At 39.5% G+C, this 127,326-nt stretch overlaps 6 protein-coding genes and 1 pseudogene across 11 annotated transcripts in view; 3 read left to right on the top strand and 4 right to left on the bottom strand.

Moving 5' to 3' along the window:
* abcd4 (ATP-binding cassette, sub-family D (ALD), member 4) overlaps positions 1-10,599 on the top strand; it is an 11,901-nt gene extending 1,302 nt beyond the window's left edge. The window contains exons 2-19 of one of the 3 annotated variants that reach the window (XM_053493539.1): positions 1,514-1,632; positions 2,933-3,060; positions 3,200-3,339; positions 3,908-4,024; positions 4,145-4,270; positions 4,384-4,434; positions 4,521-4,615; positions 6,102-6,223; positions 6,336-6,427; positions 6,515-6,604; positions 6,687-6,892; positions 7,990-8,081; positions 8,217-8,253; positions 8,347-8,396; positions 8,480-8,532; positions 8,643-8,719; positions 8,792-8,907; positions 9,137-10,599. In XM_053493539.1, coding sequence (XP_053349514.1) covers positions 1,514-1,632; positions 2,933-3,060; positions 3,200-3,339; positions 3,908-4,024; positions 4,145-4,270; positions 4,384-4,434; positions 4,521-4,615; positions 6,102-6,223; positions 6,336-6,427; positions 6,515-6,604; positions 6,687-6,892; positions 7,990-8,081; positions 8,217-8,253; positions 8,347-8,396; positions 8,480-8,532; positions 8,643-8,719; positions 8,792-8,907; positions 9,137-9,208 — 1,783 coding nt within the window. In that variant the 3' untranslated portion in view covers positions 9,209-10,599. Of the gene's footprint in view, positions 1-1,513; positions 1,633-2,932; positions 3,061-3,199; positions 3,345-3,907; positions 4,025-4,144; positions 4,271-4,383; positions 4,435-4,520; positions 4,616-6,101; positions 6,224-6,335; positions 6,428-6,514; positions 6,605-6,686; positions 6,893-7,989; positions 8,082-8,216; positions 8,254-8,346; positions 8,397-8,479; positions 8,533-8,642; positions 8,720-8,791; positions 8,908-9,136 lie in introns of those variants that run through there. The other 2 variants (XR_008357877.1, XM_053493540.1) reach the window with 2 other exon arrangements.
* Positions 10,600-19,451: 8,852 nt separating this feature from the next.
* On the top strand, positions 19,452-79,835 carry obscnb (obscurin, cytoskeletal calmodulin and titin-interacting RhoGEF b). Its single transcript, XM_053495244.1, has 74 exons — positions 19,452-20,544; positions 24,196-24,465; positions 24,595-24,855; positions 25,390-25,695; positions 25,795-26,061; positions 26,184-26,290; positions 26,389-26,557; positions 26,908-27,183; positions 28,454-28,729; positions 31,642-31,935; positions 32,364-32,657; positions 34,547-34,828; positions 34,960-35,235; positions 35,547-35,822; positions 35,964-36,239; positions 40,201-40,476; positions 40,662-40,930; positions 41,341-41,644; positions 41,722-41,997; positions 42,069-42,335; positions 42,445-42,714; positions 43,408-43,674; positions 44,063-44,329; positions 44,407-44,519; positions 44,600-44,753; positions 44,883-45,044; positions 45,191-45,295; positions 45,376-45,642; positions 45,810-46,079; positions 46,292-46,558; positions 46,651-46,917; positions 47,306-47,572; positions 47,794-48,063; positions 48,260-48,529; positions 48,610-48,876; positions 49,199-49,465; positions 49,542-49,808; positions 50,723-50,992; positions 52,227-52,496; positions 52,658-52,936; positions 53,292-53,558; positions 54,732-55,004; positions 57,963-58,229; positions 58,864-59,139; positions 59,497-59,769; positions 59,857-60,147; positions 60,339-60,608; positions 60,784-62,040; positions 62,414-62,695; positions 64,666-64,747; positions 65,073-65,206; positions 65,365-65,562; positions 65,669-65,707; positions 65,838-65,936; positions 66,337-66,601; positions 66,710-66,753; positions 66,989-67,090; positions 67,594-67,650; positions 70,220-70,359; positions 70,459-70,659; positions 70,783-70,859; positions 71,155-71,325; positions 71,985-72,144; positions 73,047-73,163; positions 73,258-73,422; positions 73,601-73,759; positions 73,968-74,145; positions 74,422-74,535; positions 74,688-74,855; positions 74,943-75,045; positions 75,142-75,271; positions 75,361-75,454; positions 76,411-76,453; positions 77,078-79,835. Exons 1-74 carry the CDS (start codon positions 19,452-19,454, stop codon positions 78,123-78,125), a joined length of 18,495 nt encoding a protein of 6,164 aa, XP_053351219.1. The 3' UTR covers positions 78,126-79,835.
* On the top strand, positions 76,767-76,946 carry LOC128523332 (uncharacterized; annotated as a pseudogene).
* Positions 79,836-82,619: 2,784 nt separating the features above from the next.
* On the bottom strand, positions 82,620-100,388 carry gnal2 (guanine nucleotide binding protein (G protein), alpha activating activity polypeptide, olfactory type 2). Of its 2 annotated transcripts, XM_053494189.1 has the most exons (13): positions 99,130-100,388; positions 93,171-93,243; positions 92,033-92,087; positions 91,824-91,943; positions 90,819-90,916; positions 88,013-88,067; positions 87,751-87,824; positions 87,428-87,486; positions 87,086-87,206; positions 86,227-86,357; positions 85,120-85,152; positions 84,804-84,871; positions 82,620-84,643 (listed from the first exon to the last, which is right to left on the bottom strand). In XM_053494189.1, the coding sequence occupies exons 1-13, from the start codon at positions 99,626-99,628 to the stop codon at positions 84,497-84,499; spliced, it is 1,533 nt and encodes a 510-aa protein (XP_053350164.1). In that variant the 5' UTR covers positions 99,629-100,388; the 3' UTR covers positions 82,620-84,496. The 2 variants fall into 2 exon arrangements, with proteins under 2 accessions (XP_053350164.1, XP_053350165.1); XM_053494190.1 differs by lacking the exon at positions 85,120-85,152 and having other exon boundaries at positions 99,130-100,108.
* An 880-nt stretch (positions 100,389-101,268) lies between these two features.
* On the bottom strand, positions 101,269-104,512 carry tmem14cb (transmembrane protein 14Cb). 2 transcript variants are annotated; one of them, XM_053494192.1, is made up of 5 exons: positions 104,424-104,512; positions 104,245-104,322; positions 103,381-103,482; positions 101,741-101,828; positions 101,269-101,620 (listed from the first exon to the last, which is right to left on the bottom strand). In XM_053494192.1, exons 2-5 carry the CDS (start codon positions 104,318-104,320, stop codon positions 101,557-101,559), a joined length of 330 nt encoding a protein of 109 aa, XP_053350167.1. In that variant the 5' UTR covers positions 104,321-104,322; positions 104,424-104,512; the 3' UTR covers positions 101,269-101,556. The 2 variants fall into 2 exon arrangements, with proteins under 2 accessions (XP_053350167.1, XP_053350166.1); XM_053494191.1 differs by having other exon boundaries at positions 104,403-104,509.
* A 1,400-nt stretch (positions 104,513-105,912) lies between these two features.
* Positions 105,913-112,731, bottom strand: pak1ip1 (PAK1 interacting protein 1). The gene is made up of 10 exons (XM_053494825.1): positions 112,545-112,731; positions 111,306-111,468; positions 111,045-111,165; positions 110,886-110,960; positions 110,740-110,792; positions 110,507-110,652; positions 108,663-108,760; positions 108,199-108,295; positions 106,371-106,491; positions 105,913-106,286 (listed from the first exon to the last, which is right to left on the bottom strand). The coding sequence occupies exons 1-10, from the start codon at positions 112,620-112,622 to the stop codon at positions 106,159-106,161; spliced, it is 1,080 nt and encodes a 359-aa protein (XP_053350800.1). The 5' UTR covers positions 112,623-112,731; the 3' UTR covers positions 105,913-106,158.
* A 2,480-nt stretch (positions 112,732-115,211) lies between these two features.
* psme1 (proteasome activator subunit 1) lies at positions 115,212-119,126 on the bottom strand. Of its 2 annotated transcripts, none has more exons than XM_053495273.1 (11): positions 118,922-119,126; positions 118,776-118,808; positions 118,630-118,692; positions 118,417-118,518; positions 117,487-117,535; positions 117,249-117,346; positions 116,901-116,969; positions 116,732-116,799; positions 116,574-116,628; positions 115,494-115,580; positions 115,212-115,415 (listed from the first exon to the last, which is right to left on the bottom strand). In XM_053495273.1, exons 1-11 carry the CDS (start codon positions 118,958-118,960, stop codon positions 115,335-115,337), a joined length of 744 nt encoding a protein of 247 aa, XP_053351248.1. In that variant the 5' UTR covers positions 118,961-119,126; the 3' UTR covers positions 115,212-115,334. The 2 variants fall into 2 exon arrangements, with proteins under 2 accessions (XP_053351248.1, XP_053351247.1); XM_053495272.1 differs by having other exon boundaries at positions 117,249-117,349; positions 118,922-119,125.
* Positions 119,127-127,326: the final 8,200 nt, after the last annotated feature.

Raw genomic sequence — 127,326 nt, 5'->3', positions numbered from 1 at the left:
TGAGTGTTGTTGCAATGTAGCATTCTTTTACAAAGTGATGTTTCCGTAACAATTATTTGCCTAGAAGTGAACGTTCTTGTAACATTTTCTTGTGAATAAATCTTTTTGGAACATTCTGTCTATAAACTAACCTGTAATGTCTCATACATTTTCTTGCAAAGTACTGTAACCTTCCAGGAATTCTCTCGGAACATTATCGTAACATTTTTTTTACAAACCAACAACAAAGCGTTCAGGTAACGCTCCTGCAACATTTCTTAGCGTTTAACCTCTATGAGAAAGTTCCTGTAGCATCGTCTTACGAAACTAATCACCCAGAAGCGTTTCTGTTATTTTCTTTCATGGTGACGTAAGATTTTGTTGGGCAAATCTGCAATTCAAAAAATATATATTGTACTTTATTTTAAAGTACCAAGCTAATGTCCAGGTAACGCTCCCGAACCTTTAAGCGTTGAACCTTCCTGAGGTTCCTGTCTTATAAACTTATCTCGACTTAAGATTTTGAAATGAATGTTCTTGTAACATTTTCTTGCGAGTAAACTTTCTTATAAAATTTGTGTACAAACTAACCTCCTTTAATGTCTCTGTAACTTTTTTGTGCAAAGTAAACGTTTTTATAATGTTTGTTATGAATAGATAACGCTCCCAAAACATTTGCTTAGCGCTTAACCTTTAACCTGTGAAAAAGCCGCTGTTATGTCTTTTATGTAACTGTTATGTAACTAATCGCCTTGAAACGTTTCTGTAATGTTCTTTTCTTGATCTCTTAAGATTTTTTTGGGCAAAAAAAAATCTTTTTTTTTTGAAAATGAAATTTTTCATTTTTGTTTAATCAAATTTTAGAGTACTAAGCTAATGTTCAGGTAACGGTCCCAAAACATTTTTAAACTTGGCACTCAGTTCGCCTCAGAAATGCTTCTTTTGTGTTGAGTTAACAAGATTTTGTTGGGCATATCTGCTAATTTCTGTTTTATAAATGAAGTATGAAGTTATCATTCAGGAAACTCAATTTCAAGTTCAATTAACGTCATATTGCGTTTTTTTTAACAATAGTCATGTCTTTACACTACAACAAAACAGTCACATTCAAATTCTTAGATGTACTGAAGTATGTTTACGTTATTAGTGTACTTATGTCGTATTAATACTGTATATCATATATCTATACTTTCTACTCCACTACATTACTGCATCGCATTGTGTTACCTTATTTAACCTCACTACTGTTTCACACTAAGACATCGCTAATACTGATTTTCAGTTGTATATCCCATTTATCCTTTATTTAAAAGAGTTGAACATTCCTGTTGTGTTTTCTTAGGGGAGGTTGTTGTTGTTGAAGTTTGCCAAGCTAATCACAAGGTTAATTGTTAAAGAGGGATCAAGACATAAAGTGTGTTTAGTAAAATGGTAACCTTTAGCTTATGCATGTTGGATTGTTGTTAAGTTAATCCAGCCCTCTCTCTCTCTCTCTCTCTCTCTCTCTCTCTCTCTCTCTCTCTTCAACTCCCAGCCTGAGGCTGGACTGGAGGTTCGTCAAGAGATTCTACAGAATTGTACGAGTGCTTTTCCCGAGCTGGCGCAGTCGGAATGTGGTCATGTACGTAATGCTGCTTGGAGTCACGCTTTTAGGTAAAGAAAAATAATAACTTTAAATAAATTAAATTTCAAACATTTGTTCCCAATATTTTCTCTTTTCTGCCTGCCAAGAACTCTAATTACCACAATGCTGTTTAAAGTATTGTGATGTTGTGGCATGACCCTAAACAGGCCGTTCGTGCTCAAAAACCCACAAACGCGACCGAACCAAAAACAAAGAAGTTCCTCCACAGCGATGTAAGAGACTCATTGCTAGTTATCGCAAACGCTTGACACTTGAGAAACAGTTACTGTGGAACAAATTTTAACAAATTTTATTATATGCGCGATCCGTGACCATAGACTGTGTAAAACTGGGTAATGCACTCGCGCCTTTGTTCAGCTGATGGATGGCGGTTTCTGGGTCATGTTGCGAGAAGGACTTTGTGAACAGAGCCTTTTTTTTTTTTTTTTGGTGGGAACCAATTTGTTCATACTGGAGAACGTTCGTGAACCGAGGTTCCAATGTATTAGGTTTAGGGCGCAATGACTTTTTCACATAGGGCCAGGTAGATTTGGATTGCTTTTTTGCCCTCAAAAAATGAAATTGTCATAAGAAAAAATGCATTTTGTATTTACTCGGGTTATCTTTGTGTAAAAATGGAAAAAAATGATGGTCTAAACTCTGATAAATATGCAAAAAACTAAAAGATACATATTTATAATGTATATATTTTCTTTAAATCAGTAAGGGGCCAAAAACTTTTTCACAGCACTGTTTTGTTTTCGACACGTCACTAAGCCCAGAAACCTTCCTGTGTCTGCCGGTAGAAGATATTCTGCTGACTGAGATCAGTTTATGGTCTTTTACTGCCTGAAGAAAAGCTCTAACGCGGGTACAAAGACCGAGGATTGATCTTCTCACGTGTGTCAAACTCTTAGAGTCCTGGCCTTTATGAAAACGTTATCATTTTGCTTGATAGAAAAAAAATACTATGTAAAATGGAGTAAAAGTAAAAGAGAAAACATAATGAACACAGCAGGAATATTAATGTGAAGTAGAAGCTAAACAAGAAAAGGAAAAAGCACTGAGTTGTTTAACTTTTTTATTGGTGCAATTCCTTTTTGATCAGCTTCTCTGCCTCAAGATCTCTGCTTAAACTCCACCCAGGGCAGAGGGACTGGTTTTCCAATGTTCAGCTCTTTTAGTTTGAAATATAAGTCAGTGTTTTGCCTGAGGAGTTAAAAGTAACAAAAAATAAAAGCAAAGCAAATAATGCTTTTATGCTTTTAATGCCCAAATTCCTTTGAAGAGATTTATGAAGCGTTATTGACTGATGTCGGTTTCTTTCAGTTCAGCTGGTGATTTACCAGGTGGGTCTGATCCCGAGTCAGTTCTACGGCGTGCTGTCGGAGAAGAACTTCGGGCAGTTTAAGAAGCTGGTGGCGTTCTCCATCCTGCTCATCCTGCTCAACGCTGTGGTACGTTCACCTGTACAGGTTACATCCTGTAACCAGAGAAACGCTCTGATAACATAGCGGAATGAGAGCATTAATATAACTCTGTGACTAGCCATGCCGCGGAGGCTCGCGGTGTTCATGCGCTCGTTTGTCTTCGCAGCTGAAGAGTGTGGAGCAGTACATCAGTAACCTCCTGTACGTGGGCTGGAGGAAATGTCTGACGCAGAGCCTCCATCAGGATTACTTCAGCGGGCAGATCTACTACACCCTCAACGTGCTCCAGAGCGACACCGACAACCCGTGAGGTTTCCGCTTTTAACTTTTACCTCACCGCTAATCTCTCTTGTTTGAGATTGCTGCTTTATTTTTAGCCACTGGAACCAGTCTAGCTTTAACGACGTCCCTGTGTACCTGATAACAGACTAGCACCAGAATACACTAAATACAACACAGATATTAGTACATATTAGTACAGTATTAATACAAGGTGTGAGGGTGTTCAAGTCAAAGTGGGACTTTTGATTGTACAGAGTGACAGAACACAGCTATGCGAGACATAAAACCTCCCTTTATTTCTTTATATAATCCAACGCTACACTTACAGTATGCATTGATCCCAGTGTTTCACTAGAGCTTGGGTTGAAAGTTTTCTCAGTTAGTACCATGATTGGACTGCCTGCTTCACGACTGAAACGCCGGCCTCCCAGGAATCATCAGGTTAACAAAACTTTGCACATTAAAGTGAAGTTTGTTTAGAAAATAGTTAATGAAAGATTATTACAGGACGGTCCTGAGCTTTTCTTCAGTAGGTGACAGTTTTTGATGGCTGATTCCATCATTAATCCGTGGTGTTTGTCTCGTCATACAGAGACCAGAGGATGACTCAGGACGCTGAGAGGTTGTGTAAGCAGTTGAGCAGCATGGCGAGTCGGCTGGTCATTTCCCCGTTCACCATCTCCTACTACTCCTACCAGGTCTTTAACATGTGAGCGTCTCCTGACTTTCATCGTTACTTCATTAACATGTCCTCCAGCTAGAGATTTGGCTTGTTACCATGGCAGTGTAGTACGGACGTGTTTGTTTAGTTATTTATTTATCTCGGCAGAACCGGATGGATCGGGTTCGTCAGTATCCTCGGGTACTTCCTGGTCGGCACTGTTGCTAACAAGTTCCTGATCGGACCAGTCGTGTCTACGTTGGTGGAACAGGAAAAGCTGGAGGGAAACTTCAGGTAGTTTGAGTGACTCGCACACACAGAGAATCCACATCACTCTAATCACTCCACCTGCCCTTACTAAAAAGTTTCTTTGGCTCTTGTTCCTGTCTGTTTTTCTATGCGTGAAGATTCAAGCACATGCAGATCAGAGTCAATGCAGAATCGGCAGCTTTCTACAGGTCGGTCTGTCCAACAGGACTGTCCTTCTCAGCCGTTTAGAGTCTGTTAAAACCTTACCATGTCTTTTGTTTCTGCTGATGTTCAGAGCAGGGATGGTGGAACACGCCCGGACGAACCACAGACTTCAGAGTCTCTTGGACACGCAGAGGAAGCTGATAAACAGGGAGCTCCTGCTCTACCGTGAGTCGCCGGCTTTGTGTTTGTACACCGTGCCTGAGGACTCACTTCCTCTAATGTTATATTGCCTGAAAAATTTTAAAACTGTCAGGTTTAGTCTTCTGTAAGATTTTTCAATTATAATTTAAATTCCGTAGAATTAAAGGTCAGCAAGAATGAAAGGAAAGGTGTACAGGACAGTGGTGAGACCAACGATGCTCTACGGCTTAGAGACAGTGGCACTGAAGAAAAGACAGGAGGCAGAGTTGGAGGTAGCAGAGCTGAAGATGTTAAGGTTCTCCTTAAGAGTAACAAGGATAAATAGGATCAAGAATGAGTTCATCAGAGGGACAACCCATGTTAGATGTTTTGGAGATAAAGTCAGAGAGGCCAGATTGAGGTGGTTTGGACATGTTCAGAGGAGAGATGGTGAATATATCGGTAGAAGGATGCTGAGGTTGGAACTGCCAGGCAGGAGGTCTAGAGGAAGACCAAAGAGGAGATTTATGGATTCAGTGAGAGAGGACATAAAGTTAGTTGGTGTGAGAGAAGAGGATGCAGAGGATAGGGTTAGATGGAGGCAGATGATTAGCTGTGGCGACCCCTGAAAGGGAACAGCCGAAAGACAAAGAAGAAGAAGGTAGAATTAGAGGTACTTTACTGGTTAGCTTGGAGACCCAATCAAAACAAATTAGTTATGTGAGAAATGAATCAAAGGAAAACAAAATATTGCACACTTCCTAAACAGCTACAGGAAAACTATGATGGAAAACGAACACTACCAGTTTTTACTACCAGATGTATAATCAGAGCTAAAGCTATTAATTTAGTTAATTATTAATCATTAATATCTCTACAAGATAAAATGTAACCAAAAATAGTTAATAATTAAAGGTTCCTGATAGTAACATGTGGTCTGTATCAGTGGAGGAGCCTCTGCCTCACACAGTTTAGTGTTTTCTTAGCTCCCAGCACAACTGATTTAACTAATCGGCTAATTTACAGCCTTTTCTGAGCACAAGTGGGTGTGGCGGGGCCAGGCAGGGCGGGGCCAGGCAGAGCGGGGCCAGGCAGGGCGGGGCCAGGCAGGGCGGGGCCAGGCACGGCAGAGGGATCTCCACAGACCACCGCTATAGACCACATGATGAAATCAAGAGCCTTTATAATTATGTGAACTATTTTTGGTTACATTTTATATTGGCGAGATATTAATGATTGTTAATTAATTGAATAAATAGCATTAGGAAAAATTACCTCGCTGATACTGTTTGTTTTGCACAGTGTTTTTCCGTAGCTCATGTTAACAGTGTGCAATATTAGGCATTGTATTTTCGACAGCTTTTTTGCTTTTTCTGGTTTTTAACTACTTGGCCTGATTTAATATCTCAAATTACTTATTTATTTTGATTGTACCTCTAGAATAAAACAACCGTTTTATTAAAAGAAATTTTGGGGTCTTGAAATGGTTAATGTTACAATTTATGTTTAATTTGCTACTTGTGACTAACAGTTGGAGTAAACACTTTTGACTATATGGGAAGCATCCTCAGCTACATCATCATCGCCATACCCATCTTTGCGGGTGTGTATGATGACTTGACCCCGGGCGAGATCACCACTGTCATCAGCAAGGTTTCAATCTTAACAAAAAGACTTTTAAATCATTTACTGTATATGTAATACTTCTGTAAACTTATAAAATAAAATAATATAATTAATTTCTCTTTTGTTTTTTATTTCCCAGAATGCCTTTGTGTGCATGTACCTGATTAATTGTTTCACGCAGCTCATAGATCTTTCCACGACCCTCTCCGATGTTGCAGGTTACGCCCACAGGTGAGTCAAAACATTGAAAAAAAATGTACTGCTTTGTGATTTGAGGCTTGTTGCTTGGCTGAGATTTAAGTTTCGGGTTTTCCACAGAATCGGAGAGCTACAGGAAGTGATGACGGACATCAACAGGAAGCAGGGTGATCCAGACTGTGTTCCTGCGGAGACCGGCAGCTCCGACAGGTATGAACTGATTGTATTGTGTCTGGTTGGGTATCCTGCGAGACTGGAGCTGCAGTGAGGTCCATTTCCGTCTGTCTAACAGGGGAGGAGAAACCTTCATCACGTCCAGCTCTGCTGCAATCGTACTGGACAAGGTGTCCTTTACGTCTCCGTTCTCCAAGGATCTGCTGGTGAGGGAGTTGAGTCTCAGGGTTTATGAAGGTACACACGTCCTGGTGGTGGGGAACACGGGCACGGGGAAAACGTCTCTCCTCAGGGTCCTCCACCATCTCTGGGAACCGTGTAGTGGTGAGACAAAAGTTGTTATGAATTTTGTTCATATCACCATTACCTTTCAGTTTTTGGACATTTTTTATTTAAGAATGTAGATCGCTCTCTGTTAGTATTTTCATCATTTATAGACAATCCATCATTATTATTTTTTTTGTGAAACATTTTAGGAAAAATTTAAGACATGGTGCATCTTAATAAATTTAAATAAAACATGAAACTCATTGTAGATTCTTGACATATACTGTAAAAGACTTTACAGCGTACGGCTCATGAATACAAAAAAAATCCAGCATCTCAAAATATTAGAATGTTTTATTTCGAGTTGAGTTAGCATTCATACAGTATAAATAGCATGTATCTTTCGGGCTGGTTCAGTTTATACATCCTTGAGTGCTGCTTGTCCAGAAGATGATCATCAACACCCTCTACATGGAGGTGATCCACAGAAGATGCTGTACTGAAGCTTATTCATAAAAAGGTAACTGGAAAGGTGACGTGTGGGATAATGGCAAAAATATTGTCAAGCAAAGGATTCCCCAGTCAACTCCTTAGACCTGAACCCCATAAGGAATCTGTGGGATGTCGCCAAGCGAAAGATGAGACCCAACAATACAGACGAGCTGAAGGCTGATATCAAAGTAACCTGGTTTTCAATAACACCTCAGCTATTTAAGTGCATAAATGGACAGAATTATCAGAATTTTGAGATTTTTTACATTGATCTCAGGAAAAATTATAATCATTTAAGATACTGGATTTTTTTTTAAAAAGATATTTTCATAAGATAAGCAGGCTTGAAATATTTCACTTGATGTGTAATGACTCTACAGTGAGTTGAACTTTTCGAATTAAATTGTGTGTGTGTGGGCAGGCGGATCCAAATTCTTCTCATTTATTGAGTAAATCTCCCACAAATCACTTGACAGCTTCATTGTATTTTTTAATACGGTAATATAATATGACGGTCCAAGTGTAAATTCTGGAATTTAAAGTAAAATAAATAAATAAATATCATGAAATGTTTAATTAAATAAATCTGGTCTGTGTTTAATTAAAGTCCTTATATACAGCAGTGATGTGTTTAATCTGGCATCCCTGACGCATGTTCTCAGGTTCGGTTCAGATGAACACGTGCTTTGGGCCAAGGGGAATAGTGTTCCTGCCTCAGAAACCCTTCCTGACTGACGGCACCCTTCGAGAACAGGTAGAGGAAACGGATCATACTAAACTTCTTGCGATGACGGTCCCGCTGCTTCATCGCACCTTGCTGAGTGTTTGTCTGTAACGGTGTAACACGGACTAGGCATCGCTGACGTTTTGTATTTTGATTTCTCGGCAGGTGATCTTCCCTTTAAAGGACATCTACCCAGTTTCAGGTCTGATTAATATCACTCTCTCTCTCTCTTTTTATTTTTTAAATATTTGTTTGTTTTGCAACACTTTTAATCAAGCATGTGACTTTTACCCAGGTACTCTTGATGATGAGAGAATTTTGCGATACCTGGAACTGGTTGGGATGGTAAGCCTTACAGATGCTTATGGATTTTATAGACTATTTTAGATTCCCTCATTATTATTCTACTCACGATGGATGTCTTTCAGTCCAGTCTCCTGAAGAGGACGGGCGGTCTGGATGGGAAAGTGGACTGGAACTGGTAAAGCACATCTCCACCCGTTCTCAGCTGCTATGGAAGTGAATAATATATTGCTAATAAAGGAAAAAGCTGAGGTTTTGATAAAGGATGTTCTTGTTTTTAATCTTCAGGTATGACGTTTTATCCCCAGGAGAGATGCAGAGGCTGTGCTTTGCTAGGCTTTTCTACCTGCAGCCGAAATACGCAGGTGAGTGTTCGAGATCTCGGCCGGTCTGCACAGACGTAGAGACGGAGTGTTAATTACTGCTTGTGCTTTCAGTGCTGGATGAAGCCACGTGCGCTCTGACGGAAGAAGCCGAGGAGCAGATGTACAAAGCTTGTAAACAGCTCGGCATGACTCTGATCAGCCTCGGTCACCGCAGCAGCCTGACGAAGGTAACCCGCGCTTAGTCACATGCTTACTGTGGGCCAGTTAAAGAGCTAATTCAGTGGACCCAGGACATGGACCACACTATTCTCTTTAGGTGTCAATTGTAACACTATTAGGACAAAAATTCTATTATCTTTTTAGTGTCAAAATACTGTTTATGGGAAAATTACTAATTTTGTACCTTTTGTCAAATCAAACCTACCCGTGATGATGTTTTTGCGGTTTGTTTAACAGTATCACGACGTCATGCTGAGGCTGTGTGGAGACGGTCAGTGGGAACTCGCTCAGCTGGATACAAGACGATGAATCTCCAGGAAAACAAGACATTCCCCTAATTGTACTCAAGGAAAAGAAGTGAGATGCTGTATTTCAATTTACGGGAAAAAAACCCCAACATTTTTCCTTTTTTTTCACCAGAAACGTTTGATATCAGGTGAGAAACTTCGAGCTGGACCCGAGATGTTCCGGTTTTCTAGAAATGACAGCACTGGTCTGGCCTTTCAGGGAAATTTTTTCAACTGTGGTCTAAAGGCATTTTATAAGTGATTGTTTAGAATACTATAACTACTTGTAATTAAATGTATGTATGATTTAAATATTTATTTTGCTTACAATTCAACGTTTAACACATTAAGCCAGCGTAGTCCACTCTCTCGTCAGCACTTAATAAAATCTAAAGAATATTTTCCAGAAACGACAAACAAAATGCCCATTACAGTTTCGAGGTTATAACCACAAATAAAACCGCATCATGTGTTTTACTGTTCTTCTGTGTGAACATGTCACAATAACAAAAGGACAGTCCTCTCTTTAATTGATTGATTAAGTCTTAGATGAAATTTAACATGTTCAGAGTGTACATTTTAATGATATAAAGTTTGTATTACTTAAACTATGCAAAATGTGCAAAAAATATGTCAAATCTTGTCAAAAGCCTCTCAGACAAGTACGGATCAGTGTTTTTAACAATGTGAATGTTTCTTCTCTAAAGTGTTTTAAAAAAGTGTCTTGCATAATGTAATTCGTTTCTGTATCAAAGTATATTTTATGGAAAGTTGACTGAGGAGAAAAAGTGTGGTAGGAAAAGTTGCACAAGCAGCAGGGATGACCGTTGAGCAAAGCCAATTCAAGACCTTGGGAAAGCTTCATATGGAATGGAATGAGGCTGAAGTCAGTGCATCAAGAGCCACCATGCACAGACGTCTTCGGGAAATGGTCTGCAACTGTTGCATTCCTAGTATCAAGATACTTTAGAGCACTTCATGCTTCTGTCTCCTGAAAAGCTTTTACAGAGATGCCAATTTCCTTCTCCAGCGGGACATGGCACCTGCCCACAGTGCCAAAACTAACACTAACTGGTTTGCTGACCGTTATATCATTGTGCTTTGGATATTGTCAAGCGGAAGATGAGAAACACCCGACCCGACAATATAGACGAACTGAAGGCTGCTATCGAAGCAACCTGGTCTTCAATAAACTGCCTCAGCAGTGCCACAGGCTGATCACCTCCATGCCACGCTGCACTGATGCAGTAGTTTGTGCTAAAGGCCAAGTATTAGGTGCATAAATTAACCAAATTTTTAGAAGTTTGACATTTCTGTATTGTAAATTATTTAGATTGATCTTAGCAAATGTAATATTTTGAGATACTGGATTTTTTATTTTTATGCGCTGTAATTATCAAAATTAAAACAATAAAAAAGAACGTGATTATTAGACAAAACCTATGTTTTCAAGAAAATAATTTAAATAAATCTTTTCATGTCTGACAGTGCTGACATAAATCCTGTAATGCACTGAAAAGCTTGTCATTAGTACAAAAATGTTACAACTGGGAGACTGTTTAAAAGCAAGCCTGGATGACCCACACCTCACTTCAACAATACAGTAAAGTTTTTAGAAATGTTTTTTTTTACAAAGTTAACATGTTTTCAGCCAGTTCTCAGGAATAAATGATGTAAGTACTATGATACAGTACTGTGCAAAGGACTTAAGTGGCCCCAATTTTAAATTCAGTGATGTAGATTAAATTAATTACATTAACTGTAACAGGGGCGGCACGTGCTGGTGGTGTAGTGGTTAAAACTGTTGCCTTGCACCTCCAGGGTCCGGGTTCGATTCCCGGCCAGGTTCGATTCCTGTCTCTGTGTGCACGGAGTGTCCATGTTCTCCCCGTGCTTGGTGGGTTTCCTGTCCAGGGTGTACCCTGTCTTGTGCCCCAAGTCTTCTGGAATAGGCCGCAGGCCCCCCGCGGTCCTGATTACAGGATAAAGTGGTATAGGCAATGAGTGAGTGAGAACAACAGGCTGCAGAGTGCCTACAGATACAATTTAAAACCTGATTGTTTATGTAACAATCTCTCCAGCGACCCCATTTCTCCTTTCAGCTGTTTCAAACATACAGCATCACCCCGTTACGTTCCTCTGAAACTGCTCAGGTCCAGGGCCTTGACTGGAAATGAGAACCAAAAAAGTCCTTTAGGAGAACTATTTCTTATGACTACATTATAAAAATACAAGCAAGTCTGTCTCTTTTGGAGCGAAATGAGAGGGGCTCAAGACTTTTGCTTAAGTAAATAGATGTTTGTATGTTATCTGGATTTAACAGAATTTGTACAAAACAATTTTAGATTTGTGCGTCCACGTAGTTATCCAATCATGTTACTGATCACATAAAGCATCGAGACGGCAAAGGTTATTGCTGCCAGAAAGGATAGTTTAAGTATTTCAGAATTTGTTTATCATCTTAACTTTTCATACAACGTTCAAAACAGATCATCAAGAGGAAAAACTCTGTTAATAAGCAATATCGAAGGAGAACGGCCAGAGTAGTCTGAGCTAACTAGAATTTAACTCGTATCATTCTTTACCCCTGTGGTGAGTGTAAAAGCAATAAAAAAATGCATATACAGTATGATCATTGGCACGAACAGGAATCCGATGCTAATTCAATTTTATTTGTTTAGCGCTTTTAACAATTGACGTTGTCGCAAAGCAGCTTTACACAATCTACTGTGAGCACGCACTCGCTGAAACTGAGCAGTTAGAGATTAAAATGTTGGCTTGTGTGCGGAATCTTAAATATTCTGCTGCAGCATCAGAATTAAGTCTCGCAAGCAAGGAGCTCAGGCGAGTGGGGGTGGTGTAATGATGTGTGGCATGTTTTCCTGACACTCATTGGACCACCTGTTTGCCATGAGAATCCCTTTATAGCCACAATTTACCTATCTTATAATGGTTCCTTATGATGTTTATAATGATGTGCCCTCTGATGCAGTCATGTCCATTTAGACCAGGAGCTCAAAGTAATGTTTCCAACATGCTGTCAGAGAGTTGAGTCTATTGAGTCTGTACTGCACCAAAACCGACGTCTCAGACATGCATATTGCTTCTAAAATCCATCAGATTGGCAGCACTTATATAAGAAGCTGATGTTGAAATATACAGAATATTATGCAAGTTGTTTTATTCTGTGTCTGCTTTGTTGGGGGCGCAATGCTGGGAACATTCATGAAGGGTGTGGAAAAGATTGATGATGCCATGCTTCTCGTATGGGGAAACTATGAAATTCAAGATTGATGGATATCCAGGGTTCCTTTAGCAGCAATTCAGTTACATACAGTGTGCTTATTTTGGTATTATTTTTCTTTATCTAAAATGGACAAAAAAAAATTCAATAACATATCCTTTATATGTTTGTTTTCTCCTTTGTGTTTGTTCCTGATTTATTGTTTTAATTTGTTGATAGAAACAGGAACATGTATATCTTTTTTTCCCTTTTCTTTTTTTTGTTCTTAATTTTTACATTTCTGTTTTATTGTTCAGTTTTATTATTGTAGGACAATAAAAAGAATAATCTGACATGACAAAATAATGAAAAAGAAATGTTCAAGTAATAGCAAAATCCTTATTGTTGGACGACAAGTAACCTTACAAATAAAGTAATTATTTGGTTAGGACGAAAGGAAAGACCAAGGAAGTGGGAACCAGCCATTAAATAAAGGCCCTTTAATTTTAATTAAATGTATTAAATTTCATTAATAAATATTATTAATGCAAGTAATTAATGTTATAAGTACCTAAATCCAGGGGATTTATGAGTCTGTAAATGCAAAATGCATAATTTCCTTATACTTTATTTCTCTTAAAGCTTGAGTCTATTAGCTGTGGAAAACGCTACGCTGTACGCTGTGGCACTCGAAACGGGAACAGAATTAAAGCTCGCACTTCGAGCACAAGTCTGTAAACAGCGAGAGCTACAAGAGCTCCGCAGGTCTCAGTGCTTGAGTTTCAAGCCGCTTTAAATACAAACCGAACTCGACCTGCTGCTGTCAATCAAGCATATGAATGGAGCCGCAGGCCTGGGAAAAGCCCGTTCACCTTCTGCCTCAAAAACAGCCCTGGCTCAGTTTTTCCATTGGCTTATATGTTGAAATAATAAAGGAATCTTTTTTTTCACAGTTAATTACAATAGAATGAAAGATTACACAGGTTTTAAAAAGCATTTTGCTTTTAAATAAGTTACAGGATTTTTTGTCATGGAATTAGAAAATACATAACTGTTGTGAACTAACATTTTAATGATTATTGCATCAGATTAGTTTCTATTTAATTTGGATTTAGTCCAAACTATTTTATAGTTTGGTTAACAGGGATGTAATTTAAAAGTGACCTTGTCAGTCATTATACCAGTCTCATGAAAAAAGATACTTGTAACTGACTTTCCCTTTTTTGATCTTCAGGAGGTCCTAATGATGCAACTTTCTGTTGAATATTTAACTGTGGATTTGCAATATTCAAGATATTTCATAGGAACAAATGTCTCTAGTTATGTTTGAGAGTGAAGGTGAGATGCATCTTAGTGATTCTATATGAAAATATAGTTATAGTGTAAAGAATTACAGAATTAATTAATTCATTCATTCATTTATTTATTTGTTTATTTATTTATTCATTTATTTTTACCCACTATGGCATTGAAGGTGTAAGAACTGATTATTCATTATGGTGTATTTAAATGTAATCAGTTTTGAGAATAATCAGAATTCTGTAGCTTAATATATAACTTGTTGATGGTTGTTCAATATTAAGTAATCTGAAATGCTAATGAGTTTTCACATTTAGAGATGTGAACTTAAAATAGCATCATCTTGAAATAATAATGTAACAAGAGTTGAAAACATTAAAATGAGTCGTTAAATAACACAAAAATAATGACACCTGAGTTGGACTCAAAATAAGATTTAACTAATGAGATCACATTGAAATAATGAGAGCTCCAAAATAAGGCTTTATTAGCAATGGCACATCTTGAAATAACCAAGCGTTACGGTACAAGAAGTTATTAGCTCAAATTAGTGAAATTTTTATTTGGTTATACATCTTAAAATAGAGTTAAAGTCCAAATCGGGTTGATATCAAGTTTGAAATATTAGATCCAAATAGTTAAGTGTTCGCTTCAAACGATGCTTAAATGTTATTTTGTCAAATAATGAGAACTCGAAATAATGACCTCTTGAAAGAGACTAATACTAATTTTAGCACAAAGATATACCTTGAAAAGTAAAAATACCTTAAAAAAATAAAGGCATCTTGAAATTGAAAAGTTAAAATAAAAAAATGGAAAATGAGGGGTCCTTCTGAATTAATAGCTCGGTATTGATGATTATAATCATTTTTTGGCAAGTTGAGTTGAAATATTGACTTAAATGAAAAATAAGAAGATCTTAGCTTAAAATAGTGACAGATTTTTAAATAGGTTGTCAAATAAAGACTTCTTCATGTTAAGTCAAGATGAGAGATTACCTAAAATATCTGAAATAGAGCTAAATCGAAATGAGATTAGTTAACGCGATATTTGCCTGAAAAACAGTTAAAATGCAGTTGAGAATTATAAGTTAAAAAAATATATATATATTAATATTAATATATAATATATTTAATATTTAAAGTAATAAAACTCAAAATAGATACAAGCCAAAATGATGATGGATACTATCTGAAAATAGTGAAGCTGAGATAATAAAAAATTTAAACAAATGTCTAAAATAGTTAAAATAATGAGCTATTATTTAAGAATGGCACTTTTAACAAGCTGAAATAAAATTTTTAGTGGACAATTTAGATGCTAGGTCGAAAAAGTGGTAATAATCATTCACTAAAAAGCAACAAACTTAAGATTAAATGAAAATTGCATGAAATTTATATCTGTTGAAATTAACTCCAAATAGAAAGTTAAAATAAGTAGGGGGAAAAAAAGTAAAAGTCTTTCAAAAAAGCAAAACTGAAGACAAAAGCATAGATTTCTTGAAGATGCAAATTGAAACAATGAGCTCAAAATATCTTGAAATAATGAAATCAAAATGATTAAAATAATAACATTATAGCATGAAGGATATTCGAAGAAATCAATATAAGGACGTCCACATGATGAACTATTAAGGCAGAATAATGACATCTACATAAATAAATGATCAAGTTCTGTCTAATTTACAGACAAAACCTCTCATTCAGTGCTAGCTTTATGTTTCATACATTGGAGGACCTGAAACCGATCTCAGAAAATGTTCAGTCTGTATGTCTGTCCAGCCAGATTTTGTCACAGCATCACAGGGGATTTTTTCCCGATTTTTTTCCCCGCCAATCAGCTCTCTCTAGACCTCCGGCTGTGAGAGGTTACAGCATCACCCGGGGATCGAACCAGCGATCTCCGGATGATAGGAGCACTTGGATATCTGCCTGAAGTTTAACCTGCACTATAAGTGAAATCAAAATGTTGAGTAAAAGCGATGTTATGTAGCGGATTTACAGTAATAATCTACTGTACTTTAAAATAATCTACTAAGGCTCTACTGTCTCAATGTAAACAAACACCTGCACCAATAGATATTAATCAGAAAAGCTAAACTGAATATTTTTACTGGGATTAGTTCATATTTTCACTGCTGAAAGAACAGCGCAAGACAAAACTTGTTCTTAATCTTTATCTGATATACTTTTTCCGATTTCTTATCTGTGGTTCACTGTCCGGAGTACATGGAGTGTATTTGGCTGACAGTGAAAGAAGGACAATTTAGTGTAAACAAGGCGTTACATACTCAACCTCGTCTTTACTCTGCTGTACAGAAAGACAGACAGACATGTACGTGGGCTTCAACCTGAAATAATATCACTGATTACGTTAAAGCTCATCAGATCATTTTAGCAGTTATTTTAACGATGGGTACTTATGCTAGTCTTAAATGAAGTTGAAATAATTAGGAGTTGTAGATGCTTTCTTAATGTTCTAATTAATCAGACAGGAAGCTGTGGAGAAGCTGTATGTGATTACTGTAAGTGTGGGCTCCCGAGGGCTCCCGTGGGCTCCTGAGGCCAGCTTGCTGTGCTCCTGCTCCTTGGGGCTGGAAGATGGCGGGATGGTGACCTGCTCAGGGACAGGTTTATTTTGGACAGGAGGCTGAGCCTGTGTGAGAGGAGCGTCAGCTGTGTGTCAGGCTCCAGAGAAGTGGGTGAGTCAGGGTGGTGTGGGGTAAAAGGGGGGGGATGACGCCGAGCAGCTCCACATTCCTCCTGTCCTGATCACACTCACCTCCTCCAGCACCTCCCTCTTCACTCCTGCGCGCCAGCGGTCTCACCACTTTAACTCATTTCATTTGTTTTTTATTATTTTTTTTTTATTAGCTTTATTTGTTTTTTCTCCTTTGTGGATATACTCTTGGATATACTGTTTCTGGACTTCATGACACATCTCGGACCCGCCTGAGGATCGGTAAGAGGTGCGAGCTTTAGGACTCTCATGCAGGGGGCACAAACTTTCGCAAAACACTGATGTTGCGGCGCGCGCGTTTGATTCTTTTGAATTCTTTTGAAGTCCGAGACTTGAATTTGGCTTAAGTAGGGTTTGTGGTGTTAAGTGTGTGTGTGTGTGTGTTGGTGCATCAGACAGGAAAGCGCTCCGTGTGTGTGTGTGTGTGTGTGTGTGTGTCTTTAAAACAGAAAAGTGAAGTGCCTGTAAAAAAAAATTAAGGTTAAATTAGCGCTTGTCCTATTGAGCAGCTGAGCGCGCGCCGCTTCTACAAATGGCAATAGCGCGAGACGCGCGCGGACAGCTGAGGCTATTTTCAGACACGAGCTTTAGAGTTAATGTCACACGCGCACACACACACGTCATCTATAACTTGTTGTTATTATTATTATTATTATTACTATTTTAAATAAGTTATGGTTATTTTATACTAATCATTATATTTTCAAAAACTTAATAATTACTCTATTTAAAAATTAATTTTACATTTTTTCTCTAGTAATTAATTTATTATTATTATTATTATTGTTGTTGTTGTTGTTATAAAATTGTGTTGAAGATAAATCTTTTTTTATATATTAGCACTTAGGTCAAATTTATTGTTTTTCTCCTTGTTATTAAATTATTGCTCTTAATTTAATTATTAATGTGATAATTTAAAAATGCATTCTCAAAACTGTCTAGGTAAAGACAACTAGTTTAGTCTTTTTTGTTCATTATTATTATTATTATTATTGCATGCAACCTATCGAGTGATGCATTGTTTAATCATTTTTAATTTTCATTTTTGTAAATGAATAACACTACTATTTAAAATACTTTTATCTTAATTGTGTATATACAGTATAATGTAAATCAAACTAGCGGAAGTACATGTCATTGACGGTTAAAGAGTTTGTAGCAATAGTTAAATGGTTAAAGCTAAAAATAATCTGCTGATCTTTAATGTAATCAGTAATATTATTATTATTATTATTATTATTTGAGGTTGAAGTCCACGTACATGTCTGTCTGTTTTTCTGTACAGCAGAACTCTCTGTCTAACTTATTAATACAAAGAAATCCCATTCTGTAAGGTTGAGTATCTTACGCCTTGTTTACACTTAGTTGTCCTTCTTTGGTGGTCAGACAAATACACTCCCTGTTCGGTAATCGGAGAGTGAATCACAGAATCACAGTTTTATCTTAAAACCACTCCTGCGTGTTAAAATTCACTTATACCACTTCAGCGCTGTTATTTTAGCCAAAGTGAAAATATGAACTAATCCCAGTAAAAATATTCACTTTATCTTTTTTAATTAATATTTATTGGTGCAGGTGTTTGTTTACATTGAGACAGTAGCGCATTAGTAGATTATTTCAAAGTAGATTATTAAATCCCACACATAACTGTTTATAACATCACTTTTAGATTTCACTGATGATGCAGGTTAAACTTCAGGCAGAAATCTAAGGACTGCAAAAGATTTAATAAATTCTGTCCAGCCAGTTATGTGTGGTGATGTGACAAAATCTGGCTAGACATACAGTTAGACAGAGAAAAAAATTCTGAGACAGGTTTCAGGTCCAGGGGTAGCTCAGTGGTTAAGGCATTGGACTACGGTTCGGAAGATCCCAGGATCAAACCCCACAACCACCAAGTTGCCACTGTTGGGCCCTTGAGCAAGGCCCTGAACCTTCAACTGCTCAGATGTATAATAAGATTAAAAAAAAAAAAAAAAATGTAAGTCGCTCTAGATAAGACACCCAGCCAAATGCTTAGATGTAGATGAAGGTCCATGAAATGAAATGTAAAGATATCTTTGAAAGAGTTCTGACCGGAAAAAAAGACAAAACCTTTCTTTAATTTCTATGGATAAAATTATGTTGTAATATATTTTAACCTCTATTATGTAGGGGGGCAATCCATGCCAGGGGGACATTTTAGCACATACTGTATCGCTAGGCTCTCAGGTATTTAACACGCCCTCACCTCGGACTAATGCGGATTTGTTTGCTCTAACGAATCTTGTTGTGGTGCTTCATATTACTGCTTATTATTAGCGCCATGATTTCGGAACATATGAGACAAACTGGTTTTAAACATCCCGCAAGAAGAATAAACATATAATGATCATGTAACGATCACAATAAACATATAATGGTCTGTTCATTCATAGTCGTCTTTCCTTTTTCGGAGTAAGCAGTGCTGTGTCACGCTTTGGTTTCTGTTTCTTGAGGAAACAGACACATTTTTCTTTAGACTGGTTCGGGCTCTCCAATGTATGAAATGTAAAGATATTGTTGAGATCTGATCAATGTACAGACCCCTCTTTAATTTATATAGATGTGATTATTCTAGGAGTGATTATTATATAATTGCACTCTCAAAACTGTCTAGATAAAGACAACTAATTTTGTCCTTTTTTAATTATTGTTATTATTATTATTATTAATTTAAACAAAATGCAGTATATACATGATATTTGCATTTTTTTTTGTGTACGTTAGTAGCCTATGCAGTGTTAAATATTTTTCATACAGTGTATATTTTTCCCACTTTTTAACTCTAGAAGGTAAAGTCAAAGGTTTTGAAATGTGTTGCTACGTGTCTCTTTGCATTGATCAGTCTGTCAATTTGTAGTGATTACATTTTCCTAAAATTAATATTTTTGAGTCAGAAAACTATAAATTGATTTATATCAATATCAACCCCCCCACCCACACACAAAACTAATGTCTATTATTGTGTCTGCAGGAGCCAGTTATGGACCAGAATCTTTTTGGGGGAGCCCCTCGGTTCCTGACTCGGCCCAAAGCGTTCTCCCTTAGCGTGGGTCGCGATGCTACTCTCAGCTGCACCGTTGTGGGCACCCCTGTTCCTGCTGTCAACTGGGAAAAAGACAAACTGCGCATTTCCACTGGAGGGCGCTTCAAAACCTTAGAGGATGGGGATGTATATCGACTCACCATCTATGACCTGACACTGGAGGACAGCGGGCAGTACATGTGCCGCGCCAAGAATAATGTCGGTGAAGCGTACGCAGCTGTGACGCTGAAGGTGGGTCCTCCAGCAACAGTGGTCGAACGGGCGCCGGGGTTCACAGTGAAGCCCGTATCCACTAGAGTGGGTTTGGGGGGTGATGTTACTTTCTTCTGTCGTGTGGCAGCTCACCCTGCTCCCAAATTCGATTGGGAGAAGGATGGACGTTATCTAGGCGAGACCAATCGCATCAAGATCACGTCGGACAGCGAGTCCAGCACTGTGAGGATTCAGAGTGTCAGGAGCTTGGACAGCGGCACTTACACCTGCCGGGCTCACAACTCCATCGGTCGAGCACAAGCTGCCGCCACTCTGGTGGTGGACACTCAGGACACACGACTTCTCGACGCCGACAAAAGCACCTCTCTCCTGTCTCACCTGCAGAAACGAAAAGAGGAGATGTGTAAGGATATTTCCCTTTACCGAACAACCGAGAGCTATTCCCTGTCCTCCTCATCCTCATCTAATATCATTGAAGGGCTCAGCAAGCTGGGCCTTGCCTCCGATCAGGAGCAGCAAGTCTCAGCCTTGGCTGGTAAACTCCCCAAAGGTGTCTTCACCCGAACCTGCATGGTGACCGAGGGCAAGCACGCCAAGCTCAGCTGCTTTGTCACGGGCCACCCCAAACCCCAGATCATCTGGAGGAAGGATGGGGTGAACATCAGCGAGGGTCGTAGGCACATAATGTATGAGGACCAAGCGGAGAACTTCATTCTCAAAGTCCACTACTGCAAACAAAGTGATAATGGCCTCTACACCTGCAATGCCTCTAATTTAGCTGGACAAACCTACAGTGCTGTTTTGGTGATTGTGAAAGGTAAGCTTGGGCAGATCCGAATTTGTTCAAGATTTAAAGCCTTTGCATTCTTAAGCTATTTGAGCTTCATGTTCCTGATGTCAAAAATTGTCTGTAGGGGAAAGGACGCTAAGGATGAAAGATGCCCATTTTTTTCTGGTAATTGTTACTTTTGTTTTGATCCGACTTTTTCCAGGTTAAATTCTTAGAGGCAATTTTTGCAAACCGGTGCAAAGCAAACAGGCAGGGCTCGAGTTTTGTTGCGTTTTAAAATACAAATGTAGAATCAGCTCTTAATTATGTAGGTCATCACTAGACTTTTACCTTCCTGTTCTTACTTTTGCTTGGCCTGTTTGTTTGTTTTTTTTGAGTAAAATTGGTTTCCCCTTGGGAGGTGGGTAGGGGGTTAGGGCACGGGTAGGTTTGGGATGTGGGTTTTGGTAAAACTCAGTGGGGAGGTTGTGGTAAAAAGCATCTTGTTGTGGGTTAAGCAGTTTCTTTTTATTTTTGGTAAAACGATGGCCATTCTGTTTTTGGTTTTGTTTTGTTTTTTTAGGAGTATGTGGTGGTGGTGGCGGGGGGGGGGATTTTAAGTGTTTGATTTTATGTTAATCTGGCTAAGTTTTCTGTAAGTAGACATTTCTTTAGCACTTATTTATGGAACTTGGCTCCACTGTCAGTGCTTGATAAAGTTTTAAAAACAAACTGTAAAGAGTTTAATTTTAATAGCGGTATTAGTGCCCACAAAGACCTTAAATGCAACGTTCGGAACATTTGAAAATTTGTCGAAAAGGAGTCGACATTTACTTGTAAGAATGATGTCTGTCTATGTGATATAACCTGTAGCTACATGCATGTGATGTCTGTGTCCCAATGCACTTGATGATGATATTTTTTTGATGTATATATTTTTAAACCTTTTACATTTATATAAAGCTCCCCTAATTCATAACGCTTTTTGTTCAAATTGGATCAGAGACGAGTTTCCTTCCTGCCGCCAGAACGTTTATAGCCGTACCCAGTACAGTTTACAATTTATCCTTGGCAGCAGGTCTTGGAGATGCTGAACTATATCTCATTTCAGAGTCGCAACATAATCACAGGCTGCCATCATTCTTTTGCACGGTGTCGTGTTGCTGCTATTTTTTGTACGTGTTGAGTTGTTAGTGCTTGTTGAGTGGGGACTCAATGTCAGACACCGGGCTTTGAACGATTTTTTCTAAATAAACGTTTATTGTTGTTTTAGTTTGTGTATTGTCCAGATGGACAAAAGCAAAGCAGTGACAGCGGAATAAATCCCATGAGAATGACATAAAGTTCAGTGACTAAATATATTCAGAATGTGTTTGATTTGTAGCCAACAATAATAACCACTCTGTTATTCTAGAAGTTTCAGTTTCTCATATTCAGGTATGATGCGGTTAGCATGTTAGGTAACACATTTGGTAAAGGTCACAGTAACCTGCACCGCAAGCGAATGCCAGCCACACATAACGGCCAGCTTCATTGATGTTCCAGATTATTCCAGAACCTGAAACGCTCCTATTTAAACGCTTTAAGTGCGAAAAAAATCCTGACCACCAATCATCTGCCAAGCTTTTTAAGCAATTGGTATTTATCCATTAGAGCTGTTGAGTTTGTGATTCTGATTGGTCAGGAGGTATTGATTGATTTTTTTTAATAATGTTTCACCTTCAATGGTTTAATTTCTGCAGTAACGAGCATTCCACAGGATCTTGTGTGTGTTTGATATATAGAAGCTTTATCATAGTGTACAAACATGTGTCGTTGTTATGGGGGGTTTTCCTTGCCACTGTCGCCCTCGGCTTGCTCATCAGGGACGATCTGACCATGTTGATTTAAACACATTCACATTCCATACAAACTTAAATAATTCTTTTGATTGTGTAAAGCTGCTTTGCAATAATGACAATGGTTAAAAGCGCTATACAAAAGTTTTCTGTAATTACATTATTATTCAACACTTGTGGATGGAGTCTCCAGTGTCAGTGCTTTGTAACTGTAAGGTTTTTTTTTTCGAGGAGAAGCAAAACCTTTTTTTTTTTTTTTTTATCTATTAACACCACAGAAGAGAAAGCGTAGACGATGGTACTGGACCAGAACTCAGTGTGGGTCTTTAGTTTTGTAGTCCACCCACCTGCAGGTTCAGTGTGTCAAGTTGTTCTTTTGCTTACCATGGTTGTATGAGTGGTAGCTTGAGTTACCATAGCCATGTAGATCAAAATGGACAGAATATTCTCTGAAATATTCACTACTTCGACTCCCCCCCCAAAATGTATGCTGCTTGACCTGAATATCAGAGGTCTTGACCTGTAACTGTATGACTGATTGATTGGAGGTTTTACAGTATGTACTTTGGGTGTTGCTCCAGAGATCAAATGCCACATGGTGTAAAAATACACATGCATACAAGTACTTACCATCTATCTATAGAAAAGGACTGCTGTTTGGATTACAGCGGATTTTATTTTGGTGGTGATCTGTTTCAGCGCAGGATGCAGTGATGTGGGAGTGTGTGTTCAGGATTGAACTTTGAGGAAGGACTAGATTAGCTAAATCTGTCACTAAAGGCACACCTAATGTATGAGATACAGTAGCTGTGTCTAATAAAGTGTTTGCAGTTCTACACTCATGCAGTGGCTTGGAAGGTATTCATACCCCTTGAACTTTTCTACATCTTGTCATGTTACAGCCGTAAATGTAAATGTATTTCATTGGGATTTTATTTGATAGATCAACACAAAGTGGCATATAATTGTAAAGTGGATGGAAAATAATAATAATTCAGCCCCCTTTACCCTGATACCCCTAAAATCCAATGGAACCAACTGCCTTTGGAAGTCCTCTAATTAGTAATTAGAGATTACCTGTGTGTAATTTAATCTCAGTGTTTGTTAAAGAACATTATTGAACAAACAGCATCACGACGCCCAAGAAACACACCAGACAGGTTCTGGAGATGTTAAAAGGGATTAAAGGGATTTTTAGGATATAAAAAATATCCCAAACTTTGAACATTGCATGGAGCGCTGTTCAATTCATCACCTGAAAATGGAAAGAGTATGGCACACCTGCAAAAAATTACCATGACACGGCCATCCACCTAAACTGACAGTCCCGGGCAAGGAGAGCATTAATCAGAGAAGCAGCCAAGAGGCCCATGGTAAGCCGAGAGATCCACAGCTCAAGGTGGGAGAGTCTGTCCACAGGACAATTGTTAGTCGTGCACTCAACAAATCTGTCCTAATGGAAGAGTGGCAAGAAGGGAGTCTTTGTTAAAAGAAAGCCATACGAAGTCTCATTTGCAGTTTGCGACAAGCCGTGGGGAAGGGGGGGAGGGGGTGATTAGCAAAACATGTGAAAGTGATCTAATCAGATGAGACCAAATTGTAACTTTTTAGGCATAAAGCAATGACGACTAACATCACCCCGAACTCACCATCCTCACTGTAAAAAAATTACTCAACATCTAATTTGACTAGGCTTAAGCTATTGAATGGGGGGAAAAAAAGACTCTCTACAGTGGAGGCGCAAAGCTGCTACAAACATATCCTAAAAAACTTGCAGCTGTAATTGCAGCAAAAAATTTATCTACAAAGTCTTGACTCAGGGGGGCTGAATATTATGCTGATCCTGTTTTCACTTTTTCAGAGCCGGCGGTGGCATTTAAGAAGAAGCTGCAGGATGTGGAGGTGAAGGAAAAGGAAACAGCATTGTTGTTGTGTGAGGTGCCCGTGCCAAGTACTCAAGCCTCCTGGTTCATGGAGGAGACTCGCCTGGAGCAGAACGCGAAGTACCGCATGGACGAGGAGGGCACGCTGCGTCTTCTCACCATCCACAACGTCACCACCAACGACGACGCTGTTTACATCTGTGAGATGAAGGAAGGGAGTCGCACTGTGGCCGAACTCACTGTTCTGGGTAAAGTAATAAAAGTTCTAAATGACTGCTAACACTTGGAGTATCAACATTCTTATTGGTTTCTAGATGTAACACACACAAACACATCCAATGTAAAGTTTAATTTATCAAGTGCATCTGGATGTCTAGGAAACATCACCAAGAAGTTGCCCAGAAGAACAATCGTGCCGGTGAGCGACACAGTGATCTTCTGCGTGGAGCTCGAGCACCCTGTCGAAGATGCTTATTGGACCAGGAATGGAGAGAAGCTGAAGGAGGACTCCAGGATCATCATCGCTCGCACACTTAAACAGTACACGCTGACCATCCGAGACTGCAAAGCGGACGACTCGGGCGAGGTGGCGTTCATTGCCGGCGACTGCAAGACTTCTACGCGGTTCTCAGTTACAGGTGAGGAAACGCAACACCGTACTCGAGTATTTGCTAATTTAATAAGCATCAGTGTTTGTTCTGCATGAGTTTTTTAATGATATTTTATGTTTGATATTTATTGGACTTAAACAATTAAAATTTTTATGGGCGTAGCTATGTTTTAGAATCTATTGTCATTTTGGAAATCTGTTTTCATTATTAGTAGTCACTTTGTTTAATTAAGTTTGGCATGATATTACCTTTTTTATTTTTTTTATTCCAATCTCATTTTGTGTACTTATTTCTAATTCTGAGATATATAAAGGTATATAAATTGTTCTCTGAGTTCGCCTACCATGCGAAAGGCCCAGGTTTGATTCCCAGCTAGTGCCCAAACCCCAGCCGCTGGATGCAGTGCCGGTCCCAAACCTGGGTAAAATGGGCACCCAGCATAAAACCTGTGCCAAGCTTTTACCAAGTGTCTGCTGTGGTGACCCCTCTGCCGGGAGCAGCCAAAAGACCAACAACATAAATTGTACTTTTTTGCCTGTTTCTTATTGTTTTTCCACCTAGCACCAAGGAAGCATCCCCCTGATTCCCCGGTCAAGCCGATTGTGCTGAACAAGACGGACAGCTCCATCACTCTGAGCTGGTCTCGGCCAGACAGTGAGCGGCCTGTACCCATTAATGGTTACGTGGTGGAGAGAAGGAAGGTTGGAGCTCAGACGTGGGTCCGAGTCACGGGCATGGAGCTTGTCACAACCAGCCAATACACCATCAGCAACTTCACAGAAGAGAGCAGCTACCAGTTCCGTATTTCAGCCGTAAACGATTTCGGTCAGAGCGCCTACCTGGAGGTTCCTGGAACATATTATCTTGGTAAATTGTATTCCGGAAATATCTTTTCCAGAACATCAACAAATCTCCATAAGAACCAGTCAAGCTGATCACCTCGTTTGTATGTGTGTGTGTGTTCAGAGCCCACAGCCTCGGTGACGTCAGGTCTGCAAAGCTGCACTGCCGTGTCTGGCGAAGAGGCCACCTTTAGCGTGGAGCTTTCCGCGACATGCTCCGGTAGCTGGATGCTGAACGGCCGGCTGATCCGCAGCGGGGCAGACTACCTCATCACTCGCTCCAAGACCACGCACACACTCGTGATCAGGGAGGTGACCATGTTGCTGGATGGAGCTCAGGTCAAATTCATGGGTGGGGGTTCAGAAAGCATCTGCACTCTCAATGTAAAAGGTGAGAACTCATTAAAGCTGAATCATTTCCTCAAAACCCACATGTTCACTTTTACGTTTATAATTTCCATATAAACCCATAAAGCCGTTCTTTTATATAAAGACTTTTTACATTTGTTTTAGTTGCCCCGGCACGTTTTACGATGAAACATTCTGAATCGGAGATCTTTACGTTCAGGGCTCACTCCTCTGCCCAGCTGTGTACAGAGGTGTCGGATGCTAGTGTCCAGGTAACTTGGTTTTATAAATATATATATTGAAAATTGCTATGGTGTAATAGTTTGGGCATGCTTTTATAAAGCTCAGAGCTTGTCTTTGTGGCCCGCAGGTTAACTGGATGAAGGACGGTAAGGAGCTGAGGATGGGAAAAAAATATGAGACCAAGAGTGTGGGATGCACACGCATGCTGACTATTCATAACGTCACTCATGAGGATGCAGGAATCTATGTATGTGTGTGTGACGGTGATAAGCTGTCCTTCCGGCTCTCTATCAAAGGTAGATAAAGCTTTCATTGATATTTGCACATAAAAGATTTTAAGTAATATATTATAAAAATATTTTTAAAAAGCATATATTGTCTTTTGAAAAATATAAGCTGTAATGATCTCAACATTCAATTAAAAAAATTATTTTTATTTATTTCCAGTAGAACCTTTTAACAAAATATGTTCACCATGGCATGCTTGACTTCTTAAAATTGCAAAATATCAGAAAAAAAAGGTCTACAGTAAATGATGTGATTAAAACTTCCAAATAAAAAAAAATCTCTTTCTGCTAAAAAGTACTAAAAGAAATTAAAAAGAAACAACTAATTTAAACAAATTCTGTAACTCATCTCCCATCAGAGGAACCAGCGAAATTTGTGAACAAACCCAAGACTCAACCCCTGGAGGTTTCTCCTTCGATGGGCGACGTGACGCTGAGTTGCGAGGTGGAGTCGCCAACAACTACTGTTGTGTGGAAGAAGGAGCACAAAGAAATAATGGAGGACAACAGGGTGACCTTCGTGTCCCAGGGGACCCAGAGAAAGCTGGTTATCAAAGGAGCCAAGCAGAGCGATGAAGGACACTATTCATGTGAGACGACTGAGGACAAGGTCGCATTCAGGGTCAAAATACAAGGTATGATCGGCGCTAATTAGTCTGGGGGAAATCATTCGAAAGGACAGAGCTAATTTCACAAAAAGCAGAGCAAGCTTGTATAAAAGAGATGAAACAATGGACGTAACTGTTGCTTGAAGGCATTTAATTTAAAGATATAGTCTATATGATTAGGTAATGATTCTTATAGAAACTCAGGCCTTAATGAATCTGTTAAAATTGAACAAAAGTGTATACTATAGAGCGGAGGAGACCAGGACAAAGGGCAGGTTTAGAAAACAGAGCACAGTTATAACAGAGTAGAAATGACAGAAAGAAATGACAGTGGACTAGAGAAGAGCAGAATAAAGTGGAGTTAAATCCAGTAGAACGTGGTACAGTGGAATAGGATAGGATAGAATAGCACAGAGAATAGTGGAATAGAGAATGGGGAAGGGGTGAACAAGAGAGGAAACATGAAGTAGAATATAAAGTATAGTAGAACACAGTAGAATAAAGTAGAGTTTAACATAATAGAGTGAAGTGCAACAGAGTAGAATGAAATCAGAACAGAATCAATAGAAGTCAGGAGAACAATGTAGACCTGAGTGGAACAAAGTCGAGAATAGAACTAAAAGAAAGAATAGAAACTAACAAATATTTTTTTGGTAAAAAAAAAAAAGAACACGAGAGAATTAGAGTTTGGCAATAGAAGAGAATAAAGTGGAATAGATGGAATAGAGCAGAACAGAATAGGAAAGAGTAGAATAGAACAAAAGAGAGAAATTAGGTTAGAAGGAAAAAGAAAACAACAAACTGGAGTGGAACAAAACATTAGGTAATGCGTAATAAAAAGAAATATAATGTTAGACAGTAAAGAAGAACATAAGGGAGTAGTACTGTATAGAATGAAGTAGGGTAAAGTGGGGAAATTAGAAAGTTTAGAGTAGAACAAAATATCAGACTATAGAAAAGAGTTAAAGAGAATAAAGTTAAAAAGGTGTTCAATAGAACAAAATATAAAAGTCCAGTAGACGAGTGTAGAGAAAAATTGAATAGGAAAAAAAACTAAACTAAATCTTATTTACAGTAATATAACCTAATTCAGTGTAGTTCAAATCATAAGGGTTAAAATTATATTCTAAATTTATATACATATTTAAAGCTGCTTTATGGCCATGAATTTAAGTAGTAGAGTATAGTGAACTAGAATAGACCAGGGTAGTAGTGTAGAGTTAAACATAACAGATTAGAGTACATTAGTTAGTAATTCTAAATAGTGGTTTAATCATTCTACGTGCTCATCTTGTAGAAACTCGGGCCACTTTCATCAACAAGGACACCTATCAGAGGGAGGTGAGAGTTTCAGTCTTTCAGAAAGCCACCCTAAGCTGTGAGGTGTCCGACTTGAAAACGGAGGTGAAGTGGTATAAAGACGGCAAACAGCTCATCTCCGGTAGGACCATTCATGTGGAGACGAAGGGCAAAACCCGTCAACTAGTGTTGGACAGCGTGGAGAAAAAGGATGCAGGAGAGTACACCTGCGAAGTAGGAAACGAGAAGCTGGCCTTCAAGATTCATGTGACAGGTGGGAAATTGAATCAAAACTATTGAGCAATAAATTTAGTCCACAGAAGCTATGTTAGCTTAACTGTTATTTAGTGAAATAGGCTATATACAGGGGTTGGACAATTAAACTGAAAAACTGGCCAATTTAGTGTTGGAGGTTTCATGGATAAATTTGACCAGCCTGGGTCAATCTTCATTGATTGCACATTCCACCAGTAAGAGCAGAGTGTGAAGGTTTAGGATTAGCCGAGTAATAGCGTAGGTTTTCTAAAAAAAAATTGCAATGCACACAAAATTATGGGTGACGTATCAGAGTTCAAAAGAGGACAAATTGTTGGTGCGTGTCTCGCTGGCTCATCTGAGACCAAGACAGCAAGTCTTTGTGATGTATTAAGAGCCACAGTATCCACAGTAATATCAGCATACCACCAGGAAGGATGAACCGCATCCAACAGGTGTAACTGTGGACGCATGAGGAAGCTGTCTATAAAGGATGTCTGAGTGTTAACCTGGATTGTATCTAAAAAAACATTAAATCACAGCTGCCCAAGTCACTGCAAAAGTAAATGTGCACCTCAACTCTCCTGTTTCCACCAGAACTGTTCATTAGAAGCTTCACAGGGTCAATGTACTGTACATGGCCGGGCTGCTATAGCCAAACTTTTGGTCACTCGTGCCAATGACAAACGTCGGTTTCAATGATGCCAGCAGCAAAAATCTTGGGATGTGGACAATGTAAAACATTTTTTGTTCTCTGATGAGTCCACCTTCACTGTCGTTCCCACATCCGGGAGAATTACGGTGTGGAGAAGCTCCAAAGAAGCGTACCACCCAGTACATGCCCAGAGTGAAGCATGGGGGTGGAGCAGTGATGGTTTGTGCTGCAATATCATGGCATTTCCTAGGCCCAATACTTGTGCAAGATGGGCACAAGTATTGGGCGTGGGTCACTACCAAGGTCCACCAAACTATTCTGGAGGACCATGTGCACCCAATGGTTCAAGTCTTGTATGCTAAAGGCAGTGCCGTGTATCAGGATGATAATGCATCAATAGACACAGCAAGACTGGTAATAGAGTGGTTTGATGGACATGAAAGTGAAGTTGAACATCTCTAATGGCCTGCACAGTCACCAGATCTAAATATTAATGAGCCACTTTGGGGTGTTTTGGAGCATCGAGTCAAGAAACGTTTTTCCTCCACCAGCATCACTTGACCTGGCCACTATTCTGCAAGAAGAATGGCTCAAAATCCCTCTGGCCAAAGCCTCCGAGTGGCGCAGTGGTAAAGTGCTCGCCCTATCATCCGGAGATCGCTGGTTTGAACCCGGGGTGATGCTGTTTTCCTCCCACAGCCGGAGGTCTAGAGAGAGCTGATTGGCCGAGCTCTCTCAGGGGGGAGGGATGAGAGGTACTTGCGCTCCCACATTAATCACGGCTCTACAGCCAATCAGGGGCGTCTGTGAGCTCGCGCACCTGGAAGGAGCGGCTAGCGCTTTCCTCCGAGTGTGTTACTCCGCCCCTAACGGGGCGTGAGCGAGCAGTTTGAAAAGATGCGGTCGGCTCACGTCACGTGGTTCGGAGGAAACACGGGATAGCTTTCGCCCTCCTGACTGAGTGGTGGTAGTAGCCTTAATGTGGGAGCCCCCTAGTGACAGGGAGGAATTGGCCACGACTAGATTGGGGAGAAAATCGGGGAAAAAGAAAAAAAAAAATCCCTCTGGCCACCATGCAGGACTTGTATCTGTCATTCCCAAGATAAATTGATGTTGTATTGGCTGCAAAAGGAGGCCCTACACCATACTTACGAATTATTATGGTCTAAAACCAGGCGTTTCAGTTTCATTGTCCAACCCCCTGTATGTGCTCTATGTATTGCAGGTTATTTCCAGTATTATATAGTACCCAAATCTGATAGAATATTTAATGAAAAACTAGGGAGGAGAATTGGCTTGGTTTTTGTCGTTAAAAGTGTTTGTAAATATCAACGTTTGGCCATAAAATCCATATTCTTTTATTTTGTTGTGCTTTTGTTGAACAATGGTGAAAGGCGGTGTGGTTTGATGAAGCACTGTTTACCCTGTCACAGTGTCTTATTTATCAAAAAGTAATAAAAGCACATTCTAAGATGTTTTACTGTATTTCTCTTTTACCTCAGTAGGTTTCTACAAAACAAACATTTATGTATAAAATAATTTCTGGTATCCATTTAATTTTGACTAGAGTTTAATGTTTGAAGAATGTCGATAAAATACAGTGGTACCTCGGTATAGGAACTTTATTCATTCTGGAGGTGAGTCCTTAAGGCAGAATTTTTTTAATTGTAAAAGGGATTTTCCCATGGGAAATAATGTAAATCCATTGCAGCCACCCAAAAATTATTAACAATACTGTATTTACAATTTGAACACTGTTCTTTATGCCTTCGAGTGGCGCAGTGGTAAAGTGCTCGCCCTATCATCTGCTGTAACCTCTCGCAGCCGGAGGTCTAGAGGGAGCTGATTGGCCGAGCTCTCTCAGAGAGGAGGGATGAGAGGTATTTTGCGCTCCCACATTAATCACGGCTCTACAGCCAATCAGGGACGTCTGTGAGCTCACACAAGCGGAAGGAGCGGATAGCGCTATCCTCCGAGTGTGTTACACCGCCCCCAACGGTGCGTGAGCGAGCAGCTCGAAAAGATGTGGTCGGCTGGCGTCACGTGGTTCGGAGGAAGCACGTGATAGTCTTCGGCCCTCCTGACTGAGTGGTCGTAGTAGCCTTAATGTGGGAGCCCCCTAGTGACGGGGAGGAATTGGACACGACTAAATTAGGGAGAAAATTAGGAGAAAAAAAATTTTGTTCTTCAGGTAAAAATTGCGTCAGGGCGTTTGTATGCCAAGGTACCACTGTAAGTCAGTTCATGTCAAGACTTATTTAATGTCCTAACCGTAGCTCCCCCTGTAGAAACCCAAGCTCAAGCGATCTTTGTGAACAAGGACACCTATCAGAGGGAGGTGAGGGTTTCAGTCTCTCAGAAAGCCACCCTAAGCTGTGAGGTGTCCGACTTGAAAACGGAGGTGAAGTGGTATAAAGACGGCAAACAGCTCATCTCCAGTAGGACCATTCATGTGGAGACGAAGGGGAAAACCCGTCAACTGGTGTTGGACAGCGTGGAGAAGAAGGACGCAGGAGAGTACACCTGCGAAGTAGGAAACGAGAAGCTGGCCTTCAAGATTCATGTGACAGGTAGGAAATTAAATCAAAACTATTGGGCAGTATATTTAGTTTATAGAAGCTATGTTAGCTTAACTGTTATTTAGTGAATTAGGCTATATATGTGGTGTATGTATTGCAGGTTATTTATTATATAGTACGCAAACCTGATAAAATATTCCATGAACAACAGCAGCATTAGGGGGGGAATTAGCTAGTTTTTTTGTTTAAAGTGTTTGTGAATATCAAGGTTTGGGCATAAAATCCATATCCTTATTATTATTTTGCTGAGCTTTTATAGAACAATGGTGAAAGACGGGGTGGTCTGATGAAGCACTGTTTACCCCGCCCCAGTCTCTTATTTATAAAAAAAAAAGAAAAAAGTGTGGCAGGGCGTTTATATGCCGAGGTACCACTGTAAGTCAGTTTATGTCAAGACCTATTTAATGTCCTTACTGTAGCTCCCCCTGTAGAAACCCAAGCTCAAGCGACCTTTGTGAACAAGGACTCCTATCAGAAGGAGGTGAGGGTTTCAGTCTCTCAGAAAGCCACCCTAAGCTGTGAGGTGTCGGACCCGAAAACTGAGGTGAAATGGTATAAAAATGGCAAACAGCTCATCTCCAGTAGGACCGTCCACGTGGAAACGAAGGGCAAAACCCGTCAACTGGTGTTGGACAGCGTGGAGAAGAAGGACGCAGGAGAGTACACCTGCGAAGTAGGAAACGAGAAGCTCGCTTTTAAGATTCATGTGGAAGGTATGATTATTTTTTCTTTTAATAACTATGCATTTAATTCTGTCCATTTGCTCAGCTGTGTCTGTATAAGCTTAAAGGGGGGGTGGATTAGTAATAAAATAGAATGACTGAAAGCAGTAAAGGTAGAATTGTATTGAGTGTACTGTACAATGGAGTAGAAGTTAGTGTCACTCAACAGAGCCAATCGTTAACAATAGTTTAATGTGTATAGGCAGAGTATACAGAAGAAACAGAACCAAAAGTGTGACACAGCATGGATCAGTCCAAAAAATGTTGGACGATGTAAATTTCCTTTATATTTCTGTATTTATTTGAAACACAAACAAGTTTAAAGTGTCCACAGGTTTAAATTAGTAATTGGAAATCGACAATATTATTGAAATGCTATGGAAATGTTTTCACTTAAAGAAGATTTTGATTTTTAATTCTGTACCCATGGAGTAAAGTAAAGAACTAAGGAGATTAAATTTGTTTTTGTTTTTTTAAAGAAAAACCCAAAATGCAGCAAAGAACCGAACAGAGGTTTTAGTATTACAGTCTTAATTCCTTTACTATCAGTGATTTTAGTTACAGATATAAAGCAAATTAGCACATCAAGAACTATACCCCCAAGGACTATTAAATCCATCTTAGGGACGTTTGGTAACATGTGAATGAAAAAACATCCTTTGTGTAACAGCTGCCCCAACAGAAGTTCAAGAACAAGTGAGCTTTGTGAATAAGGACACCTATCAGAGGGAGGTGAGAGTTTGCGCCTCTCAGAAAGCCGTCCTGAGCTGTGAAGTATCTGACTTGAAAACTATGGTGAAATGGTATAAAGACGGCAAACAGCTGATTTCTGGTAGGACCGTCCACGTGGAGACCAAGGGTAATGTCCGTCAACTGGTGTTGGACAGCGTGGAGATGAAGGATGCAGGAGAATACACCTGTGACGTTGGAAATGAGAAGCTGGTGTTCAAGATTCATGTTTCAGGTATGGAAACTGATTTCTTTCTTTTTAAAATTGCCATAGGTTCTACCTAGCATGTTTTCCCTTCAGGACATTCCTTGCTGCTGGAGCTGTTTGGTCAGGAAGAGTTGATCAATTTTCTCTCACTGCATCTCTGACAGTTGGTCTACCCACAAAGCAAATGTTCATGTGTTTAGTTTCCATAATAACAACTTGCACATGAAGTTTTAAGGTAGAAAGTTTATTTGTACAGATTACAAAGGCACACGTAATCATTTATGTGCTGATTTGTCTAAAAGAGCCTTGTAATATATAATTTAAGAGGTTCTTATTGCACAATGTTCAATTTAATTCAGTAAAATTTTGTCACAAAGCAAAAAATGTGTATGAAATTTAAAAATTGATGAATCAAAATATGCATTATACAGTATAGTGATGGGCAAAAGTATTAAGATGGCGCATGCCATATATTATACAGTAGAATAAAAGCACAAAGCATGTAATGTCACTAATTAGCTCTAGTCTATCTGGCTTAAAGAGTTTTGCTTATTAGAATCCGTTGGTTTGGTTTACTTTTTGAAGCTTCGATGTGCCAGAAAACGTCTGTGGCAAATGTCTGTACATGATCTTTATGAAGCAATCAAGCATTGACTGGATTGAGTGAATGATACCAGTGTACCGAAGACATTTTATTTACTCGAGGCCCAACTGGATCCAGCAGGTTTTGAAGAATAAGTGACTTAATGCTAAATATTAATTACTGTAGAGCTATATATCTTATGTCATTATCTAAACATTGGATTTCACTTTTGTCTCAATACTTTTTATTTCATTTAACTCCTAAATGTAGACCTACTATTTCTAAAGTCTGTTGAATTGTATTTGGGGTATTTTCTTATGTGTATTAAAACCACCCTTTGTTTAACAGCTGCTCCAGTAGAATCCCAAGCTCTTGCAACCTTTGTGAACAAGGACACCTACCAGAACGAGGTCAAAGTTTCCACCTCTGAAAAAGCCACTCTGGGCTGTGAAGTATCCGACTCGAAAACTGAGGTAAAATGGTACAAAGATCGCAGACAGATAATCTCCAGTAGGACTGTCCACATGGAGTCAAAAGGCAAAATCCGTCAACTGGTGTTGGACAGTGTGGAGAAGAAGGATGCAGGAGAGTACACATGTGAAGTTGGAAATGAGAAGGTGGCCTTCAAGATTCAGGTGACAGGTAGAAAAAAACAACCTTTTCTTCTTTCTGACTTATTCACTGTATCAGATTTTTAGTCTTTAAGTCCACTCCACTAAAATCTTCTGATGAGTGTATAGAATCCGATTGACGAGATCTGTTTGTTAATCTAGAACTTCAAGCCACTTTCATCAACAAGGACACCTATCAGAGGGAGGTGAGCGTTTCAGTCTCTCAGAAAGCCACCCTAAGCTGTGAGGTGTCCGACTTGAAAACTGAGGTGAAATGGTATAAAGACGGCAAACAACTCCTATCGAGTAGGACTATCCACATGGAGACCAAGGGCAAAATCCGTCAACTGGTGTTGGATAGCGTGGAGAAGAAAGATGCAGGAGAGTACACCTGTGAAGTTGGAAAAGAAAAGCTGGCCTTTAAGTTACAGGTGACAGGTAGGACATTTCCACTTTAGAACTCCCACTAATTTGGGTTCCTTACCTTTGTGCCTGGTAATCCTAATACGAAAAGATTACTTGATCTTTTTGGACACTTCCTTTGGCTCTTTAGGCATTGCTTGTTCTCCAATCTCTTCCCTCAGAACTGTTCACTAAGGGTGGTCCCCTAGGAACATTTAGCTCTCACTTTCATAGCACTTATGTTTTAACTTCTTCAATATTCATTTTTATTGTGTTTTGTTTAATGTGAACAATTTTTGACTAAGAAGAAACAGCTCACTAATGATGCAGTAAACTGTCCTCTTTAGAACCTCAAGCTGTTTTTATCAACAAGGACACCTATCAGAAGGAGGTAAACGTTTATGCCTCTCAGAAAGCCACCCTGAGCTGTGAAGTGTACGACTCTAAAACGGAGGTGAAATGGTTTAAAGACAGCAAACAACTGATCTCCGGTAGGTCCATCCATGTTGAAAACAAAGGCAAAGTCCGTCAGCTGGTGTTAGACAGTGTGGAGAAAAAGGATGCAGGAGAGTACACCTGTGAAGTAGGAAAGGAGAAGCTGGCCTTTAAGATTCAGGTGACAGGTAGGAAAATGACCTTTTTTCCTTTATGACTTATGATGATCTTATGATGCTCTATTTCAGTCTTTAGTTTAATACCACAGACACTTTCCAGTCCTTGAATTAAGGAACAGTCTGATTGACCTGATTTGTTTGTTAATCTAGAACCTCAAGCAACTTTCATCAACAAGGACAGCTATCAGCGGGAGGTAAACGTTTCTGCCTCTCAGAAAGCCACCCTGAGCTGTGAAGTGTCCGACTTGAAAACTGTTGTAAAATGGTATAAGGACGGCAAACAGCTTCTATCAAGCAAGACCATCCACATGGAGACCAGGGGTAAAATCCGCCAACTTGTGTTGGACAGCGTGGAGAAGAAGGATGCAGGAGAGTACACATGTGAAGTTGGAAATGAGAAACTGGTCTTTAAGATTCAGGTGACAGGTAGGAAATTTTGTTTCTCTACTTCAGTGGTCACCAATATAAATTGTTATTGTCCTGTACATCATTCATTCTATTCACAAATTTTCATACATTTTTACTGGTGTGGGCAAGTCATAAGGCCAACAGACTAAAAAGGTGAGTCCAGACATTTTAATCCCCAGTCATAGATGTCAGCATTCCTGTTTGATTCTTACATGTTCCCAAAGCCAATTAAGAGGTAAAATCACTCTAGCCTAATTTTGGGTCTGCCACTAACTTGTGTCCAGTAGTATGTTGCTGTTACAGATCAGTCAGGGGCTAACCAGTATCCTTAACAAGATCCAGGAACTTTTTAGTCTCCAAAACACTGAATAAAAATAGAACTGCCTTCTGAAGAAAGATCAAAGTGTACCATGTTAAGGAATCCTCTAGAGGTCCTTGTAGAGATCCTGTCCATAAGATTTCCTCAGCAGAGTTTGACAAAGGTCTTCAGAACATCATTGAGGCTGTTATCTATCTGTTATTATATAAACTAAATATGAGGCTGTCTATCATCGACGGCGACAGTGGCAAGGAAAAACTCCCTGAGATGGCAATAGAAAGAAACCTTGAGAGGAACCAGACTCAACAGACAATCCATCCTCATCTGGGTGAAATGGATAGCAGGGATTGATCTGCAGTCATACTGTCTGTTAAGAGGCTGGAAGTTCAGTATAATAGTTGATGTCTGTAAGATAAAGTTTTGTTATTGGAGGCTCATGTAGACTCATGTAGAATTTCAGTTCCAAACTATCGAGCGGCTGCAGTCACAAGTCCTTAGAGAACAGCTGTCGAGGCCAGGACCGTCTTCGTAGAAAACCGTCTCCAGTCACCACACGCATCCCAGACAGACCACCCAGGGAATCTATTCGACGGGATCTCCAACCAGAAGCGGGGCACTAGGTTGGGTCAAACAGGTCCAGAGGGCAGAGGGAGTCTTGATCAATGGCAGCTCAGGAATGACATGTGTAGCTTGACAGAGAGACAGGAAGAGTTAGAGAGAGAGAAAATGGAGAATAGAGAGAAGAGGAGAAAGCAGAAGAGAAGGAGAGATAACAGTAAGGTATGGTCACAGTCACACAATGAATTAGGTGACTGTATATGTAGTGCATATAGAGTGCAAGCAGGGACTACGGCAGGACTAAGACAGTATAACTAAAAGGGAGAGCCAGAAGAAAACACAGACATGAGGGGGAACTAGGATGTAAAGCAACCAATCAATTCATCAACAACCTGAGTGATCAATGAGAGTGGGGAAGACGGCTTCCAAACATACCAGTTCACCGTAATACTCTACGTCCATGAGTCGCCCAGATCGCCTATTTATAAAAATGCTTGGCTAAATAAATAGGTTTTTAGCCTAGATTAAACACTGAGACTGTGTCTGAGTCCCAAACCTTAATTGGAAAACTATTTCATAACTTTGGGGCTTTGTAAAAAAAAAAAAAGCTTTGCCCCTGCTGTAGTTTTCATAATACGTGGTACTGACAAGCAGCCTGCATCCTTTGATCGCTGAGACAGGTAACTGTGGGTCATCAGCATAACAATAAACCAATACCATGCATATGAATTATGTTGCCCAGAGGAAGCATGTAAAGAGAATAAAGCTTAAAACTGAACCCTGTGGAACACCAAACTCCATTTAAGTACATGCAGAATAGTCACCATTTAAATCTACATACCAGTCAGTGGCAGGAGACTGTATTCTATGTCTTGATTATATAATTAGTTGTTGATTTTTGGTTTAGGTGCACTGGTATAAACAATACATAAGCAACAATGTGTACAAAGTATTGGTTATTGAACTTTAATGCAAGCCATGTAAGACTTCACATTTATTGTAGGTTTAGATATAGGAGGATATTACTCACAATCATGCATTGATGGTCCAAGTAGCACTGTGGAGTCAGTAGGTGATATCCTCTTAACCACCAGCTCCACCTTCTCTAAGAAGGCAAGTGTTTTTTGGTGTGTATGCATAAGTACCTCCCAAGACTGGAAACCTGAAGACAGCTGTATTTCCCACCTGGAATAACTACTTTTATAATGCTGCCTGCCCGGGACAGTTGAGTATTTTAATACCTTAAAACTCTTAATCATTTTACCTACTATGGGATCTCCAGGATAGGAGACAACCCAAATCGAGAAATTCGACGTCAGAGCCCATACAGTGTGTTTGTAAGTCAGGCCTACTATGTTGATTTCATACATTTTTCACACTGGATAATTTGGATTTGTAACGTACTGTAAAGCCTTTTTGAACACTTCCTGTGGTTCTTTAGGCATCGTTCTTTCTCTAACCTCTTCACTCAGATCAGTTTACTAAGTGTGGCCCCAGTAGGACGATTTCACTCTTACTGGCATAGCACTAAGGTCTGGAATTCAATATTTATTTAGTTGTGCTTTGTTTCACGTAAATGATATTTAACTAAGAAGGAGCATCTCACTAATGATGCAGTAAACTGTCCTCTTTAGAAACTCAAGCAGTTTTTATCAGCAAGGACACTATCAGGGGGAGGTGAAAGTTTATGCCTCTCAGAAAGCCACCCTGAGTTGTGAAGTGTCCAACTCCAAAACTTAGGTCAAATGATATAAAGATGGCAAACAGCTGATCTCTAGTGGCACTGTCCATGTGGGAACCAAAGGCAAAATCCGTCAACTGGTGTTGGATAGTGTGGAGAAGAAGGATGCAGGAGAGTACATGTGTGAAGTAGGAAATGAGAAGCTTGTCTTTAAGGTTCAGGTGACAGGTAGGGAAATAGTATCATTTGCTTCAGCAGTCAGCTTTATCAACAGATTTTATTTGTACATTTTATATTCCAATTTCCATTAATGGTGTGAATGAGTTAAAATTTCAGCAAACTGAGAAGGTTGGTCTACACCTTTCTATCTCCAGTCACTGATTCCTGCATTCCTAGTGGATTCCTAGAAATTCCCAAGCCAACTGAGAGCTAAATCCCGCTAGTCTATTTTGTGTCTGCCACAGAGGCATCCATTATGATGTGTCTGGTACAGGTACTGTATAGCAGGAACCAACCAGGAGGGTATCTTTAAAAAGTTGAAGGAGCTGCCATAAAGATGGTCTCCAAAACACCTTAAAATTGTGAACCTGCAGTCTGAAAAAAAAAAAAAAAAGTTTACTATGTTAATATCGTCCTTGGCAGGGTTTGTAGAATTTCTTGTCTCACCATGTTGAGGAAGTGCCAGAACATTTTTAAGGCCACTTAAATGTTTGGATTCTGCAGCTGATTTTACTGCAGCCCTTTAGTTCCCCTATATCTCCCAGTTAAACCAGCCCATATCTTTACCTATTAGTCTAAATCATATTATCTCTAATCATGCAATCACAAAATTGCACCAAAGTCTTATAATACTTCACTTTTACAGTAGGTTCAGGTCTGGGAGACTTATCACAATCATGCATTTAGCAATAAAGATCCAAGTAGCACAATGGAGTCTATAGGTTGTATCCTCTTAACAACTGGTTCCACCTTGTGCAAGAAGGCTAAATATGCTGAAGTGCTTTTTGCGTATATGCAGTACCACCTTAGACTTGAACCTCATACAGGCAGCTCTTCGGACCACCAGAAATAACTACCCCTGGAAGGCCCTCTGCCTGGGAGTATTTCAATACCTGCCTCATTCCAAAATAGAAGACACCCCCAAGTGGGAAGTTTGGTATCAAATCCCAATATGTGTACATGTCAGGCTAGCTTTGTCCATTTCTTATTCCATTTAATTTTCTTTGGCGGTTCTTTACCTCCCCCCAAAGTCATGTGGCTCTTTAGGCATCTCTTTTTTCTGTTCTCTCCACTCAGATTTGGTGCCCCCTGAGCATACAATAACATAGGACAAAGGTCTTGACTGTGTTTTGTTTTCAAGTAAACAATATTTGAATAAGAAGGAACAGCTCACTAATGATTCAATAAACTGTCTTCTTCAGAACCCCAAGCAGTTTTTATCAACAAGGACACCTATCAGAGGGAGGTTAAAGTTTCTGCCTCTCAGAAAGCCACCCTGAGCTGTGAAGTGTCAGATTTAAAAACGGAGGTGAAATGGCATAAAGATGGCAGAGAGCTGATCTCTGGTAAGACTGTTCATATGGAGACTAAAGGCAAAATCCGTCAACTGGTGTTGGACAGTGTAGAGAAGAAGGATACAGGAGAGTACACCTGTGAAGTAGGAAATGAGAAGCTGGCCTTTAAGATTCAGGTGACAGGTAGGGAAATTACCTTTTCTCCTTTATGACTTATGTTCTACTGTAGGGAATGCCCTGTCTCCATTTTGACTTTAAATTAACTGTATCAGTCTTCAGTTTAACACCCCTGGAACCATCCTATCCTTGAATTATCCTGTTCCACAAATATGTACAGTCTAATTGACCCGATCTGTTTCTTAATCTAGAACCTCAAGCAACTTTCATCAACAAGGATACCTATCAGAGGGAAGTCAAAGTTTCCGCCTCTCAAAAAGCCATGCTGAGCTGTGAATTGAACGACTCCAAAACTGAGGTGAAATGGTATAAAGATGGCAAACAGCTCCTATCGAGTAAATCAGTCCATATGGAGACCAAGGGCAAAATTCGTCAACTTTTGTTGGACAGCGTGGAAAAGAAGGATACAGGAGAGTACACCTGTGAAGTTGGAAATGAGAAGCTGGTCTTTAAGATTCTGGTGACAGGTATATAAAATGTTTACATTTTGCGTTTGTATTACTAGTCAATTAGAGATAAGATGCCTAAAACTAGTTTCCAATCCTGGCCGTGGAGCCCAAGTGATGCCATAATTATTTGAGTGTTTTCTGTGAGCTCACAAATTTGCATCAGCTTAGGGAGGGATTTAAATTAAACAATAGGTACTGTAATAACTGGGTGCCCAATTTTAAGTGTAAGTATTCCATTCTTTAAAACCCTCACCAAACTCGGATGGTTGAATTAAATAAGGCAACTTAGTTTTATTTGTCAGTATAACATGCACCGCCTATCAACATGTTTTATCATCAGATTTCCACCACCTGCGGCACTGCACATCTGCTGAGGATCTGGTGATTGCTAGTTAGATTATTTATCATGCACTCATTTAAGAACTTCTCTTTAATACTTCTCCCTTCAGAACTTGAAGCAGTTTTCATCAACAAGGACACCTATCAGAGGGAGGTAAACGTTTCCACCTCTCAGAAAGCCACCCTGAGCTGTGAAGTGTCCGACTCAAAAACTGAGGAGAAATGGTATAAAGACGGTAAACAGCTCATCTCCAGTAGGACCGTCCACGTGGAGACGAAGGGCAAAATCCGTCAACTGGTGTTGGACAGCGTGGAGAAGAAGGACGCAGGAGAGTACACCTGTGAAGTTGGAAATGAGAAGCTCATCTTTAAGATTAATGTAGCAGGTACGTTTAAGAAAATCGTCAGCAACTAGTGAATGATTTTTCTATTTACTTGACAATCCTTATTTTTCTTTCCATAGATGTTTCTGCTAAATTCCAAAAGAAATCCAGTGTAAAGGAAACTGTAGCTGTGCAAGAAACTGAGAACATTATCATGACAACGATGGTAACAACTGAAAACGCTAATGTTAGTTGGTTCAGGGACGGAGTCCAGCTAAAGGAGGGTGATAAGTACGAAATGAAGAAAGAAGGTTTGTCTCACGTTCTTATTGTCAAGTCTTCTGAAGCAAAGGATCGTGGCACCTACACTTGTCAGACAGCTGAGGACAAGATGGAGTTCCAGGTTCAGATCAAAGGTACAAATTTGTCGAACAGTAAGTCTGAGAAATTTCATTTCTTGCAGTTAACTTTTAAATACTTTCTTCAGAGGCTCCACTGAAATTTGTGGTTGGTTTGGAGCCAGCATCTGTCGTCCTGGGCAGCACCATGACTCTGTCCTGCCAGTTAAACCAAGCTGCAGGGGATGTCCTCTGGAGACACAATGGCAAAGAAGTAAAGCCTGGAAGCAGATACGTCATCCGTGCTGATGGAGCCCAACGTTCACTGACTGTATCTTCTGCAGCCCAGGAAGATGAAGGGGAGTATAGCTGCGAATGCAGAGATGATAAGACTACTGCTAAGATCACTACTAAAGGTGAGCAAACCACTGTCAATGCTGAATTCTTAATTACTTAGATATCTATTCTTGCACTCTTTTTTTACAAGGCGTACACAAGGAGACAGTGTTGTTTGTTCTGTTATAGCTCCACGTTTCGTGAAGATTGTGTCCAGGTTAAACAACGTCGTAGCAAACGAAGGCAGGGATGCCATCTTCAAATGTTCTGTCACTCCTGCGGATGTGAGCTTGAGGTGGATGTTTAATGACGTGCCCATCACTTCCGGGACGAAATTTAAAATCGCTCATGGAGGTACCAGCCATTCGCTCACGATTGTGGGGGTCACACTCGAGGACGTGGGTGAGGTCAGCGTGGATGCTGAAGGGAAAGTGTGTAAAGCAACTCTGCAAGTGCAAAGTAAGACGGACCAAAATGTGTATACACATACAGAATTTCTTCACCCTCACTCATTATTAATTGGTTTACTAGATGGATCAATTTCAACTGATTTATTAGAATGTTCCACAGATATGGTGTGATCTGTGCAATTTAAACAATCATGCATTTTTTACCCTCTATTCAAAATCAAGTCACACTTAAATAATTTCTGTAAAACTTCAAACGTTAAAGGCTCTAAAAAGTGTTGAATTCCTTACAAATATCCATGCTGTAGGTGCATGACTGACACCTGCTGGACTGGAGCAGAAAGTTTGGCACAAACAAATGATTGAGCTTAATATATATTTAACATTTGATGTGCTATTAATTTGAAAATCGCAATGTCCAAGTGCCCGAAAAATAAAAACAGTGTATCAGTGTATGCTTCAAATCTCTAGGTGTTAGCATGGACGTTAGCTAATCACGTTTTTATTTCATTTAATTATTAATTTTTCTGCTTGTTTTATGCTAAAGCCTCAACCATTTACAGCTAAAACTATTACATAGTTACATATTACGTATTACATTATAAATGGTTAATAAGCAAATTGCTAATTGGCTCCACAATTGTCAATTCGCCTGGATGACGTTTGTAGTGGTGATGTAGCGTGGTGCAGTGTGTCTTCAGAATTCCTTGAGAAGACCAGGGTTTTACCTTGCCTATTTTTGCAGAGCTCCCTGTTATGTTCATTAAGAAGCTTGAGAACAAAACTGTCCAAGAAGAGGACAGGGTGGAGCTCCAGGTGGAACTGAGTAGGCTGTCCGACGAGGTGAAGTGGATGAAGAATGGCATTGTACTGCAGCCGGAAGGAAATCTGCAGATCCATGCTGATGGTATTAAACAGACTCTGATCTTCAAGAGTGTGACCTATGCCGACCGAGGCGTTTACTCTTGTGAAACTCTGGATGACAAGACTCAGGCCAAACTCACTGTAGAAAGTAAGCTGCCTTTGGGCCTTCATATCAACATGAAAGTATTTTATCTACCGATTTAATAATTAGACGTCACTAAAGTCTCTTTGGAGTTAAGGTGTGCATTAGGAGGGGTTTTTGTGTTCATTACTTGAGGGACTTTATTTTGCTGCTGCACAAGAATTTAGGTTCTGTTTTTCCCCCCTCCCATTCATAGTAACATTATATTTGCAAATACAATCAACTAAATTCAGGTAGGATCAGTGTGGGTATAAACTGGAATGATATCTCTGAAGTTGACGAAGTGTCATGGTTTAATTTTAAGTCACTTTCAATTGAAATCTAAAAACAGATATTTGGAGCATCTGAAAATAGTTTACAGTTTTTTAAATCTGCTTCAAATGTGGTCCTTTAGTGAAGAAGATTCAAGTTGTTAAGGGCTTAAAAGAGACGAAAGTCCATGAACAGGAGACGGCAACAATGGAGGTGGAACTCAGCAAGCCTGATGTGGAAGCCTTCTGGACCAAAGACGGGCAAAAACTCAGAGCAAGTCCCAAAGTCCTCATTGCAGCTCTGGGACCTAAACATTCCTTAACCATGTCCCAACTGAAGATGGAAGACAGCGGGACGATCTCTTTCCAGGCAGAAGGCGTCCACATTTCAGCGAAACTCGTTGTTACGGGTGCGTCTTCTCATTAGCTGTAAAGTTAAAACCTTCTGAATAGAAAAAAGTCTAATTTAGACTTTTATATTTTGTAGAACCTCCTGCAAAGATCCTTAGGCCTTTAGAAGATGTGAGAACTCCCGAGAAGGAAGATGCCACCTTTGAGTGTGAAGTGTCCCGAGTGAACGCTGATGTAAAGTGGTTTAAGGTATACAGATACTTTTTAAAATCTGATTTGGTACAGTCATGGAAATACTGTATATTACACAACACCTATTTTTCCCTTAGAATGATGATGAACTGAAACCAGGAAAGAGATACATGATTCATTCCCAAGGTCGGAAGCGTAGCCTCCTGATCCAGAAGTGTACTTATGAAGACCAAGGATTGTACGTGTGCAAAACGACAGATGACAACACTTCAGCCAACCTGACCGTTCATGGTAGAAAGGAACCTTTCTTCTAGGAGACATGAATGATTTTTTCTTCTAGGAGAAATTAAACCAGAGGTTTAGTCCTTAGGAATCAATCGTTGGTGTTCTTATTTTGGTTATCATTGGTCTCTTGTGCAGCCCGTGACATTAAGATCGTTAAGCAGCTGCAGGATTTGGAAGTGATGGAGAAAGAGAGTGCAGCGTTCACCTGCGTGGTGTCGCACGATGAAGTAGAGGGTCAGTGGTTTAAGGGTGACGTCAAACTCAGAGCCGGGGATAACATCAAGATGAGACAAGAAGGTGAGTAAGTTTGACCTTAACAATAATATCATCTGTATTATAATGGGATGAAAATGTTTCACAATGTGTTGTTATAGCAAAATAAGTCAGAGTGGTAACTCTAGCACTTTATTATTTTTATTCCCTTTTTTCACCCTATTCTAAAGGAAGAACGTATGTTCTACTCTTCAAATCTGTCAAGGCTGAAGATGCTGCTGAAATCAAATTCACGGCTGAAAAAGCCTCATCAGTTGCCAAGCTCAAAGTCAAAGGTTGGTGCTTTAAAGTAAACATAATGTCTGTTGAATTCCTTGCTGCTCTAGACACTTTAAAAACTTTCGACTGATTACAGAACTGCCTGTGAGATTTGTGAAGAAACTCAGAGACAAAATCGCCATGTACAAGCACAGGGGATTTTTAGAGTGTCAGGTGTCTCGAGAGAGTGCCACGGTCACGTGGTACAAGAACAAGGACGAGATCAAAGCCAGTAAAAAGCATGAACTGTCCAGCGAGGGAGTGTATCGCAAGCTCACCATTAACGACGTGGACTCTGGGGACGAAGCTACGTACACATGCGATGCTATCGATGAAAAGACGTCGTGCAGGCTGCTTGTGGAAGGTAATGAGAGAGGAAATATGAGTTTTAGGTGTAAACCATAAGAGACCAAAGAATAAAAAAATCATCTGCAGGATTGTTTATTTCTTAGCATTATCGTCTACCTAACAATAATGTCAAAACATCTGGTCCTAGCTGAGCTTATAATATGATATCTTGATGATTTCCAGAGCAGGCCATCAGCATCGTCAAGGAGCTCAAGGCGGTGGAAGTGACTGAACCATTTGCTGCCCACTTTGAGGTGGAAATCAGTATGGAAACAGTCAAGCCAGTAAAGTGGACCCTAAATGGAGAGAATCTGAGCGAGAGTAGCGACATTGAGATCGAGAAGGAAGGCACTATGCACCGGCTTACGTTTAAGAAGACCAAGGCTTCCATGTCAGGCAACGTGCAGTTCACGGCTGGAAAAAGCAAATCGACGACTCAGCTCACGGTGAAAGGTTCGGCTGATAGTAATTAGCTAAATGAACGCAAATGTGAATAACTCTGCATGGTTGTTATTATTATGCCCTGGTAAGTCTTTTACTACAACTAAACCGAATGGTCTTTGTCCTTAAATTTTTTTATTTGTTTAGCTAGAATCCAGGGTCACATGTGCTTTTTTTTGTTTGCAGCCAATGATATTAATTAAGTAATAACGACTTCTCTACAGAGCGTCCCATCGAGGTGGTCGAGCCCCTCAAAAATGTCACCGCCCAAGAAAAGGCTTCAGCCAAGCTTTCCTGCAGGCTTTCCGCTGTGCCTAAAGAAGTGTCCTGGTTTAAGGGTCAAACTGGTCTGGAGGCATCAAGCAAGTATACTATGAAACAAAGTGGCACCGAAATGCAGCTGGTCATCCAGGCGCTGACTCCAAGCGACACTGGAGAGTACCGCTGTCAAACTTCGACTTGTGAGACAAAAGCCACTCTAACTGTTGAAGGTAAAGTACACTGTGCTTACGGTATGTAGAATATCAAGCATTTTTAAAAGAGAAAAGGAAACATTGGAACACTTTTAAAAATTGGTCCGCAGTGCGTAACATTCAGATCATCAAGCGATTGACAGACGTGGAGGTCGATGAGGGAGGTGACGCCGTGTTCACCTGTGAGGTGAATTACGCAGACGAGGAAGCCGAGTGGTTCCTTGACGACAAGCCGCTGTTCAGCAACGAGGTTAACGTTATCCAACACGTGCACAAGACGCATACCATCACCCTCAAGAACCTGGCGCCTCAAGATGGTGGGAAGATCACCTTCAAGGTTAGGGAGGAGAAACAGACGGTCTGCCTGAAAGTGAAAGGTATGATGGTTTTGAGGAAGATTGTTTGTAGTGGCTTGCACAAGTATTCAACCTCTTATGTTGCAAGCTCGAATGGAAGTCAACTTTATTGTTCCCATAATTTTTAGATTCATGTAATAAAAGTATGGATACAGGTTCTAAGTTCTGATGAGCCCAAAATGAAACTTTTTGTCTATTGCATAAAACGCTACGTTTGTCGAGGACCCTTTCTTGTCTGTAAAGCATGGTGGTGGTAGTATTATCCCATAATAATGCTTTTCATCAGCGGAAACTGGTCAGCATTAATCGAACTAAATGTGGATGAATACACTTGTGCAAGCACCATTTCGTAACTCTCATGGCACTGAGTATTATTCTGAATGCTTTATTCTGGTGTGTTGAACTGCAGAAAAGAAAGCTGTTTTCCTTAAGTTGTTAGACGACGTGATCGGAGAAGAAAAGGGGTCTGTGACTCTGAAATGTGAAGCCTCAAAACCCACGGTGTCCCCTGTTTGGCGGAAAGACAATGCCGTCCTTTCTGCAGGCATTAAGCACGAGCTGTTACACGACGGCAGAATCCTAGGCCTGACGATCCGGGACATCACGCAGGCGGACGCTGGGGAATACAGCTGTGACCTGGGTACAGATCTAACCAAATCCAAGGTCACCATTAGAGGTATGATGAAAGAAAAGAAAAATGCATGCTTACTTCATCTGTTTACAATGTTGTGTCTTATGTCTTGCTTTGTATAATGTTACCTTAAATAACGTATATAAATAATAATGTAAATAATAACATATTACTATAGATCATATAGACCTTCTGATCAATCAGAATAGAGAATTCAACATCACCATTTAAAATGCTGCTCTTTAAATTTTTTGTACATTACCCAGACATCAGCATTGGCATCACAAAACGCTTGAAATCCATGGAGGCGAAAGCAGGTGAGACCTGCGTGTTTGAGTGCATCCTCTCTCGAGAAAGCTCGGACGAATGCTTATGGAGCCTGAAAGGCCAACCTGTGACAAGCAGTGGACGTTTCCAGATTAGCAGCAAAGGGCGCAAGCACACACTTAGCATCAAAAGAGTGACTGGGTCTGACTCTGGGGAGGTCGTTTTCACTCTCAAGGACTTAAACTCGAGAACAACATTGTCTGTAGAAGGTGAGATGTTTTCCGTGAGGATCTACTGGTCACTTTTCTGTCATCTTCCAAGGTTGAATCGTTGTGCAAAAAACTGATTTCCTATAAACAAGCCCAGAACTCTTTTTTTAAGTACCAAAAGTAAAAGACATTGCATATTGGTATCTGCAAGCAAACGTATTAAACAGGTTTATTGCTGTGTTTTCTTTCACTGCAGGTGAAGTTCCTACCTTCACCAAAGAGCTCCAGGGTGTTAGCGTCGCTCCTGGAGAAGATGCTGTGTTCCTCGGTGAGCTCTCTCAGCCTGGCTTGGACGTTGTTTGGTGTAAAAACGGAAAGCCGTTGCAGAAAAGCCTAAAGTATGAGATGATTCAGGAGTATAAGGTTGTCAAGCTGATTGTTCACAGTGTTACCACTAAGGATTCTGGAGAATACAGTTGTGAAGTGACCGGCGGACTGAGCTCAAAAACTCAACTGGAAATTAAAGGTGATTCTACGATCGTCTTGTTTATATCTGTTCCATTATAACTGCTGATTTCAGGGCTTAATTCTTCTTCTGCATTCCAGAGCCTAAGAACAAGTTCATCCGTGAGCTCAAGAATATCACCGCGCCTGAAAGAGGTACCGTCAGTTTTGAATGTGAAACCGCTCGTCCGGCTTCCAAAGTCACTTGGATGAAAGGTTTGAAGGAGATCCTGGCAGGAAGGAAGTATCAAATGACGCAGAAGGAAAGAGTCCATATGCTTACAGTGAAAGATTTGGATGAGGCTGACAGCGATGTGTACTCATGTAATGTCGACACTGCCAAGAGTGCGGCCCAGCTGACCGTTCAAGGTAAAGACGCTCTAGTCAGGACTCTACGATGATGTGTCATATGTGATATTGTAAACTACATAACAGATATTTGTAAATACTGTTAGCAACAAGCATATGCTCAACATTTATTTGAATTTTTTTTATCCATTCCTACTTATCTTTAATGTAGTTGAACAAAATCTGCAGGGAACAAAAACTAAAATTCATTTTAATTGGTCTTAATGTCAGAGGTCATCAAATGCAAACACATGCTCTAACAAACTCCTGGAAATGTCACTTACCTAAGTGCGTGAATCTCCTAATGTGAATATTCTCTTCCTCTGTTATCCAAAATGGTCAGCCCTTCCCACAATTTTCACTCGAGAGTTGAAAGACCAGAAGGCTCTGGAGAAGGAAAGCGTCACCTGGTCCTGCGAGCTCTCCAAACCTGGCATGCCGGTTCAGTGGCGCAAAGGCGATGTAGACCTTTTCTCTTGCGCCAAATATGAATTCCGGCAAGATGGCCACCTCGTCCAGTTAATAATTCATGACCTTAACACTGAAGACTCTGGATACTACACCTGCGACAGCGGAGATCAGAAAACCACAGCGCACCTCGAAGTGAAGGGTAAAAACTTGATTTCTTATAAAGGATGGCACGGCAGGTTTTTCATTTATCTCAACTTAATCTCTTGGCTTTGCAGAATTACCCATTGTGTTTAAAACACCCCTGAGCAAGCTGGAAGCTGAAGCTGGGGAAACCGTCATATTCCGGTGTGTACTTAACAGACAGTGGGTGCCTGTAGTATGGAGAAAAGATCAGAAGATTCTACAGTCCAGTAACAAGCACCAGTTAAGGCAAGATGGCGCAGTGGTCGAGCTAGTCATCTACAAGCTGCAGGAAGCAGACTCAGGAGAGTATTCCTGTGATTCTGGGCATGAAACCACTTCTGCCCGACTCACAGTGAAGGGTAAGAACCAGTGTTATTCCTTCTTAACTCGCAGCAGTCACGTTAACTTAGTTTTCCTTCCATTTCATGCATGGTCTGAGTTACATCTTTCCGCATCTTTCCTTTCAAAAAGATTCTCCTTTCTGTGCTCCATTCTTTTCCTTTTCAATTCTTCTCGCATGGAACATACTTCTCTAATAATTTCACCACATGGCACCAAATCTGTGGTTGCATGATTCTTATATCTTTAATGTGAATCTTAATGACGATGTGTGTCTTGCATTAAATTTTGGTACCATTTGTAAACTTCCATTTTCATGCACTACATTGTTAAATACCCTACAATAACTAGTACACTTTTATACTGTTAAATTTGTATGCTGTTTTTTTTTTCTTTCTTTGGAACTGTTGCACTGTTAATGTTTTGAGTTAATTAAATATTGATTTTACAGGCTTTTAAACCCCACATTTGTAGTTGATGCACTAAATGTTCAAAAGTATGTGCACCCTTGACCATCACGCCTCAGTATGTTCTTGCTGAACATCCCTTTTCAGATTTATTCCCTCTTCGCTCTTATTATTGGCTTCACTCTTCATGGTTGTGAAGCACTTTGGTGACTTTAGGCACTGAGGTAGAGCTGTTGAGGAAGCACCAGGTCTTCTTCTGCTACAGCATACACTCTCGAAAAATGCTTGCTGTGATGGTCAGGTGTCCACGTGACTGTGGCCATTTAGTGCATTTGCATACCATTTGTCAATCGGTGGTGCAGCGAGTAACGGGTATGGCAGTTTGACAAGTAGGTGACTAAGTAGGTGATAAGAGGTGCTTCATTTAAATTTTCTTTAAATGGCCACCCTTATTCCGACTACACCGTCTGTTTTCCGTGTCAATACAACTGGCTTAAAATGTATCCTGGGTGATGTGTATTAAACAGAACTTGACATTACTATTGACACCGAGTTGAAGAGCTGCATCGTCAACGAAGGAGACGATGTGTCCTTTGAGTGCTTTGTATCTCATGACGGCGCCCGGGACGTGACCTGGGAACTTCAGGGTGTTCCTCTGCGGAGCAACGAGATGAACGTGATCCAAGCGGAAGGCAAAAAGCATTCGCTTACTCTAAAGAGCGTGACAGAGAAAGACTCGGGCACCATCTCCTTCCATGTGGGGAGCCACACTTCCTTTGCTTGTCTCACAGTTAAAGGTAAACTCCTCTGAGCCTCTGAAGATTCCTCAGCTGCAAGGCTGTGCCTTATTTCCTTTCTATCCCCGACTTTGAGTAACATCACAAAGACTTAATTCCTTATATTATATACTTATAATTGTACTTTTTCATATCTGACTTGTTTAACATTTTTTAAACCTGGTCTTCCCTCCTGATCTTTTCCTTGCTAGATATTGCCTTGGAGAATGATGTTGTAAAGGAATGAAGTACTTTATTCTTCTTATATATTTTTTTTATTAATTAAAGATTTACATTGTATGTTTTAGACATTTATAGTTGCTCTAATGTTCTAAAACATCCAATGATTTTTTTTTCTCACTTGTATCCTAAAGTGCTCACAGTAATTTGCCAATACTAACTTTATTTATTTATTTATTTATTTTTCATAGTTTTGTTTTGGCACGCTTCCTATAGCACGTTTCTTATAAGCCTCTAATTTTCTTTCTGGAAATTTCTCCTGGTCAGAGCTCTGAGTATCCAAGTGCAGTTTTAACACTACCAGCTTCACTGCTTTAACACTTTGCTTCCAGACATCCTGGGATACACGCTGCATGCACGTGACAATATACGCCCGTCATGTGTCCAACATCCGCGATTGAACATGTTTGTATCTTTGAAAGTTCATAACTCGAATATTTGTATGTAGGAGTCTTACTGTATAAGGTTTCATGCACATACTGTAGCACTGGCCCTCCAGGACCGGAATTGAAGACCCCTGCTCTAAACTAGCCACATAGTGGGAGTACATTATATGCTTAGTTTGTTTGGAATTGTAAGATAATCTTTAAGAAAAAATGTCATAGAATCCGGATATTTATTCAATTGCGATACTAAAACAATCGCTATTACAGATCGAATTGCTAATAAGGTATTGTGAAATCGTTCCGGCTGGTCGCGTATTAGTGCTAGTGTTTGAATGCGTCATCGACTTGATTGCTGATATTCCGGTTGGTCCAACCACACATTTTACAGGATCAAGACACGGGGAAGTCATGAGAGAAAATAGGTCGCCACCTGATGTTCGTTAGCTATGAAACGTGCACAGGCTCTTTTTTTGTTTGTTTGTTTGAAGGTGAAAGAGATGTATTATTAACAAATAAAAATTTTGGCCAGTGCACTCCATGTATCCTTTCCATGTCATATTCTAGTTATTTTGTCTTTCTCAAATATTTCTTTAACAATATTTCTTTCACTTCCTATCGTGTGCTTCTAGCTGTCCCTGTGCTGCAATTTACAAGCGACCTGAAGAACCAAGAAGCCGAAGAAGGCGATAAAGCTACGTTATCCTGTGAAACTTCAATCCCCGATGCCCATGTGACCTGGAAGAAGGGCAGGATAGTCCTTTCTGAGGGGGACAAGTATTCCATTCAGAAGAACGGAACAATCCAGACCCTGGTGATCCACAAGCTGACGGTGATGGACGCCGGAGAATATGTGTGTGAAATCGGCGACAAACAAAGCAAAGCCACTTTGAGCATCAAAGGTGATGAGTTTTAATGGTTCTTCGCGTGGTTTTCTTTTGTTTTGTACCTCATTATGATGCAGAAATCCAGGTCAGCATCTTCTACATACCAAACTGTAAAATGAAATTTGGGAAAATATTCTTAGAGACAGTTGGCTTCTTGTGCGCTTCTTTTTATCTAGAGCGTGTCCGAATTACCAGAGAACTTAATGATGTCACAGTGATGACTGGCGAGGATGCCGTGTTCCACTGTGAGGTGTCCCAGGCAGGAGTAACTAATGCCGAATGGTGGCTAGGCTCCAACCACCTTCAAAACAATGACTTGAATCAGATCAGCAGCCGAGGGAGGGAACACAGCCTAGCGTTAAAAATGGTCACGCCTGACGATTCAGGCGACGTGGCCTTTGTCGTTGGCTCGGAGAGGACTGTTGCTTCCTTGGTGGTGAAGGAGAAACCCAAAGGTAACGGGTTCGTTCCTTGCAAGTGCGTACGAGTCTTCATCAATAGCTAGCGATAGTGTTAAAAACCAGCACTGCGCGGTTCTCGTGAATGCTTTGGGCGGGTGCATGTTGGCACATCAGCGCCGTGTGGTAACGTCATGTGCAGTATGGATACAGCTGTGAGGGTTCATATTACCACTAACTATTTTGCTTTACCGACTGATGGAGTAATTGCACCCTTTTGCCCTGTTTGGTTTTGCTTTTAATGTTTGCAAGGACCACTGATGGCTTAAAGAAGTTTTCTCGCTTCCTTATTGAAGATCTGTAAAATTCAAACTTACTGACGTTCCTTTGTCCTTTCTGTCTCACTCCTCAGAAACCCTGCCCTTCTTCCACAAAGAGCTGGAGAACATAGACGCAGTCGAAGGTGACATGATTACCCTTCGCTGTGAGCTTTCTAAGCCAGGTGTCAATGTAGAGTGGCGTAAAGGAGGGATGGTCCTGCAACCCAGTAAGAAGTTTCAGATGAGGCAAGAAGCATGTGTTCAAGAACTTGACATATTCGACCTGAAACCAGAGGACAGCGGCTATTACACTTGTGATGCTGGAAATCAGTTAACTACAGCTTCGGTTTCAGTGCAAGGTAACCAAAAGTTTGCAGTCTGGTTGGAATAAACTTAAAGGAATCAAGTCTTTTTACATATAATGCACCATATAGATATTTGATATCATGGATATCAAGTTGTTTCCCAGAATGCAAAGAAGACCTTTTTTGTATTTTTTTTCCTCCCCCATGCAATCACTATATAAATTAAAAGGATATTGCTGTATTGCTGTTCAGTACTGTTGAAATTCAGTCATTTAATGTTTACATTTTGATCTAAAAATAAGTTTTAAACCAAAATTCTAAGATTCTTTCAATTTAGGTAAGAGTAATGATCCTTCATTTCCGTCAAATAATTCATCCATTTCATGTTAATATTTAAAAAGGTTAGAAAATGTTTGTTTTTTTCGTAGATAATTAGAATTAAAGCAATAGAGTTTTACCGGCTTCTTTACTCCTGTTGAATTCGTAAAAAAAATTCTTGCATAATTAATGTGAGATGGTCTGGGAAACAAAGTGGAAAGTCATTTAAAAACTTTGGAAAATGCCAAATTTGATGAAGTTTTTTATTATTAATATTATTATTATTATTATTGTTAATGTAATTTAATATAATATAATATAATTATTTATATAATCTTACATCTCTTACATAAAATTCTCAAAGGTGACTTTATTGCCACAGTGAAATTAATTTTTTACATGTGGCCCCTGGAGTGAACACAGTTAAGGGCCTTTCTCAAGCACCCAACAGTAGTAACCTGGTGGAGCTGGGCCTCGAACCGCCGACCTTCCAATCAGTGATTTAACCCTCTGAGTTACCACTCCCCAAGTGTTATTGCAATTAAACATTTCCCCTTTTTTATTGTAACCTTAAGTGCTACAGTAGAACTTGTTTTAATAGACTTACACTATATAGTATCTTCAGTACTACAAATTTACAACTTCCATGTTATGGGTTTTTCCAGACCACCGCACAGATGTTTCCTGACTGTAAGTGTATAGCACATACTGTACATTTAACCAAGAACTCGGTTTGTCATAGTTAACTGATACTACCTTGTTTTTCTGGGGTTAGACAGCAAATCTGTCAGTTTAAACCCCTGAAATCAGACCTTGCTTACAGTGATGTATTATTATTTTTTTATATAATTTCTATTTCACTGCGCTCAGGGATGTTATTGATTAGCTGTTTGTCTGTGGTCTCTGCAGAGGCTGAGGTGCTCATAGTGTCTGGTATAAAAAGCACTGATGTCTTTGCGGGAGAGCAGGCAGTGTTCTCCTGCCAGCTGTCTCGCCGTGCCAGGGGCAGAGTCCAGTGGTGGCTGGATGGCACTCGTTTGGACAACAGTCCCTTCAGTATTATCGGGGTGGGTGAAGGCAATGTTCACACCCTCACCCTAAAGAACCTGGCACCAAATGACTCGGGCACCGTCCTGTTCAAAACGGGAAGCTTGACCTCCTCGGCTAGGCTGTTAGTTAAAGGTACTGGATCAGGTGGAGGTGTTGAGGGGTGCGAATCAGCTCTTTTGCTAATGGCCCTGTTGCATTGATGGAAGATTTTTAGTTCAAAATGAAGTGTGTCCATGAATTTCCTGAACTGACAAACTAACCCAAACCCTGCTGTCCTGCTTTTACTTTTACTTGTTTTACTTCCTTGCATTGTTCCTCATTTTCAATTTCTCACACCACATACAGTACTGGAGCTATCCGGTGCTGGATTCTGATTGGCCAGAATGAGGCATTTTCTGTATTTATGGCTGCGAAATAAATCAGGATTGTGTTAATACTAGGGCTGCATGATTTGATAGAAAAATCACATTTTGATTATTTGGACACACACTGTGATTGTGACTGTGATAATTAAGCAAAACCATTTAGCATTTAGTCTTATCAACCTACTGTAGGCTGACAGCAAATAACAAAACTCTACATAAATCCCTTACTATGCATATATTACATGTAATAAACTACAGGTTTTTGGATTAAATAATTGCACAAATCATTGGAGATTTGGATGTTTATTCGAATAACCGTGCTGCTTTATTTAATACTGTGTATATTATTGTTTCTCTAGTTATATAAAGGGACTCGTAAACACGCATATTAATATTTAGTTAATGAAAAAATGTCTTCTTACTAATGTCTAGTTTTTCCGTCGTCTTCATACTGTCCAGTTTCTTTGTAACATTTAAAAAACTTTTTTTGTTTGTTTGATTTGTTTATTTAAAAAAAAACTCTTTTAATAAGAGAGAAAAGATACTGGATAGAGAATGATTATTTATAAATGCTATATGAAAGTGCTGACACAAAGAATTTCTTTCTATCAATGGTCAAAAGGTGCAATGTGACGTTCTACAAATTAGATTTTTTTTTGTTTTGTTTTGTTAGAATATCATTATAGTATAAAAGCAATAAAGATTTTTAGGGTAACAGTAAGTTAAATCACTGTATATTGTTTTCTTTGACCTTGTTTCATAAACTATTGTAATTTGTAGATAAAGGAAAGCTGCTGCAACATATTTAACTATCAAGTTGCTCTTTAGCGTTCCTACCTCTTGATCATGTTCTTCATACTACTGTACATCCTAGTTGTTTTGTTGCTCTGTGGTGTACTGTTGTTCGTCTTTTATTTTAAATTACATAATCATCCAAATTGGTGAAATTCATGGACGGTTTTATCATGTTTAGTTTAGAAATGTTACAAGGTTACACTTCCAACCAACACATCTGGACCCATAGGGCCCTTCCACATGTGCTTGTACGACTGATTCCGTAGAGCGTTGAACAAGTATGACTTTAAAGGCTTTTTGCAGCCTTTTTTTATGTTTTTTTTTTTTTTTTTTGTAATGTATAAAAAGCTGTCCTTTACATTCTGTTTAAGAAACAGTTTGAGAAAGGTTTACAATGCTTGCGGGCCTCCGAAAGGGTTTGTTTCCCCCCTCAACCTTTTTGAATGAGTGTCCTGCTTGGCAACTCACCTATGCATGGCCTACTTTATTTCAACTGTTTGATCTGAAAGTTACAATGATTAAAAAAAAAAAAAAAAAATTATAATAATTGTTTTAGCCTTTCTAATTGCACTAGCCTGTAACCAGCCCTCACTCTTTCACTTTTGATCTCTGACCCAGACAGCCTGATTGTTACACACTTAAGTACACAACATACGCAACCATAGTTTTAGAACTAAGATTTGGATTTTTACATTTTGTTTCTGGCCAGTAAAGACAAGTAAAGACTGCACGTGTTATCACAAGGGTTCATGTCCCGATTTCAGATAACTCACCGCAGTCATAGTTAGCGCCGCTGTCACAGCTGATTGAGGGTTTAATAAATGTTTTAAAGGATTTTGCACTTTAATGGGGTGAGAAGTGTTGATCGTTCAGTCAGGTGAGGTTGAGGATCCTGTATACTCACGTCAGGCCATATACAATGTCATGAAGCAACATTCCATGTATAAAACCTGCTAAAGAGTAGAGAGCAGAGTGACACCAATGGATACTGCTTTAGACTATCGAGTTCATCATCACAGCGGTACCTCAGCATACAAACTACCACTCTACTAGTTTTACTACTGTAGTTATTGCACTTAGAAAGCCAAAATAAAATGAAGGTAAAGTTTCATGACACCGAACCAAACAAATGCCTTACTGTTGGTAGGTTTTAGTCGAAAAACCTCAAGTTCGACACCTGCTGTTGGGAATATTAGACAATTACCGATTAAGGGGATGATAAGGCAAGCACCCTGGCATTGCAATGGCTCTAAGACAACACACAAACCCTGGGTCCTAGAGTTAACTCAAAGGATAGGACACCTGGTAACATATGTAGTCTTAATTTTTTACTTTAAATTATGATTTTTGTTTTTAACAACCCCAACACTTAATGGAGGAGTCAGTGATTCTTTTTCAGTCCACTTTTTGTCAGTTTCAGCAGATATACTTTCGTAGTCCACTAGCTGTCCATTCAAAAAAAATGTCCTCTTCGTACACAGCCCTGACTATGAAAGTTAGAAACAAAGAAACTGGCATTGATCATCCTCCACAACATGATAATATTAGCCAGTGAGCTAGCCCAGTTGTTAGTGTCATTGGGTTGAAATGTGCATTCATAAATTTCAGTGGTAGAACTTCTAAATGAGCCCAGGAGGGAACCATCATCAATCTTTCTCCGATATCGCTGACTCCTCCTTTAATTGGTTAATATCAAAACCCTTTGGAATGTAATTAATTTAAGCACCCAAATAATTAATAAATCCCCTTTGCTTCATCCGGCAACTGGCGCATGCACAAAAATGGCAGCATCTTCTACTAAGTAGTACAGTAGAAGTAGTGGTGTTACTCTCATCTCAATAGACAAAATTGAGAAAATTAAACCCCGTCAACATTTTAAGCATGTGCTTTACGACTGTACCACTGTTCCTACTTCACCCACCGTTTATAGATCCTAATGTGGAGATAGTCAGTGCCATGGAGGATATCAACATAGCAGAGAACCAGCCTGCAGAGTTCATCTGCCAGTTCTCAAGGCCAGTCAAAGCCACATGGAAGCGAAACGGGCAACCTGTGCAACCTGATGGCCACAGGCTTATAGTGGAGCAAGACTGGACCGTAGCACGGTTATACATTAGCCAGGTGACCGCACAGGATGTGGGTGTATACTCCTGTGAGGCAGAAGGGACCTGTGTTGAGGCACACCTGAGGGTGCAAGGTGAGCGTACCTGCAGCCCTAAGTCGTAGTATTATTAAAGGTTTATGTATTTAAACCATGCCTGTCCAGGATTCTTTGGGGCTGCCAATGTTGACATGACTTGGGATAAGATACTGCTTATTTAGGGTGGTTGAATAGTCCAGATATTTGTGGAGCAAGAGTCCATCAGATGCTTGTAACACACTATGATGTACTGGAGGGCATCAGGCTATATGGATAATTTTTGGAAAACATGGAATTTATTTGTCATGGAATGCAGTAACAGCTGTTTGCTATATTAAATATAAGGAGTAGAACAAAATCAATGCCCTCAGCAAATAACCTAACATGGATGCCCAAAATGGGGTGCTTAGCCCTGCTAGCCAAAAAAATACATGCCAGACTTGCATTTAATGTATGTTCATAATAGAATCAGGGATGAAGCTACTATAAATGTTGTGAGAAATCTTGGAATAATGTTTCATTAAATATTTATACAATTCTGGTTTGTTCTATGGTCTTAACCTGGTGATCTTATGTATCATGACATAAGGTTAAGTCTATTAATGTTTACATGTTAACTTGCTGATTGCTGTAAAACAGTCCCAAATTTGACCTTGAATAAAAGGTTTAACCTCTTAAACCTGTCCCACAGCTAAACCCATCGAGATCATTCAAGGTCTGGAAAATGTGGAGACCATTGAGGGTAGTGAGGCACTGTTTGAGTGCTCGCTATCTGTCCCTGAGTCCAAAGACTGCAGGTGGTTGGTCGATGGGAAACCGGCGACGGAGTCCGCAAAAGTGGAAATTGTTTCCTTCGAGAGTGGTCGTCGCCATCTTTTGCTGCTGAAAGACTTAAAAGCTGGCTTCAACTGTACAGTAACTTTCCAGGCTGGCACTGCCTCGACCTCCGCCCTTCTCTCAGTCAAAGGTTAGTCACATTAGGAACTGACTAAGCATGCTTATTGTAAAGTTCCCATAATGCAAAATTTATAGTATAATAAAGTATGGAGGCGTAACAATCATTTGTGCAATATTTGATTGCAAAGCTGGTTAGGTTTTGTTTTACAGCATAGCTCATTTTGATGCTTATCTGTGCAAAAAGGTATAGTTTTTGCAAGGATGATACCGCACTTTGCCATTAACACCACTTGTGACATCACCAGAGGTGCAGTCCAAACAGTGTGGCGGTATAATGTCCCAGCCTGATATGACCATTACTTTGTAATTTTATTTTACTTTTTTTTTATCCTTATCTATTATGTGTTGCTGTAAATTGTAAATTTAGGGTGGCAACTGGAAATTGTGAAACATTTAGAGGACAAAACCGCTGTTGTTGGTGAGCAAGTGGAGTTCACTTGTGTCTTAAACAAGCCTGCACAAGAAAAAGACGTGAACTGGTATGCTAATGGTGCTGAACTTCGGCCAGATGATATGTGGGTGATGAAGAATAGAGGATGCACTTGCACCCTTATTCTGAAAAAAGCCCAAGCCCCGTCCCCACTGGAGATTACGTTTGCTTCTGAGGATGCCATTTCAGTGGCCAAGCTTGTGACTATTGGTAAGTGCGACCCGTCTATGTTTTATCACATAATAGTTTGGTTAACTGACCAAAGTTTAAAAATTTGATGTAATGTCTGAATCTTAGCCGTACCTGACCCCCCTGAGGATCCCGAGCTGGTCACAAAGACACCAACATCGGTGACTCTGTCTTGGTTCACACCTCTCAATGATGGTGGAAGCCCAATTTTGGGATACCGTGTGGAGATGCGTCAGGTGGATAGTGCTCTTTGGCGGCCCTGCCATACGGAACCAGTCTGCAATACTGAGTTTACAGTGGAAAACCTTATCCCGGGTTGTGGGTACAGGTTCCGTGTGGCAGCTATTAACAATGCTGGGATCAGTGACTCTGTCCAGCTTCCTCAAACTGTTACATTGGGTAAGAAACTATGCCTTTAGAATTCAGTCCCATAAAATGTATGAGAGATGAACTGAAAAGATGATCAACCAAACATCAGATTTTAGGAATCGGTCCATTGTTATAGGGAAATATGGTGGATAAAGCACTTGAGGATTAAAAAATTTACATCTCCAATTGTACTGATATTTTTCAATGTCTTGTATTTTTAGATGCACCAGTGAGTATTGCTAAGATGGTTGCTGTCTCAGAGTTTCAAAAGGGTAAAGTTGCACAGCTGGAATGCGAGCTTTCATCTGAGAGTCAGCAGACGGTCTGGCAAAAAGACCATCAGGAGATTGAGATGGGAGCCAAATACCAGGTGGTCACAGACAGCAAATCCCAAACTTCGATTGTTAAGGACGTCCAGTCTACTGACCAGGGGGTCAGTGTTTCTATAAGCTCAGGAGAGGTGAAAACTTCAATAAGCCTCGACCTTAAAGGTATCACCCCTTGCGTGCACTATCAGACTTTAGTCTGCCCATGGTCAATGTCTTATTGTTTTTAAGTAGCAGTACATGGTGAACACACCATATAATCTATTCTCCACTGCATCAAAATACCTTGTCACTGATTGCTGTCATAACATCTTGGGTATGTGTCACCTCTGATTCTCAGGAGATGACACAATGATGTCCCTGTCTGAGGAAGGTGGCCAGCCTGGCTTGCCCCCTGAGGCAGCTTCTGAGGGAGATCTACATGCTTTATGGGATGCTCTGGCCAAAAAGCGGAGGATGAGCAGGGAACCCACACTAGACTCCATATCTGAGCTTCCAGAAGAAGATGGTAAAGAGAAGAGACAAGCTCAGCAAGGTGAAGGTGCGGAGAAAGAGCAGATCAAAGAAAAAGAAACATTGATCGAAGTCAAACCTGAGATAAATCTGTATACCAGCTCTGAAGATGAGTCTGTTAGCGGAGGGTCAAGTCTGGTGTCCTATCTTAAAAAAAGCAGCAAATCGGTTTCCACTGTGATGAGCGAAAATGAAACCCCAGCGTCGCAGAAGCTTTATGAACATTTTCAAATGACTGAGAAATCAGTCCAGCAGACCATGGCAGTGCCACCGTTGGAGATCATTAAGGATGACAAGGATGAGATGCAGGAAGCTGCCATCAAAATCCAAGCTGCCTTCAAAGGCTACAAAGCCAGAAAGGATATGCGACCTGCCTTTAAAGACGTCTTTAAGGACCAGAACAAAGAACCAAATACGACCATTCATCTTGAATGTTCTGCAGATGGCAAGCCAGACAAAGTTCGCTGGTTAAAGGACGGTAAACCGTTGGTAGATGGCAAACACCACCACATTGACATATACAATGATGGAACTTGCTCTCTTATTGTTCCAGCTGCCACAGCTAATGACACTGGGGTGTACACTTGTGAGGTCACAAATAAATTTGGTGTTGCATCCCACAGTGGAAAAGTCATAGTTGGCTCTACACGAGAGTCATCAGGGCGTCGCCCGCTAACTCTCGGTTACAGTGCGGACAGTGAGCCAGAGAGCTCCGGCAGCGAGATGGACGAGTCTTTACGACAGGCAAGCAGGAGACTCCAGAAGCTGCTTCGTACACGTCTTCCACCAAAAGTAGAGGAGGAACCTTTTGTAAGTGCAGATGAAGGTGATTTGCCGCCACCAGATCCGCATTCGTATCGCGAAGACGACAGCTATATCTACATCCGCTTTGATACCCGCAGTGAAGCTCAGGTTGCATCCCAGCGATTCCAGGAGATGTTTACACACCAAGGTGTTCCTGTAGACACCGCCATTATTGAAACTGGAACTAAGATAGAACTTCGCATCAAGAAGATGGGATCTGACCAAGACGGTTCAAAAACGCCAACTAAAGAAAAGCCGTTTATCATATCAGGACCACCTGGTATGCCAAAGTTTTTTTTTTTTAACCTGCAGTAAAGTTTTAAACCTGTTCTGTCTGAGCATAATTTATTATTATTTTTGTTTTCTGAGCAATACGTTTTGTTTTGACTACTAAAATTTTTCAATTGTCTATTTTGTCTAAAGTACAGGTTCCCAACACTGGTCCTGGAGTCCCTCCTTTTCTTACCTTTTTTGCACTTTTTGTGTTTGCTCCCAACTAACACTTCTTGGGTGAAGCAAGTGTTAGCAGATAAGGGAAAGCTCTAAAATTCGGATGATAGGAGGTTCTTCGGGACTGGGGAACCTGTAGTCTGTAGTACATTTGTATGCATGAAATGGTTTGAACTGATTTGGTTTGTTCTTTGGACTTACAGCAGCCCCAGCTTTCCTGACACAGCTCCAAAACCAGGAAGTCCCAGATGGATACCCAGTCAGCTTCGACTGCGTGGTCATTGGCAGGCCTTCTCCCACCGTACGGTGGTTCAAGAATGGGAAAGTGCTACAAGAAGATGACCATTACATGATCAACGAGGACCAGGAGGGCTGCCATCAGTTGATCATTACCACTGTACGGCCATCCGACATGGGCGTGTACCGTTGTATGGCTGAAAATGATAGCGGCATTGCTTCCAGCAACGCGGAGCTTAGAGTGGAAAGTGAGTACGCTGATGAGAGAAAGTGCCCTCTTACTATGAGCAGAAAATCTAAATGCATGGACTGGACTGATCACTTTCTTTTATCAGTGCATACCAGTTTTGTTTGTTGCATGTTTTTTTTTGTGGAATAGATTGCTTTGACACTACCTGAACGTCTGGCATTAATTTTAAATAGAAATGCACCAATGTGAATCATTACTGTTTATATAAGTTTAGAAATGCTAAAGCATGTAAGATTGTTTTTATAAATTTTTATATTCATTTTTTTTTATTATTTATTTGTTTTAGATAGGATGGAAATCACAAGGGACCACCCGATACGGTATTATAATGATATCCAGGTGTTGATTCAATCTGTATTACCATTCTATAAGTCTCATGATTTTATAAACATCCCAATTCGATATTAATTTGTGCAAATTTAAAAATGTGACCATTTAAACAAACTTGTAAATGTGCAAGTTTATAGTACACCATCTATAGGATCATGGAGGAACTGCAACATTTTACAGTTCCTTGGTCTGCAAGTGTTTCGTAAGACGAGCAAAAATCTTAAATAAATTTTAACTACATTTACATTTAGGCATTTGGCAGACGCTCTTATCCAGAGCGACTTACAAAAAGTGCTTTAATGTTTACATAATTGGATACATACTTACACTGGGTTAACTAGGTTAATAAAACTAATTAATTAATTAATTAACTAATTAATTAAAATACGAGCAGTATTGTGGGCTAATCATCTTCCCTGCTCGGTCTCATTGCACGTCATCACTTGTCAACATCCGTGCGTGCGTGTATTGTTTACTATAACACTGTGACCACATGTGCGGGCGTAAAGCACCTTTTGTTTTTTATTTTGTATATGTGCGCGCCAGTGCACTTGTTTGAATGAGAGTCTCTGTTGGTAAACTGATGTGTGCACGCGCGCATGTTAGTGTGTGTGTGAAAGTCGTCCTATACAGTAGCCCCCTTCCTCCTCCTGTCCTCTCTCTAGCTCTGTTACCAAGCTTGTGTGTGTGTACATGCGCACGCACATTTGCTTGTGTGAGTGAGAGTCTCTATTAATAAACTACTGGTACCCCCCCCCCCCTCTCTCTGGACCCAATCACTACAGCCACAATTTTTTACTACAGCTACAATTCTGCAGGTTCATTTTTTGTTTTATTTTTATATAAATATTTTTGGGTTGTGGAACAGATTGTCAGAGTCTCCATTATTTCTTATGGGGGAAATTCACTTTGATGTACCAGTATTTTGATGTACAAGCACGCTTCCAGAATGAATTATGCTCGCAATCCAAGGTATAACTGTAAGTTAAAAATTAATAATAATTTTTAAAAAAATAATAATCATTTGGAGTCATTTTCCCCCTATCTCTATATACACATAATCACCAATGATTTAGGGGAAAACTATTCAGTCACGCATCAGGATTCTTTTGTGATGTTGTTCCTTTTTAATTCTACAGGTAGTGTACTCTAAACTATTCACCTACTGGCAGGCAGTGCAGCACTGTTGAGCATATTACTGTATTTGCCAAGTTTGTTTAGAATTGTAACGAAATCTATAAAATAATATAAAATCAGGATGTTTTTGAAATGGCTGATGCTTACAGAATCGCAATATAAATCGGGAACGACACCTAGGTATCGTGATATCGCATCGGGTGCGCCCTGGTGATTCCAGTCCCTAATAACCACATCACTTGGTGTAACGTAAATTTAACCTTAAAAAAATTTAAGTGTTCTTTATGATGAGGAACAAAGCTTTTAAGTGTTTATGTGGGATTGTGTCGGTATATCACGCAAGACTTCTTTTGTATAGTTCATGGCCAAATATTCACCTTCTTATCTCATGTAACATCATTAACAACCTCCATTTTGCTGATGTGTATTAATGATTTGCAATTCCCATTGCAGTATAACACTATTTATTTATTTATTTATTTATTTATTTATTTTTTGCAGTGTCCTGCAGCTCTGACTATGACACAGCAGCTGACGCCACTGAAACATCTTCGTATATTAGTGCTAAGGATTACATCTCGAGGTAAAATCAAAGCAATGAAACTTTGAACAACTTTTGGGCGATTTAACAGAATGTTGGATTTATAAATGAGAAATTGGTTTTAATGCTAAATACAGCAGAATTCAGACTCTACTGAAAAAAAATGGTACTAATCATAAACAAAAGGATAAAATAGAAGGATGTTCTATAGTATATAATGTTATTTGCTGTAATGCCAGACGTTCCACACTTATTTAAATGATCTGCTGGACTGTATATCAATGCGTTTATCTATCGTAAATCTTATTATTTTTTGTTGAGCTTTGCGTCTGTATGTAAACGATGTTGTTGCTGCTTCGTTGCACAGCTCTGAGCACAGAGACACCGAAGCATTTGAGTCCGTGGTGGAGGACGAACAGCTCCCTCAAGTGGTGGACGAGTTGCACGACCTCTATCTCAGTCCCGGAGCACCCAGTGCCAAGATGAGCGTCAGGGTCAAAGGTCAGATGTGTAGAGTGTGTTTCTTGGTGTGATTAGAATGATAATCCCATTAGCAATGTGTTATTAAAACTGAGAAACTTTACTGGCTTCAACAATAACCGCAGTGACGACCACGAGGTTAGGTTAGAAGTTGATCTTCATGTTTGTTTTTTAAATAGGATTCCCCGCACCAAAGGTTTACTGGTTCAAGGACGGCGTGGCGCTGTCACCCACCGACAGGGTGTTACTGACGACAGAGAGAGACGTCTACAGTCTGGAGATCGTGGAGGTGAAAAGCGAAGACAGTGCTGAGTATTCAGTCTACATCAGCAACGCGGCTGGGGCGGCCTACTCCTCCGCGCGCATGGTCGTGCTTGGTACGTCAGCTTTAAATATTCAAGAAAAATCCAAACATCATCCAAGGTTATTGTCTGATTTTTAATTGAGAGAAAAATGACTTTTTTCCCCCTTTTTTTTTCCTAGGTCCAGGCAATCGCCTACCCGAGGCACTGAAGATGAAAGGTGTGTGTGCGCATCATTAATAAATAAATTAATTATACTTTAAACAAAAACATGTTTCATCTAAATGTGGCTTTGTCTCCTTGTGTTCTCCTTGTTATCATTTTGCCTTGCCTGTCTCTTCACCCTGTAGACTCCAAGGAACCTCTGGTGCCGCCACGTTTTCTGGAGAAGTTCTGCAACCGGACGGTGAAACGAGGATCAAGTATCACGCTGTCTGTCAAAGTAGAAGGTGCTCGTTTTGCCTCTTCCATATACCACACCAGCTTTTAATTAAAAAGTGCTCTTTCTTATATGGTATTAGGGTCAGGGGTAGTTCAGTGGTTAAGGCATTGGATTACGGTTCGAAAGGTCCCAGGTTCAAACCACAAGGGCACCATGTTACCCCTGTTGGGCTCTTGAGCAAGGCTCCTAACCCTTAACTGCTCAGATGTATAATGAGATAAAAATGTAAGTCGCTTTGGATAAGGACGTCTGCAAAATGCTGTGGATGTGGATGGATATACTGTAGTAACAGTGTACACATGTGCGAGTCAGAGGTAAAGCTGTAATGTTCAGGATGTTACATGTCAATAAAACGCACCTATCATGGACATGGACCGTAGCTTTTGTGGTATTTGTCATCCCCGTAGGCTCTCCGACTCCCAGCGTGAACTGGCTGAAGGAAGAAGCGCTAAAGGACATTCTGTGGATCAAAGCGGACACGCCCGGGTACAAGATCGCCAGCTCCGGCTTCCAGCACAGCCTGATCCTGATGGACGTAGAGAAGGAGCACAGCGGCACCTACACCTGCATCGCCAGCAACCGCGCCGGCCAGTGCGTCAACACCGCCCGTCTGGACGTGGACCAAGGTTTGACCGCTTTCCCAGCAGGACAGCAGGTCACCGTTACGCCAGAGTAAGCTCATGACAAGCAGCAGTGTGGAACGTAAAATGCGACTCTTGTACCGATAGTTTGGAAGCGTTGTGGCTGTGTCTGTGACTGTGCGCTTTCTTGTGATTTCAGGATTTGTGGGATTACCGTCAGCCCCCCAGAGGAAGAAGGCAAAGGTGAGGGCAGCGTTTATTTCAGACTTGATTAATCTCAGCCAGTTAAAACTAAATAATGCGACTCCAACACAAATGACAAAGGAAAGGAAAACGAATGGAAAGTGTGGAATAAATTTTTTTTTAATTTGATTAGATTTGAGATTTTGAGTCACTACCTGATTTAAGTCAGTTTCCCATCTTACATTGACTTATTTTCTCCTCTCGTGTGCATTAACTCGTCTTCGCTTCCCATCAGGAGGGCCGACGCTGCCGTACCTGTCTGGAGTGGACACGGCCGAGTTGTTACAGAAGCTCACGACGCAGATCACCGAGATGGTCTCTGCCAAGATCACGCAGGGTGAGAGGGAGGATTTCACTGTTGCACAGACAATTTAAACATCTTTTAACACCGTTTCTTAAATTATAATTGAATACATCAATACATAGGGGGATAACAGAGCGAAAGAAATCATTGAATAACTGTTGAATAAAATGATTGAATGAACATGTTGATACAATAATAAGCCTAATCTAATTTATATATATTTTGGGAACAAAAGGTCATATATTTCAGGTATTATTTTAGCTGTAAAACATATAAAGGGGCGGGGTTATCTGGACAAACCCTTAAACCTCAAACTTTAAAAGAGTATTACTATTTTTTTTCTATTTTAAACTTTTATTCTCGTTGTTAACTTGAATAGTCATGCCCTTTTTTTCATCCACCTCTGACCACCCCCCCCCCTTATCCCACCATCCTCTCATCCACTCACCCCCCTCATCCACCTTATCCACTCCTCCCTGCGCACCTTTCACTCCCCCGTGGCTCCACACACTCACTGAAACTGGTTTGTTATTCAGACAGCTTACAGAACCATCAAGTGCTCCAGTGGATGAGAACCTGGCCCAGTGTGACCAGTATGTATCCGAAGACAAAACAGACAAAACTCCAGAATCTCCACCATCTCATTTTCACCCGGGTGCAAATACTTTACCCACATGCGACCATTGTAGCGTAGCGATATCCTCTAATGATTGGTGATTTTTATTAGTACTGTAAAGATCTGGATGCAGCTTCACTTACAGACAAATCTGTTCTGTTAATGACTTCATCAAATGACAGGATTTCACTGTAATAGGTTTCATTTACGTCCCTAATTATCTTTCTTTCTCGTTATAACTCGCTCTCATGTCTCTCTCTGTCTCTCTACACCTCTCTCTTCATCTCTCTCACTCTTATCGTCTCTTTTACATCCTTCTCTTACACACACACAGTCTGTCTTTACTTGTCTCTACACTTTTTCTTGCCCCTTTCTATCCTTTGCTGTCTTTCAGTCTTTCTCTACACCTCTCTTCATGTCTCATGTCTCTCTCTCTCTCTCTGCTTCCATCTTTAACCTTTCCTTCCGTCTGTCTGCCCATTTCACCTTCTCTCCCTTTCTTTCTATCTTTGTGTCAGTCTGTCTCTCTGTTTCTCTTCCCTTTTCCTCCATTCTGTACTGTACACACTACCGCTCAAAATATTCGAAGAATATTAGAATATTATTTTCATAAAAACCTATGAAATAACACGTATGCAATTAGATTATAATGTGACAACAAGAGCAACAGGGAGTCGTCTAGTTAAGACCTGAAGGTCAGCTGTTCTGAAACAGTGCTTGCAAGAACAGTATTGCATCTGCAAAACCCATCAAGCACCAACTGTCTCTCATGAATTTAATTCAATTCAATTCAATTCAATTTTATTTCTATAGCGCTTTTAGCAATTGTCGCAATTGCTGCAAAGCAGCTTTACACAGTCAAAAGAATTATTTAAGTTTGTATGAAATGTGAATTTGTATGAATCAAAATGGTCAGTTTGTCCCTGGTGCGCAAGCCGAGGGCGACAGTGGCAAGGAAAAACTCCCTGAGATGGTAATAGGAAGAAACCTTGAGAGGAACCAGACTCAACAGGGAACCCATCCTCATCTGGGTGAAACAGAAAGCAGTAAATGATCTGCATTTATACAGTGTGTAGGGTGGGAGGCAGTTCAGCTATAATAGCTGATGTTAATTGATGTTAATATGGAGTCCAGGTAGTTATTGAAGACCCAGGTAGACTTGTAAGAAGTTCCAGTCATGAACTATCAAACTGTCAAGTCCCCAGAGAAACAGTTGCCAACACCAGTCGAGGCCAGAACCATTTTCTAGGTAGAGAGAATCATTCCCAGACACCAGACGCATCCCAGAGAGACACACGGGGCATCCATGTGACGAGTTCTTCAGCCAGAAGCGGGGCACCAGGATGGGTCAGACAGGTCCGGAGGGCAGAGGGAGTCTGGATCACTGGCAGCTCAGGAACGACATGTGTAGCTCGACAGAGAGAGAGAAAGAGTGAAAGGGGGGGACAGGAGGAGGAAGGAAAAAGAAAGAGGGGGGGAAAGAGAAGAAGAGGAGAGATAACAGTTAGGTATGGTCACAGTCACACAATGTATAATGTGAATGTATATTAACTGTAGAGTGCAAGCAGAGACTCCGGCAGGACTAACTATGACAGCATAACTAAAAGGGAGAGCCAGAAGGAAACACAGACATGAGGGCTTCCTGACATGTAAAGCAAACAATCACCTCACCGTCAGCAAACCTGAGTGATCAATGAGAGTGAGGAAGACAGCATCCAAACATACCAGTTCACCATAATACTCTACGTCCATGAGTCCCCCAGATCTGCTCCTTTACCTAAGGCTAATCTATTTATAAAAATGCTTGGCTAAATAAATAGGTTTTTAGCCTGGACTTAAACACTGAGACTGTGTCTGAGTCCCGAACACTATTTGGAAGACTATTCCATAACTTTGGGGCTTTGTAAGAAAAAGCTCCGCCCCCAGCTGTATTTTTTATAATCCTTTGATCAAAGTAGGCGTGGCGGAAAGACCTTCCCAGGAAAAGCGAGACCAAACATGCTGCAGAGGAGAAGTTCATTTAGAGTCACCAGCCTCAGAAATCACCAACTAACAACCAGCACCTCAGATTAGAGCCGTTATGAAGCTTAACAGAGCAGAAGTAGCAGATAAACATCTCAATATCAACTGTTCAGAGGAGATTATTGTGTGTTTTAGATAAACGTCTTCAGTATTGTTTAACAGTGTAGAAAAAAATGAACATCGGGAACGACCATGGGGTTCGAAAGTGATCCCAAACCTTTGAGCGTTAGTGTAACTGTTTGTCTTTCTCTGTCTGTCTTTCTTTTTCTCAAACTATCACTTTCTTTCTCTATTCATCTCTCAGGTTTTATGTCTTTCTCATTGTTTCTTGCTCCACGTGTCTCTCTCTTTCCATTTATTTATGGTGTGAGAATGGTTCTGTATTCCATTGATTGATTGATTAATTGATTTAAATTATTGAATAATAAACATCTGCAAGTTAACTCAATGTGATTAATTAAAAAGGTTCAGTCAAGATGTTAAATATTAAATCTCTTTCTTGTGTGTGTGTTTCTCCCGTTCAGCCTCGTTACGTGTCCCGGGAGCGGACAGCGATGATGAGACCAAGACCCCGTCTGCGTCACCCTTCCACGGCCGCTCACGTCCCGCGTCACTCATCGCCGACTCGTCCTCAGAATCCGACGAGGGTGACGCCCGAGGAGAGGTAACACACGGTCCTCCTTCCTTTCCCACCCCCTTATACACTGTTGTGTTTCCACACGTTATTTCATGCCACCTTCGTCCTTATCGTTTCTCCGTGCAGATGTTTGACATCTACGTAGCCATAGCCGATTACAACCCCATGGGCCTGAGCAAAGAGAGCATCGCCCTAAAGGAGGGGCAGTACGTGGAGGTCTTGGACTCGGCTCATCCGCTCAAATGGCTGGTGCGCACCAAACCCACCAAAACCACGCCTTCGCGTCAAGGCTGGGTCTCTCCGGCGTACCTGGACAAGAAGTTAAAGGTGTGAGGCATTCAGTGCTTTAAAACGTCCTTTCTGTTAACCCTGGATGTGTGACGGAGTCCTTAGGTTCAGGTTTGTTGTTTGTTGTGGAGAAAAAACGCTGAATATGATGATGTGTTGTAGATTTCTCCGGACACAGCGGAGGTCCCAGAGGTCACAGGGGAGGAGGTCACGGAGGGAGAGTACAAAAGGAAGCTCTGGTGAGACGCAACCTCATCCACATCACATGCGTTTAAGATCCTTCTGGGTAAACCCTTTAACAAAGGCTTGCACAAATTGTAAGAACTGATGAGACACATACCCCCAAACACACACACACACAAAAACTCTCCGTGAGATCAGGTTGCACAAAGTATATACCTTAATAAATATATGCCTGGAATATAATCAGGTGCACAAATGTCCTAAATGGCAAAACCAGCTGAAATCATTACTAAATTTTCTTAAAGTTCTTGTCATGTTTCTCACTCTGTTATCGTCATGTTCTTTGTAAAGCCAACTCATGCAGGAGCTCATCACCAGTGAGAAGGAGTTCATAAAGGAGATGGACTTTGTCACATCACACCATCTGAAGCAAATCGATGAGGAAAGCACGCCGCCTGAGATCCGCAGCCACAAGGATGCCATCTTCCGCAACATCGGAGACATCGGTTCGTTCCACAGCAGGTACGTGATGATAATTAGCAATCAATAAGGCGGCGCCTATTCCCAAATTCCTATTGCATCATTGCATCACACCACTGTGGTTTTATCCGATGAGAACAGTTTCTTCTTCATGTTGTGTCGGAGAGTTTGTCCATGTGACTTGCTCATTAGCCAGGATCTGAAACGCTGGCCTCCCAGGAACTCCTTTAATGTCTCAAACATGTGGAAATGGCCTGGAGCGAGGTCAGGACTGTACAGGGGGCGTGGCGATAACTCCCAGCCGAGTTCCTGTAACGTGCAAGTGGTGCTGGTGAATGACTGTGTTCACACAGACGGACGCATCCCTTCTGTAATTTGGCGACAAGTTATCTGTCGATAGTTAATGATCGGGTGCTGAACCTTCATGGTAATGTCTGCAGTAGGCTCCGGTCCACCTCGGCTGGGATCGGCATTCACGGACGTGCAGCCTTCTTTAAAACAAAGAGTTTTTAAAAAAAAACAAAGCTAAGAGTTTCATCACCGTACTGTGTTCGAAGTCTCCTGTAAATTTTCAGTGAAGACGCTTTGAGGTAAAGCAGATCTAGATCTTCGTACTACAGGAAACACTGGCGATGGTGCATTTCAAATGCTTTGGAGAGCTCTTTACCTTCTCAGCTTTTTTCCTGTCTCCCTTCCCCTAGCTCTTTTCTCCCTGGACTGCAAGACTGCGACACCGACGACGACATAGCCATGCGCTTCCTGAAAAACACCAAAGGATTTGAGAACTATCTGCAGTACCTGGTGGGTCAGGCCAAGGCTCAGGCCACCATCTGTGAGAAGGATGTTCATCACTATTTCAAGGTGAGGCCCTGAGATGCACTTACAAATCCCTACACAATACACTCTTCATGCTTTATGCTATTTTACAGAGAGCATCCATTTCTAAAGTATTGGCACCCTTTATCACTACATTAGAGATGTATGGAGAAGAGTAAGGAACGGCAAAAGCTGTCGGAGATGGTGGGGGAGTAGAATGTCAACTTCTTGTATACAGTTGACCCCTAAAAATACTCCCGGGTGGTTACGTTGCAAGAGCACTCATGCTGCGTTTTCCTCTACCGTTGCTTTGTGTTCCCTACTACAACATTTATACAGTATCATAATAAATATGGAAATCTAGCAGAATTTATGTTAAGTTACAAAATGAGTATTTTGTGCGGGGGGTCGACCGTTTCTAACTTGTACTGTATATCTAATTCAAGATAGTAACTCACTTTTTTTTTTTTACTTTATCTCATTATATCTTTACCCAGTATCATATTTAAATCTGTTTTGGAATATTTTTAATGTAACATGTTTTCATGAAAATATGTCATTATTTAAAGTCTGTGATGTTTTAAAGTTTTAACATAGAAGTTAGTTTAAATCTTATGGTAAAGACATAATAATGATGATGCAGGAAATAAAGAAGTGAGTTGAAATAACATGCTGCATCGAAATGAGACACGTTTACAATAACCTCCTAAACTAAATCAAGTTATTAAGGTAAAATAAAGAAATACATTTTTTATCTTAAGATAAATATATGGTGCTGCTGTTTGCCGTTTGAAATAAAATAGCAACCTACTTTAGCTTTCTGCTAGTTTTTTTGACAATAAAAATAAAGTGCTTAACCCCAGGCCTGCAGTAGGTTTGGAGTCAGAAACGATGTAGCAGATCAATAAAGTGTGACGAGTTAAAACGAGGAATGATTCTGTCGGCAGAAATACACCGATTCAGACTTGGCGAATGTGGATCCAGCAGAAGGTCCGGTCCTGAGTGTGAGCGGTTACCTTCAGAGGCCACTGGAGAGAATCCAGAAATACAAGGAGCTCTTAAAGGTAACACGTCAACCTTTGTGTTTGAAACTTGGGATTTATTTAGACTGAAATGAAGCGGCACTGATGTGGATGTGGAACGTGATCCGATCTGTAGGAGTTGATCAAAAACAAGGCGAGGAACGGCCAGAACTGCTGTCTTCTGGAGGAGGCCTACGCCATGGTTTCGTCTCTTCCCACACGCTCAGAAAACACGCGGCACGTCTCGCTCATCGAGAACTACCCCGCTAACCTGGAGGCTTTAGGAGAGCCAATCAGACAGGTACTGACACAGCGCACAAATGGACAAATTAAAGACTTTGAATGCAAATGAATTATTGAAAAGAGTAAATTTTCATGGAAATCACACATTGTATTTGTGAATTTTTTCATATAATTTTTATAGAATATTAAATCAAACCGAATTGTTGGGACATTATTTTCCTTTTCTTTGTCTTGAGGGTCCTTTCATAGTGTGGGAGGGCGCTCCAGGAGTCCGAACCTCTTCAAGAGGCAGTCACCGCCATGTCTTCCTCTTTAAAAACTACGTCATCATCTGCAAGCAGAAACGAGACACGAACACAGACGTCCAGATGTACACATTCAAGAATATGATGAAGGTATTTAAAAAAGAAAAAACATAAAAACCTATTGGACCGAATCAAATGCAAAGACAGGATTGAACTTGTTTCTCTGATGTTCAACTACAGTTTGATAAACATGCGACTTTAACGCCACTTCACCACAGCACCTCGTCACCGATCGTGTCCTGTAGGGCGTGACGTCTTTGTGCTCCTTACTGAACATAGTTTGTTTGCTTTTGTTCAGCTCACCAACATCGACGTGAACGAGACTGTGGAAGGAGACGAGAGGGCGTTCGAGATCTGGCACGAGCGCGAGGACTCTGTTAGGAAGTACACTCTGCAGGCTCGCACCGTCATCCTGAAGAACTCCTGGCTCCGCGAGCTGCGCAACCTGCAACAGCGCTACAGCATGCCGGCCTGGAGTGAGCGCCTCACGTCCCGCACCAGACACCCCAGTCCCTGATGATCTCACTTCATTATAACTTTTGAAAATGATACTATTTTTTAACGTGTCTGCAGTAACCGTTTACAAGGACCTGTAATTCGCGAAATCATGATCGTAGTACAAACCGAATCAGCAGATGTGTATCGTGATGTCGTATCGGCCGGTCCCTGATGATCCGCGTCCCTATGATATAGTATAGATCATATTGACTAAGTCTTATGTATTAAAAACGGTTGATTTTGTGTGTGAGCAGGTCCACCTGATTTCGAAGCAGTGTTGACCGACTGCACAGCTGAACTGGGAGAGACGGTTAAACTGGCGTGCAAAGTCACTGGAACCCCGAAACCTGTAGTGGCCTGGTTTAAAGGTAAGCGTATTAATGGTCCTTCCGAAGTCGTTATTACGTCATTTCTTGGAATATGCGGAAAGATTAACACTAATATGTCCAAGTTGCTTTCCTATATATTACAATGATGATACGTAGCTCAGTCGTATAGCATGTGTATCCGTTTCGTGCAGACGGCCGCGCTGTCGAGGTCGACCCTCACCACATCATTATCGAGGATCCTGACGGTTCCTGTACCCTCATCCTGGATAACATGACCGCTGACGACTCCGGCCAGTACATGTGCTTTGCCACCAGCGCCGCAGGAAACGCCAGCACCCTGGGCAAGATCACAGTACAGGGTAGGCGTTAGGACCCAGGTTCTAGTATCAATCCTACAACTTGTATCTATTATGATGAAATGATTTTTGTACGTTTTGCCCTTGCAGTACCGCCACGCTTCGTCCATAAGTTACGGAACGCTGCATTAATAGCAGGAGAGGATGCTCAGTTCACTTGCACAATACTGAGCGCTCCAAGACCAAAGATAAGGTACTTACTTATATCTGCTTTACCGAAAGATATATACTTTTTTGCCTTTATCTTTGTAAACGTTGTGTAACGTTGTATTTCTCATCCCTGTTTAAGGTGGTTTAAAGACGGCAAGCTTCTATTAGACCAGGAGAAGTATCAGACATACAGTGAGCCACGTAGCGGCGTGGTGGTTTTTGTGATTAAAAACCCTGGAGAGAAAGACTTGGGGCATTATGAATGCGAGGTAGGGTGTCAATATACGTAATATATATTACAATTAACCACTTTTTAACCAATCAGAATCGAGAGCTAACATCTGGATGTTTTTCACAGCTGTCCAACCGGCTAGGCAACGCGAGGTGTGCGGCGGATCTGGTTCTTCCTACAGTGGCGATGGCAGGAGGACAGCAGGCCATCACGATCGAAGGTAGAGGAGATGATTTATTTTTGAATTGTGATTAAAGAAATGTCTGGATAAATCTGACAGAGATCTGGACTACTCAGAGATCTCCTGGATGTGAAGAGGAACTTTACTTCCAACTGTTTTAATATATATACATAAACAAAATGTAATAAACGTTTCATATTCTCAGTGGCAAGAAAAAACAAGTCAACTATTTGATTTCCCCATAAATTGATCATGAAACGCGTTCTGATCTGGAGCAAAGTCACAAATATAAATAGCTACTGCATTTCTAAGCTGATGAAACACAAACACTCTTGAAATGACCTTCCATCCATTAAACATGTGGTAAAGGTAAGAAGCCAAACAATGTTTTAGTAACTGGTTGAACTACTTTTGGCACCGATAACCTCATGCAAGTGCTTTCTGCAGCTGTGGATTAGACCTGCGCACAATGTTCAGGAGGAACCTCGGACCGTTCTTCCCCTAGCTGTATTCTTAGGATGCCTGGTGTGAACAGCTCTCTTGAGCTCATTCCACAGCATCTCTCTCGGGTTGAGGTCTGAGTTTTAAACATGCTGCTCCAAAAGGAGGATTTTATGGTTCTGTAGTAGATGTTTAGTGTCATTGTCCTGCTGCATCACTCAGCTTCTTCTGAGATACAGTTTATAGAGAGCCTCCCCGACATTATCCTGTAGAATACCTTGATGGACTCTTTTTCCCTCCACAATGGCAAGCAGTCGACTCATGAACACTCATGCTCTAAACAATTCTACAAGAATTTTTATTTTATTGAAAATGCAGAACGCCATCATTCCTTTGATCACAGATCAGATCACAATTTATGACTAATTTATGCAAAAAAATACACATAAAAGGTCACTTGCTTTTTCTCATCACTGTATTTAAGAAAACCTGCATTTTTACCCCTCTCACTTGTCAATTCATTAGAATTTACTTTTTATTTTTGTGTCTTCTAGTTACAGAGCAAGAGACTAAAGTACCAAAGAAAACCATAATCATGTAAGTCTTTAAAATTGTATTTCCATTTTTGAACTTTTCACTATGAGGAACTTAATATTTAATTTTTTAAAAGAATTTATTTAAAATACAAATGCTGCCTTTTTAAATACACTTTACCTCAAGGGAAATGGTGTGAATCTTAAACATACTGTAATAATGTGTAGCGTATATTTAGAGTTGTCAAGCAAAAAAATTAAGACCAATACCCACTGCCTTTTGCAATATCTGAAAATTTTTTTCCCTTTAAAAAATATGTATTTGTGTAATTGAATTCAAATGTTCAATTGAATATTCAAATTATGAATTCTGCATAATTTTTTTTGTGTGGCAGTACCGTAGCCTACGAGGTTTATCCAAGGCCCGATAATTGCTAGTTGAAAACTTCCCCCAAACTTATTTGTGTACCGCTTTTAACAATCAATGTTATATTTGCAAAGCAGCCTAACCTGAATAAAAATGCTGGATATAGATTTTCTAAAAATGTATAAATTTATGGATTTATTAGTTTGTCCCTAAAAACTAAAGTTTAAACCGCTAAATATGTTTACCATCATTAGTGACTAATAACCGATAACCCTTTGCAGTTGTGGTATTGTGTAGAGATCCTATGGTGTTCTTTTGCAGAGAGGAAACCATCACGACTGTCGTAAAGAACACTCGAATGAAGCGCCACGCGTCCCCTCGGCCGTCCCCTAGGGCGTCCGCTATGGGAGTTTACCGCTCTGAAGCCTCCACCCCTGAACCCCCTCGACAGAAGAGGGTAATGCCTAGGAAAACCGTCCCCACGCTGTACGTCACAGAACCTGAGGGCACCGCAGCCAGGAACCCCAAATGGGTCGAGGTGGAGGAAATTATCGAGTATAAAGTGAACAAGTCACCAAAGCTGCCAAGGAGAAGAGGCGCGTCCCCCGAAAGGAGACAACCCCCTGATAACCCCAACGCTAACAACTCAAACAACAAGCTAGTGGAGGCAATGCAAGCATCTGGGGCTAGCGTGGACCCACAGGCTTTCTCCTGGGAAAATGATACAGCAATTGAATCTGAAACAGCGACTTTAGATTCTCCAGAAGTGGAAGAGTTGGATTTTGATCAACCATATGTCCTGACAGAAATGGATGCGGACACCGATGATAATCAGGCAGCGGGGTGTGAGGGCTGCAGCAATAACATCCTGGACGATGGTAATAAAGTGTTCTCCCTGGAAGACCTGGAGGACTATGTTCCTAAGGAGGGCGAGACATTTGGTTGTGAAGATTCACCCATACCTGAGGAGAAACCGTGTGAAATTTCTGTTCTACAAACAGAAATTAACGAACCCACCATCGGTCAACCTGTCCTGCTGAACCTGGGCCGTCCAATCGCAACCCCGACAGTACGTCCTGGGTTTTTCAGTCGCTTTAAGGAACACATCTCTAACGTCTTTACCGAGCCCTCTTCAGCAGGGGAGAGATTTATACCCATCCGTGTCAGCAGGGGGACCTACAGCCAGGCTGCGTCCGTCCCCAGTTCATCAAGAAGTCAAGAAAAGGTAGAAGTAACTCGGAGGTACTGCTCTGAGGTTCAGAGGGGAACAACTGGCAGTCAGCAGAGCTTCAAAGCCCAAATCTCTGCACCAGTCGGACAGCCGGTTACGGTTCAGATTCCTAGGATGAGCCAGTCTGGAAAGCCGTGATCAGGAAGTCATAACTATTAGCAAAATATTGCTAAATCATTGTACTTGTCTTAAAACCTGTGTCATCTTTCCCTAACAGGGTACTTACTTCTAGCTATTTTACTTTTAATTACAAAGGAAAGCACAACGTTGGTCTCCATACTTCAGGACTGGAACGTATACAAGAATTGTGACCTCGGGTAACCCAGTGTGAATTAGCGAAAGTGATTTCTCGCTCTTTGTGGGTTTTCGACACCATTTTGCACAAACCACAATGTTTTTGTCATTTCAACAACCCTCTCAAAGTGTGCATGAGAACAAAAACCAAAACAGCTTCCTGTTTCCTTTTTTTTTCAAGCCTTAGCACGGTCAACATCTCAATCACTTCAAACGCACGTTTGCTCTGAAGATCGTCCTAGCATTTAAAAGATTTTCACTTTTCTTAAACATGTCGCAAAACTTCATAATTCTAGAAGGAAAATTTAACTAAACTTGTATGTTACCGAAGACGTAAGGAATGTAGCACATTAACTACAAACCGTTAAAGTGCAAATACAAAACAAGGAAGCTAGTATAGCTAATACTAGCTAGCTTTTCTAGCTATTGATTTCATTTAATTTGATACTCCCGTCCAAGAAACAACAAAACGGGCAAAAAAATTTTTACCTGTGAAGGCATTCAGACATAAATATTTTTTTAATCCGTTTTCCTTTTCTCTTGTATTTTGACTAAACCGATAAATTATTGATTAGCGCTCATCGCTGGAGAAAAAAAAGGTCTTTCAGTATTTTTGGCCTTTTGCTTTGTTAATTATTGCGCACACAAATTTTGTTTAGCATAGTGTATTTTTATTAACATATATTTTCAAAATTCAGTTTAAACCGAACATTTCACTGAAGAGTTAAGCTTTAGTTTTGAGCATAGGGGGTGTAGACAGCAAAAGGCGTCATTCTGTTTTTCAAGAAGGTCCCAAGAAAGGTTCACGTATGGGAACTAGAGAAAACTGAATACACGGACAATGGGATTGAATTTTAGGGGGAACCGAAATCGAACTTATCAATCCTCCTCACTATTACCATTAATGCCTTCTTTTTAAAGTGCTGCGTGATTTAACACGATAGACTCGCAGCAGCACTACACTTTTCTGTGTTGCAGTAACAGTAGCATGTAGCTGTCGACATGTAATTGCTAATATATTTTTCAAGTGTGTAATAAGTGTAATTGAAAAAAAAATCACTGTATGGTGAATCAATGTATAATAAGTTAAACTCTTGGTAATTGTAGAAAGTGTGATGTTGGGAATGTTTCATGCTCTGACTTTTACGAACAAATTCGGTAATGTGTTTTACAGTGCATGCTTTGAGAGTGTGTCCCCAAACGCATTTCCGTATCGTATTCACGTGTGGCGTTCGCTTTCGCACAGCAATGAGAAATCTGACTGTATTTCAAAACTAGACAAATCCTTTGTAGTCCTTTCTTCAAGCGTCCAAAAGGCTTTATCAGGTTTACTAAACCACTGTTCCATGCACTAGATGGGATTTTCTGAAATACAGCTGCCGACGAAGTGTGTTGAACTGAATACGTGTTGCAGTGGATGTGTGTTTGTGTTTGGTGAAACTCAAGACACTTCGCCTTGAATGACTGTAAATGAAAAATTCTAAATCAGAGTAATAATAATAATAATAAAAGTGTGCCTTGCTGAGTATTGCTAAAATAAATAGTTTCTTCTTTTTTTCCCCCTCCTGTATCAAATTTAAGATGTCTGCTTGCTTTGTTGTACGTAAAGACTTTACATAATGTAGCTTTAAAGGAATTTTGATTTCTCTAAAAAAAAAAATGATTTAACACGAGGCTGACTTCCTGCATCGTCCATGCTTCAGGATTAGGTAGGTTCAAAAACATCAAAGTCTTTCTTTCACCTTGATACACTCCAACCATCATGGTGGGTCAGTTACAAGAGCGTGTTCATACACTAATGCTCAAAAGTTTAGAGACCCCTTCTAACTCCATGGTCTTTCCTGACTTTTGTTTCTTTCTACACTGTTAAACAATGCTAAAGGCGTTTATCCAAAATAATCTCCTTTGAACAGTTGATATTGAGATGTTTATCTGCTACTTCTGCTCTGTAAAGCTTCATAACGGCTCTAATCTGAGGTGCTGTTTGAGGTTAATTGGTGATTTCTGAGGCTGGCGACTCTAAATGAACTTCTCCTCTGCAGCGGAGGTAGGTTTTGGTCTTGCGTTTCAGGGAAGGTCTTCATGAGAGACAGTTTCATCATGGAGCTTGATGGGTTTTACAAACACATTCGACACAATACTTGCAAGTACTTCCAAAATGACTGACCTTAATCAACCCTATAATTCCATATGTGGCAAGATGATGGGGCTCAGACTAGGTCCCCTCAGCTTTTCCCCTTTTTACGAAATAGCCGCTTAGGCCACCTTGGGAATCGCAACCGAGGACATCAATTAACCCTAATAATGATTTAAGCCAGTTCTCTTCGCTGAGTAGGCAAGATTCATGGTTTTTTTTTTTTTCGTTCATACAAAGCACTTTTATTTTTACAGAAACAACTATAACATTCTCTTCTCCAAGAAGGGCGAGACACTTGGTTTGACATCCATGCCATGTCTTGTTACCACACACCTGCACCATCAGTTATCAAGCACTAGATTAAATGGCAAAAACCTTCATAAATGCAGTGTCTATCAATGGGGTTACTGCATTCATGGTGAATGAAGGTGTGGCGGAATGTCAGGTTAAGTCTTAAGATGACCTGGTGTCTACCTGCATAAGCCAAATCCTCTAAAAGGACACATCTGTCCAAATTTCACTCACCCTTACATACAGATGTGATCCTTTAAAGAGTATGATGATCATGTATTGCTCCCACATATACTCTTCCTCTGTCATATACAGGCACCTCATCAGTCATATTAACAATTTTTTTACCATGTATGTTACATAGGGGTACTTTATTATTATTAATCATATTTCTGTACATATATATTCATCATTGATCATGTTTGCATAGATCATACACCACCACATTATTAGTCACATTCAGAGACATTATTTCATTTGCAATGCATGTACGGAGAGAGGGTGAAACATTATACAGTCAGTGACCATGAGACTTGAACCTGCACTCTTGTGGGTACACGGCACTAGCACTATCCACTACACTATCGAGATTTAAACAAGGAAGGGTCTAAAAGCGTATTCAAATGTAATGTTTATGCACCATATTTTTACAATGATATTAGAAGGATTAAAAACTTCACACTAGTGGTTGTTCACCCACCAGGTTGCATGGTGTACTGGTTTAAGCGTGTCTCTACACTTAACTAGAAAACTGTGGTTCAAGCCCAGAAACGGGTATGTTTGTTTTTCAATTTATGCTAGACTTATGTAAGCCGTATAAAGTTAAAGCTCTCCAAGAAGGTGTGGTGTTTGAAGGCACAGGTGGCTCTGGAGTCTGAGTATGAGTGTCTGGCCCGTCCCTGCAAGCACACAGGTTCGAGACCTGCCTCAGATGAGTTGAAAGTGCTGGAACCACGGTGGGACTGGAAATCTGGCAGAGAAAGAGAGAGAAGAGCCAGTGGGTCCCACCTGGGGCTTTGAGAGAGGTGGAAACAGGGGTTATGCTACAGTGGATCATGTAACCCTAATAGTTTTACTAAACATATATACTGTATATGTTACGGGCTACATCACTATATTTTAATATGTATATATCTAAATTATACTACTAAGTTATATATTACTTTATACACACTATATGTGATTATGCTACCTTATATATGCTGTGTGTATGTGTATATATATACTGCATATACTTCTATTGTATGTATACACTATATATGCTACTACATTAGTATATACTGTACACACAAACACCCAGTAGTATATTATACTGCATTACTTTATATATTACTATATTATACTACTACATTACATATTACTGTGTACTAATATATGTTACCTTATATACATACGTATCTACTATCTAGGTATATGTATATACCTTATATACATACATACATACATATATATATATATATATATATATATACACACACACACTACTTTGCTCAATTATAAGCTACAATAAGAGTAAATTTTTCAGCATGGTTCCACATTACCTCTCTGAGGCATTGAACTTGCATGGCTGATACTTTGACATCTTACACGTATTGCACACATTTCATCCACTGCACCACTTAGGATTACAAAGTTTTCTTGGCTTTTTTTTAAACCTTTATCCTTAAGGTTTCAATCAACGTTTTGATTGAGATGAATAGCCTCATAAGAGTATGACTTTAACAGAATAAATGTAATTTTATATGCCGTAACTTCAGATCAGCTAACTGAACTGGCTCAGCATTTAAAACTGCGGGTCATTAAGAAAATGGTTGTGAGTTCGAATCCCAGGCCCCACCAAGTTTCCAACGTGGGGACTTTCCGTATGACTCGAGAGCGCTAGAAAATACACCCAATGCAATTCCATCACACAGCTTCTACCAAACACTGTTTTTATTCCATAATCACACATCAGGGATCCTTGTCCTCACTTTTGGTTCTTGGACGCAAGCACAAGGGCTTTCTGTATTGCACACACTCATTTATTCATTTCCACGCCACACATGCTTATCTATGTGTGTATGTACAGTTCTTCTTTGTATACATCAAAAGGCATGTATACACGTCGACACACATAATTAAACATGTAGAATTGTACATATATATTTATATAGACCTATAAATTTACATGTACACACATTTATAAGCGAGCGCAAACCGCACTCTTTCATACACACTACACACACACACACAAACATATTGCAATCATACTTCATACTGAAAAAAGGTCCCTATGAAAAACAACACCCGGTTGTATCTTTTTGATCAGCGGACTTTTTTTCCGTTTTTATGTTTTATGTACGTTGCTCTTTTGTGGTATGCTAATGGGGTCAATTTGCATAATGTATACAGAAATATTTGGATCTTTTTTTCTTTTTGCATTTTTTTAAAAACTAATCAGCGTTTTGTTTTTTGTTTTTTTCTTATAAACAAAACAAGCAAACAAAAACAAATCCAAAAAAAAAAAAGGAAAGGAAAAAAGGAAATAACATTTACAGAGTAGGTCCCCATCGGCAGTCCCTCCTGCTAACAGAGTGACATCAAGCTGTACAGTGCAGTCCAAATCAAATGAAGAGAAAAAACAAACATCCATACATCCATACATACTTATATCTCAGCTTTGTTTTACAGGTACAGCCATATCGAAGGCACAAAGATCTACAAGTAGATTTTTTTTCCCCACCTCTCGTTCCATAAAGTTGTACAAAATAACTTTAATAATCTGTGCAAGAGAAATGTCAGCTTGCACTGTCTGTACAAGAGTGTTTATATATATATATATATATATATATATATATATATATATATATATATATAAATCATCCAAAGTGGTATAAGGTCAGAAATAAAATGAAATAAAAATGCATGGACAGACCAAAAGAAACTGTGGTTGCTTTTAACGTCTTGAGTCGACTCGCTTAACCTGTAATAATGCTCTGACTTTTACAATGCTACATTGAGTGTATCCACCTGTACAACACACACACACACACACACACACACACACACAGTCAGTTAAAACCCGGTGCAAAAAGTGCGTCACTCGTACATCTTTTCCCAGTGTTCACCTCTTCAGTAGAGCGGAGACAAAGAGCAGCAGAGAGCCCGAAAGGCCGAGAGGTCAGGGGTCACTAGGGGGCGCCACCTCCAGAAACTGGTGGATGCAGTAGTGTGCGTGTGTGTGAGAACAGAACATACAGTTTTCACCAGTTCATTAGCTACACCTTCTCGATGATCTAACCGTATAGTCCTGATAGGGGTCCAAGCACTTTAGCTACACTATCGATCAAACCTGATTTTGTTTCTTTAATCATCAAACCCCAAGGTACGGTGGTCAGGAGAAAGAAAAGTTTCATATTTGGGGGAAAACTCAAACAAGAGACCAAGTGCTCCCCATGATGCCACCATCAGCAGGATGATGATGATTAAATTGGTCCTGATTCACCAATGGACAGGGCAGACGTGTTGCCTAGCAACAAATTTAAAAATGTTGTCTATATGGTAGGTTTAGCTAATAAACTGGCAACTTGGTGAACACATGAACACACGCCCTTACACTAGAAAAGTAGCCAAAGGCTTAGCGGAATGACAAGCTTAAAAAAAAAAAAAAAAAAAAAAAGGTTTTTTAAAAAAAAAAAAGAAAAAGAGGATCTGCCAAAAATACATATAGTTCATGGGTTTTGGCCTTGTTTAGGAGTGGGTTCTTTAAAAAAAAAACAGAAATAGCTCTGGCTTTTGCTGCACCAGATCACAAGAGTTCATACTGCCGCAGGTGCATTCTCTGGATGATGTCCCGACAGTCGTTAAACACCCGGCGGATATTTTCCGTGTCGACAGCACATGTAAAATGAGGATAACAGTAATGGCGTCCGTCTCCGCTGGCCGTGCTGATCCTCTGTTAAAGATAAAGAAGACGTTAAAGCGAGCAGGTTAAATATTCTGACGTATAGATCAAACAGACGACAGGGTTCATTTAAAACTTTTAGGCTTGAGCAAGAAAAAAAAAAGAAGAAAACAAACAGTGCACAGTGCAAACGGCTGGCTAGAACACCCACCAGGAATTCATCACGAATAAAATACTTGGCACGGGTCACTCTTGGGTCTTCTCCCGGTTCAGGAGTTGCTGAAAAATCACAAAGAAAACAAAAACACAGTGATGTCATTATGGCACCATTACTATTATTTTTCTCTATCTTTCTAATTTTTTTTTATTTCAAATCATAGTGAAATTTGAGAAACAATCCCTGATTGCAAAGATGATTGATCGTCGATTCGTTTTCACCAGAGCGACTGTGAATCATGGGTTTATACTGTACGTTTACACTTATGTTCTAATATGTCATCGTTTCCATGGTAACTAACAAAACTTACACAGGGATTTCCTTGACAGGCGCTTTACATGACCTAAAGATGTTAAACAAACCGTGAAAATGTAAATTAAATGAATGTAAATTAAAATTTTCCAACATTGTACTTGCCACTTTTTTGTCTTATTAAATTAAAGAAAGGAAATAAGAAAAGCTGGTAAGAGAAGAACTGCTTAACTCACGGGAACTCATAACAGGAACATGTTTTACTGTAAATGTATGGAACAAAGTATTGTTTTTTAACAACTCACTACTTTGCATCGAAATGGCATTAAAACATTTTTTTTAATTAATTAATTAATTTAAAAGTCTTCAGCACCCTATTATCTGCAGTACAAATTTTATGTTTCAAAATAAACCTTAAAAATACTTAGAGTTTTGAAATTTGAGCTTTGCATGAAAACAGAAAGGAGCGAGTGTGACACAGTGAAACTAGAAGAGCTCTGGCATGTCCTCCAGCACACTCAGTAAAACCTACCAGCTGTTTCACTTACAGCACTGTGTAAACCCATGAGCAAAGATTCCTGCTTAAAGAAAGTTAAAGAAACATCTATAAAGAGCACTAAAGAGTAATAAAATAAACACAGTCAATATTTGAAGTGACAATGTGTGCAGTAAAGCAGCTGTTAGGTTTTACTGAGCGTGCTGGAGGACATGCCAGAGTTCATCTGGTCACTTTCTCGCACGCACTCGTGGCTTTCCAGTTTAATGCAAAACATGGGAGCCTACATTAGGTTGTGTTTTTGTTTCACTCTGAAAACTGGTCTGTGATGTAACATGTGGATTTCTGTACAGGCATGGAGATATTCTTCTGTAATGTTATTTATTTATTAATATTTAAGGTATATTTGGAAATAGTGAATGAATAGCTTTGAACATATTAATGAGATAATAAAGACTTTTGCACAGTACTGCGCACGCACACGCGCACGCACACGCGCACACACACACACACACACACACACACACACACACTGATCAGCCATAATATTAAGTAGGTCCCCGTTTCAGGCACCAGACCTCTGGAGTGTGTGCTGTTGGATCTGTATATACAGTGTGTGTGTGTGTGTGTGTGTGTGTGTGTATGCAGTAAATGTGTAACTAGGTTCACCTTCATTTGGTATGGTGTACTGAGCATACTCCGGGAAATAGTCCTCGATTTTGGATTTCCCGGCTAATACTTTCTCTGCCAGCATGTCCTGCTTGTTGAGGAATAAAATAACAGAGATGGTCCGTAACCACCTGGAGGGAAGAAAAGAAAACACTTTAAAACAAACAAACAAACAAAGAAATAAAGCAGGAGCCGAGCTGATTTATAAACTGCACATTCTACCTCATTACATGGAAATATAATTGGATACAAACTGATATGTCATCATTTAATTATTATAGAAATGTCTATGTTTTAATTATAAATGTCTGTAATACTTTGTTTTAAAATAAACAATCATCAACACACAAAAGTAATTAACACTAGGATCCCCCCCAAGGAGTGTTCAAGTCAAACCAGGACTTATGATTAAATTAATTTGATTTCTTGTGAATGAAGGCGTAAAACTTAATTAAACATAATTAACTTGTCGCCAACTTGCAGGAGAGACGCATCTGTCTGTGGGAACTATACACACACTCATTCACCAACGTTACAGGAACTCGACCGGAAGTTGTTGTCACATCCCCCTGACCCTGCTCCGAGCCATTTCCACATGTTTGGGGCATTACAGGAGTTCCTGGGAGGCCAGCATTTCATATATGAATCATACTGCCAAACAAACCAATCTTGATGGTATTAAAGCACTAATGGAACATTGGGATGAGTGCATTGGTGTAGCAGTGGATTATGTAGAGAATTAAAGGGTTTTTTTTTCACTCTCAGAACTGTGTTCTGTCATTCTGTGCAATCAAAAGTCCTGGTTTGACTCGAACACCCCTTGTAATTTGAATGTTTACGTCGGGCAGCACGAGAGTACCTGTTGTTCCAGATACTGCGGAAGAGCTCGAGTGCTTCTCGTAGTCTGTTCGTGTTGTTGTCCTCTCTAATGACCATGTTGTAGCTGCTACTCGCCACCACGAAGATGATCGCAGTGACATCTGGAACGTAAGAAGTAGCGCCACCGTTAATCATGCACCTTCATAGGCTACCTCAGGTCAAATTTAAATCAAAATAATCGCTAATAAAGTTGTTACGATATAATTCCAGCCTTAGAACTATCATTACATTTTATTTGGTCAACTTGCCATGAGGTCAATTGCAATTTCCCTCTTTAAATATATAAAGATTTCAAATGACTGCTAAACATATCATATCATACCATTAAAGCACTGGATCCATTTTCTCCTCTCGTCTCTCTGACCTCCTACATCAAACATACTAAGAGAGGAAAAGAAATAAAAGAGCAAAAATAAATAACAAAGGCAGAATAATGGCGCCCTCTAGTGGAGCACAAAGATTACATCTGTAAAGATTATCCTCACCAAGCCATACTTTGGCTCCGACTATGGTGCAATGGTTTATTTTAAAGCAAAATAAATAAATTAATTAATAAATCTCTAAGAAAATATTATGATTTTTTATATCATAATATTTACACATATTACTTTGCACTCTCTGTGTAGTGACAGTAAACCGACTCACTGAAAGTTCACTTTGTCTACTTGAAATCGTGTTTCAAAAATCCCTGAAGTCAGAACTCTGCAGCGCAGCAAGTCCTAAAACAAGACACAAACAATGTAAATATGGAAGGTTAAAAATGTGACTAGGCACAAGACAAGCAACAAGATCAGGGCAGACACAGTAAAAGATCTTATCACTGGCTGAGTTACTGACTAACAGGAAACGAAAGTCTTTTTTCTTTTTTTCTTTCTTTTTTTTCATCCCTTGCGAAGTGAAAACGTACCTGATCTGTTGGTGTGTAGTCACTTTGTCTTACAGCATCGATTCGGTCAAGGAAGCTGTGAAGATAACGAAGAAAAAAAAACTGTTACTATGGACAATTATACACTATAGCATATAAAACTGGACAGATGAACATCCCTGTTACTCAACTGAAGAACAAATCAGCTCGTGAAGGTCCACATTTAGAAATTACATGTTGACACTAAACCACATTGCCATTAGTTTAATACAATCAGAACCAGGTTCCCGCAGGACCCCCCAAAAAACTGTTTGTTTGTTTTTTTCTTCCAGGCAGCCAAGAGTTGGGCGTTACAAATGTAGCTCGTATTACATAGGAATAAAAGCCAAGTTCTCTGGTCCTGCTCAGGATTTATTAGTTTAGTTTCGATCGATTAGTTTAGATTTTAGGAAACAGACCTATTGGAATGACCAGGGTTGGCCAGGGGTGACCATAGTTCTGGGAAGGAATGGACAACATTAGTCAAGAGTGTCTCTGATTGGAGACGCTATGTGCAGGAACAAGCAGGATTGGTCTTTTAGGAATAAGTGGTATTGGTCAAAGATTCTGCCCGAGTGATAGATTGGTAATAGAAGTGTCTCCGCGGGATACACTGTTGGCAGGAACGAGTGGGATTGATCAAGAGTACCTCTATGGAAGAAACTGTGGGTTTAGTCAAAGGTTTCTCCAGGAGCTTGTGGTATTGGTCAAGAGTGCCTCCATGGGAGACATTGTGGGCAGGATCGGGAAGGATTAGTCAAGACTGTTGGCAGGAACAAGTGGGATTGATTGAGTGTCTTCCAGAGAGGATGGGATTGGTCAAAAGTGTCTCCAGGAACTAGTGGGGTTGGTTAAGAATATGTCTATGGAAAGATCTCTGGGCAGGATTGGGTAGAATTAATGAAGATTGTCTCTATGGAAGACACTGTCTCCAGGAGCCCGTGTCATGAGTATCTCCAAGAGTTAGTGGGAGTTGGTCAAGAGTGTCTCTATGGAAGGATCTGTGGGTAGGATTGGGTAGGATTAGTCAAGAATGTCTCTATCAAAGACACCATCTCCAGGAGGTGGTGGGTTTGGTCAAGAATATCTCCGGGGGTAAGTGGGATTGGTCAAGGGCAGCTCTATAGGAAACACTGTAAGCAGGAATAGGCTGAATTGTCCAAGAGTGTCTTTATGAGACACGAGAAGAGAAACTGGACAAGACTTTCAGTGGAAGTACGCAGCAATGGGTGAGATCGATCAAGCGTGTCTGTGAGAGTAGGCAGGGATTGGTCAAACAGGTCTGCAGGATGGACTGGTCAAGATTAGTCAGGAGTGTGGGCAAGTCTGGTCAGGTGTGTGTGTGTGAGGGAACAGGCAGGACCGGTCAAGTGTGTCTGAGGGAGCAGGACAAAAATAGGAGCAGGAAGACAGGTATAAATATTGCAGTAAATCAGGTTCAAAAAGCACAAACAAAGAAGCGAACGCATCCTTTCAGTTAAGAGGAAACGAAGACCTTTCTAACATTTCTATCATCATACATACAACCACTTTACCATCGACAAACATCCACCGGGGCACAGCGATGACTCATACAGACGCTTTTTATCCGCTAGGGAACGGACTATTACCGTCTACCGACCTGAAACAGTCACGTTAGTGCAGTGCGTCAATTCTTTTCTCCAAGCTGATCATCTGACACAGGATGGCCAAGGCTGATCAGGGAGGACATCTATTTTATATCCCATTTATTTTAATACTTGCCAAGTTTATGGGAAATTTCATCTTTTTTTTTTTTTTTCAAGCACGGGATAGAACACTGAAGTTTCCACTCTTACACCGAACCTTCGACAAACATTAGTTACTCCAGTTAAATTTCATTTGTGCGCCACGATTAATGTGTTCATTCCAGTCGAAGACACACACACACACACACATACACACACACACACACACACACAGACACATACAATGTACCTTAGCTTCACTTCCTGACCTTCCTTTGTTTACAGCACATTGCCAGGATACTCACTTTGATTTGACTGCAGACACACACACACACACACACACACACACGTGGCCACTCAAACAGTTTGTGCTCTGCAGTGCAGTTGCTATAAATAGCCACTGTTTGCTCTGGCTCCATGGCGCTTTTATATAAGCTCTGGGAGGGTGCCACGAAGAGAGGGGATTGGAGACAGAACAACTATACACAACACGGCCGCTGGAAAATCCAGCATTGCTTCACTCTCTCGCTCTCTCTCTCTCTCATTTTCTTTCTTTGAATTCTCACACATGCTCTCTGTCTGGCTTGCTCAAAGCTCTCCCTTGTTTAGGAGCCCCAGAATAAAGGTTTGCATAGAGACCAGGATCCTGTGGGATCAGCTTTGGCAAACGTTTTAATTCTGCTCAGGGTCTGTGTGGTTTTAAGGACTGAGTTCAAAAACATGCGATTTCTGATTGACGATGTTGATTACTATCATGATCATGAACATTCAGGATTATGCTAAAAAATAAAACACACAGGAAAGTGATCAGCAACAGGGTTCATTTGCAAACCGTTCTATTTTAGTTACAGAATAAAATGTAATGGAGCTTTTCCGTGTTATGAAACCTTTTACGAAACCGGTCAGTTCCTGTTATCGCACGAGTTAAAGCCGAGCGTGAGTTTAAACCAAATCAGCTTGTCTCATGGGAACAAAGTCCCCTCTGCTAAAGACATGCCTCAGCTCTGAATTATTTGTTACTACAGAAAAAACTGAGCATGTTCGAATGGATTTGTGTCTCCCCGTTTAAACAGAAAACCAAAGAGAATGGGAAGAGGACGTACTAATGTGCACAGTCGATGAGCTGGTACTCGTTGGACCTCTCGTAGCACGCTTTCACTCCTTCGTCATCCCAAAGTTTCTTGGCATGGTCGAAAAACTCCTGCGCAGAAGACACACGGTGTATAAATAAACTGTCAGGTCATGGCTGGTCAGTGTTAAACTATATGTATCGTTTACATGAGTGCAGAGAACCGCGTGTGATCCTCTGCGTACCGTGACATCGCGGTCAAATATGCTAAGCCTCAGGTTTGAGGTTTCTACGTTACCAAGGATTGGCTCGCAATGCCGAAGACAAATCTGCTTAAGAATTACAAAAAAGTTATAAATAAATAAACGTACTGGAAATATTTTTCTTATGAATTTATATTAAAATATTACTGATACAAAGCTCTTCTGAGATGAGTAGGATAAATAGAGATCCTCCATAACAGCAACTTCTTTTTTGCTTTCGTCATCCAACATATAAGCCTGTGTTTAAGCTGTTACTATAGTAATAATAACATTATAATACTGTATATGTTATAATAGTTAATTTAATGTTAATAATAACAGTCAACAGTGCTGATATAAAGAGTACCTTTTTATGCAAAATTCACTTTTTTTCCACTTTTGTATTGCAAAAAGTGAAATAGATTTTTCCCCTATTGTGACCTCATTTCAGAAGAGCCCCTCCCCCAGTTTGGTGTTCAAGGCCTGGTTGAATTCATATTTTAGAGCACAAACAACTAGACTATAGTAGAGATTTGATTTGGGGGAGGCATAATAATAATAATTATATATGTTTATACTATATATATATATATACTGTATATATACACAAGTTTGTGTTTGTGGTTGTGAAATGTTGCAGTTCCTTTATACTCCTACAGGTGAAGTGCTCTAAACTAGTCACACAATTACTGTAAATAGATCTTTAAAAAATTTTATTAAATCAGGATATTCATACATTTCTTAGACTAACGGAATCTCAATACAAATCAAACGTAGGTATTTTTTCAAACTCTTACCTGCGGGTAATCAAAATCTGAGAGCGGTTCTATGCTTTTGATGTAATCGATCCTAAACTGGTCCTCCGGGTTGGCGAGAGGGACGGGTGGTATTAAAGTGCTCATTGCAGACACTATCGTCTAGGACACAATTTTTAAAGTTTCATTATAATGACTTCAAAAACGTCACTTATGAAATGCTACCTCGTAGGTCTCGTGGTTCCACTTACCACTATAGCATCCTTCACGTTTTTCCGGATGTCTTGAATTTTCTGTCGCTTCTCCCTGTGGATGAACATAAAGGTTTTCAGCCACACAATAGAAAACGCATTGAATCTAATCAGCCTTTCTAACAGTGTTTTGCTTAAATGCAGAAATGCCAACGTCGTTAGCAAAAACGCACTAGCATGCCGAGAGAAAATTTTATTTCAAACTAAAATTCTTGCATATATCAATGGACAAGCTATTCCTCCCCCAAAAAGTAAGGAAAAACCCTGTGATAGCACTAGTTAATGATATTTTATTTAAATATTGCAGCCTCTTTTACTTGTTTCCATTTGGCTCACAAAAAAGCCTCATGGCTTCACAAGTCAAATTCGCGCAGCTAGTCGGAAAGTTCTCTCGAGATGCAAACGTCTTTCACATCCTGCTTCAACAAAACTACTAATCTGGCAGGGAAATTTTATTTGCATTTTGTCTGGGAAAAAAAAGGAAAAGCTTAGTATTCAGGTCAATCCCAGGTCACAGCAGGAAAGGGTCAAAGATAGTAAAAAAGTAGATCAAGCTAAAAACAGCGATCTGGAAACCTTGATGATGTTGAACTTGGGATTTGTGGAATATTCCCTATATGGCATGGGTCACTGGGTTATTAACTAAATTAACTAAAACCTTATTATACTGTAATCTATAATGAGTGTCCCATGGGAATTTTTTTTCCAATATTAGATGTTAAATGTACTCATAAAAAACATTTTTATCATTTTTTATATTATTTATATTTATATATAATAAAATGTTAAGCTTGCACAGCATAAATGAAAAATACATAAAAGGAAATGTAGGAGGAAAAAAAGTTGCGTGCACTTGAGTCGTATACTTCCTGGTCTTTTACGCTTAAAAAGGCCTTAGACGTTAACCTAATAAATAAGCCTTTATCCTTTAGGGCTCTAAACAATCATAGACAAGACAGAATTGTTCTAACTAATCATAATGTAGAAGACGGGTTTCTTTTCCTCAGAAAGAGGCTTGCTAACAGATTTTAGTTTTAATTAGTATAACTTTCTAAACCAAAAAAATATATATATATGAATAATCGTCTAGCAAGGACTCTTCGTACACTGACCGAGACATTAAAATCCACGCACTTACTCTGCATTAAAACCGTTCACATGGAGAATTTTCATCTGTTTCACGATGGTGCTTTTCCCCGACTCTCCAGCTCCTATGCCATCACACAAAGCAGAACATAACAGAAATAATGTTAAATGTTGTTGGGTTTTTTTAACACAAAAGTTAAGAAAAAGAAAGAGAAAGCAAGTCTGTCTCAGGCCGTGACAGATCATGGAGACATAAAGTCCAAGTTTCTATTTAAAGGCAAAATAGGAGGAGGCTACGAGGAGTAGCGTAAACACAGGAATCGCATATGGGTCAGGTGTATGTACATGTAAACAGACATGGCCAAAAAAACAAACAAACAAAAACAATTATGTCAAAATTTACGTCTGAACTTTGCATTCAATCCTATGAAATAAATACAGACCAGTTATAAAAAAAAAATATTTCATCTGGACTATAACGACTTATAAAAAAAAAAAAAAAAATCACTGATAATGATCAAGATAATTTCAAAATAAACAAGGAAGTAGGATTTGAGTTTGTAGACATAGCGTAAACACATATGGAACATCTGGAACGACTGTGTGGCCTAGAAAAGCAAATAGGTAATCAAATTCAATTAAATTTTATTTATATAGCGTGTTTAACAATGATCAATGTCACAAAGCGGCTACACAGAATCAAAATATATTTTGGAATCGGATATATTATGGAAACGAATTCAAAAAGTGTAAGGAATAAAACAAGCTATATGGACAAAATGCTTCTTAATGCTTCAAGCAGACCAAGACATCTTGGACAATGCTCTGCTTCCAAGGTTGTGGCAAGAGTTTAGGGAAGGCTCTTTTCTATTCCAACATGACTGTGCCCCAGTGCACAAAGCAAGGACTAACTATAAAGACATGGTTAGATGAAGAACTTGACTGGCCCAAACACAGATCCCTGACCTCAACCCCATCGAGCACCTTCGAGATGAACTGAAACGGAGATTGCGAGCCAGTGCCTGACCTCCATGTTAAAGCAGATGTATTTAGATGCAATAGGTCTGCTCAAATACTTTTGTCCATGTAATGTGTGAATACATCATAATGATCAGTTTGTCCCTGATGACGACGGCGACGGTCCTGAGGGAAAACCCTCCCAACAAGGGCAACAGGAAGAAACCTTAGGAGGAACCAGACTCAACAGGGAAGCCATCCTCATTTGGGTGATAAGAGATAACCGGAATTAATCTGCGGTCATACTGTGTGTTAGGAGGCTGGAAGGTCAGTAGAACAGGAAATGTGTTTAAATTAATAAAGTTCACATTCGTTATTGGAGGCTTAGGTACAAAACTGGTGAGCGACTGGACCAGCATGAAAGAAGAATACACCCATAATGTTCACTAAATCTCACTTCAACTCCATAGTTAATGGTTCGATTTAAAAATAAAAGTAAAACGGCGTCACAACACGGCCGTCCTGAAAGACGTCTGTCGAGAAGAACAGACCTCTCATGGTGGGCCTGAGCCAAATGCTGTTTTAAAGGGTTTAAAAAAGTATTAATCAATCATGTACCAACAGCTACGGTTTACTTTCTTGAAAATGTGACATTTTGCAGTGATTTTAGTGCACAAGTTTAATCATAAAACCATAGGTGTGTTTGTGTTTCTCTGTTTTTTTAGTGACACCTTCAAGCACAACAAACTCCAACATGGAGTTTTGTTATACAACAAATGCTTGTGAATGCTTCTTTTGGCCTTAATTCAGTATATATATGGTGATGTAAGTCTTTCATTTAAACAGTTTTAGTGATATTTCAGTCCCACACTGAGTGACTCTGGCACGCGCGCAGGCTGAACCAGGCCCGTTTAACAACCAACGGCTTTTTTTGAGGCGCTGCACTTCAATACCTCAGCGTTTATGGGGGAACTTAAAAAAATGACGGACGAATAAACCCTTTATAAACGTATCAACCCAGTTTAAAACCCTTTCTTATTGCCGCACAGACGAGCACACGGCGCAACCTTGGCGTTTCCCGTCTGTGCTAGTGTTTACTGTCGTCCATTAGCTTGTGTGAACACCCCCATCCCCCCCCCCCCCCCCCTCCTTTCCTGTTCGCTATGGTATCGCCCACATTCATAAACGACCAAACATCCGGAAAAGGGGTGTTTTCGCGACGCCGTATTCCTTCGTCTAAATGCGCAAACGAAAAAAAAAAAAGGTTTTATTTATCAAGCTCTCCACAGAGAGATGGAAGGAGTGCAAATATTCTCTCTCTCTCTCTCTCTCTCTCTCGCTCTCCCTTTCTCTGGAGCTAAACACACTTGAATTCAAGGGTTCATGTGACCAAATGACAAAATCACAGATTTCTATTTCTGAACTTTTCACATGACTCCAAAAAAAAAAAAAAACTTAATGTAACAGCTCTTTGTCAGACTTCTTGACTGGATGCACTCGGTGAACCTCAAGTAGGAGATAAAACACTCTGTCTTGCTGTAAATACTGCGGTGAAAAATGTACAACAAGGAGCCCGAAGTCAAATGTGTGTGTGTGTGTGTGTGTGTGTGTGTTTGATAAAACAATGCCTTTTTATATATTCTTTAAAATCCTTTTGTAATTGAATTTATTGTTTAGTGGAATGATTGCTGCATGGAAGTAAAGTAAAAGATAGTAAAGAGGAAAAGTGATCAATACACAGTTCGTGCAGAGAAAGTGACTAGTTCAGGCAGTCGGAAAACTTGCAACTGGAGACTCATTACATGAATGTTGAATAAAACAAACTGTTTCTTTTTACAGAAACGTCATTACTGATGAAATCACAAGTCTTTACCCAAAATCGGTTGTTACTACGGAAATGGTAACTTGTTATAACATGCGCATTAACATATACACATTTTGTCCAATTAGGAATTTTTGACAACTGATAATTTGCGCTGTAGTATAATTAATACCTACAAATAAAACATAAACCTTAAAAGAAATATTTAGTTTCCTCAGCCTTTGCTGAAGAATTCACTTCCAGCTCACTTGTGTGGAGACTGAGTTTGTCATGGAGCTTCTTATGAGAATAATAATTATAAACACAGTAACCGAGAACCGTGAAGATTTCTATATAAACAGATACAACGTGTTTGACGAGTTTTAAACAAACGTGTCCATTGTTACCATTTTTGGGTCAACGTCCTTCAGTACGCGTTTATTACGCATCACGCCGGCCCCTAACCCTAGCTTGAGCCGAAGAGATATCGAAGACATTCAACAAGTGCTTCAGGACACGTCCTTCTTTTTAATCATATAACAGATGCCTTAATTAAAGCCCTGGTTTTACAATCTATTTTATAGTTTACTACTTGTCCACACACACACACTGCATGGCTTGTCCTGATAAAGTCTGCACCTTGGAATTTTATACTAGACAAAAATGATAACACATGTTCTCTGTGTCTTGAAGCTTTAACCTATGGATCTACAAATAGATTAAATGAAACTAATATATTCTGTGTTGTTTCCGTCGCCACTATGGCATCCTGAGCCATCTTATGAGTTTAGCGTCAGCGGCTTTTACAGCGAGCATCAAGGCAACGCATGCAAAAACAAGATCTCAACACTAGAGAATTGTTTTTTAGGTTTTTTTTCTCTGCAACACCGAAATCAGGCCAAAATTCCCGAATGTGGTTACGTCGGATTCAACTAGAACTGCTCAGTGTTTTCAGAAAATCCAGTACTGATTCAGCTAAAGTGTCTTGTTTTACAAAAAAAAATAATTGTCGCTCGTAATACTTATAAAGCCTGGAAAATTCTACGCTTTACATGTAAAGGAAACTCCAGAAACAAAGTTCAACCCTAGTGAATGATTTTCCTAGTTACAGGAGAAGCAAAGTTCAGTTCCTCAGATACGCAGCAACACCGCAGAGAGCTGTGCAAAACCTACGTATAGATTTTCTCAATTGATCATTTTAGATTCCGTAACCTAACACGGCGTCTTGTGTAACGTGTGGAAAAATCCGCTCGATTACACGTTTAATAAATAGGTTTAATATTTGAAGCTTCTTTCTTCAAAACAGTAAAGAGAAATCCGGCATAGAAGCGGACATGGATACTCGAGTCCGAGAATGCACCGCAGCTAGATGACAGAGGTATAACACATCAAATGCGAAGCTGCTGATGTTGTTAGAAGACGTGAAAAGCCTTGGAAGCAGAACTGTTTGAAAAGAAAGTGCACAAACGAGGACATGAGTGAACCAGACGGAAAAAATGCCGCTGCATCGCTCCTTTTAGCTAGACTAATCTCAGACTACGACTATGAGCAGGAAGTCAGATCGATATTTAAGATAAAAATGTTCCAATGGATTCATCAAGATTTTACCCTACCATTTCCCTGTAAGATTCGTCCCTAAAATCTGCACCAAAACTCAAGCAACAAGCGGGGCTTCCAATCCTTCTCAATGTCATCCTTATTCTTATTCAAGATGTCATGCAAGTCAATTTTGGGCGAGTACGGCTTTAGTGTGTGTGTGTATAACACAACTATAATAATAATTATTATTATTTAGGTTTGTTCACAAAAATCTGAAACATATTTCCTGTCTGTATTACATTATCTAAAGGAATAGTATTCTGGTTTTAAGAAATCCCAAACATCCAGGCTCTTCCTAAAAGCTAATGCAAACACCACACTTTATATTTTTTGTTATATTATTTATAAGTGTTTAAAGTAATAATAAATTCCCTCTGTATGCTAGATTTTATTCACTGATTTGTCATGCTAGTATTTTTTTAAATGTAGAAATTATACATTTATTTATATTTCGCTTGTATTGTATACATGTTGTGTAGCATATTATTAAATACAAAAAAAAGTTGTTTGTGTAAAAAAAAAAAAGACTGAACTCAAGGGGCTAGAATATTATGGACTATATTGATGATAAGATTTTTTTTGTACCAATTTTTTTTTTAATAAACCACGATGTAAGCTTAACAAATGAATAATTTCACTCACAATTAAGAACTATCTAACACCATACATTAAAGGAATCGATCATTAGTATTATTGGTAAGCATGTATTAATTAGTTTTCATCATCCAGATTAGAGGTTTATGATTATTACTGATGTTACAACACAGGATCATTACAGGTGTACAAACACAAGGCACGTAACTTTTATCAAAAACTGGGCCTTTAATTTAAAAGCAAAAATCAATATTTTTAAGGTGGAAAAAGTGGCTTATGTTTTCCTTCTTAAATATTACAAATGACTTATTTTAGTCCTGTCAAACAAAGTAATAGGATGAGGAATAAATAGTTTAGAACTATTTTTAGAAACTCAGCACTGATATTAATATTAAATTCAATGAAAACATTGAAACGCTTTAAATTTACAATATGTTTAGATATTTTCCGTGAATTATTCTAGGAAATGTTATTATTATTATTATTATTATTATTACCTTCCAAAAACAGAAAACTATAGCAAGGTCAAAGATTAGTAGCTATTTTGTATATAGTTTGGGAACAAACCAAACAAACAAACAAACAAACATCAAACGAACGCTGCTTTCTGAAATTAGTTACATTGTGAGTTGTTTGTTTCCGGCTCTGAGCGCGCGGTGACGTCGGCGCCCGTCGGTCACGTGACTTTAATCCTACGGCGTCACTGGTACGGTTTAGGAATAGAACTTGTTTTATATACATATAATTTATTACGAGAAAAAAAATTCTATATTAGTTTAATGTGTCGCACAGGGAGTTTGATCTGCTTGCTCTGATCTGTTAGGCAGGAGATATCTGGTGCTAACATTGTATCTGTGTGTGTGTGTGTGTGTGTGTGTGTGTTGCGTAATGATTTAATCAAGAAGGAAAGAACAGAAGGTCAGCTGGATCTGGATCAGATTCTAACACACACACACACACACATATATAAAGAGTATATATATATATATATATATATATATATATATATATATATATATAAGCGTGTTAGTGTTTAATCCGAGAATGTGGTTGATCTTACCCAATAAAAGCAGTCGGTGTGTTTGTTTGTATTCCTTTTTAAGTTCTTTCAGGACGCGGTCAATGTTCTTGCTGACTTTGCGCGCCTCCTTCTGGGCCTCCTTCTCCTCCACCAGCAGTCTGTCCCAGTTCTTGGCTTTCTGGCTGGACGCAGGGAGGAGGTGCAGTTTTCTCCCGCGGTCCTTGCCGGGTCCCGGGGCCTTGCCGCCGCCTCCGTTCTGGATGAGCGCTCCGTCCGCGGCGGAGTTTCCCGTGAGCCTGCTGCGCTCCCCGGCGGCGGGTTTGCCGGCGTCCCACTGCTGCGTCTGGCCCGGAGACGGAGACGCCTTGCCGTTCCCCCCGGACTCGTCGCGCCGAGATTCCCCCGCAGCGGCGGCGGCGGCGGCACGCGACGGAATGAGCAGGTCGGGCGGCTGCTGCTCCGGGTCCGAGTTCGCGCTGGAGATCGGTCCGCTCAGATCCCCGAATAACCGGGGACGCAGGCTATAGCACAAGCCCATGGTACACCGAGTGGCCTAATAATAATAGTAATTATAACAACAACAACAACGATGATGATAATAATAATAATGATGATAATAATCTATAGAAAGATGAAAAAGGCGTGAAGAAAATGAGCACATCCTCCTCGGACCAGGCTCGTCCTACATCCCCAGGCTGACTCGCGGATCCCCAGCAGATCACTTCCTCACATTTTTGCCTGTCATTTTGTGTTTTCTCTCTCTCTGCTCTCAACCTACGCTTTAAGGCAGTAGATCACCTGATCCCTTTGCGGACACTGCAGGTCCACGTTACCGTAAATAAACCAAAAGCGCGCACTCAGAAAAAAAAAAAAAACAGGAGTGTTTCAGGCAGTTCAGTTCAACATCATTTAATCCACAAGTTCTCTGTCTCGCTCTTTTACACTTTCTCTGCACTCACTTGCTCTCTCTCTCTCTCTCTCTCTCTCACACACACACACACACACACACTCACACACACAGACCCTACAAGTAAAAATTGCTGATTAGCTGAAAGATTAGACAGAAAAGTTTCTTATATATAGAAGGTCGCATACAAGGACCTGTTTTGGCGATATATATATATATATAGCCAAAACACTATACACACTTCAGGAAAAGAAAACTTTATATATAGTTGTTGTTAGTCTTTCGGCTGCTCCCGGCAAACAACCCTCCCATTTTTATCCAGGCTTGGGGCCATAACTGGCTGTGGTTTGGCCACTGGCTGGGAATAAAACGTGGCCCTTCCACATGGCAGGTGAGAGACCACTGAGCCACCAATGTCCTTTTATAATAATATCTTATTACTATATCAATATTATATACATCATACTATTTTTCTTTTTCATTGAAGCATGTATACATCTTTTGTCTGACTCTCTCTCTCTCTCTCTCTCTCTCTCTCTATACACACACACAATTTTCCCCTTTGGGATTAATAAAGTACTCTGTCTAACTGTGTCTCGGGGCTTTTTTTTTTTGGGCCCGTCATCCCAGGATCAGGGGTAGATTAATAGCCAGGCCGGCCTAGGTTGCATCCTAAGGGCCCCACGTATGCAGGGGCCCCAGCTTGGCCCCATATTGTTGTGCATTATGTCATGTATTGTTGGCGATGGGCTGTGTAATATTTGTAGCACGTTATTACACAACACTAAATTACTTTTTGGTAACCATGGAGTTTTACACAAGCAGTAGTCTAGGGGCCGATAATCACCTTAATCATATCCACTGCCCAGGGTTACAAATAATCCTAACGTTTATGATTGTTTTAGCCGGCTCAATTTACTTTTGATTCTGTGAATAAACTGCAGTGCCTCGTTCCTAAGCATTAATGCAATATTTTGTATTTTATTATTTTTGAAAGCTGAAAGTCTGCTTTGTTAAAATGGCAATCAGAGGCAAAATTCTGGTGTATATATACACCAGAATATAAAATAGTATTTAACGATGTGGTTAAGGTTTTCTTTTCCTCTCCAGAATTTCTTTAGCCATACCCTAACAATATTTGTGGTGATTGTTGTTGAAATATTTAGTAGTAACATATGTAATAATGAAAAGAAAGCTCACCCGATGTCCAAACAAAAATAATCCAACAAAACAAACACACTGCATAAAAAAAAAATCTGAAAAAAAAATCTGTTTTAATACTTTTATTTGATGTGTAAAATAATTAATTGATAAACAGTAAAAACAAAATAAAAACATACATAACGTAATAAAAATGTTAACATAAACTCTGCTGTGTCTAGTTGTTTGATTGAAAAATAAAAATGAAAAAAGAATTATTTTTTTCTAGAACAATGTCATAATTTAACACGATATGAATAACAATTTTCCTCGGTTCCTGCCAACAAACAGGGTCGTGAGAAAGACAAGCAGATGCAGGTAGTTATTCAATTCCCTTCTTACTTTTATTTCCAGCTTGATCATGAGTTTTTTTTCGTGCGTGGCCACAGGAACCCCAGGACTAATCTCAAAACCATGAATAAACTGTAGAGAAAGAGAAGACAAATACAGAACGGGATCAGTTACACAACGGTTACATCACTGTGTTCCACTGTTTCATTCTTAGCATACTATTAGCATGAGTATAGTGTGAATGGGAAGTACCTCGCTCCCGTCATCAGCCCGGCCGGCATTATTTTCCATGAGCTCAGAAACCTGACTCCCATCACAGCCGCCAGCGTCCCGTATGTCCCTAGTGGCGATAAAATGAAGCACTCTATATAAACACGATGATGTTTCAAAATTAACGTGTCACTAAGTCGGGAACAAAACAATCTGCAAAGGAGTCTGCGAATGAGTCGAATTAGGGTGAGTCAAATATTATCCGCACTCTGGCTGTAGAAATTGTTTTAATTAACTTTTAGATAAGACAAACACCTAATTGATTGACATAATCTCCCTGCTTCTTAATACACTTTATCAGCATCGTTAACAAGCTTCCGTATCTCCTCATTAAAAACTGCTCACTTCTTCATCAGAAGTGTATCTTCAACCTCGTAGAACTGCTTTCAGGGGACCAAACGGGTAAAAGTCTAATGGCGAGATCAGGACTATAGTGAGGACGCTTTAACACCTCAAAAGAGATGAGATCACAACGCCCTCGGATAGCGGTCCTCCACGTTTAATCTGAACTTTAGTCTTTAGCTCTTCAATAAGCGTCACTGTAACGAGCGCTGTTAATTGTTTAACCTTTTTTTCTGTTGATGTTCCAATGCTTAAGGAGAATCCCTGAAAACTAAGTGTTGATGAATTTTCCAGTTGATGGTCGAATTTTGAACTTTTTCTGGGTCGGTAATTAGGGATGTTTCTGTTCCGTACTCTGCCGTTTAATCTCAGGCTTGTAGTGATGAATCCGTGTTTCATCACCAGTAATGATTCTCTTTAAGAAACTCTCCCCTTCATTAGTGTATCGCTTTATATTTTGTTTGCAGGCGTTTATATATATCCGGTTTGCTGATTTTTGACTCTCCCTCGTAATTACTGTACAGAGCTGGACAAATTTCCCGGTACCATTTCGGTCAATGAAATGACTTAAAACGAACGAAAGTAATAATAAATTATAATTTAATGTACATCTGGACACACTCTGGAGTGAAATGTACTGCCCCAGAGTCAGAAAGCTCGGTCTCAGTCGCAGCCCATGTTTCCTCCAGCAGAATACTGACCCAAAATACAGGGAAAAAAAACATGCAAGAATGCCTAATAACAAAAACTATTTGGAAGTGGCCTTCTGTAAGCCCTGGTCTAAATCCTGTGGAACATCGGTGGAAAGAGCTAAAACAGCTGGAGCAGTTTGCAGACGTCTTAATGAGAGCTACAGAGATCTCTTGAGTGCAGTGATTCCCCTTAAAAGGTTCTGCAACAAAATGCCATAATTTTTGTCAGTTTTGTTAGTTTGTTAAACCACAATTTAAAAGAATGTCTGATTTTCATAAGTGGATGTTCATTAAACTATTATTTATTCTTACTTTAGTCAATTTCAAGTTATTTTAGTGGCGATTTTTTTTTTTAGCAGAAGGATACAAACAGATTCGTCCACACGTTTATGACAACTGTTTATGACGAAACGTCTGCAACAAAAGTCCACCTGAACCAAGTGCTGCTAGAGAACTAATAACATATCAGTACGAGAAACAGAGGAAAGTTAAGCAGTGATTTTTTGCTGAAAGTCAGTCAACACCAATCAGATTTAAGAGATCTATACTGGTGTGATTCTTCATTTTAACTTATCAACTGGAACTTACCAAACGAAAGCCAGATGTTTTTGGGATTTCTAGACACCTGGAAAGACCCGAGCGCCGCCAAGGACCCAAAGATCACTCCGCCTACCAATGACATGCCACTGCCTGGGGGAAAAATCCACACACACATCAGATAATTCTTACATCAAGATTACACTGACACATAATAAAAAAGCATTATTATTATTATTATTATTATTAATTCAGAAATAAAACCATATCATGGCACTTGCTGAAGTATTTCCCTTGCTTCACAACAAACTTAAAAAAAAATATAGAAGAACTTAGAAGTCTTTGTTCTTTGGTTTCCGTTATTTATAAGGAAGGAGTCTCCAATGTCAGCTCTTTGGTAACGCCTTTGTAACAGAAGTTTTTTTTTATTACAAATAACGCGAGAGAAAAAAAAACAAGAGACTAACAAGGAGACGGCTGTTTAAATTGCTTTTAAATTGTTTGTAGCTGTGGGTGACAACAAGAAATAACTTATTATATTGTAGACAAGGTTAAGTTCAGAGATGGAGAAAAATCAATTCCATTATAAATCGCGATTCCTTTGTGTGGTGGTTAACGTGTCGCCCACACCGACTCCAAAATCCATTAAAATTGTCTGGTTTTCAGTTTGATTGGCCTCAGAAAGACTTTCTGCTTCCTGATATGCAAATGAGACACCTGCGTCACGTGGTGACAACGGCAGCGCGGCAACAACGGCACAATACCTTCCCCTGAAAACAGTCTGCAACAGTGTAGGAGCTCGGAAAGAATAAAAACAAAATCTATAATAAATTTAATAATAATAATAATAATAATAATAATTGTTAAAATGTATCCAGATGAGTATAATTAGTTAGTTAGTTAATGAAACATTACCTGCTTTTATATAACCTATGATGCCTCCTGTTGCTGTCAGTGCAGCGAAGAGATACCCGAGCCAGTCTACAGCCATGCCTAAGCGCACAGAACCGCAATTTAAATAAACAGCATAAAAAAAAAAAATAATAATAATAATAAATAAATAAACTCGTTACCTGCACCAGATTCCACCTCACCTGGCGCTACAGCACTCTGTGCTCTGAAACAGGTAAACTGCGGAAGGACCCGGATGTACTATTACCCAGGGAGTAACAACTCCATTACGGGTCAGCGCGCGAGCGTTTTCAAAATAAAAGCCGAAATATTTCGAACTGCGAGTTTTATTTAATGGCGTCACATCACCACAGTGTTACTGATCTCTCAGGTCTGGTTCGTCAGAATGTACTGAATCATGTACTAATGCAAAACACAATAAACAAGTTTGTAGTAAAGGTACAACAAGAGAATTTCACTTTTTTCTACATAAATAAATGAAAGGTTTTGTCCTTACATGGGTCAGACCTCATTCTTTCAGTCATATCTTTCTGTTTCATACACTGAAGGACCAGAAAGCTGTCTCAGAAAGATGTCTGTCTGTCTGTCTGTCTGTCAAGATTTTGTCACAGCATCACGCAAATCTGACTTTACTGAATCTCCTGCAGTCCTCAGATCTCTGTCTGAAGTTTAATCTGCACCATCAGTGAAATCTAAATGTGGAGTAAAAGTGATGTTATGAACAGTTATGTGTGGGATTTAATAATCTACTGTAAAATAATCTACTAATGCGCTACTGTCTCAATGTAAACAAACACCTGCACCAATAGATATTAATTAGAAAAGATAAAGTGAATATTTTGACTGGGATTAGTTCATATTTTCACTTTGGCTAAAATAACAGCGCTGAAGTGGTATAAGTGAATTTTAACACGCTGGAGTGGTTTTAAGACAAAATTTCATCTTTATCCTTTTATCTACTTTTTCCATTTCTCATTTAAATGAATTTCTTCTCACGAACAGGGAGTGTATTTGGCTGACGATGAAAGAAGTACAACTTAGTGTAAACGAGGCGTGAACTTTTCTACATCTTCTCTTTCACATTGATTGCAATTAGATGAAATCACTTTCATGACAAACATCTGTTAACTTTGTCATCTCACATCATTTAATCATCTTACGTCATTCCAAATCACATTTGAACCGTTCTGTGTTTTATTTAAGCCCACTAACGCAAGGCTACAAGGGATTCCAACCCCCAGTTCCACTATCTGTCGGTCACCTGCTCCTCCAGTTACGGTTAGTCTCGCCAGGCGCAGAAGGATGTGTTGGTGGGAAAAAATAACTGGTTAAATTAACAAACAAATCATAAGCTGTATATCATAAATGGTGTTTTTTTTTTGTTCGGTTGTAGAAAAAGGCTGCACCCTCAGGTCTACGACTGGCCCCGATCACAGCCGTGCCGATATCCAGCACAACAGCACTCCTTCTTGTATGACCGCATAAGTATAACAACATAATACACAACTTATAACTATATAGATTACATTATATACTTTACTGTCGTTTATTTTAAATGAGTCAAAAGTGTTACTTGCAACTAAAAACTTTTACACCTCATTCAGTCTGTGTGAAAAATTACTGTTCTAAAACAAAAACATAAATGTGTATAATAAAAAAATGACAATTACAACAGTTTAAAATATTATATTTCATGTTATGCATCTCAATCTGGTTTGCTGGAATCAGACATGTAAAGTAAAGTTCACATTGAAATTATATATTTTTTCGTTTTCACAGACAAGGAGGAGAAATCTTTAACATGAAATAAATCAACCCAAGGTTGTAAACAATTGCAACACTGAAAGGGGGAAACACATGAAGTTCCTGTTTAATAAACTGCACAGAAATGAGCAAACAGAACAATAATGTTGCAGCTCATTGCACTCTCTGTTTTTTCTTCTTTTTGCCTTGTTTTTTTGACGAATTGTCTTCTTCCACCACCACCTGCTCTGTATTGATCCTCACTCTCTTGTTTTTTTGTGCCAGCAAAACTTCCTTATCAGCTGAAAAAAAAAAAAATACAAAAAGTTACCCTTTATTGCACAATCACATTCCAGATGTTCTATATTCTGGATCTGTAAACGTACATCGAGACGTCGTAGGCTGAGCGTCCTGCTTTTCTTCTTTAGCACTGTTTCGCCACACAGACAGGCAGGTGAGTCGGGCAGTGGTGTTCACCTCTCCTAACAGACGCACCGCTTCCTGCCTCTGTGAGGGGCATCATAAAGAATACGTTAATGATTCTTATCAATATCACAATGATAATGTTATGGAAAAGGCATTCTGAAGGTTTCAGTAGCATTCGTTATACAACATGAGGATTGTGCTGTTACTATGGGCATGATAGGCGTGTTTTTACTGGTTGGTGCTCTCTGACTGAAGAAATAATGAATCGCAAACTTTTCAACTGACAACCTTCTACCCAAACTAGCTATTTTGGAAAAGTTTTCCATACGTTCAGGGCCTTCGCAGGAATTGTGGCCAGGTATTTTTTCTGGAGTAACAATGATAAACCACATAAAATAACAAGAGAATGCAAAAGCGAAATCTCTGATAAAATTACTTTACTTTACATCCAATCAAAATCCACTGGATTTTTATGTTTATGAATTGTTCCAGGCTTCTGTTTAAAGTGGAAGTTCCTCCGTCTGAAGCAATTCAGTGGGCAACCCAGTCATTCAAGCCATTCCAGTTCAAATTTACGATTTCTCATGATTCTTGATATACAGTATATGTGACATAAAATCTTAGAAATTAAGAGACTCTTAATGCATACGGCCCTTGCTTCTCAAAGTCCTTCCTTTGTTTTAAGTGATGCAACACTTTCTCCCTAAATCCCATCATCGTTGGGCGACACCAAGAACATTAGTATCACCGTGTAATTAACACCAGATAAAAAAAAAAAAAAAAAAAAACAGGCTGGTTTGGTTAAATAGGAGCTTAAAGCTAACAAGTAGCAGTTAGTGACTTTCATTCTTTAATACAAGTGAGAAAGTAGATAAGCAGGTAAAAGTGAGTGGAATAAGATAATTAAAGTAAATACAGTAAGGTAGTAAGATCACGTAGCATATAAGGAAAGGAAATGAAGAAAAGCACAGAAGCAATACAACAAATAAGTAAGGGAAAGTAGTAAATGACTAAAGTAGGAAAGTTATAAAGTAAGTAAGGGAAAGTAATGATATTAAAGGAAGGTAGTAAATAAGTAAAGTATGGTGTTACGTAAGGTAAGTAAGGTAAATAAGGAAATAAGAAGAAAGTATAGTAAGGTAGTAAATAAGTAAAATATGTAAGTAATATAATAAGCAAGGTATGGTATTAAGTAAGTAAGGTAGTAAATAAGTAAAGTGATAATTAAGGCAAAGCCAACATAGAAGGAAAGCAAAACAAGTAATGTAGAGTAGTAAGTAATACAATTATACAATAATTAAGTAAAGTAATTAGGGAACATATGGAACAACAGTGTAATGTAAGGAACTAAATATGTAAAATAAGAAAATAAAGAAATGTAGTTAGTAAAAAAAGTAAAGTCAGAGCATAAGCAAGCTAGGAAATGAACTAAAGTAAGGCGGCACTAAGTCAATAAGGGAAAAATGTTCGGCAGTAAATAAGTAAGTCAGAAGTAAGATAGTTAATAATGTAAAAATAATAATGTTAAAGTAAGTGACTTATAATTACATAACATATAACATGGTAATAAGTAAGTAAACTAAGTAAATATGTAAGTAAAGTGAGGTACCATACACAGCCTGGGTAAACATGGAAATAAATGAGTAAAATCCATATCGAAGGGAAAGTAACTAAATTGAGTAATTAAAAAAGAGTTTATTTATTCAGAACAGTGATTTGCATCTGCAGGCAGTGGTGTGTGTGTGTGTGTGTGTGTGTGTGTGTGTGTGTACAGAGATGCTATCGTACCTCCGGACTGCAGTCCCACAGTTTGATGAATCCATCATTAGACGCAGTGACTAACACACACATGTTGTTCATGTCAAAACTGTCCAGCGCTTTTACTCTACAAACAAACAAAAATAGACACACTATAAGTACAGTATATCTTCAATTAAAATTTGCCATTTAAAAAACAAACAAACAAACAAAAAAAAAAAACAGGCTCGTATGAACAAACCCGTCCCTGCATGGCATATAAATGACTTTAAGCGACTGTTGATACTATTGAAGGAGTCTCGAGTTCTAGCATTTTGTAACAGAAGAAACAGATATAACGTTTTACGCTTTTTTAAGAGCTGCGTACTGTTTTATAACATTACATAGACCGATAATTTTATTTTTATTTTTTTTAATGTACCGCCTTCCCTTTTAATCATAATCATTGACAAATTGCTGTGGGATAAGAGTAATAACAAACTTTAGACACACACCTGTTTTCATGAGCCTTGAACTCAGAGATGCACTTTTCAGAGGTGAGATCATACACCTGTACATGTTCATCATCTCCTGCCACGGCCAGCAGCGTGTTCTGCAACAAAAGGAAAGTATAATCCACATAGTTAACCGAATCACTTTTCCATTAAACATTACACACAAACAGTTTACTCAGAACTGAGATAATAAAATTAAAGCTTAAAATAAGTTCATTTAAATCTACAAAAAAAAAAAAAAAAAAAAAAGACTAATCAAATGTCTTTAAAGAAGGTAATAGTCCACAGGCGGAGTAGTTTTTGATAAGTTGTAGACAATCTTTAGAAGTTTGTTGTCTAATTACCAAATTAAATTGAATACTAAGTTTATATGCTTTTCAAAATTTTATTAATAAAAACATGAGTATATAGATAAAATAAATTTAATAAAATAAATAAAGAAGCAACTAAAGTAACTTAAGTACTATAGTAAGGAAGTAGCGCTGGTCAGCAGATTAAATACATAAAGTAATGCAAGTTAATGTACATTAAGTAAGGCAAGTTAGGTATAGTTGCGTATAAGGTAAGTAATTAAATTAAGTAACATAAAGGAAGGTAACAATTAAGTAAAATATGTAAGGTCAAATGTTACATACAAGTTAAATATAAAAGATTAGCCAGTAAATAAAGTTACAACATAGTACGTATAATATAGTAAAAAAGTTAAGAAGTTAACTTAAATTAGTAAGAAAAATAATAAATAATTAAAAGAAGTTAAGTGCATAGTGAAGTTAGTTTTTAAGTAATGGTTGACAACATTCATTCTACGATATAAGAAAATAATTGATCAAATTAGTAACTTTATTTAATGTACTTTAATTTACTTTACATAACTTGCTTTTTCCTGTAATCTCCATAGTTACTTACTTTGCCTTCAGACTAAATAAATCTTAGTTACTTAACTGCTATTCCATTTATATTACTTTCTACTTAATTTCATTTATATTAAGTTCTATTTTTAATAGAAAGTCATTTAAATTCAGTAGTTAAGTAACTAAGATTTAGAGAAGTCTATATTTGGCTATGTAATATGTAACAAAGGAAATTAAAATACAGTAAATAAGGTTGCTAAGATAGTTATAAGATAGATATAGTATCGTAAGAAAGTTAAGTCATTTACTTAAACTGTTAAAGTAAGTAACTTTTATTACTCAATATAAGCACACACAATAGGTAAAGTTGTAAGTAATATAAATTACTTAGTAGTTAAGTAACAAAGAGTAAGCATAGTGTATGTGGGTAAATTAAGTAACTAAGGACAGCAAAGGAAAAGGCAAGTTATGTAAAATAATTTACTAAAGCAAAATTAAAATTATTTTAATTTATTAAATTAATTTAATTTAATTTAATTAAATTAAGTTAAATACATAAATGAATATTGTAAATAGATACAGTAAGATAGTCAGTACAGTAAATAAGCTTAATAAAGGTAATAAATCAGAATGGTTAAGAAAGTTAGGTGAGTTACTTAGAATGTTATACAAGGTAATAAATAAGTTAAGGAAGTTAAGTTAGTGGATATGTAAGCTAAGTAGGAGGTCAGTTAGTCGCTCAAGTAAGGGTTGAGAATCTTAACATACAAATATTAGCAAGTATGCAAATCACGTTAAAAAGTAAATAAAATACACCAGGTAGTAACTAAATAACTATGGTTTAGTTAATTACACAAGTAAAGTAATGAACTAAGGTCGGTAAAGTAGTAAGTAAAATAAAGTAGTAAGTAAACATTTAAAATAAAGTAACGAGGTAATTAGGCAAGTTCACATTAAGTACGTAATTCATTAAGTAAGTAACCAGAAACAAACCTTTAGAAACCTGACAGATGAAATCCTCCTCCTGTAGGTGAAGCTGCCGATGACGCTGGCGGACTCCAGGTCGTAGACGTCCAACTTATCATTAACAACTACGATGTACTTGTCTCCCGCCGGGGACCACTTCACGATCTGTGCAGCTGGATGAGCGATAATGAGGGCAAAAACATTCAGAGACTGTACACCACACAGAACAATCTTCACATTAAAAACTGTTCAAACCTTACTTTGTCTAATGTTCTTGGTGAAAGCCGGCCTTCCTTCGATAAGATTCCATGTTCTAGATCAAAAAAACAAAAACTCAGATTCAATGCAAAATAAAACCACAATCACAGGATCCACAACCTGTTCAGTATCTCAGTCGTTACTCTACCGTAGCTTCTTGTCTGTTCCGACAGAGAGCGCCAGTTTTCCAGACGGATGCAATGAGAGCGAAGTCACATGACCCCTATTAAACAAACACACCATTTAAGCCGACAGCAGATTGACACAAAAACATGGGCAGTTCTGGTGTTAATGAACTTTGATTTACATGTGAGCTTTGATGGTTTTTAAACATTCCCATGTCTTCGTGCTCCACACACACAGAAGACCGTCCTCTCCACCGCTCAGCAAGTGAGATGTAGAACCAAACTCCAGACATGAGACGGTACCTACAAACAAATACACACACACACAGCTTTTATAATTCTATACCGTTTAATAAGAAGCCATTTGAAACGCTGTTCATGACCACAAATCTGCGACTCTGGATGGGATCTGTATCAGGCTGCTCTGCTTTCTTCCCGCTCACCCTCATGGTGTAATAACGCTCCATGCTCCGTCCTTGTGTTCATGTTGTAGAGTTGTATGGTTTCATCTTTGCTTCCTGTAGCGACGAACTGCTCGTTAGCTGCCACGGCGGACAGACATGCTGTGTGAGCGTGGTGCGTGAACACCGGCTCTAAGCTCCATTCCTACAGGACACGACAGAATCATCAGACAGAAGATTATAAACTTGTATTATAAACACGACTAGTTACGGAGACGAGAATTTAAAAAACATTTTTTTAAGTCAGATTATTCGTATAAAAGCTACATGGGACTAAAATTTCTAAATGTCTAAGTTAATTTTCTCCCCAATGATGTCCAAGGAGCTCAAGAGGTTCAGACTTTGGGTTACTGATCAAGAAGTTTGGAGGGTCAAGCCTATCTAAAGAGACTTAGGGCATAAGGCTCATTCACACACTACAGGCAATGTGGGAACGCCAATCAGCTGAATCTGCATTTCTTTGGACTGTAGGAGGAAACCAGAGTACCCGGAGGAAACCCTAATCACTTTTCTGGGCAGCGAGGTACATGTAACAATTAATTAAATCTTATCAACCACTTTCTAACATGCTCTGTTAAAATAGTTTATAAAATTATTAAAAGTATAAAACTGTAACCTTTTGTTTATTTGAATACATTTTTTAGTTTTTTGAGAATTTATGCTTGTTGTTAATTTGCTTAATTTATATAATTTTTTTTCTAAACCCATTTGAATAGCATTGTTAAATAAGGACGGGAGATAAAACAATATATTATGGCATTTTTATAATTCACGACATGCATTATATATATGTTTAGTAACCCACGTACAACATCTCAGAAAGAAAATCTACAAAAACCTTTATGTCTAGAAAGAAATAAAGGGAAAAGGCAATTTATTAAAGGTTCTGTAAAGATTTGTGACACCAAATAAGCAGCTTAACATCTGTTTTTGGCAATTTTATAGATGTGAATGTAAAAAAAAAGTTATTATTATGAAAATAATAGATGTTAAACCTTTTACACAATTTAATAATATTAATAATACATTCAGCCCTTCTTTAAAGATATGTTAATTGCAATACAAACTGCTATCATAATAATAATAATAATAACAATAATAATAATAATGTTCCATCATGTCTCCAGAGGCAGACTGTATATAAAGAGAGAGAGAGAGAGTTGAAGACATTTGAACTAATACTTTAGTAAAACACAGAGATTAGGGGTTTGTTAAAGTTACCTCTGCTCCAGGACACACTCTGTACCCTAACACAACCTGCTCATAACTCCCAACAACAAGCTCCACCTGGTCTCCCATTTCAGCGCACTCTGATCCGCATTCTATTCTGCTCCAAAACAAGAACTTTTCTCCTAACCATGTGCGTAATGTTCATTCAGGACGTGGTTTCAGGTTTATTTCCGGGTCATGTTTCCTGTCTACACGTCAAAATAAAAGTCCCAACGAAAAATACGTTTAACCCGCGTCTTCTTCTTCGTCGTCTTCGTCTTCTTCTTCTTCTTCTTCTTCTTCGTGTTTACCGGCGGTTGACATTCACTCTGTTGCATTACCGCCACCTTCTGGTCTTGATCTCCGTCATTTTCCTTTCAGTTTAAATAGATCATTTTACCGGAAAAGTGGAATTTCAGTGATAAAAGTCTCCTGAAATGTACTTCTTCTTTCACTCCTACTACTTCTTTAATAGCAATAATTAACCTTTAAACTTTATCAGTTCACAAAAAAATAGAGCTTAATGCATTTAAAAATAATAATAATTTTAATAACTGCTTCTCTACCTGGTAACCACAATTTTATTTAAAAAAATATCTTCCATGTGTAAGACCACATGATTTTCAATTATGTCGAAATCTATTAACTATTAGATGTAATCAGTTTTTATGTCCAATTTTTGACCGCTGTTATTATAAAATGAGTAACACCAATTACCAGCTTAAAAGCTTCACATAAAACTGTTAAATAAATGATGACATTTCTAAACAAAAGAAGCGAGACGTCTGACATCCCTTCTGTGTTTGTCCATCTGTTGTAGAGATGAGCGAATCCGGGTTCATTTGGGTTAAATAACCCGATCCTTTATATGACTCGCGAATCATGAATCCTTCTCTTTATTAACTCGGATCAGTTGAGTCCTAAATGATCTTGTTGCTAACAACAACATACATAAATACAAACTGATAAATACACCGTTCAGTTATTCTCAGTAGTTGTTAGCTAGTGACTGAAGGAACACGTGGCTGACTGAGTTATTTATTAAACGCCCTGCAGGTCAGAAACGCGAGAGACTCAGAATAGCAGCTACTGATTCGTCTGATTCATCTGAACCGGGAGACTCGGCGGGTCAGTCAGACTCACAGCGCGGAGTGAAACAGGCAGATCTGAGGGCCTCCGCGTGTTCATGAGGCCAAGGATTGGGTGGATACTCAGGATTTGGCGAGCGCCCTCTAGTGGAGGCACCGTAGGAAAATGAAGTCAGAATCCCTACTGACTCAAGTGACTCAAGTGACTCAAGAGACCCAGATCCGTTTAGTGAGTGATTCAGAAGGAGTCAAATCCGTCACAGAATCCGAGTTTCTCATCTCTCCTGTCCAGTGATCTTCTCCTAGATCAAACAATTTCAAATTGTCAAATATATTTCAAAATAAATCTCTTTCCGTGTGACAGTAAAACCAATGACATAGATTGGGGTGACTAATATTTATTTAATATTATTAATCATAACCAATTATTGTTTTATGATTTTAGTGTTTCTCTTGTTTTATAAGATGCTGATGTTATTGTGAATCAGATTTATTTTAATTAAAAAATGTGTTAATAAATGAAAAGTATATAATGTTTGATCCACTTTCATGTGTGATCATAGTAACATTTCCTTGAACTTGGCCTTTAAAAAAAATACTACAATTAAATATTGAATTAAATATTAAAGTAGAAATTTTTATTTAATTATTGGAATTACACACTATATGCTCTAAACATATACAAGTAATATGTTCATTTAAATTATTTTGGTATCAGAAAAACTAACTCACAGCACTTTCCACTGTTTTTGTAGAACGACCCAGATCCTCTTTTCTGCTCCCATTACCTTTAAGAAACCCAATAAATATTTTCTTTTTTGTTATTTCTCTGTCTTCTGAAATACATTTCAGTATACTCATCCTTTTCCAAAAAGTAAGAACTGTCCAGAGAACTATCTTCGCAAGTTAAATTGTTTTCCTATTACCTGTACCAAAAAAATAATAAATAAATATTGAATCAAGCTTATAGATTAGCTATTTAATATTTATTGAGTAACTTCCTTACTTTTACTCTATAACCCCTAAAATTCACATTTTAACATGTTGTACACTTAACCTGCATTTGTGAAGTCAAGTACAAGACCTGTCATCTGAATAATATCTGATACACACCAGGGTCTTATGTGTCTTAGTATTAATTTATAATGTGTTTAAAAAAAAAAAAGAAAGAAAAAAAGCTAAATGATTCATGAAACCAAATGTAAAAAAAAAAAAAAAAAAGGAACATTGTTGGTTGGTGTTAGCCTTGTTATTTATGGAAAACCTGGGATATAATGCCATTAATTACATACGTATATATTATTATAATGAAGATAAAAATATTATATAATTTCTAAATTAACAGTCCATATAATTGAATCGTATGAATAAACAATCTTAGAAAATGACAGCGCTGCTGTGCAAATGCTTTTCTACTTCCTGATTTTTTATTTTACTGCATATTTGGGACAGGTAGGTTTGGACAGTTTGGACAGGAAGAGGCAAATACTCTTTTCACAGCACTGTATATCTGAAAAAAATTGTCCTTAAATATACAAGATTTTTTTAAAAATGTTTGCATTAAAAAATGAAACAACGCATTATAACAATGTACACAATGTCACTGATTTATTATGTAAATATGATGAAACGTTTTGTGTTTAAACCTGAGGAAATTTCACTAAATTAACTCTAACATGCAATGTTGCTCTTTCACTCTAAGTGTGTGAACGTCTCAGTAGATAAGGGCTTTACAGTCTCCTCTGGGCTTCTTGATCTTGTCGTAGTTCTTGGTGATGACGTCAAACAGCACGGCCTGGAATCGAGACCAGAATCGGTAAACATGTCGAGAGCGTGTCTCAGATTCTGTAAAATTATAAATATAAAAACCTACATATGTGTTGCGGATCTCCAGGACCACGATGCGCAGCTCGCAGTACTGGTGCAGATCCAGCTCGTGAACCAGCTGTCTATAATCGCCCTGCAGTAGCACACGAGTCAGGACACGAATATCATTAAATAGACTGAAGTTAAAGAGATTATACGTAATTATTGTGACAAAAAAAAAACTGATAAAAAGAGCTAATCAAGTAAGTGTGGGAAGAATACAAACTTGCTGTATAAACAGGTTAAGAAACATCAAAACGCTTGTTGAATGAATAAATATTCACCCCCCCTGGGCCAGTAAATGGGCCTTTATATTCTTTATTTTCATTTAATCTTCTTGAAAAGAAAAATATATATATATCAAATTTTATTTTTGCCTGAGCTACCCCTGACTTTCCTTTGGTTTTGACTGACATCATTTGATACATCATTCACAAAATGACTCTGATAGCAAATGTTTGCACCAGAATGAATTTAAAGGTCCCATATGTTACTTTAAAAAGTTAACACAGATGACACAGCTCCCCCAAAGTGTGTATATAAAGGGTATATAAATTCCCCAACTAAAATAACCCTCAGATAATGCATGTCTATCCCTCAAACTCCCTCCTGAATCACGCCCCTACGACAAGCTGGCCCCTTATATGATGTCACATTAGGCAGAAAATCTAACTTGGCATGTTTAATCCCTGGCCAACACAAAAATTAAAAAGGTTTTTTTGCTTGTATACAAATACACACACTCGAAACCCATCATTTAGAGTGTCTAAAAAATGCAAAATAACTTGCATAATAGGTGACCTTCAAAGGATTTTACATCAATAAAGGCAAATATTCATGCAATCACAACTTTTACGTTTTTGTTTTTATAATTTTGCAAATATATATCATTAAAATTGTGAGTTATATTATATAGATTCATGATACATCGTCCCCCCCAAAGAAAGGAAGGCTGGTAAAGGAACGACAGCTCTATACATAATGAATTATTGTGTAGTCCACATTCTAAAACATTAAATGTTACTTTAAACCAGATAGACGGTCATGTTCGATTCTCTGAAGAAATAAAAATGAACTCCATCCTCACCACATGTGGCTGTTTGGAAGCCTTGGCTACAGCGTCTCCCCTCTCGCTGTAATACCTGAACACAACAGCGTTAAAACTCAGAACATTACGTTGCATTTTGTCCCAAATATCTGCTGCACATGAACCCAAACTGTTTAAACACAAGCGCCGTGACTCACTTCGTGATCTGCGTCTGGAATCCTTCGATCTTTGTGCGGGTGTTGGTCATCAGCTCAAAGACCTTTTCCTGTAGAATTACAGCAGGTTCATTTGAAATCGTCATTGTGTCAGTAATCGCAAGAATTCGATCAATAGTAAAGAAATTAAACGGCTTAGTCATTTAATCACCTGCACAGCGACGCCAAAGTTGTTCCCGTCCTCAATCCTGGGGATCTGGAGCTGGACCCACATGGACACCTTAAACACAGGTGTTGGATTATTATGACACACCGTTTCTCGTTTAAGCTCCATAATGAATTGTGTCCTGATAAATTCAGCCTCCAGTGCTTTGCGTGAGCTACCAAAAAGTGGCAGAACACATACTGTACTTTGTTTATTTCGGTTCTCTGACAAACTCTTGATTCTTTCAGGAACGAGATACACATTGAGATCAGACAAGACTTCAGTGTGAACACACTCGTGCAAGGCACTGGACAACCAAACAGACGCAGAGTCTTAAATTCTTCAAGTTCTTACCGTATTCAGTTTTTCCTTCAATGTCTGAATGTGGGGTTTAATCTCTTTAATGAGGCTGTCCACTTTCTCGTTACTGGCTATGGGACCACACGGAGGACCTGCTGCATCACAAAACGCTCATTTCAGCCACTAATATAAAGTCAAGTTATGTCTCAAGCGTTGACCTGCAGTTTTACATCAACATATGATGTTATTATCTTATCGAATATTAAGTAAAAAGCCTGTTTAGGGAATTTACCTTCCTCGTCCTCTTTGTCGTCGGATTTCTTTCCCTCCTTGGCGCTTTTCTGTAGAAAGATGACACATTTACAGTACATGCAGTCCTGTGCAAAAGTCTCTCTTTGCTGTGGTAATTTAATTGCTGTCTGCATGGATGTGAGCAGTTTAACGCTATAGAGACAGAGAGAGACGTCTGAAAAATGTAATATCAATGTCCCTGTACTAAACTAATCCAATGGCTTTAGACTTCAGTGTTTGGTTTTTCAACCTCTACATTACACTCGTCTACGCTGGGTTTTTCATTAACATGACATCGTGTGCAAAATGGTGAAAGAGTAAAAAAGCTCTTCTTTACATCTCAGATGAAGAATGAAAATACAGCACGAGGTGCATCATGACTATTTCAACCTCAAGATATTAAATGCGTTTAAGATTTTTTTGTAGCCCTTAAAACTCAATGCATTTTAGCCATTTTTTCGATTTGCTGTATTGTATTGCACAGGATTGTGCAATATAGACTGAATTTCATTTCATTTTAACCAACTATACAAACTTACTGAGCTAAAAAAAATTGAAATGCGTCACAGAGGCAAAGAAATAGCACAGATACACACAATCATGTTTTCAGTTGTTTCTGTGACCAAAACGATATTAAGCAACATGCTCATATTGGGAGTTGTACATTTTCGTGACGTCATTCCCACATTCCAGTATTTGTATTTATTTCCATTTATTTGTTGTAAAAGTAATGATACCTTTCGTTCAACCTGACATATCTGAAAACCCAAATGCACAGTGTGACGTCTGAAGCCTCTACGTTAACACACATCAGCAAGTCTTTCATATAAGAACAAATATATTGTTTTATTTATATATCGTCGTCGACCCATACCGTGTCCCCTAATTTGTGCTTGTTTGAGTTTTAAGGGGTTAAACTGAACATAACTACCTCTTCTTTCTTCTTTCTCTTAAGCTCCTCTTTGGCAGGGTCTGGTATCGGGATGTCCAGTGGAGCTCTGAGGACAGAAAGGTCTTCCAAAGCTAGTGACGCCTGAAGACAGACATTTCATCATCATGAATACCCATATTATTAATTATTGATTATTGATAAGGTGATAAACTGCATGTTTTATTTCTCTCTCTCTCTCTTTTTTCACGTTACCTGGAGCAGGTTGTCCATTTCTGCGATCTTCTGTGGGAAGAAAGTTGAGACGAGCTGCTCTGCCTGTGTGAGAGAGACAATGCTATAGAGTTACAGTAAACTACAACTCAGAGGGAGGGAAACAAGGTACAGAATCAGCACTTTACCTCTCTGGTGAGCTTCTTTGTAAATCCATCCACCTGTAAACAAACAAACAAACAAACTCTGACACATCAGCTTGCAAACACGCAGCAGCCGGGCTGGGACTTGGCTTCATGGCCTACAGCATGACACATGAAAACGCAGCACTCACCTCTTTTTTCGACGCAGGGCTCATGTCTAAAGACGTCATCGTGCTCGGGGTAGAGTTTCCTCACTGAACTGCAACGACTTTCACTTAAATCGAACCCGGCGAGTCGCTTTTACAAGCTCAGGACGGAGTAAAAGAGTTTCTTTCTGGGGAGGCGAGCAGAAGCGCCTGAGAGGTCCGAGGCTATAGAGAGTGAAAGTGAAAGTAAATCCGGAAAGATCCGGAATTCCCGAAAGCAGCCGCAGCAGCAGAAGCGGCGCACGCGCCCGCGCGCGAGGACCGCGCTGACTCAAGGTTCAAGATTAAAAAAACTTTATTAATCCCGGAGGGAAATTGCTTAATTGACGCACGCGTAATTTATAATTCAGAATCTATTATTTTACAAACTTTGCAGCTGTCAAATCACACAATCAGAACTGAACACGATCTACTGATTAATCCCCCATACTGATTAATACACATGCAGGTGTTATTTCGACATAAGAGCCACAACGCACTATACTGTACAGGTCCTTCTCAAAAAATTAGCATATTGTGATAAAGTTCATTATTTTCTGTAATGTACTGATAAACATTAGACTTTCATATATTTCAGATTCATTACACAACTGAAGTAGTTCAAGCCTTTTAATTATTTTAATATTGATTTTGTACCTCATGTTTATGTACAGCCGGGGGGCCAAAAGTTTTGAGAATGACACAAACATGGATTTCCACAACGTCTGCTGTTTCAGTGTTTTTAGATCTGTTTAACAGTGTTACTCTGGTATACTGAAGAATAATTTTATTGATAATTACATGGAGTCAGTGTTTGCAGTGTTGATCTCCCCCCCCAAGGCCTCTGTAATTTGCCCTGGCATGCTGTCAATCAACTTCTGGGCCATTCTTACATAATCAGTGCTTGGAGTTAGTTTGTCGCCTCTTGAGGGTTGACCACAAGTTCTCAATGGGATTAAGGTCTGGGGAGTTTCCTGCTCTGTAAAATCCAATTAGTAAACCTTACTTTTAAAAAAAAAAAAAAAAAAAAAAAAAACATGCAAACCGATTGCCTTAAAAATAACAATTAAAGTTAAATGGGAATAGTTTGTAGTATTAACAAACGGGTATCTAGTATTGTATACTTACAAGAGAGTTCCAGTAACTTAAAGCTACATTGTAGCATATACTTGATTGTTTACTTTAGATGTTCTCATCTTTAGTACAGGTTACTCAGAATTTCTATTTTTAACAACTATAGAATTTCAAGTGAAAGATACTTTGTATGGACTCCAAACTGCTGATTTGTGAGAGTTAAAATAACTTGACATTTTCTGCATTCAACTTAAATTTCTAAGTTAAATTTACTTCTAAAGCGACCCAGTTTACTTATTAAAACCACGCAAACCGATTGCCTTTTTAAAAAAAAAAAGAAAAAAAAAAAAAGCAAGCATTACTCCGATAACTTAAGTGCATCAATTGTTTATTACGTATAAAACACTGAGAAGTGGTTCGCAATTTCACAAGGAATCCACTTACATCTTGACAAATACTCTAAGGCAGTGACAGTTCAAGGGTCAATTTATTGTATTTTTTTTTTTCTTAAGAACTGACAGGCACGGTCCACTTATGTTTACATTGGGGTATAAAATTACTTCAAATATTAACTTTAGGTTTTATTTTTAACATTTTTTAAATAAAATACAAACCATTCAATTGTAAAATACATTTTAGAATTCTACATAAATTCTGACTAAAGGGGAAAAAAAAAAAAAAAAAAAAAAAAGACCCTGACCGTTGTTGACAGTGACAAACAGTTGTCACGATCGGGGTGTAGTGGCTGGTGTAGAACGCCGTGGGCAGAGAGAGCAGGCATAGAGGCAGAGGGGTTGTAAAAAAAAAAAAAAAAAAAAAAAAAAAAGTCTTTAATGAACAGGAAACACAAAGTATAAATAAAGACAAAGGAACAACCAAACAATACGCAACCCTGTGCTAACAAGGACTCTCTGGCAGGACACAGACTGAAAAAGACAAAAAACACGTCCTGTGGCGAGACAGGCAGAAGGAGGACAAACGCATAACAGAACACACAAACTATGCGTGACGCTAAAACTGGACACTAGGGGGAGACACAGAGACGGGACTAGGGCTAAAGACATGGCAGTCAGCTAGGCATGGCTTTTAGCTTAACATGGTTAAGATTGCTCTTAACCATGGCTGTCAGCTACACATACACCTAGCTAAACATGTCTTCAGCCCCATCATGCACTAACATACACTTACCCAATAGCTCAACACACACTAGGGAATGGGGGCACAGAAACAGACAGAGGATACCCAGTGGCTAGGCTAGGAAACATTCAAAGGCCAAGCTCACTGGGACAATAGGGAGACAGGAAACAATAGCTAGAGACACAAAGGGGCTATGGCTAGAAGCATGCTAGTTAACTCAACATAGATTTTAGCTAAACACACTCCTAGCCAAACACACACCTAGCTACTTACCTGACTCTAGCTAAACACACAAGAACACAGGAGGACAACAACCACAGTACTTACATACATTTAGGACAGGACTGAATCAGCTCCACTAACACAGACACACAGAACATAGACAGAAACATTGCCTATAAGAGAGCCCAAGTCAACACAACTTAAATCAAAGTATAAACTAAACACAAAAGAAAAGAAACCAAAACAGAACAAAATGCCCACACACTTGACAGTGGTAAAACCAAAAATGCTCGACCCAGTTTCCCAGTCTAAACAGCTATTTATAGATGGATTAATGGCTACCTCGGCTCAGGTGTGCACTCGCATCACCTGACCGAGGTGCCTGCTGGGTCAGCCAACAAAAACTACAAATAAAAAACAGCGACCTCTGGTGGTGGACCCTTACAGTTGTGACTTTAGCCTTATGGTGAGGAGCTCCACCATGCTGGAAAATGCACTGTTCATTATTAAACTGTTCTGTATGGTCAAACCTGTTAATTTTTGATGTTATGTATAATCATGTTTCATTTAGTCCCTTCATCCCCAGTAAAGGGCGATCTTAATGCTTCAGCATACCAAGACTTCTTGGACAATGCCATGATTCTATGCAACTTTGTGGTATCAGTCTGGGGAAAGCCCTTTTCTATTCAATTCAATTCAATAAAATTTTATTTGTATAGCGCTTTTAACAATTTACATTGTCACAAAGCAGCTTTACACAATCAAAAGAATTAAGTTTGTATGAAATGTGAATACAAGATGGCGCCGGTGAGGTCGGCTGCCGTCACGACTGCTCCGACCACCTTTTCTTTGTTTTTGTTTTTTAAGTTAGTTTTCAGCATTTGTAAATCGGCAAAATTACCACTATGGAGTACATTAGTTATGATAGAGACACTCTTGTTTCTATTGGTATACAACGTACTCACAATTAGAAGTTTTTAACCCCGGATTCGAGCTGGCCGAGTGAGATCCTGAGGGAAAACAAAGGACGCGACGCGAAGCGGCGGCCTCGAGGGAAACGAGCTGGCGTCAGGAACAGGCTGAGAGCCCGTGCACACCGCACACCTCTGCCTAGCATCCTACTCGCCAACGTCCAGTCACTGGAAAACAAACTTGATGACCTCAGGGCCAGGATAAAGTTCCAGAGAGACATTCGGGACTGCAATCTCCTCTGCTTCACCGAGACATGGCTGAACCCAGCGGTGCCGGACCACGCCATCCAGCCGGCCGAGTTCTTCTCGGTTCACCGCATGGACAGGACGCGGGATTTGGGGAAGTCAAGGAGAGGCGGCGTGTGTTTAATGGTGAACAGCAGCTGGTGCAACAGCGCGAGCGTTGTTCCTCTCACACGCTCCTGCACACCAAATCTGGAACTACTATCCATCATGTGTCGTCCTTTTTATCTACCTCGGGAGTTCACATCGGTCATAATCAGTGCCGTTTATATTCCACCACAAGCGGACACGGACACTGCCTTATGCGAGCTCATGAGGCACTCACACAGCAACAAACACAACACCGGGACGCTGCGCTTATTGTGGCGGGGACTTTAATAGTGCCAACCTCAAACGCGCAGCACCAAACTTTTATCAGCATATCACCTGCCCCACCAGGGGCGAAAGGACACTGGATCATTGTTACACAACGGTCAAGGACGGTTACAAGGCACAATCTTGCCCACCGTTTGGTAAATCCGACCACGCCGCCATCTTCCTCATGCCAAAATACAAACAAAGGCTGAAACACGAAGTTCCGGTTCAGAGGGAGGTCGCGCACTGGACGGACCAATCGGTGGCCGCGTTACAGGACGCACTTGATGACGCAGACTGGGACATGTTCAGAAACAGCTCCGATGGTGACAACAGCGTGTTTACGAAAGCGGTTGTGGGATTCATTGGGAAACTAGCGGACGATACCGTGGAGAAAAAGACTATTAAAACGTTTCCCAACCAGAAGCCGTGGGTGGATAAAACCATCCGCGACGCACTGAGATCTCGCACCGCTGCCTACAACACGGGACTCGCGTCGGGGGACATGGAACCATATAAGGCTGCGTCATACAGCGTCCGGAAGGCGGTAAAAGAGGCGAAGCAGCGCTACGGGAGGAAACTAGAGTCACAACTCCAACAGAGTGACTCAAGGAGCCTGTGGCAGGGATTAAGGACAATGACGGACTATAAAGCACCAACAACCGGTATGACGAACGCAGACGTGACTCTGGCAGATGAGCTGAACACTTTCTATGCTCGCTTCGAGGCTGCAGCTAAAGACGCTAGCGATGCTAATGCTAGTGGCGCTAACGGCTGCAGACAGGAAGTCACTGCCAGCACCGGAAGTGCGTTCATCATCACAGAGCATGACGTGAGGAGAGCCTTCAAGAGAGTGAACACCAGGAAAGCAGCAGGACCAGATGGCATCTCAGGCCGTATTCTCAGAGCCTGCGCAGACCAGCTAGCACCTGTGTTCACTGAGATATTCAACCTCTCTTTATCTCAGTCGGTGATCCCCACATGCTTCAAAGAGTCCATCATTGTTCCTGTCCCAAAGAAACCACATCCTGCTTCCCTCAATGACTATCGCCCTGCAGCCCTCATCTCAGTAGTGATGAAGTGCTTTGAACGCCTGGTCAGAGACTTCATCATTTCTTCACTACCCGACACACTCGACCCACTACAGTTCGCTTATCGTCCAAACCGTTCCACAGACGATGCCATCTCTCATCTACTCCACACATCTCTCACTCACCTGGACACTCGGAGGGGGAATTATGTTAAAATGCTCTTCATCGACTACAGCTCTGCATTCAATACCATAATTCCCTACACACTCACCACCAAGCTGGAGCACCTGGGACTCAGCTCATCTATGTGTCAGTGGATCTCCAACTTCCTAACTGACAGACCACAGGCAGTAAGGATGGGCAGACATGTCTCAGCCTCCATCACTCTCAGCACTGGAGCCCCCCAGGGGTGTGTTCTGAGCCCCCTGCTGTAATCTTTGTACACATATGACTGTGTGGCCACTACCAGCTCCACCACCATCATTAAGTTTGCTGGTGACACCGTCGTGGTGGGCCTGATCTCTGATAACAACGAGACGGCCTACCTGAAGGAGATTAGGAATCTGGAGAACTGGTGCCAGAGGAACAACCTCCTTCTAAACGTCAGTAAGTCAAAGGAGCTGATAGTGGACTTCAGCACTAAGCAGGAGAGGAACTACCAGACCCCCGTCATCAACGAGAGCCCAGTGGAGAGAGTGGACAGTTTCAAATACCTCGGTGTTCACATCACGCAGGACCTGTCATGGTCCTGTCACATCAACACCGTGGTGAAAAAGGCCCGGCAGCGTCTTTACCACCTCAGACACTTGAGAGACTTCCGACTGCCCTACAAGGTGCTCAGGAACTTTTACTCCTAAAGAGCATCCTGACGGGAAACATCTCAACCTGGTTCGGGAACAGCACCATGCAGGACAGACGAGCTCTACAGAGGGTGGTGCGATCAGCTGAACGCATCATCCGCACCGAGCTTCCTGACCTGCACTCAATCTACAGCAGGCGGTGCTGGACCAAGGCCAGAAAGATTGTGAAAACCTCAGCCATCCCAACAATGGACTGTTCTCTCTGTTGAGGTCAGGAAAGTGATTCCGCTCCCTGAAGGCCAACACAGAGAGACTAAGAAGGAGCTTCTTCCCACAGGCAATAAGGTCTCTCAATCACACCACCACACAGTACTGACACACATATGGTCTTTACACACATACACTGGACATTCTGGACATTCGTTTACACTAGTGGCCACTGCACAACTACACCTGGTGGTCACAAGTCACAAGTCACTTTAGATTAATCACTTTTTAAGCATTTTTTGCACGGCACTAGTCACTTTAAATATGTGAATTGCACAAACAGTGGACATTACATTACCATTACAACTACCATTCCATACAAAAATTACATAAATATACCTGCCCGTTGCTGCTCTTATTGTTTTATATTTCATTATACATTCTTCAAATATTTTCTATATTGTGTATTTTTGCTGTACAGTTATTTATTTATTTTATTTTTTTAACTTTAGTTTTATATTTTATTTTATTATTTCCTAGTTTTATGTACCCTATATTTTAATTCTCATATTAGTCTTTATTTTAGGTCATGAGCAGTTGCCTAAGCATTTCACTGCATATCGTACTGTGTATGACTGTGTATGTGACAAATAAAATTTGAATTTGAATTTGAATGTGTATGAATCAAAATGATATGATTGTGCCTGATGAGCAAGCCGAGGACGACGACGTTAGTGGCAAGGAAAAACTCCCTGAGATAGTAATAGGAAGAAATCTTGAGAGGAACCAGACTCAACAGGGAACCCATCCTCATTTGGGTGAAAACAGATAGCAGGGATTGATGTGCATAATATTATGCGAGACTGGAAGTTCAGTATAAGAGGAGATGTGTAAGATTAAAGTCCAGTTTGTTCCTGAAGGCTCAGGTAGGCTGTAAGAAATTCCAGTCCTGAACTATTGAGCGACTGAAGTCACAGGTCCTCAGAGAACAACTGTCTGCATCAGTCGAGGACAGGACCACCTTCATGGAAAAGTGGAACCAACCCCAAACCAGACATGGTTTGATGAGCTCGATGTGGAAGAACCCAACCATCCCCCAAACAGAGCCTTGACTTCAACCCCATCGAGCACCTTCGAGATGAACTGGAACAGAGATTGTGAGCCAGGCCTTCTTGTCCGACTTCAGTGTCTGACCTCAGAAATGCTCTACAGAATGAACGGGCATGAATTCCCACGGAAACACTCCAACATCTTGTGGAAGCTGTTATAACTGCAAAAGGGGGAACATCTCCATATTAAAGTTTATGTATTTGGATACAATGTCATTGCAGGTTTGGCCAAATACTTTTGTCCATATAGTATACAGGATGGAAAGAAAATTTAAATTTAACATTTTTGTTTTGTTTATTAATTTCAATATCTAAAAATTTAATCTAATGTTTTTGAGTGTTTTTTTTTTTTTGACAAGAGAGTGTAAGAGAAAAATACAGCCGAGTAAGGGAATCACAGTTTCTAGTAGGCTTGCCTCCACAGACATAAGAAATGGGGACAGAGGGTGTGTGGGGTCGGTGATTCAACAATAGATTTTATTTTATTGACAAGAAATTTGTTACACGTCCCGCTTTGACTTAAACAACCCTTGCATATTATTATCTCCTTATGTAATATATGTATACTGTATGAGTTACTTAGACTTGTAGGATTTTTGTAGAAGTTGTATACATGTAGGTATTTTTACAAATAAAGTAGTTAATATTATTTTCTACTGAGTAAGTTTTGTAGTAAAAAATAATCACAGTATTAGTTATTTCAGGCAAATGTTGCCTAAACTTTGCTAACATTATGATATGAAACATTGGATATGAAACAATATCCAACGTTCTGTAGGATAGCAACACAGCAACATAGGTTAAACATAAATGTGATACCCGCCTATTCTTCAAAATACAGAATGATGAGCGTACCATATCGGTTTAATACAGAATAGGTGTTTTAGTTTCCAATTATGCAACGATTCCGTACTTTTACCTGACGATTGCCAAGCCTGGTTTGTAGCTACTGTAACATACTGTATACAACAGGAAGTAATACACATAAAAACAGGAACATACATGCTATGAAAGCCTCAAATTCTGGGAAGCTACATCATTGGGGTCTTTATGGTTAGCTCACAGCCTCACATCAGATAATTCAGTGCATTCGGCAACGTAAAACAAGAGCAAGAGCAGTGAATTTAACCCTTCAAGCCCAATTAGCTACACAATTAAGAAAGTGATGAATAGTTTGAAGAGAAAGGGTTTTTTTTTAAATCTGGAAAGACCAGATAAAGAAACAAAGTTGGAGATTTATGAAAAACAGCAACATTTTGTGGT

This window comes from Clarias gariepinus, chromosome 4 (genome assembly GCF_024256425.1).
Source record: "Clarias gariepinus isolate MV-2021 ecotype Netherlands chromosome 4, CGAR_prim_01v2, whole genome shotgun sequence".
In the NCBI taxonomy this organism is placed as follows: Eukaryota; Metazoa; Chordata; class Actinopteri; order Siluriformes; family Clariidae; genus Clarias; species Clarias gariepinus.
Note: the sequence above shows the minus strand (reverse complement) of the source record. Positions and strands in the feature narration are given on the sequence as shown.

Bases quoted from the DNA above. Each gene is read 5' to 3' on its own strand.
- obscnb (XM_053495244.1), top strand. From the start codon at position 19,452: ATGGACCAGAATCTTTTTGGGGGAGCCCCTCGGTTCCTGACTCGGCCC. The intron at 40,477-40,661 runs GTAGGGAAATTA...TTCTTAATCTAG, and splicing joins CTTTAAGATTCAGGTGACAG to AACCTCAAGCAACTTTCATC. The intron at 72,145-73,046 runs GTGAGGCCCTGA...TTCTGTCGGCAG, and splicing joins ATGTTCATCACTATTTCAAG to AAATACACCGATTCAGACTT.
- tmem14cb (XM_053494192.1), bottom strand. From the start codon at position 104,320: ATGGCTGTAGACTGGCTCGGGTATCTCTTCGCTGCACTGACAGCAACA. The intron at 101,829-103,380 runs GTAAGTTCCAGT...TATCGCCACTAG, and splicing joins AAACATCTGGCTTTCGTTTG to GGACATACGGGACGCTGGCG. The intron at 101,621-101,740 runs GTACTTCCCATT...CTTTCTCTACAG, and splicing joins GGGCTGATGACGGGAGCGAG to TTTATTCATGGTTTTGAGAT.
- gnal2 (XM_053494189.1), bottom strand. From the start codon at position 99,628: ATGGGCTTGTGCTATAGCCTGCGTCCCCGGTTATTCGGGGATCTGAGC. The intron at 92,088-93,170 runs GTAAGTGCGTGG...GTTCATCCACAG, and splicing joins GTGAACGGTTTTAATGCAGA to GGAGAAGCGACAGAAAATTC. The intron at 91,944-92,032 runs GTAAGTGGAACC...ATTGTGTCCTAG, and splicing joins ACGTGAAGGATGCTATAGTG to ACGATAGTGTCTGCAATGAG.
- psme1 (XM_053495272.1), bottom strand. From the start codon at position 118,960: ATGACGTCTTTAGACATGAGCCCTGCGTCGAAAAAAGAG. The intron at 116,629-116,731 runs GTGAGTCACGGC...TGTTGTGTTCAG, and splicing joins TTCCAGACGCAGATCACGAA to GTATTACAGCGAGAGGGGAG. The intron at 115,416-115,493 runs GTAGGTTTTTAT...TCTCGATTCCAG, and splicing joins TGGAGATCCGCAACACATAT to GCCGTGCTGTTTGACGTCAT.
- pak1ip1 (XM_053494825.1), bottom strand. From the start codon at position 112,622: ATGGGAGACCAGGTGGAGCTTGTTGTTGGGAGTTATGAGCAGGTTGTG. The intron at 106,492-108,198 runs GTACGATAGCAT...TGCCCCTCACAG, and splicing joins TGTGGGACTGCAGTCCGGAG to AGGCAGGAAGCGGTGCGTCT. The intron at 106,287-106,370 runs GTACGTTTACAG...TTTTTTTTTCAG, and splicing joins TCAGCCTACGACGTCTCGAT to CTGATAAGGAAGTTTTGCTG.